At 41.7% G+C, this 112,869-nt stretch overlaps 7 protein-coding genes across 8 annotated transcripts; 3 read left to right on the plus strand and 4 right to left on the minus strand.

The window, feature by feature from the left end:
- Positions 1-219: 219 nt before the first annotated feature.
- Positions 220-46,946, minus strand: igf1rb (insulin-like growth factor 1b receptor). Of its 2 annotated transcripts, none has more exons than XM_026378174.1 (21): positions 46,031-46,946; positions 39,420-39,986; positions 16,517-16,820; positions 15,365-15,501; positions 14,441-14,585; positions 13,388-13,596; positions 13,035-13,161; positions 12,320-12,555; positions 11,454-11,621; positions 11,164-11,371; positions 9,763-10,070; positions 9,461-9,594; positions 9,160-9,319; positions 8,925-9,024; positions 8,386-8,456; positions 8,053-8,282; positions 7,804-7,911; positions 7,416-7,575; positions 7,102-7,231; positions 6,844-6,978; positions 220-5,412 (listed from the first exon to the last, which is right to left on the minus strand). In XM_026378174.1, exons 1-21 carry the CDS (start codon positions 46,119-46,121, stop codon positions 4,887-4,889), a joined length of 4,254 nt encoding a protein of 1,417 aa, XP_026233959.1. In that variant the 5' UTR covers positions 46,122-46,946; the 3' UTR covers positions 220-4,886. The 2 variants fall into 2 exon arrangements, with proteins under 2 accessions (XP_026233959.1, XP_026233958.1); XM_026378173.1 differs by having other exon boundaries at positions 7,416-7,578.
- A 4,650-nt stretch (positions 46,947-51,596) lies between these two features.
- ap3s2 (adaptor related protein complex 3 subunit sigma 2) lies at positions 51,597-58,681 on the plus strand. The gene is made up of 6 exons (XM_026377593.1): positions 51,597-51,788; positions 53,134-53,225; positions 53,729-53,840; positions 54,358-54,429; positions 56,313-56,420; positions 57,528-58,681. The coding sequence occupies exons 1-6, from the start codon at positions 51,720-51,722 to the stop codon at positions 57,651-57,653; spliced, it is 579 nt and encodes a 192-aa protein (XP_026233378.1). The 5' UTR covers positions 51,597-51,719; the 3' UTR covers positions 57,654-58,681.
- A 121-nt stretch (positions 58,682-58,802) lies between these two features.
- On the plus strand, positions 58,803-70,560 carry LOC113173978 (aminopeptidase N-like). Its single transcript, XM_026377591.1, has 21 exons — positions 58,803-59,115; positions 62,353-63,051; positions 63,209-63,351; positions 63,530-63,669; positions 63,833-63,959; positions 64,037-64,191; positions 64,558-64,671; positions 64,776-64,919; positions 65,226-65,291; positions 65,533-65,598; positions 65,716-65,891; positions 66,256-66,332; positions 66,446-66,579; positions 67,145-67,200; positions 67,277-67,424; positions 67,542-67,633; positions 67,737-67,847; positions 67,932-68,099; positions 68,738-68,878; positions 69,168-69,249; positions 69,380-70,560. Exons 2-21 carry the CDS (start codon positions 62,447-62,449, stop codon positions 69,530-69,532), a joined length of 2,898 nt encoding a protein of 965 aa, XP_026233376.1. The 5' UTR covers positions 58,803-59,115; positions 62,353-62,446; the 3' UTR covers positions 69,533-70,560.
- A 1,372-nt stretch (positions 70,561-71,932) lies between these two features.
- On the plus strand, positions 71,933-80,627 carry LOC113173979 (aminopeptidase Ey-like). The gene is made up of 20 exons (XM_026377592.1): positions 71,933-72,534; positions 72,729-72,871; positions 72,998-73,137; positions 74,752-74,878; positions 74,981-75,135; positions 75,242-75,355; positions 75,521-75,664; positions 75,860-75,925; positions 76,067-76,132; positions 76,699-76,871; positions 77,076-77,152; positions 77,240-77,373; positions 77,452-77,507; positions 77,596-77,743; positions 77,866-77,957; positions 78,882-78,992; positions 79,165-79,332; positions 79,475-79,615; positions 79,790-79,871; positions 80,315-80,627. Exons 1-20 carry the CDS (start codon positions 71,933-71,935, stop codon positions 80,471-80,473), a joined length of 2,898 nt encoding a protein of 965 aa, XP_026233377.1. The 3' UTR covers positions 80,474-80,627.
- Positions 80,628-81,270: 643 nt separating this feature from the next.
- On the minus strand, positions 81,271-82,208 carry mespaa (mesoderm posterior aa). The gene is made up of 2 exons (XM_026378711.1): positions 81,519-82,208; positions 81,271-81,357 (listed from the first exon to the last, which is right to left on the minus strand). The coding sequence occupies exons 1-2, from the start codon at positions 82,206-82,208 to the stop codon at positions 81,271-81,273; spliced, it is 777 nt and encodes a 258-aa protein (XP_026234496.1).
- A 3,211-nt stretch (positions 82,209-85,419) lies between these two features.
- On the minus strand, positions 85,420-86,329 carry mespba (mesoderm posterior ba). The gene is made up of 2 exons (XM_026378712.1): positions 85,595-86,329; positions 85,420-85,473 (listed from the first exon to the last, which is right to left on the minus strand). The coding sequence occupies exons 1-2, from the start codon at positions 86,327-86,329 to the stop codon at positions 85,420-85,422; spliced, it is 789 nt and encodes a 262-aa protein (XP_026234497.1).
- Positions 86,330-90,449: 4,120 nt separating this feature from the next.
- On the minus strand, positions 90,450-101,477 carry sv2ba (synaptic vesicle glycoprotein 2Ba). Its single transcript, XM_026378522.1, has 12 exons — positions 100,982-101,477; positions 97,875-98,055; positions 95,943-96,094; positions 95,308-95,441; positions 94,718-94,807; positions 93,839-93,952; positions 93,640-93,728; positions 92,992-93,156; positions 92,737-92,870; positions 92,382-92,582; positions 92,138-92,297; positions 90,450-91,886 (listed from the first exon to the last, which is right to left on the minus strand). Exons 1-12 carry the CDS (start codon positions 101,451-101,453, stop codon positions 91,703-91,705), a joined length of 2,076 nt encoding a protein of 691 aa, XP_026234307.1. The 5' UTR covers positions 101,454-101,477; the 3' UTR covers positions 90,450-91,702.
- Between the last annotated feature and the right edge of the window lie 11,392 nt (positions 101,478-112,869).

A 112,869-nucleotide genomic window follows, 5' to 3' on the forward strand; every position in this document is an offset into this window, starting at 1 on the left:
CTGCATTTGCAAGTGTCACTATCATTTTTCTCTCCATAATGGCAATTGCAGTGGGCCTTATCTACACTCAATTAACTACTAAATCATAAACATGCTTTAATGTCAGGTTTTTTTTTTCCTTCTACTTAAGTGGAAAATCAATAATAAAAACCAAATTTGGTTTCTGGAAATATCTATCAACTAATAGAGTGACTTTCTGACATAGACGAGCAGTGAAACGGTTTGCATACATTTTATTCACCTTAAATCTTGTGTAGAAAAGAAAAAAAAAAAAAAAAAGAATCAGACATTCTCTTTTCCTTCAGCCAATCATTTCTCCCAGTAGTCAGAATATATTGATAACAGGAAAACGGCATGTACAAAAGAAAGTCAAAATGAAACCTCAGTCTTAACAGATCATTCCAATATAGAAACAAAAGAGTCGGAAGGCTACGAATAATTTATACACATCAAAAAACTTGGTAACAAATTGGCCATTAACGTAACAAAACAGAAAAAAAGAAATGTTTGATTTCATGTCCGCTCTGTGAAGTGTTACAGTGGTAAAAAAAAAATGAGGCAAACATCAGACCACAAACACTGAAAAGCCATCCTGACCTCATGTTGGTACAAAGTAGGAGGAGGACCAGAACCCAAGTACAGCTAGGATGCTTTTTACTGGCTTTATGATCGAGTCCTGTAATGCCAGCGAAGAACCTCAGTATTTCGTCAACCACTGCATCAAGAGGAAATAAAATCACCTCAGTAACCAGAGGCGTTTCCATAGCAACCAGTCCAGATCATTAGCTAGCTCTCAGGTCCCATTCAAACTGCCTAAATGAAACCAGGTGTTGTCTGCACACGAAGGGCTTCCTCCTACCCGGTGCTCCACATGACTTCGCTTGACTTATTAACAACAGGAAAGAAACAGCTTCCAGTGGACATTAAAGCCCATGTGAGTGTGTAGGAATGCATATTAACCTGTCACATAATGAACTGTTACCGACGATATTGAACAAGTTATTAATGGTTTGGGGGAGGACAGAAACACACTTTGTTTTGCATCCCCCCCCCCACTCTAACGTGGCAGCTAGTATTACATTCTAGCCACAGAGCTAAGCATCTGTCTTTTTATTTTATTTTTATCACTGGAGGCATTTCTAGAAACATCAAAGACTCCTCCAACCACCTGGATGAAAATAAAAAGTACTGCGATTGCAGCATACATGTGTCAGAAGTGGCTCCACTGCTTCCTAATCCAAACAAAAGGAGATAGCCAGAACACAAAAGCACAGAATCATCAGTTATGCCTGGCTATACTTATGTGAGACTGCACTGAATTACATCTGTGTAAAAGGAGCAAAAGAGACATGTTCTGGCTACCTGCATGGGAAATACAGGCAGAGAAACGCTGCAAATGGCTTACACTGATGATGATTTCATTGTTGCCAAAAGAAGAATGGGAAATGTTTCCAAAAACCACCAGGCAGGCAATTACTCAAAAGGATAAATAAATAAATCTATGACAGTGACTCCAATATAACAGCAATGCATGAGAGGCACAAACCACAGCTGGAACGCAGGCTGTAGGTTTGGTGGAGAAGGGAAAGGTGGAGGTCATGAGGTTTTAACAAGAGATAAACACACCACAGCCTGTCACAGCAGAACTGCTCTTCCTTCCTTCTTCTATGGCCCTAACAGCTCCTCACACATCATTGAGGAAATAAACCACTCCACAATGATTTGCTGATTATCTGCAGAACAGCGACAAACATTTATCCACGTAAAGCTGGCGTTCCCTTTTGGTCATCATGTTTCTACGTCCCCCTCCTCTCCCAGGATGGTTTGGTTTGTGGTTTGAATTTGGCCATATTAACAGCACTCAGTAAGATCATCGTAACAGCTGGAAAACAGAGATTAAATGTTCGCTTTGCTGTTCACATACACAGACTGAGAAATAATAAAAATAATAAAACAGTGAGGTAGATGGATGGTTGAAGGATTAACAACAAAACCTCCCCCTAAAATAGTGAAACTACATCAAAATGTCCAAAGGGGGAAAAAAATTGTGGGGAATTCATACAGTGATTTACAAAAAACTAAATAAAACAAAAATAAACAACCCATAAATAACAGGGAAACATCTGGGATCCAAATGCAACATTTTGAGGTGCATGGGCATTTAAAATCTATTCCATATGGTCGTGTCTGATCATACTCTTCATACTTTAGTTTGATGTGTTTCTTCAGTAAACCTTCGTAGAGCAGTCTGTTACGTGTCTAGATGTTCATCACTGGATTGTTAATGTTCTGCAACTAAATGTGAATTTACACTTTAGTTTGAAAAAAAAAAAAAAAAGAAGAAGGGAGAAGAGAAGGGCTGTCCCATAATATTTTCCTCTTCTAAATCCTTTAAAGTCATCCTCAGGTCTGAAATGTTTTTAGACCTTCCAATTATTTCCTAAAGCATTTAAATAGTCCCTTAGTGCTTTTAGATCATTTCACTTACCTTTCAACCCAATTTTACTTACTCTACAAACACGTCGATATGTCGGAAAAACAAAAATAAATAAAACTTAAAGATAAATAATGTGGATTACTCCAGCAGCTTACAGAAAACCACCCTTGATTTAAGAGAGAAGTCGCTTAGCAGAAAGTGAAATTATGGAGACATGTTTCCGTATGTAGTCTTTAGAAAATGATGTTAAGACTCACTCCTAAATTAAAAAACAAAACAAAAAAACTAAACTATTTGCATTCTACTTTGTACCTTGAACCCAGTGTTATTACACAACACAAATATATGGAAGCCAGAGACTGACAAAATGTGAGAAAGAGGGTATTACACCACACAAACTAATAGTTTATCAATAAATAATGCTGTTAGGTAGATTATAATTATAAAGCTTAATACCAATCATTCCTAAAATATTTATTTAAGCTAATAGAATATTTAGAGAAGACTCAAATAAATTATGTGATTAAGTTGATTTTATCCACTGATTGTGTGTAAGTGACATTTTAATTTTCAGTATTATTTTTGACTTGACCTCATCAGCCACTACATTTTGTCAGCACTGGGCCTCCATATAAAAAGTGCAAGGACTCATTAAAACTGTAAAACCCCATTCTGGATTCATAATGTTGTAAGAAACACTGCTCTTATGTACTGAAAAAAAGAAAGGAGGAAAAAAAAATGCAACAATAAAGTCAGAGGGACATACAATTAGACACACACCAGAACAAATGTATGTCAGCACAAAAAAGGGAAAGTAGAAAAGGATTTAACTTTCTCTTTGACCTGAGATTTAGTTGGGGCTCAGCAGTGACGCTTGACCTCCGAATACGATACTGGGTTGAGGATTTTAAGTCCAAACCCTGGGGGGGGGGGACAGAGGTTGAGGTGTCCCTAAAGAAGACGAGAACATCAATGGCCACTGGCACCATCACTGTCCTCTAGTCAGACGGGAGGGGAAGTTACCGGTGTTCCAAAACACAAGGCAAAATGTCGTACCTTTTTACGCAAACGCAGAAACAAAACCAGCTCAGATACATTTTACACTATTATAAGCTTTAAAAGAATGGACTGTAGTGGAAACCTTCTTAGATCCAACCTGAAGCGGTTTCTTCTCTTTTTATATATAGATATTAACTATATTACAACCACAAGAGAAACAAGGAATAGCAGCTTCTTTCTGTACAGGATGAATGTCTCCAACAGTAGAAAAGTTAGAAAAGTGACATAAACAACAGGTGTGTACATGAAATGCTCTGCCCACATAGAGATGTTGCAAATGTTGGAGACTAATGACTAGTCTAAAAAAATACCTGTTTGTATACAACAAGGACACCTCCGGACTCGGAACAAACGCCGACTGAGAGGCGCCACAGATCTAGTGTTCGTATTTTCTTCTTCATGCTCTTCCCTCCGCAGTCCTCGCTTTGAGGTTTTCGTTTTTGCTTCTTTATTGACTGGATCTGATGGTTGAACCGTAACGGAACAACACTTTGTGACGAGAAATTTATGTAACCCAAGCATCTACAGTGTCAGTCTGATAGAGTAAAAGTAGCTGTCGATATCAAACAGCAATAGAAGAGTGGGTTAGGACTGTAGAGGGACGTTAAACTCCCTTCAATCACAAATTTAAAGAACAGTGTGGTGGAGGATCAAAGGGCTTTTTTGGTTCCATTTTCAATCTGGAGCGATGGAAAACTGCAGAAAACAGAATTCAATAAGTAAAAATTTGGCAACAGATTTGGCAGATTCGATCGTTCTCCCTCTGGCTGTTTATTTTAGCAGACTGGCTGTTGACCCGGTATTATGCTGACACCAAGTGTGCAGCCTGCAGCCGCCGGAGACTCTGATCTTTCTGAAGTGCTTCTTCTTCTTTAGATATGCTTAACAGTTTCACCATAATGCCCACCCAAAAACCAACCACAACACCAGTCATGTATAAAGGCCTACACATTTTTCCCCATTTGGAAATACATATAAAAAGTAACAAACAATTTATAAAATAAGTTCAGCCATAAAGAGAGAGAGAGACAGAGATCTCCCCAAAATTACTTCTGTTTTTTTTTTCTTGCTCTTCCCACTCAACAGCAAAGGCAGTGTCACATCTGACAGCCAGCTGGTAGAAACCAAAACTAGAATAGTATGAAAAAAGAAAAAAAAAGTATGTGGACTTACAGCAGAACATGGACTAATGAACAAGTTCTCTTTGACAGTCTTTGCTCCTCACTGAATCACCACACCCAGCTGGTGGGTGTGGCTTCACTGTATGTCATCAATAATAATAATAATAATAATAATAATAATAATAAAAAAAGATCCCACTCATTGTGACATCAGGTTCTGCAGAGCAGCAGGTGGCAGGGTTTGCAGTCTGGTGGGTGTCTCTGCACCATCAGCAGGCAGAGGACTGTGGGAGGGGCATGGCACGTTCATTTTTGCGACCTCCATTCATGTGTGCGTATGGCGGCAATTCCTCCAGTGATGGCCGCATTGTGACGCCTGTGCCTGTTCCGAGCCCCGATCCTGTTGCAAGACCTGGCCCTGACAGCCCATTGGCTGCCTGTTGGCCAGAGGGCTGCTTGTCCATGGCAGCGGTCGACGTACAGGAAGAGGATGGGGAGCTGGAGGCTAGCGACGGGGCAGGTGGGGCCTCTGGGCCCGGGGAGGGTGGGGTCTGTTGGGAGACAGGGGTTTGCTGTGGCTGTGTGGAAGAAGGCGGATCCAGATGAATGTCATCAGTGCTGTCCATCTTTTCCAGGTGGAGCTGCGGGGCATCGGCAGGCTTGTTATCAGCGCTGTAGAAAAAACTGACCTCTTTGAAAGATGGGTCCAGCTCATCCTTTATGCTGCTGATGATCTCCACAAATGATGGACGCATCTTAGGATTGTACTGCCAACACATTCGCATCAGCTCAAACCTGCACACACATAAACACACACACACACACACACACACACACGGGTTAGCTCAGTCCCCAGCAACAAGTCCTCCTGTAGCAACAACTCTAGAGGAACACTGTCTTCTAATATTTACTTTTGCCACATGTTTGCTTTCTGTTGCTAAAACAGTAAGCAAACGTCTTTCTAATTGCTGCCCTGGCCAGAGCTTTATAAACAAGACGTTCATGAAACACAGGACAGGGCGGTGATTAGGAAGACGGCTGCTGCTTTCATTAAAGTCCAGCAGCTGGCACAGGAACTCTGCATCGAGCCCGGATCTGGCGAACAGGCCTGACATTCCAAGATGGGAACCTACCTCACATAAACTGTAGCAAATGATTCCTGTGACTGAAATTAAACCATTTCAAATGAAAGAAAACTGAAAGGAAAAAAAAGTGGATACAATGAAATCACAGCGTCTGATAGCACCGCTACTCCTTACTGTGAAAATAATGATTCTTCTGAACTGGAAAGTAAAGAAACCACTTATAAGAAATTACTTAAAAAAATCATAAAACAAACTATAAATGTATTTATTTTTAAAGAATAGTTTAGAAAGCGATGTTTGTCTTAAACAGACTGAAACTTTGAAAGAGACTAATTCAAATTTAGGTTATATGGACAGCTGAAATGTCCTCCGAGTTATGGAAGACGGTACAGTGAGAGCTGTACACGCTGACTGTCTTGCAGTCACTTCCCGTGTGAAGACATTCACAGAAGCCGTAGAAAGCAAAACAGTTTTAGCAGCCAAGAAATGTTTAAACCTAGATTTGAACCTCGAAGTCCAGATTGATGATGATGATGATGATAATAATAATAATAATAATAATAATAATAATAATAATAATAATAATAATAATAATAATAATAACGATGATAAGGACAAATAATTATTTATGAATGAATAAATATATAAAGATTATACTATTTTGTTTTATTGAATAACAGCATACTACTACAAATTACTAGTGAACTGCTTTTATGGACAGGTTTGAAATATGTTGACTTGATTTAGTAGTAAGGCGTTGACATTCCTTGTTGTCAAACCCGGTGGCTTCACAGTTGTTGTTCGTATGACTTCACCATCTGATGGATCCTCCGTGTTTTGAGACCAAATGTCTCTGCCACACTCGTTTGATGTGGATTTATATTTGGCTCGTTTCATACCAACAAACAAACACATCATGGAGCACACAGGAGGGCTGTGAATGCAATCAGCACTGTGGTGTGGAAATCCCAGTGACCGCAGGCTGAAGGGCAGGCAGTGAACAGTAGTCACTTAGGATTTAACTAGCCAAGTACAAGAAGGCATGGCAAACAGGCAGAGGAGAGGATGAGAGCACATTGTTGCTGGCAGTCTGCTGATGTGCGACTCTGTGGAATAGTGCAAGTGTGTGTTTGTCTCTTACAGCATGTCAGGGCAGTTCTGTGGTTTCTCCAACAGCCCTCCCTCCATGACAAAGCGGAGCACCTGCTCGTTCGAAAGACCCTGGTAGGGCTGCTCTGCCAGAGTGGAAATCTCCCATAGTACAACCCCAAATGACCTACACAAAGGGACAGATGGAGGAGGTAAAGAAGCGTGTCTTCCATTATCACAACTATGACCACAAGACTGTGCAGTGAACACAGTAGGTATGTGCTTGTTAATGTCGTGAGCTCCTCCTTACCAGACGTCAGAGTTTGTAGTAAAGACTCCATCCTTCAGAGACTCTGGTGACATCCAGCGGACAGGGAGCAAGCCCTTACCACCTTTGCGGTAGTAATCGGTCTCATAGATGTCTCTGGTCATGCCAAAATCTACGCACACACACACACACACACAGACCGGAAGGAAGTGAATCATTGACGCATGTTATAGACACGCTACCCGAGTCAGCCACAATGCTCGTCAACCATACATTCAACAAACTCACAGTAATGGTGCAACTTATCAGAAAGCTGTTTAGAATAAGCACTTCATAAACTTGCAGCAATGCTTTACCTCCTATCTTGACAGTGAAGTCCTCAGCCACCATGCAGTTCCTGGCTGCCAAATCTCTGTGGACAAACTTGTTGGAGTTGAGGTAAGCCATGCCGTCAGCGATCTGTCCGGCCATCTGAAGCATCTTCTTCAGGGGAGGAAGAGACAGGCTTGACCACTGCTGCTGGAGACGGAAAGACCAAACGGGACACAAGAGTAAGTTCTACATGAAAAATGAGCTCCTGATGAACATCAATTAACAGACACAGACACACAGCCGTTAAGTCCATCAGTAATCTAGAAATCAATAGGTGAAAAGTTGTGCTTGCACTGTGAAACACATTACAACTCATTGCACCTGATGATGTCTAAACTGAATCAGCAGCCGCCTACAGTAACAGGACAGTACCTCTTTAGGCCGCAGGGAGCGCAAGTAACTCTTCAGGTCTCCTCGTGTCATCAGCTCCATGATGACCAAGGTGGGCTGGCCCTGAGAGACCACTCCCAGGAGTCGAACCTGCAACAACATCCAAAGCTTGATTTTTGCTGGGAGACGCTTGCTGCACGTCACATCCCCTTCTCTCATGCTCATATTTGCTCATCTCTTTTAAGCCCATCACAATTATCTTTACGGTAATGTGTGTGTGTGTTCATGTACCACGTGGTGACAGTTGAACTCCTTCATCACGGAGGCTTCATTGAGAAACTCTATTCTCTCCCTCATGCTGGCAGACTCGTTGACTGTCTTGATGGCGACACGCGTCTCTGGTTCATCCTTGACTACGCCCTTTGCCAAGCCCTCGTAAACCATGCCGAACGACCCCTGGCCGAGCTCACGACTCAGGGAGATTTTCTCCCGTGCCACCTCCCATTCATCTGGAACATACACTGCACAAAAAAGTAGCAATAAGTGTATATTAATGCAGATCTTTGTACCTATGTACAATTATGTTTCAGTTATCTCAACAAAAGAGTGCACTGCGTAACTTACTTTCTGCAGCGCTGAAGTACTCGGGGTTGACCGAGGCATAAAGGACTCCATTACCAAGCCGGTCGCTGTTTCTGACCAAAGCAAAAGCAATAGTGTTTACAGACACATAAAAACGCAGCCATACAGTTCCTATACACGCACCCCACACAAACTCTCTCAGATGTATTTGGCTAGAATTGGCTTTGTATTTGATAACACACGGAGCAGTTTTAGCTTCCAAAGAGCACTGGAAAAGTGAAACACATTCACTCAGCCTGCTGGTGTTAACTGGCAGCAGCACTTTATTTCAGTTTGAGAGGGTTATGAGATATGGATCATAATATGACCCAAGTTGTTCAAACATTTATTCTAGCGAAGAAAAAGGCATCAAAGCATATTCTCTGCAGGTACACGATAGTCTGTCTCTACTACCATGACGACTATTTTGTGTTTGTCACGTCATTCTGTATCTTTTATGTTTTCTATACAACTGCATATGTAATTTTGATTACATTTATAGGTAGTTAGTAACTACAGTACACTTGATCACTGACTCACACCTTTTCCTGTTGAGGACCACCAGCATCGCAATCAGAAGGCAGATGAAGAGGACAACGAAGACAGGAACAAAGATCATAGCGTACAGGGCGTTTTCATAGCCTGTGGAGTGAAAAACATTCATGACTGGGTTTGTTGCAGTTGCGAGAGAAAATCACCAACAAGTTCAGGAATTTCACAGTGTACAGATACAGAGGAGTAAAGCGCTCTGATGATGCAATAGAGTGGGCGTCTTACGTTCAGGCACGTAAAGATCCAGACCGCGTGTCCAAGAGCCGTTGCCAGCCAGTGACGTGGCTCTCACTCTGACCGAGTAGTTTCCTGGACTCAGGTTGGAGAGCCGAACGCCACGCTGGTCATGGTACATCTGACCAGAGACACACTCGTGCTTCTCACTCTGACACGTGAAGGAAAGAAAGCCAAGTCGTATTATAGGACATAATTTTAAATATCGAAACTCAAAAGCAAAAGGGACTTTCAGTGTCAGAAACCCAATAGATAAAGAAATCTGTATTCAAGGTCAATTTCTAGCTCCTACCTCAGCGGCCAGTTTGAACTTGATCTCATACATAAGGATGAGACCGTTGGGGTGTGGAGGCTCTGGCCAGCGCAGAAACACCCAGTCCTCATGGCCCTCCCAGGTCACTTGACCTGGGATGTCATCAGCCTTTTCTGAAGAATCACAGAGAGAAGGAGTTACCATGTTGGCCACATAATGAGGAAATCAACAAAACCTTCAGATGATCTTGTGGCTGACAAAAGACTGCACTATCCATCATAAAACAGTTCTGACACTACAACTTTTATTCGCACTTGTAAGATGATCATTTCTCCTCTCACCTGCTGGCTTGGTTCTGGAGAAAACAAACTCTGCTGCGCTGCAGCGCTGAACCTGCCGATTGCAGGCGTGAATGTCGATGCGGTAAACTGTGAACGGCTGCAGGCCGGTGATCTGGAGCTCGCGCTCAGTCACCGATTGCTCCATGAACTCAAACTCCCTGACCACCGGCTCTAGGCCAGTTGCGCTGCTGTTGCTGCCAGTGGCCTGGAGAGGAGGGACAGTGCTGCTGTTGGTGTTCACGCGGTTGCGGCGGGAGTGCGTGGAGTTGGCGACGCCAAACAGATCTCTACGGCGCCGATCTGGTGGCCTGGAAAAGAGAGGAAGAGAAAGTTAGAGTCAAGACAGTTTTCTGAGTTTGTTCTACAGTACAGTCAAATACTAGCAGCTGCTACCCATTCCTATTCCATGACACGTTAATTTACATGAACGCATTGACTTATTTAAAACGCTCAAACAAACTAGAGACAGTGAAATGAAATAGTAACATTAATACAGACATGATTAATGAGTTCAGATTCATTTTTCGTATAAATGTGGAAGGAGCACAAGAAGTTCTGTTTCTGAGACCTGCGTGGTGTGTTGGTGATTGTTTGCTCCTCAGCATTTTCCATGTTGATGCCAGAGCTGCTTGAAATCCTTTCCTTGCTCAATTTTCAGTCTATGACTGATTTGCTTGTTTTCACTGACATTAGGCTTTAATTTCAGCAGCTGCAATGAAACATATTCTAAATACAATTACCGAACGGTTCTGTTGCAACCGAACTTTCATGGGCAAAATATAGGATATATGCCAATATGTGACCTTGTTCGGCTGTCTTTAATTTCATGCTTTGATTACATGGAAGAGGAGGTGCAGTTCTTTTGTACCTCAGTAAACACAAAGCTTTGCCATGTATAAAGGTTACATTTTTTCAAGGGCTTTAACTTTTTACCTTTAATCATTTGCACTTTTAAAGGGCACATAAGAAGTACTTCCCGTCTCTAGTTGTTGACAGTTCTACCAAATGTGGCAAAGCCTCTGGTGTGTAAGTTACCATCACATGCGAAGAGTTCAGACAGTTTAATTTTACAAAGTGACATGCATGGATCACACACACAGTTGTGGTCTGAGGTACTGTAAGCCAAAAGGAAAAAATGCAGTAAATGTGATGACAAATGTTGTTTATCTTGAAGAACTAAGTACAGTCATTTATTTTCTTCTGCATCTGCAAAACATCCTGAGAACTAATAATCAACTGCACCAAAATGTGCATGTGTGTGCGGAGACAAAGACAGATAATGTGATGCAGACGTCTAAAGTGAAAGGCAGCAGGCAGGCTCTTTAAACCAGACAGAAGCGGGATCATAATTTAGTGATAAATTAGAGAACAGTGAGAACTGTATTCTCGTTCTGAGCCTACCTCGGTGTAAAGATCGAGTTGTGCAGGAAGTTCTCAAAGACTTTCCGGTAGGAGGCATCAGCAGCTTCAGCTTCCAGATCCTCCACTGACTTGGGGCACGGGCAACAAGGGCCTTTATCTGCCCCCTCAGGATCTGGCTTAGTGGGTTTGGTATCCTCTTCCGGGTCTCCCACACCTATGGCAGCAATCCTTATGGGAATCTTCAGCTCTGCAGAAGGGAGAAGAGGATGTGCAGTAAACAACTAGCATCTGTGGCGAGTGTGGAGGTTTGTGCGTGTGTGTGTACGTACCTTTAGAGCAGTAGTTGTGCTGGTACAGCTCCCTGTCTTCGGCTTGTTGCTGCCATCTGACTAAGTAGTAAGTCTGGTTTCCATTTGGTGAGACAGGAGGCGACCAACGCACGACCAACTGTGTAGAAGAGTTGGAGTAGGCGCGCACATCTTGAGGCATGGAGGGAGCTGAGAGAGCAAGATAAAAGTTGCGATTATTCTGATCGGAGATGCCGATCACTATGTGGCTGCTTCATGAACTTTATTTCTAAGAACTTTTGGGTAACATCTCTCCTTCAGGCTGTGCTGCAGAGTCAGTGCAGATGTGCTTCACTGACATCACAGCACTGCTATGTCTTTGCAGTGCAGCTGGATTTGTTTAAAGCGGTCTTTCATTTCATCTAATTGTATTATAGTTTTTGTAAATCCGTTTTTCTCCAGCTCTTTGAGTTGCAGCTGTGTTTATTTCCTCTCCATCTCCTTACAATATGTTTGGATTAAAACCAGAAATGTCATCATGAAACAATCCTGCGTCTATCTGCAGTAACAAGTACAAATGTGAACAGAACAGTACCTGTCAATAAGCGTGTTCTTAATATTACAGAGGAAGAAGTGAAATCTGACATCTGGGAGTTTCCACCCTCCTGCACTGATTTACTGATTGCTTTTTCTTTACGGTCTGCTGTGGTCATGTCTTCACCTACTGTACTAAAGCCACTACTATTTAGTCTCTTTTGGCTATTTGATGGAGGCTTGGTTAAACAAAGTTTTACTCTTTTAACACCTCTTTATCAATAGCAGTCTTTCTAGGCTCACAGTAACGTGTTGTTTCTCTGCTGTCAGTATCCAGACTGACAGACATTAACATACAAAATGATCATGTTTACCTGAAGGGCTCGTGCGAATGTAGACCACCTTGCTCTTAGCACTCGGTATATGTTTGTCCTCCACCATGAGTGTGATGGCTTTGACAAAGATAGCGTACTGCGTCCAGGGCTTCAGGCCAGACAGTAGAACTCCAGGGTCTGAGTCCTTGTCGGGCCTGAGCTCCACGTCCACCATATTCCAGCTGTTGGAGCCACAGCCGTCCTGCCCCTCAAACTCTGTGATGTTCTGATACGGTCTGAAAGAAGAGGAGCGTTGCCAGAGTTTAGAAATAAATCATTAATCCTTTGGTTCAATCACTTCAAGTAATTCATACACACATGCTATTATGCACATGTGACAACGTCCATATGTAATGAGGAGACTGGTGAAATGAATGATTATAACAAACCTGTCATACTTTGTGCTTTCTGCGTCTTTTTTATTTGTTTGATTTTAAACATTAATTCTTACATAATTTTCTTCAAATGCTTTTAACACTTGCTCTAAATGTAAATAAAAAGCTGGTTTCTAATTTCTAATTTCTAATGTTACTTGGTTGTTCAGCATCCTGGTAATCAACCTCCTAGTAAGGTTTTAGTGTATCATGGACTTTCACCTTTGAAACAAGTTGATAAGCTAAAGGGATCAAGTTTAAATTCCTATCGGTGCTACAATCAGCACTACTAAGCTTAGTAGAGGAAGCAGCTAATGAGTGGGGGCGCTTGTAAAACCTACGCCTCCTTGTAGTAGACGATAAAGCTGATGAGGTCTCTGTAGTCTGGAGGTCGGTAGCGTTGCCAGGTCAGTTTGATCCTTGTACTGCTGGTGCTGTTGGACTTAAATTTCAGGATGGTGCTTTCACCTGGGAGGGAGTAAGAGCAAAGAGTTAAAACCAAAGTACTTCAATATGTTTTTTTTTTAAATGCAGAGCAATTAGTCTTACTGACAGAGTAATGCAGTAAATACTGGCACATGCTTCAGAACATCGGGCTCAGAGGAGGTGTTTGCAAACTGCTAGTAAACTAGAGTACTAGAGGTACCAATTTAAATTTTTGTGGCTTTCAGACTGCAGCTCATTTGACTCTTACAGCTGGCTCTGTCGCCGTTGTTTCGGAAATCGCTCTCATCAAAGCGACCCTGGATGCCCGTCTTGTCCCACATTTTACGGATCTCGGACATGCAGAGCTTTGGGTTGGCTCTGAAGTACAGCTTTCCTGTTCTGATGGTGAGGTTGTGCTGCTTCCAGTCCCAAAGATACTGGAGCTGCTGGTTGTCGAACGCAGAGAAGGCGTATATGCTAGAAGAGAGGATGAATGAATGATTGTTAGGATAATGCACAAAAAAATGCAAAAAAGGCTGTTTAAAGATGTGACAACTCCTGCATACAATTTGTCCATTTCTAGAAGGGAAAGCTGGGCTAATTAAAGAAAAGTGGCAGACTGCCTCATTGTTCTCAGCAGATGTCCATTTCCAGGTGGCAGTTTAATGACTGAGCTAGACAGTAGAGGGGACTGTTTGACACACAGGGCTAAAAATCACCTGGGAAATCTATTTTTTATAAACGTGGAAAGGAGGTTTTAAGAGTCACTGAATAACAGCCAGACATCCAGGAATGGCTGTAATGTGGGCCTTGGGACAGTAAGATTCCTGTGAACTCAAGGAGAAACAGACGGGGGAGGGAGTGAAGGCTTTTCCGTGACCCTGAGGGAACCTTTCCTTGGACTGTTGGCAGCAATGCGGCATTCAAGGTCTTATTAAAAAAAGGCAGGTATCTACTGTGAGCTTTAGTCAGTTATTTACTTTTTCAGTGAAAAAACAAGATTCACAAGTGAGTTTTTCAACCTAAGTGATAACATTACTTTTAACTAACCCAAAACAAGGAAGTCTGCCCTACATGAAATACTTTCCAGTCTGCACGATCACAGTCAAAACATTGTTTCTTTTTCTCTTCCTCCTGCCAAGATTTCAGTGATGACCCTGAATAAACACATTACAACACTACACTACTACTACTACTCTAATGCTACACTATTTCTTACTGTTTAGATATTACGAAACGGTTCAAAAACTTAATTGACGTTTGTTCAAGTCAGTACAAAAGTCTCAGCTTGGAAGCAGGAATTGTGTGTGTGTTTTCCTACTCATCCAGTAGCTCCTCTCCATCGATGTATCTTAGGCTGCGGAGGAAGGCCAGGGAGCTCAGAGTGTGGGAGTGTCTGATCCGCACATAACCTGTCACCCTCTGGATCAGGCCAGTGAAACTCTCCAGCTCGGCCACCATGTTGTCTAAATAAAAACACATTTATTTTTTTTGTAAGGTGGGTGATCAATCTTACAGTACATGTTTGTGTGAAAATTAGAATGAGATTCTTCAATTAGAAGGAATGAAGCGGTTTGATCTTAACACAGGTTTGTAGAAGTGCATCACAGAAGAGTTACTCATGCTCATCAGGCTGGAAATCGTAAAAGAATCAAAAAAGAAGTTTGGACTCTGTCCGTCGATTGTTATGTAGATCAGACATTCAACACCAGTGTCTCTCTCTCCGGGAGCAACTCTGCTACTCTTAAAAAAAAAAAAGTGTAGAAGCACTGTCTACGTGAAAATGTCAAGGTATCTATTCATGTAGCAAGTCAACGGGCCAAAACACACAAGGTAATCTACCAAAGAATGGTGACAGCAGAAGAAATTGAATGTTTAGGCTGAAAGAAATGCTGTGGAAGAACTTTAAGGAAGCCAGACAACATCAGTAGCTGTTCTGTAAGAAGGAATGGGCGTAATGTAATGCATAATGTTTATTTGAAGGAAAAGAGGGTCACAGCAGTTAGTTTCCCACACACACACTCAAATATTTAAGATGGATCATTTCCAACAATAAATAATAACTTTAACTGAGTCCCCTATATCTCGTTTTAGGACTTGTGAAAATTGCTTTCAAGTCCCAGTTCTCTATGTGTCATTCATATGTTGCCTGTGCCTGTATCCTGTTTAACTGAGAAGCTGGACTCTTCTTTCCTTTCTCATCGGATTGATGTATTAGGTGTAGTGCAAGTGCTGTTGTACTTACGGCCTCTGCGGATGTTGATGTGCAGGTTGCCTTTGATAACAGTGCAGCCTTTGAGAGACTGAGCAGCATCCATGGAGTCGATGACCTTCTCCTCACATACTTTATCACAAAGACCATCACAGGCTGTGCAGAACATACTGGAGAGAGAGAGTAAAAAAGAAGAGAGAGAGAGAGTAAAAAAGAGAGAGAGAGAGAGTAAAAAAGAAGAGAGAGAGAGAGTAAAAAAGAGAGAGTAAAAGAGAGAGAGAGTAAAAAAGAAGAGAGAGAGAGAGAGAGTAAAAGAGAGAGAGAGAGAGTAAAAAAGAGAGAGAGAGAGAGTAAAAAAGAGAGAGCAAAAGAGAGAGAGAGAGAGTAAAAAAGAAGAGAGAGAGAGTAAAAAAGAAGAGAGAGAGAGAGTAAAAAAGAGAGAGAGAGAGTAAAAAAGAAGAGAGAGAGAGAGTAAAAGAGAGAGAGAGAGAGTAAAAAAGAAGAGAGAGAGAGAGAAAAAGAGAGAGAGAGAGAGTAAAAAAGAAGAGAGAGAGAGAGAGTAAAAAGGAAGAGAGAGAGAGTAAAAGAGAGAGAGAGAGAGAGAGCGTTACAGAACAACAACCTGAATGTCATTTTATTGACTTACATTTACTCACTAAACTCTTGTCATCACTTTTTATTTCAGTCTCAGGTTCCAATGTACACACACACACACACACACACACACACACACACACACACACACACACACACACACACACACACACACACACACTTGAGTAACCTGGTTACTCAGATCAGATAATCAGCTTCCACAGTATTCGGTGGATGTTTTCTGCACTGTAGTAACCTGGTTACTGCTAATTCATGTATACATACAGATCAGTAATAACTGCTGCTGTATTAGAAGTTTGAATACAAGGGACACACTTCATGACAGTTGCATGTATACGTCTATTTGTATCCAGTTTATATCTTTCCTAATGCTGTATGTTTGTATTTGTATATGTCTTTGGCATTCATTGTGGACAGCAAAGGCAGAATTTCATTGTAGAGGGAAACACGGTTTCCTCACTGTGGATATGACAATAAACACTTTGGATCTTTGAATCTTGAATGACATCTAGGAGATACTCCAAGATCTAGCCAGAATTTAAACTAACCTCAGTGCAGACTGCAGCTCACCTGTTTGGTGCAGTGCGTGTGTACCCAGATGGGCACTCAGGCATACACTCTCCACCGTGGATGATGAAGCTGTCGAATTCGGGAAGGTGGACTTTGGAGCAAAGCTCAGCACTGATGCAGCGCCAGCCTTCAAACTTGTAGGTGCCAGGAGGACAGTCAGCCACACACCGCCCTTGGTGGTAGAAATGCACACATGCAGCACATGCTGTGTCACTGTCAGGGACTGTACAGCTGCCCAGACACTGAGGGTGGCAGCACTCTCCATCCGCTGTACATGCTCGCCGTGCACACTTCTCTGGGCACTCTGGTGGTGACACAGAGGGAGATAGAGAGAGAAATTACCAATGATGAATAAGAAAAAAACATCATCTGTTTATTATTTTTACACTTTATTCAACGACATAAATGAAATTATCAAACACTAGCGTAACCATTATACACACCCAGTGCAAATTTCAGCTCCTCACGTCGGTGACATTAATGTAATTCCTTTTGTAGAATAATCACTAGTCTGATATTTGTATTTACATAACCCCCATTACACCAATGTTGGTTTTCCTTCACTGGTTCCCTACCTGCATCAGATCAAATTTTTAAGGTGCTATGAATGATGCCTGCCTGATCTTGTCAAACCTTATATTCTTTCCTGTACTCTCTTCCCTCAGAACACAAGGTAGCATAGGTAGTCAGTTGGATTTATGGCCTTATCCCATCATGACCCCTTCCTGTGGAATAGCCTTCTTGCTGCGAACAGACAATCTCACTCAGTCAAGGCCTTTAAAAGCATCTTTACACCTTAACTTAACAATTCGATGCTTATGCTTTCATTACTTCAGGCCATGTTTCTGTTACCATTGCTCCTCTGGTGGGGCCGGTTGGTCGCAGTTAATGTGTTAAACCTAGTGCGGACTGTATATCAGTGTTGTCCTGCAGACAAGATTACCGTGCATCTTACTTTGTGAAAACCAATGCATCTCTCTAACCCTCTGTTTGTTCCCTCAAGCACATGAGCGTCCAAGCTGTGTGCCTCTCTATTTTCTGCTCCCTCTCACTACATCTCACCCAGGCTAGCTGCGCTGGACTATCCTGAAGCTCTCTGTGCCTCTTTCCAGATGTTTTGGATCTGGATCTTAGTCGTCCAAAAGATTGAGCCTCCTCCTTGTCCTCCTCTCCCTCCCTTGTGTTCATGTTGTCCTCACTCTCTACTTCCGCATGTTTGTTTTCTTTCTCATGTGAGTGGTGTTCTCTGGTTTTTCTTCTTGTGTGTTGTCTGAATGGGGTTAAGGTCTAGACTCAGACTAGACTCTGTGGTGGCCAATCCATGTGTGTAAACGGTGTGTGATGCTCCCTGAACCACTCTTTCACAATTTGAGCCCAATAAGTCATCTTGGAATATGTCCATGCCGTCATCCAAAATTGATGGACCTGGACATTGATGGAATAACCTGGTCCTTCAGTATATTCAGGTAGTCAGCTGACCTCATTCGTTAGACACATCATTTTTCTGAACCTGGACCTGACCAACTGCAGCAGCCCCACATCATCGCACTGCCCCCACAGGCTTGTACAGTAGACACTAGACATGATGGGTGCATCACTTTATCTGCCTCTCTTTTACCATGATGCGCCCATCACTCTGGAACAGGGTAAATCTGGACTCATCAGACCACATGACCTTCTTCCATTGGACAAGTCTGAACCCAGTTTTAGTAGTTTCATCAATATCCTTAGATGTTTTCTTTACTTGATTCATACCAATAATTTGACCCTTCTGAAACATATTAACCACATGATGTGTCTTCAGATATGGATGTTTAAGAAATGAGAAGCTACTCTCTGCATCAGTAAAGAGTTAAATAACTTGTTGCTAGATGAAAAATAATTATTCATGCAGTAATTATCCAACTGGAGGCTCTTACCCATTTTCTCAGTCAATTTCAGTGACTGGTGACTTTTTTTTGGACGGGCAGCGTTTAAATCTATTATCTATTACATAACATTAAGACGAGAAGACAAGACTGTTGAAAAGAAAGGTCCGAGAAATTTGTCAGTGTGGAGATACACCAATCAGCCACAACATTAAAATAGGTGTTAATGTGGTGTGGTGCTGAAGCAGTTTGGAGCTCACACAATGTAAGACTTCATAAACCCAAGAAAATGCTGGTGTGATACCAGGGTGACAACAAAAGACGACAGTCGCCTTCAGTGCCATGGCTTTCAACAAAAAACAAAAAAGGAGACCTAGTGATATCACAAATGCAATATGTAGACTGTAAAGTCCCTTGAGACAAACTTGTGATTTGGGGGGATAAATTTAGCCCATTACTGACATACAGTAACTCTCTCTTCTCTTTCGGCTTTTCCCATCAGGGGTCGCCACAGCGAATCATCCTTCTCCACCTAACTCTATCATGGGCATCTTCTACCCTAACACTAGCCAACCTCATGTCCTCTGTTAAGACATCCATATATCTCCTCTTTGGTCGTCCTCTTGTCCTCCTGCCTGGCAGCTCCATCTCCAACATCCTTCTACCAATATACTCACTATCTCTCCTCTGAACATGTCCGAACCATCTCAGTCTGGCCTCTCTGACTTTGTCGCTAACACAGACAACGTGAGCCGTCCCTCTGATGTACTCGTTCCTTATTCTGTCTAACCTGGTCACTCCTAAGGAGAACCTCAACGTCTTCATCTCTGCTACCTCCATCTCAGCCTCTTGTCTCTTTCTCACTGCTACCGTCTCTAACCCATAGAGCAGAGCTGGTCTCACCACTGTCTTGTACACCTTTCCTTTGAGTCTTGCTGACACTCTTCTGTCACACAACACTCCTGACACTTTCCTCCACCCGCTCCAACCTGCCTGCACTCTCCTCTTCACCTCTTTTCCACACTCTCCATCACACTGAACTGTTGACCCCAAGTACTTAAACTCCTGTACCTTCTTCACCTCAGCCCCCTGTAACCTAACGCTTCTACCCTGATCCCTCTCGTTCAGACACATGTATTCTGTCTTACTACGACTGACCTTCATGCCTCTTCTTTTCAGAGCAAACCTCCACCTCTCCAGCTGTTCCTCTACCTGCTCTCTACTCTCACTGCAAATTACAATGTCATCCGCAAACATCATTGTCCAGGGAGATTCCTGTCTGACCTCATCTGTCAGCCTGTCCATCAGCATAGCAAACAAGAAGGGACTCAAATCTGATCCTTGGTGTAGTCCCACCTCCACCTTGAACTCCTCTGTCTGACCTACAGCACATCTCACCACCGTCATACTTCTCTCATACATGTCCTGAACTACTCTGACGTACTTCTCTGCCACTCCAGACGACCTCATACAGTACCACAGCTCCTCCCTCGGCACCCTGTCATACGCCTTCTCTAAATCTACAAAGACACAATGCAGCTCCTTCTGACCATCTCTGTACTTTTCCATCAACATTCTCAAAGCAAAAATGGCATCAGTGGTGCTCTTACGGGGCATGAAACCATACTGCTGCTCACAAATCTCCACCTTCTTCCTAAGCCTGGCTTCCACTACTCTTTCCCACAGCTTCATTGTGTGGCTCATCAACTTTATTCCTCTATAGTTGCTGCAGTTCTGCGTGTCGCCCTTGTTCTTAAAGATCGGAACTAGAACACTTCTCCTCCATTCCTCAGGCATCTTCTCACTCTCTAGGATCCTATTGAACAAACTGGTTAGAAGCTCCACTGCTGTCTCTCCTAAGCACTTCCACACCTCCACAGGTACGTCATCAGGACCAACAGCCTTTCCACTCTTCATCCTTTTCAGAGCCTTCCTAACCTCATCCTTTCCAATCTCTGCTATTTCCTGCTCCACAACATCCACATCTTCCTCCCTTCTTTCCCTGTCATTTTCCTCATTCATCAGATCCTCAAAATACTCCTTCCATCTTTTCTGCACACTCTCCTGGGTTGTTAGTACCTTTCCATCTCTGTCCTTAATCACCCTTACCTGTTGCACATCCTTCCCATCTCTATCTCTCTGTCTGGCTAGCCTGTACAAGTCCTTCTCTCCTTCCTTTGTGTCTAACCTGTCATACAGCTCATCGTAAGCTTTCTGTTTGGCCTTTGCCACCTCTCTCTTCACTCTACGCTGCACTTCCTTGTACTCCTGTCTACTTTCCTCAGTCCTTTCTACATCCCACTTCCTTCTAGCTAACCTCTTCCTCTGGATGCATTCCTGTACTTCCTCATTCCACCACCAAGTGTCTTTACATTCTTTCCTCTTTCCAGATGACACACCTAGCACCTTCCTACCTGTTTCCCTGATAACTTCTGCTGTGGTTTCCCAGTCATCTGGAAGCTCATCCTGACCACCCAGAACCTGTCTCAACTTCTGTCTGAATTACTCACAAGTTTCTTCATTCTTTAGCTTCCACCACTTGGTCTTCTTCTCTGTCTTCCCTCTCTTCTTCTTCCTGACCACCAGAGTCATCTTACACACCACCTCTCTCAAATGACCTCGTCTACATAGGATGTAGTCCACCTGCGTACTCCTACCTCCACTTCTGTATGTCACTCTATGTTCCTCTCGCTTCTGGAAGTAAGTGTTTACTACAGCCATTTCCATCCTCTTAGCAAAGTCCACCACCATCTGTCCTTCCAGATTCCTTTCCTTCACACCAAACCTGCCCATCACCTCCTCATCACCTCTGTTGCCCTCACCAACATGCCCATTGAAGTCTGCTCCAACAACAACTCTCTCTCCTCTGGGGATACTCTCTATGACCTCATCAAACTCACTCCAGAATCTCTCCTTCTCTTCTAACTCACAGCCAACCTGTGGCGCATACCCACTGACTACATTCATCATCACCCCTTCAATTTCTAGCTTTAGGCTCATCACTCTGTCTGAGACTCTTTTCACCTCTAGAACATTGTTCACAAACTCCCCCTTCAAGATCACTCCTACCCCGTTTCTCTTCCTATCAACACCATGGTAGAACAGTTTGTATCCTCCTCCGATACTACGTGCCTTGCTGCCCTTCCACCTTGTCTCCTGCACACACAGAACATCTACCTTTCTTCTCTCCATCATGTCTGCCAGCTCTCTGCCTTTCCCTGTCATCGTACCAACGTTAAGAGTCCCTATTCTCAAATCTATGTTCCTGCCTTTTCCCTTCTCTCTCTGACCACGAACTCTTCTGCCTCCCCTCTTTCTTCGACCAACAGTAGTCAAATTTCCACCGGCACCCTGTAGGTTAACAGCATCGGTGGCGGTCGTTGTTAACCCGGGCCTCGACCGATCCGGTATGAAAGTCTTGTGAATGATTCGCATGGTTATTTTGGCAATTTTTACGCCGGATGCCCTTCCTGACGCAACCCTCTCTATTTATCCGGGCTTGGGACCGGCACAGAAGTCACTGGCTTGCAACCCCTATGGCTAGATTTACTGACATACAGTAACTAATAAAATAAAATAGCAACTTACTGAAAAGTTCATACCCAACCATCCACCCTGAACCCTACTATGACCTACTAGAAGCTGATCCACAGGGAGAAACGTTCAGGACCTCCAAAGCTCCTACAATGTCTGCCTGATAAACAAACACCAGTTGCTATGGAAGCAGTGTAAAACACTGCTTGAAATGATTTGTGTGTGTTAGGGACTATGTGTTCTGTAAAGCATAAACAAACGGGCAGGGATATTTGAACCAAAAAAAAAAAAAAAAAAAAAAAAAAAAAAAACAACCAGATGAACAAAAAACTAAACCAAAAAAAAAAAAAAAAAAAACAACTGTAATTTGGATTATGTCATCCACTTAGGTTAGCCAGGGGCTGTGTTTAAACAAACCAAACAAAGGGGAAGTTATGGGAAATTCTGTCTTGTTTATAGGATGCTGAGTGATGAAACACTGAAACACGTTTCAACATGTTGCCTCCATTGGCTCTGTCAAACAAACTGAAGAAATGAGGCCAGAGGAGGTGCCTACTGCTACTCCTTTTTATTTATACAGTATTTCATTTACCCACAGTCACTCCAGATCAATATTTTACTCAGCACCTAGTACTTGTTTTATTACTGTTTAAAATGGGCCAACTGAAAGACCTGAATGTGGACTGTAAGGAAAAAACAAAACCCAAACAGATGTTAAATTGGAATAGGAAGTCATTCCCTGAAACACATCAGACGGTCCGAGTCATCTGCATGAGCTTCTAGCTCTCTAAGTTGGAACTTAAACATTGAGGAAGAGCATTTTACTGGAAATACTGATTTTAAAAAATGCACCGTTGAAAATTTTAAACACAAAAATGAAAGAAATTAACACGACAGTAGCACATTTCAGTTATAACCCCACACAAACTGGACTACAGTACTGCAGAGTGTACACATGTTGTGCAGCTTCTCTGACCAAATCCTCATACTGATACTAACCAAATACAAAATGCATCAACCTGTGTAAACAACACAGAACACCTACGATGGGGAATCCCTAACAGTAATGGTAACTGCAAAGCAGCAACAAATTCTATATCTGTATCTGATTTCAGGAAAAAAAAGGAATCTACCATTTTCCCACAGAACAAAAATTTGGCAGTGACCATGAGATGACCTTCCAACCTGCCTCCTGACTGTCACAAAGCCCAATCAGAACCTTCAGACTGTGTGGTCCCACCAACCATTCAGCAGTTTGTTTGTGCTCAGCGGGAGGGGAATCGCTGCTGCATTTCTCTGGCACACAGTGTTCTTTCTCTGCCCCTTGACTCAATCTCGCCCTCTGACCTCTGCAATGCAGTGATGGGAGCTGTGTTGGAAAGGTGTAATTGTGCAATGTGATAATGTACAGCCTTGAGTCTGTAGAAAGCTGGGGGGGGGGGGGGGGGATAATAGCTGCCTGAAGTTTGGCTCAGCTTGCAGCTGCTCACATGTAGCCTCCTAAACATTCACTCAGTGACTGATTGGTATAGGATGGACAGAGGTAGAGGGGCGGATGGGTACATAGTGCACATCAGCATTCCACTGGACAGCTGCTACATAATAGATCCCAGCTTTTATCCTTGGTCTTCTCTTTAACACACTATCAGAGACGGTAGAGGAATAATAAGTATAATTATAAATGAGGAAAATAGGCAAACTAAAAAGAAAAGGAGATGTAGATGGAGAGAAAAAAGAGAGCACCATTAACCCTATCACACATTTATGTGTTTCTGAAACCCACACACACATTCACTCACACACACACACACACACACACACACACACAAGCTGGCAAGGCTGCCAGCTGGGGGAGCCAGACAACAAAACTAATACAAAGGGAAGCTGGTGGTGCACAGAAAAGTGAAGCATTTAAAAATAAATGAAAGTGTATCTAGGATTCATATGTGATACTGAAGCCGCTGAGCTTATTTCAGAAGATTAATAGAGATTGTTCAGTTAAAAGCATCAGATAGGCATCTTTTAGTTCAAGTGATTCCACGAATTATACCCCGATGATTTTACCAACTTGAAACTTTCTTCTGTGCAGGTGATTTTTTTTTTATCATGTTGTTATTACATCATAAACGGTTCTCTTTGCCCTCGCTTTAGCCTGATAGGTTCAATAAAACACTAAAAGGGGTTGTACAAAGTTACAGCAAGTTGGAGTGTGAGACACTTCACCTTTTCCATTCTGTCACTACACGGCACAGGCTGTAGGATAAAGATAGCTGCTGTGGATCAAAAAAGCCAATACAAAGCTTCCAGGGAAATAGACATATCAACAGGAAGGGCAGCTGGGTAAGTTACACCAGTCACCAGCTGGATGGCAAGAAAAGTCTGGGTTGTTGCCTCTAAACAAATTTATCTGGCAGCTACTTCCGAAAGAAACAAACATAAATAGACTCCTATAGAATATCAGTGCACACAGGGAAAGTGGCAGGTGGACCGCTGTTTTCCTTCTCTCCTGTTTGATCAGCTGATCAACTCAAAATGAAAAGCCTTTCGAACTGTTAATCCTCATTTTAAGGGGTGACAGAAGTAGGATCTATAGTCTGACACAGATACATATACTACTACTCAGCCCTGCCTTAGTCTTTTAATTCCAAAATTCAATAAAACTGCAAACATAGTAATTTAGCTATAAGGGATCAGACTTTGACAATCCATCAACACCAACAAAAACACCCAGAGCTACATTACTGCCTTTCTTACAAGTGACTAGCAGATAAAAGAATTTTGCCTGCTGGTAATACAGCTTTATTTCAACCTTCTTTTCCTAAATCAGAACTTATATACATGTATACATGCAGCAAAAGAGAAATCTGTTTTCTCCTCTGCCCTGGGCTGATTTTGGAAGCATGGTTTACAGATTTTAACTGTATGAAGACAGCAGAGATGCTTCCCGACTGTTTTTTCCTTTCTTTCCGTCTCTTTTTTTTTTTTTTTTTGTTGATACGTGTGTCGGGGACGTGACTGACAGCACTGTGGGAGAGAGAAAACGACAGACAGGCAGTCACAGTGCTCCTATTTACAGTGAGAAGTGACTTATTTAGATGTCTACAGGTGACTTTGTGTTGGTTTCAGTTTTATTTAACTTCAGACGCAATTGAGTTTGTTCTGTGTAATGATCTCTCCATTCAACAAGCTGTTGAAGCTGCTCTCAGCTGATAGTAGCAGGGTGGTGAGTGTCTGCAGTCATTGTTCTGCACATGCGCTCTTGCAGAGAGCTGATTAAAGACCTGGTTACATATGATATGGCAGTAACCAGCATTCTCTAGGAGAAATCTACTGCCTCTAAACCCGTTCCTGTTTACTTGAGTGCAGGTAAAGGCACTGATTGTCTTAACAGCTGAGCAGGTGCACTGACCTTTATTAACTTAATGGGCCACTGAAGAGTCCTGAAAAGCTGAAGTAGCAGATGTTTCCACAGACATGTTTTTCCCCCATTTTCTGAAAGTTTGGTGTGTTTGAATGACTGTGTCAATTGTAACAGCTTAGAAGTATTTTGGCCCTATTTCCAGACTCCACAAACTCCTCCCGGTGTGTTCCACTACTTAAGTCTGATCTGGGAAATAAAAAGCACCAGTAGAGTCTCCTCAGGCAGAACAACAACTTGAAGATAGACAGAAAACACAACAATATTCTGGTGTTTCCAGCCTCATACATAGAATGTTCTGTTACAAAACACACAGTCCGTCACTGTGTAGGTTTGAACAGTGAATCAGCCATTCAGAAAGTCAGTCAGTCAGTCGGTCTGTAGTCTGCGTCATGTCTACAGGTAGTTCTGCATTTCTACAACAATGCTATCCATACATCCAGTCCATTCATTTGTCTATATAGCTGAGCAGTACTGTCCAGTTCGTCTTTTGAGCCCACATCGCAGGCTGCCGGTCAGCCCAGCCTGACAAAAAGGCAGCTTATAAGGTGCTCTGAGCACCTGAACACCTGGGTTTGGGCTGCCAAAATCTGCAAATAATCAACATTACTATGTTCAAACTGAATAAACAAGTCAAACAAATCACTGGCATTATTTTAGTTATGAAAAAAAAGCACAAAGTTTCACATTGTAGTCGCTAGATGTCTTAAAATCTTGGTAGTGTTGAATGTAGGAAATCACTGGAAACAGGACAGGAACGTTGGACTCGTTCAAAGTAGGTTTTTTTGGATTCCAATTAGATGACTCAGCGACTGCTTTAATGGGTCCTTTTGCAATTAAATAAATAAATGAATCGTGTTAAAAGGGGAATGCACAAGGTATAATTTTTATGGAGAAACAGATATCTAGGTCAGTTAAACTCCATGGTAGACTCTGTTCCTGTTGAGCTCTATAATACAGGTAAAGATTTCCTGTAAAGTTCTTTCACCTTCTCCTCCTCCACCCTTGCTCCTCCCAGTGTCAGAAGACGTCCCAGAAGATGTGTGGTCTAAAGCTTCCTGTTGATAATTACTGTGTGCTCACAAAGGGAAAAACACCAAGAGATGCAATGCTCCAGGAACATCGTTCCTGTTGGTGATGAAAGGCTGGACATGCTCGTTTCCTTGACTTGTTTTCTTAATGAGGGAACCAGTACCTGGCACTTGTGGAGTTGCTTGGGGCTGTTTGGAAAGACTGCAGTATCACCCAAACAGCGTACTTAGACTGCTTTAGCAAGCATGCAAGCGCAAAAAGAAAGCTACAGTAGCTAAAAGTGGTGGATAAGTAGATGAAATACTTAAATAAAACAGACAGTTATATTTAAAAGAAATTATGTAACCCATCTTTATTCCAAGAAGATTGTTAACAGTGTGGGATTCTCTAAACACCCCATAAAGACGTTTTAGACTGAAGCTCGGCATGCATTTACAAGTTGTAAGCAGTTTGTTTATACACACATTGGCCTCTAAAACTCAATGTTGTACATGTCAGTTATTATTGTGCTGTACATCAGTGTAAGAAACCTTTTTGCTGAGGGTCTGTCCTGGTACCTCTGGTTGTGTGGATTTAGTTGCACATTCATGAGCCTGCTGGTAGTAGACAAGTGTGTCCCATATAAAAAAAAGGTAATACACAGTATTCTTAACCCACAGTTTATGTGCACTTACTGCTTCAATGTGAAAATAATAGTCAAGAGCACAACGCAATTCAACAAAGTCTATTGCACCACACCAGTCCAGTTGTCACTGGTGGTGATGGTTAAGATTATTATTCATGTACAACCACTACAAAGTTATGGAAGAACCTCTCAGGTGGGTATCACATAATAACATGTTGTTCATGATGGCACTGCTAAGAAGAATATCACATATCTAATACATTTTATCAAAACTAAATTTTTAAAATTCAATTAAAACTAAAACTAAATAATTGTCAGAAACCATGTAAATTAAATTAATCCATTTAAGAAGAGTTGGGTTGCTGTGGCAACAGGTAAAGCAGGGGAGCATAGACTTTCTCCCCCAGCAACATTTTGCAGCTCCTCGTGAGAAATACTGAAGGGATCCTAAATGATGAATGATACACACTATAATCCTTCCAGCACGTTCTAGGTCCACTTCAGGTAATCGCAACATCAATCCTTGTCAGGATTGATTGTCAATAAATCAAAGTAAATCAAAAGCTTTTCAGCTCAGCTTCCTCTTCAACACAACTATAAGCATAACACCCACCTTACTGCTGATGTTACTGCTGATGTCTTGTCAGTATTTAGCTGTATTTTACCTGAGTCACTTGTGCACTCATAAAGACCCCAATAACAATAACAAGAAAATATAATAACGGAAAAGGACCTCTAACTCAGACTGCCCATGGCTGCCACTTCACTGCCAACCACCCTATTGCAAAGCTTAAGATCACAGTCTGATGAGGCCAACAGAACTGTACCAGCTTCCAATAGCAGACAAACAATTCTAAGGATATTAGTTTTATTAATTGCATTACTCCTCTAAGCTCCTGGACTTTTATACTGTTGTCTGACAGAAATAGAATATGTCAAGTAGGCACTACATCGCTAATCACAAATGGGAAATACCCACAGTTCTGGAAAGTTTATGCTGTAAAAATGAAAGAAAAGCTGGATTAGTGCAGGGTGCTGTGTTCACCTGGGCATGTTTCTACAGGGCGATGGAGAGAAAAGGAAATACTAGCCATAAAGCCCAGTTTTGGAGCTTATCAGACACAAAGACAGAAGACAAAAGTCTATTCTCCTTCAAGGCAAGATTGTACAACTCTGGTAAGTTGTTACAGCAGTAGAGGGGAACAAAATGTCTGCAAGTTCAAGTAATTTAAAAACAGAAAAAGAATCATTATACATTATTGAAATTTTGTAATGTCATCCTTGGCTCATTAATGACAACTATCACGTTCTCTATACACAATTTTTATAATTTCCCTATCAATCCACTGCCACAGCAATGAAAAAAGAATCTTATCAACCTTTCCACAATACAATAGCTAGGCAAACCATGCTCCTTATATTGTCCTAAACACGATCAGGAAAAATTCTCTTTAAGCTGGTCTAAGCAGAAGCAACAGTTAACTTTGTGTTGGGAACACATCTGTCAGATCAGCTGACGCTATAGGATAACTACAGACAAAAGGAATTCCTGGCATCCCCCTGCTGACTGATCTGGAAAAGACAAGGCAAATCAAATACTGTGGTCCCCAGAGCTTCCACAGAGGCCAGACAATAACAGACTGGATGGGGTTTTGCAAGGAGCTATCACATTAGCTGTTTCCTGATACCTGCTGCTAAGATTAGGACAGGTATCACAATGGCTACAGTTTTGAATTGACAAAGAAGAAACAGAGACTTTCCCTTCCAGGGGTTATGTGCACGTCAAGCACCAAGGTTTGTGAAATTTTACCCAGAGAATATCTTGCTTAACCAAGTGATCTACATGCCATCCTTTCTGTTCGCTGTGTAATAGGACAAGGAAAAGAAAGCACACCAATCACACTGATCACTCCTGTTTTGAGTAAACACAATCTCTGTGTGATTGGTTACTCTTCTGAAAACTTGAAAACTATTAAATCAATTGCAAAATGTGTTGAAGACCGTACTTTAAAAGCAATGAGACAAGTAATTAAACTTCAGAATGAAATAAGACAATGCCATAGTAAGTCAAATGAAATATAGCATTGTTTCTGTTAAGACAAGGACACGGCATTAAGCACTGGGTTTCCATGTCAACAGACGCCATAAACCCAGTTCTCAACCTTAATGTCTATTTTCACTTGGACTGAGTCCCTCTTCATCATATTATTCTATTGTTAGATCTGAACTCATTAACTGCTCAGCCCTTTGGGAGACTCATTTCTCGAACCAACACAGTGAATCAACAAAGTCGGTGTCAAACGCAGGTTGGTTTTGAAGAAGTCTAAAAACCTATATCAGTTCACGTTGTGTTAAAATTAGTAAATAAAATTTGCATTACATTTAAATTCAGTCAAAACAGAGTAGATATTCAAAATCAGTAAAAATGTAAATCATGGCTGCTAATTTTGTTGACTCCAACCACAAAAACACACACACACATACACGCACCATCAGAAGGAATTATCTACATTCCTTAGTCTTTGTGTTTGTGTGTTTACTTTACACAAAAAGCCAAAAATATCCCTGGAATTTGATGGAAAGGATGACAGAGGCCGAGAATAAGATTCCCTTTTACCTTGTGGCAGCCGCGACCGGTTGGCTGTGCTGATGACCTACACTAACTGTTAGCCTTCAAACATGCTGGGTAACTTATCATGACCAGAATTCAAGGTTTACATGTTTTGCACATTCACCAAGCTTCCTTTGATAAGCTGAAATTCTTGAAGCTATCCTGTCCAGATACAAGTTGGTGCATCTCTGACCAAAGTACACCACACCTGACAGTATGATCAAAGGCACAACAGATTAAATTAATGCTTTTTAGCTTGCATTTAACATACTTTTTTCTTTCATCTTTTCACAAATAATTTCTTGTTATATTGTACGGTGCAGGAGGCAGTAGGTTGTTCTGGTAATACCAAACTTGAAATCAGAAGTATACATCAGTGGCACTACAGCCTCCTAGCATCATGGCTCCCCCTTCTCTATAGAGCGTGACTAAATAAATAAATAAATAAATAAAATAACAGCATTATCCATGAATAAAATGTGATCAAATTTACCAACTCTTAATGATGTTACTCTTTTTTTTTTTTTTCAGGATATAGAGTTCGTTCTGTCCCTGACAAATACAGTTGAGTGGTAAGCCTACTACACATAAACATACCCAAACACTAAAGTGACACATAAAAAGTCCAACTCCAGAGCCAAAGTATTTTGATGTTTTACTCTCTTTTCATTGTTTTTCTTCTGTGATCACGGCAGAGTGAAATCATGAAAAAATGAACTTTTATAACAAAACATAAACTATTCAGACCAAATTCAACCAAACTTAAATCCACAAACAAGAGACTCATCTCAGAGCCTGGTCACAGCTCATCCCAATCTGACGGTGTTAACAGAGCACAATTAAAGGCCACATAATTACAGTAGGCACTTTAACACAGCCAAACCAGTAATGTTCCCTTCCAGGAATTCCAGGGATGGGTGTGACTGTTCACTAAAAGTAGTCATGGATGTGCCTGGTTTACAAAATAGTCCCTATAATTACCAGTCCTGACAGCCTCCGGGTTCTGGGTCAGTTTAAGGGGTGCACTACTAGTTGTGCATCATCATATACAGTGATTACTGTTGCAATCAATAACTGCTTTTAGATAGTCTGCTGTAAGTAAATGTCATAAAGAAAGATAAATAATAATAATAATAATAATAATAATAATGACAAAGATTTTGTAATTATGCTGTTATTGAGAACAGAAGGTCTGACCTCAGGTTTCTCACAGATCATCCATTTTGACTAATCTTTACTAAATGTATATTTTTTATGTTAGAATTTCTATAAATCCATCTTCAAAACAACAGTTTGAGAAACTCATAACCTAACCTTAACCCTGGTGAGCCCGACCAAGTCAGGGAGTTGCTACTAAGAACTTCCGGGAGAGGTAGGATCATCAGCTCTTGGTCTCAGAATTAGACATCAACACAAAAAGTCATGAGGCGACATCCCTTGCTCTGACTAGATGCATTTTATCACTAGAAATAACTGATGAAAGACTGTTTGGCAATCTAAAAGTTACTCCAACAGTATTTGCGCATCCCCGGGACATTGGTCCAAAGTAAATACAACACATTTGGTGAGATCTGTTGGAGACTGCAAGTTGTGCAGCATTGTTGGCTGTGTTCCAATAAGTTAGAGTTTATTTAATTTGTTCTTTTGATAATTGCCAATTTATGGATTCTTACGGCAAACACAGGTCATGTCAGTGCTTAGTCACTGTTTTCATAAAGAGCATTGTAAGTTATATCTTGTTAGATATGGAGTTGAACATTTATGGCAAAAATCATAACATTTTAATAAACATTTTATTTGGTTTCAACTTTAAACAGCTAATTATGTAATTTTACTTGCTTGTCTACAAGATTTCACTTGATTATAGATAAGCTGTCTGTTTAAAGACCTTGTCAAAATAAGGCTTAGCGTAAAAGATTTTGACATTTTATTGTTATAATTCTTTATTAAGTAAGCTCTTTCTGCTGTTCTTCTATGGTAATCAAACTGTTCGATTATGTGACAGGATGCCGACAGACTGATGAGAATAAAATGTGAATAATCACAGATCTCAAATTAACTGTTAATGATTTATTGACTGTTTTTAAGAAACCTGATAAAAATCTGCACGCAGTTATGTTTAATATTTTGTCTAGCCAATTGTTGAATATTGACCAAAGGAAGTAGAAGCTCCACTATGAGTAGCTATAAGCTGCTTGTGGTCAGTGACATGGTGTGAACGTATTAAGCAAATGCTGCTTTGTTTACAGGTGATACAGGTCCCAGGTCATTTTCAGTGACAAATTAAAACTGCTGCCACCAACTGGTATAGGGAGTTTTTTTTTCCCAAGTGCCACTTTTGGGCCAAATAATTAAATAGAAGGCAACGCAGAAGCCAGTTTAGGTTGTCACTAGCTCTTTGATGTCAGCTTGGTGTGTCATGGCCTATACATCTGTACTCCCTCCACAGTGATGGATGAGAAACAGCGGCCCCAAATGACTCACACACCGGCTTTTAATTTAACCATCTAAGACAGCGGTCCCCAACCGAGGCAAACACCTTGACATGCATCAAGAGTGAATCATAGACATATAGAATCTGGTAATTTTCCAAAATAAAACATTGTTCAAAATTAGATAATAAATAAAACAGAAATAATTTAAGTTATGTGTTCCTTCTGTGCGGCTCAGTATCAACTGACCAACGGACCGGTGCCGGTCTGCAGCCCGGGGGTTGGGGATCACTGATCTAACACATTACATTTGGATATCTAAACATATGTGACAATTTGATGTGAGTATTAGTATTTCACTGTTGGCTTTGTTAGCTCATAGCAAATAAATGTTCTGCATGTTAACAGGATTTGCCAAAAGCACAAAATACATTTTATATCACTGGTGTTGGTCCTGGGTAACAGTATTGCAGTTAATTGTTAAAGGAAAGAGAGTACAGTTCTCGTTCACTTTAGGGACAGAAATTCAATTCATCATCATGTATCTACACTATCTGAAGCCACCTTCTTCAAAGCAGAGACGTCTCAAGTAAGACAGTGGGTTTATGTACTCAGTACATTATGTTATGAAGCTAATCATAGCAGAGATTAGACAGAGATCAGCAGGAACTAGTAGTCACTGGGATTTCTTAAACCCTAAGCACTGGGTCACACAAGTCAGCATGTCTGTATAACACAACCTTTCTGCAAATTGAGAGCGGAGCTGCTCTCACTTTGGCTCACTCTAATCAAACAGACCACCTTTATATGGTATTGTATGCGTTTCTGTATATACTGTACTACTCTACTGTATAAGACATGTTCTATTGAAATGTAAAATGTGTATTAGGAGGTAGTTATAAAAGCCAGATACGGCACAACCCAATTTAAACTTTTAAAACACACAATACCTGAGTGATGTCAGCTGATTTAAACTGAGTCTCTACAACCTTGAAAAACAGTAAAGCTTTAGTACACGTTTCTTTGAGCATTCAAATACTCACTGCAGTACAACGCTGTGCATCCACCTCTTCCTTTCTCTCCAGTTTTTGTTCGTCATTTCATACATCAAAAGTATGTAACATTTATTTCAGCATCACACTTGTGTTCTTGCACATCCTGGTTGATGTTATTCACTTTTTCATGTTGTCCAGTCAAATAGAAGTTAAGGAGCTCTCCTCATTGACAAAGTCAGTGACCAGCATTGTTATTTTGTAGTGTGTATGTGTTGAACTTGTCTGTGTATGTGTTCCCAATGGATAGAAGCATACAGGTGTGCCTCTGTCAAAGACTAAGGTTGCTTTCACACCTTGGTGCGTTTGCTTTGGTCCGAATCAGTGGACGAGTTTGTAAACTTGGAGCATTTTCCATCTTGGACCGATTACCAAGTGTACTAAAATGAGTCATGTCAGACCCTGCGAAAACGTTCTCTCCACTTATTGGTCAGATGTGTCTGCCACGGAAACAGAAAAAGTAAATACAGGAAGAATTTAAAGTGTAGTAGACTACTGTACGTTTGTGACAGGAGAGAGATGATTTCTATTTCCTACAGTCTGTGTGTCCAGTTTTGATGGTAGTAATAATGATCCTTAAAACACACTTTGCAAGTCTTAACATACCATTTCTTGCAATGCAGCATTACAAACAGCAGCTACCAGCAATTCTCCTTCATAATTCTCGATGAGAGACAGTGATGTAAAAAAAATTAATTCTGATACATTAATTTAGAAAATTTTGTTTTCTTAATTTGCAATTCCATACATATATAAGCAGTGGGTTACTGTAAACACACACACACACACACACACACACACACACACACACACACACACACACACACACACACACACACACACACACACACACACAGACAGGTGTTACACCAGTTTAGTGACCCATCAAATTATTTCATCTGCAGATGTGCAACAACTACTTCATGTGACGCAAGTTGTACAAAACATCAGTGGTTTATTTAACTTGGAGGTTCACTGAATGATAAAGTAGGATTATTGTCACTGTGTTGTTTTTAACTTGTGCAGCTGCAGGACAAACTCCCAGTGAAGAGCGAACTGGGTGAGGACGTGGTTAATGAATGTCACAGAGCTGTGATAAAATATGAGAAATAAGCTCTACAACCCTTCAGCACGACAAAATGCGCATGTTTTAGTTTGTTGCTAAATTAAAGATTAGCGAGTTTTCTCAAAGAAAATGAACCACCTCATCTCTTAGATTAACGTACAACACTCCAATGTTGTCCAGGGGCTGTCATCTTTCAAACAGTGCCATCAATGTCAGCTGTAGCAGTGATGCAAGCAACAGAAAGCTTCATATAGAGCTCCAGGCGGTGTCGTCAGAATTCATTAGTCACATTAAAACTCAGACTAATGACACTTGATTGATTCACCTGTAATAAAAAAATATTCCATTCATCTTTACTTATACTGTTCCTGCCAGCACAGCAGCATAAACAGAACTGGTCATCTGACATTTTGAGCTCTACATGTATCAAATTAAAATATTTAATGTAGTGAACATGGATGCAGACACACAGTCAAAAACCTCCTACCAACAATGCAATGCCCTTGAAGTACCAAACACACCTTATGCAAAGCTCACAGCACCACAGCAACAAAGTAATTTGAATTTGTGTAAATGCAGCTGCATTTTCCATCCCTTTGTTGTTGTGTTGGTGGTTATGGTGTGCTACAACCAACGTTGATATATGATCCCCACTACCAAGTCACACTCACAAACGTAAACGGAAAAATGATGAGTGAGAATATGCAATTGCCAACTATAAGTTGTATTTAAAATGTGCATAGAGAGAGCAGCACTGAAAGGAGAATCAATAAAAGAACATTACTGGTTCTGAAAGAACTGCAGCAACCTCTAAACACAACTAAACACTTTATAGCATAAATCAGCACCTTAAAACAGGCCATGCTCACCGCAGAGACCTCACCTAGAACATGTTGAGAGAGAGCAAAAACTTTCGAGGTCAAGTAGAGCAGTGATGGTTCACTACTGAAGACATCAGGGAGACACAAGCTGAGAAAAAGAATTAAGAATTTTTTTTAATGGCCTCCCATTTAGCACAGGCAAAGCACTGGGTGAAAAAACTCTGGTTCTTCCGCATCCAAAACCAACCAAAAAACAGGACTGGGAGAGGAGCTGGGACTGAGTCCACAATGCTCTCTGTTGGATTCTCTCTCTCTCTCTCTCTCTCTCTCTCTCTCTCTCTCTCTCTCACACACACACTCTCTCTCTCTCTCTCTCTCACACACACACACACACACACGGGAATGTGTTTTCCTGCTAGACAGCCGATAGTGTGTTTCCTACATGTCAGCTAACCCACAATTTCACTGATGCTGCAGCAGTGTATTCAGCATTCGAATTTGCATTCTGCTAAATAGTCAGACCTGCATGTTGCTGTATAGGCAAAGACACAGTCTTGTAGTTTTCCTTCTGAGATTCCTCACATGAAACTAGCAACCTCTTCTATGTCATAAAACGTGTGTGTACGCGTGTGTGTACGCATGCACACTACTTTTGTATACTAAGAATATTATTGCATGAGGTTCACTGTCTCATAACAACAAGTCAGCTAAATGACTATAAATATAAATGAGCAAACACTGACATGTCAAGTATGGTAAATTAATCTAGTGGCAGGCTAAACAACCACTCTGCAGACAATCCTAGTTTAATGTGTAATCCTTCAGCCAGGGGTTAACAAAAGACAAAAAATCCTTCCAGTAAAACCCAGAAGACCTACTTTGTACTTTAATGATGTGCTTTCATCTCCTCAGACCATACAAAGCACCGGAAAAACATCCCCCATGCTGTTCAATGTGTGAGCGTATGTGCGGGTTTGTGTGTTTGGAAGAGTGAGAGAAACAGAGAGGGAGAGTCAGAGAGAGTGAGAGAGAGAGAGAGGGAGAGTCAGAGAGAGTGAGAGAGAGAGAGAGAGAGAGAGAGAGACAGAGAGAGAGAGTTTGTTTCCCAGCATGCACAGACATAGCTCTTCTTTAGAAGAAGCCTATGAGTTATGAACAAGACAAAACACCCAAACCAGATTCCAAAAAACAAGTGAGGGAAGTAAACATGGGAGAATGCAGCCCCCACCACCGCTACTAAAAAACACTCCACTTTCCCAGAGAAGAAAACAGGATTTGAACTCTTTTTTTTTCCCCTGTAACAGTTTTATGAATGAGTTCAGACTGAAAGCATGTCGTTTTTCATTTACTCAACAATAGCAGGACTAGCACTTTTTCCTTCCGTCATTGATTGATCTGATGAATGACCAGGTCAGAAAATGAAATGCCTCTGAATACAAAGTTGATGCTGCCAACAAAGCATAAGGGTTGTGAGCAAGGCACACATTCAAACAATAGAAGCCAGATACTATTACTGAAGCTTGATACAGGGCGTTATCAGGAGAGACAAACGACAATCCTGATAATAAGCTCCTCTATGATCATAGTGTTTCCTGCTGCTGGTACAAAAATAAGTAAACAGACATGCATCCAAATAAAGCAGCAGCAGCAGCTTTATTCTTTTTATTGCTACATACAGACTAACACAGAGGTTTGAATGGCAAATATCAAAACCCGTACCTACAGGCACTGCAGGTAGGAGCCACCAAGCAAAAACTGTGGGGAAGGAGTTGCGTTTGGTCAGCCAGTTCGACTACGCCAGCTTTCGGCCTTCCCCGCTTTAATGAAGCCTGGCTTTGCTACCAACAGAGTTCTCCAATAAACTGCCTAATAAATAGCAGAACAATGCAGTCTCTGCAGTGAGAGCAGTAGAGCTCATGTTGTTTGAGATCAATTCTGTTTAAAGGCAGCAGCACAGCGGCAACTGATGGGCCATTTGCCCTGGCTGACACACTCCCTCTGGAGCCTGGTAGACTGCTTATGCATCTTCACAGGGTCATTCTCCACTTTTTCTATATTTAGTCTACCTAAACTGTCTACACAAAAAAAATGTCAACCTCTCAGATACGAAGATGCCGACTGAACACAAACACATTAGTCATGCTTGAAAGGGCCCCACCTGTCAAGCTGGTCACGTTCTGAGATATGGCAGACGGGAACAAACTGCAACCAGTGTCCTAAATAAAATGATTTGGACCTTCATATCTTTGTTCTCCTGGGGCTGCTGAGTTCTCCAACTTGTATCCTTATACTTTTTTTGCTACCTAAACAAAGAACACCATTTTTCCCCCAGACACCTATTTAACTGTACTGGCACCAGTTAGGCAAGAGTATAATGGAGCAGAGGTCTGTGTGCAAACATGCGTCTGCTGGACTCTGACATCATACAGTTTCAAACAAGAACAATGTTTGATTGAAATAGTGTTAAAAGTGGTTTTAAGCAGCAACAGAGTTTAAAGCTTTGTGGGTGACGTAGCAGCAGTTAAGATAGTAGTAAGAGAAACAATAGTAGCTTGTACTATACTATACTTGTACTGTAGTTTGTACTACAAGCAAAGTCATTTAGCATTTGTTCTTCCCGTTTCAAAAATAATATTCAAATCCATTTCCTGTCCTTCACGCCCTTCAACCTCCAAAAAACATTTTTTTTTTAAAAATCAAATTTAGTCTCAACTTAGTGGAGACAGACGAATGGCCTTATATTATAAGATACTGTACTGGATCTTACACCTGACCTTCTTACTGCAGGCTGCTTATATAAAGACAAAATGGTTTACTGTCAATATTTCTACCTTGAGTAAGATTACTTAATTTGATTGTGGCTTTGAGTCCAGGAAATGACAAGCTACCACTTTAAGATAACTACGCTCGCCAACAATGGTCTCACACAATATAAATATTCTACTGATTAACCTTATCTACGAGTTTGAGAACTGCTGAATTGTGCAGTTTGTTGTCAAAGAAACACAGCTGCCAGCTGTCAGTTGCTGGTGTGTCAAGAGGGAACTTGGATGGCCTTCCCGCATGTGAAGACAAAACTGTAGATAGAGCAGATCATGGACACACTAGATCACCATCTGACTGCTGACTGGTTACATGACCTAGACCGATATTGTGTCTCATTCAATGATAAATGTCAGCTTTTTTCTACACGAGTCCAATGCAAACACAGACAAAGACGGCTTCTAGACTTTATTGCAGACTCTAATAACCAGACAAATGATGAATACAACAGCTCCTACACCTTCTTTATCCAACACTTCCATCCATCCATCCACCCATGTCTTCCTCCAACATATTCAACCTCCTGATTTCTTTTCCAGCTTGTCCAAACTCCAACAACCCACAAAGCAGACCAGTTGCGTGTGTGTGTCAGGCATATTTGCATCTCTCTAATTGTGTGTGTGTGTGTGTGTGTGTGTGTGCACGCCTGCGTCTCTGTGTACGCTTCGAGTGTGTTTGATGATGTTGACTCCTGCGACACTTTCATGTCACAAGACTGAAAACATCAACATGCTGAGTCTGCAGCAAGGCGCCAGTCACCAGGGAAACAATTCAGCCAGACACACACACACACACACACACACACACACACACACACACACACACACACACACACACACACACACACAGACACACACACACACACACACACACACACACACACACACACACACACACAGACACAGTCAGCCAAAACACATTGTCTGAAAGGCACTGGCAAAACAAGTCATCTAAAACGCTGCAGCCGTAAACACAAAATTAAAGGGTGGGTTCACACTCTCTGTGCTTGTAGTAGTTTAAATTAAACTGTGGGGCATTTCTTACCTGTTCGTTTAAGGTGAGAACATTTGAACATTTGAATTGAACCTGAGTGGGATCAGGGCTCAAACATTCACCACTAGACACCTGAATATAAGGGGGACTGCCTTGTTTGAGAAACACTCACCAACACTGTGTTACTACAGGTAATTACACCAAAACACCAGTTTTTTTTTTTGTATCTACATAAACAGATTTTGACACCTGACAGCCAGTAGTTCCGTGTCCTCAGAAAACCTTTTCACAACAACGACACTGAGGTAAAACTGCAGACTGAACTTATTCCTCTGCTTAGCACTTTCCTATATGTGTTCCTAACTTGAACAAACACCTGCGATATATTACAGCAAAGATTTGCAGACAGGTCAATCATGCATAACAACACCCCACTGCTTTCCTGCTTCCCTGCAGCCAAAACACAACAGTTAAAGTGACAAGTAGCAGGCCACAGCTGCAGGCGCAGGGTCGTTCATTACACTCCCAAATCCACATCTACACAAATCGGGCCAAAGGCTTGACTGTCTGCACGATCTATTTGCAATTCAAATCCCCGATGAGCTATCATGTGTGACAGTCAGCTTACCTTTCTGGCAGTGATTGGAATTCCAGCAGCGGTAGTTGTAGTTGTTGTTGAACATGGTCTTTCTGCACTGAGGGCTTTTCTCCATGATGCCTGGACAAACATCGCTGCACTCCTTGGACTGCTTGTTTCCCGCGATGTAATTGTTGAACTCGGCGTCCATGATGAGGGACCAATCTATGGAGTCCAGGTAGCAGAGCTCTGGGTTCTTCTCAATGCGGATAGCGCCACGAGTGATGTTCCTCAAGTTGTACAAGCCGATATCCTTCAGGCTGGTCATCTCAAAAATCACCAGTGCGTAGTTGTAGAACAGGTTACGTCCACGGATGACGGCGAGGTTGGGAAAGAGCGTGCTCAAACTGTCCAGGCCAGACACCCGGAATAACAGCAGGTAGTCAGTGATCATAGTTAGCTTAGGGAAACTGAGGGAGCGGAAGACTTCCTGGTTGATGTTATTGTTGTTTTTGTCACCAATGAGGAGGATCTGCAAGTAGCCCTCCACCACTGTACAGTTCTCAAGCCGCCTGAATTCACTGATGTCATTGCCAATGTCGATGCTGGGACCACAGACTGCAGGGGGGAAGCAAAAGGAGAGTGTGAGATGACCGTGTTACTGTTACATTCAATAATAACACACAAATCCAACACCTCACTTTCTCTGGCATTCTTTTTCTGCTGCGTCTTACTGCAATAAAATATCTGCTTTACCTACTCGTCATGAAAACAGCAGCATTCCTACAAATGATCTGGAGATTTCATTTGTTGGCCAACTCTAAAGCTGCTACATGTGGCAATAACAAAATACTCCAACCTGATATTTATAAAGAGATGTTTACCCAATACATATCTTAAATACTGACAGTACATTTGAGCTGGGCTGTTGTTGACACAACATGTTTTCGTTGCAGTTCTTATTTTCAACGTGAGCTTAACATAAAGTAAATACTAGAGTCAGGTTCTACTCAAACTTCAGTTAACATAACGCAATAACGTTTAGACGGCTCTGCCTTCCGGATATTGTTGCTTTAGTATCTACCTAATACGACCACACTTTTTTTGTTTCACTGTCTGCTTTTATAAATCTTTCATAACACTATGACATCAAAGGCCCAGAGGCTTTTCTGCTATAAAAGATATCATCCATAAAACATCCACACTGTGTTGATCAAATACAGTATATGTGATAAAAGAACTTGTGAAACGATGGACAAAATGAAACATGGCAGAGTTTCACAATCACTACAGCCACATTATTTCATATAAGTACAGCCACAGCAGCAGCTCTCCTTACGCTGTACCTAGTAAGTCGCTCTGGATAAAAGCATCTGCCAATTAACACACTGGTGTTATAAGTACAATGTTTACTACCTTAGTTAGCAGTAAACTCAAATCACAGCTGTGGTTGATGGTAGTATCCTCAGCCGCAAAATGTCATTTAATCACAATCATTCCATCCAACAGCTGTCAAGACATTTCGCTTTAAACTGCAAAAGCCAATCTCATGGTGGCGTAAAAGTCACGGGATGGCCGAAGTCAGCAGGAAACATCGAGCTGCCACCTGTGCGTGGCGCCAAAATGAAAAGTGAGGGGATCCCCGAGAGCCGCAATGTTAAAGGACAAAGCCGCTGTTATTCTATTAATGTTATTAAGACATTCTATGCACACTACAAATAGCAGTGAATGGCATTTACTCACTGTGAGGTCTCTGACAAACTTACAACATCTGGTACAGAGTCACAAGAAATACACAGGAAGGGACGGTGGCGTATGATGGATTCGCAGAACGACATTTGTTTAAGTGAGGGAGACGCTAAGAGCTCAGAGTGGCTCAGTGATGTGTTTTTATAGTTTCTGGAACAACAATGTAGGTTTATGGCACCGATAAATAAGATACAGTATTGTTACAGTGGGGAGATGAAATTCACTGTTGGTTAAATATAGACACAACCAGTCTTCTCCTTTAACAGGGAAAAGTGGGGTGGTGGGGGGAACTCTCGACCTGCTGCAGTCTCTGCAAACACTATGATCTAGTGAATCTATGGTAGAAGTTACTGTATGTCTGGGCTTGCAAAGCACAGACAACAAAGGATCGTTTGTGTGCTCTCTGATGTGAACAAATTGTAAAATACATGTATTTATACACTTATGTTCAGTGTAAAATAGACTTGTTGACATGCACCTTGTTTTTAATCTCTCTGATTAGTGCTGTTATTTACTGAGACGGGAAATAGACTCCGATTCTGCTTCAACAAAGAAATACGTCGAACCAAAACAACTACAAAGAAAAGCGTTGAACAAAGCAGGTGCTCTGGATTCTGTGTGGCCTTTGAATCATCTGAGCCTGCATCATAAAAAGGTTTGGTAAGGCATGCTGGTGATGATTGGTGATGATAGGTGGAGTGTTTGCCTTTCCAACTTTTACTCCTACCTGTGTGCTGCACTCTAAACAATACTTAGCCTGAAGCCTCAGCAGCACCCACAGAAACATGGAGGCCATTATCGCACATCACTGTGAGGAGGATTTAGACTTCAAAAGCTGGAGGGCAGTGAGTCATGGAAAACTCACACCAACCAGCTAACAGGTTGTCACACTACGACTTTAATGTTGGCCTATAAAGTTTTACTGTACGTGTGTGACGCGAATAGGTTTGGGAAAGACTACGCTTTCTCAGCAAACAATAAATTGTTCTCTTCATTAAAGCATTTTATTATTAAACAATAAGTCTGGTGTTGCAGGTTTAACGAGTCAAACTATATTGGCATAGCACATATTACTATATAATTTTGAAATTAAGTAAGTTGGCAGGGTAAAATGCAGTCAAACTGTTTCCTTTTCGGCCTCCTGAACTGGGTAAACTAAGGTGATGAAGTATATTATATTTATTTTTTCTATTATTTTATTTATCACACAGGATTTTCAATGGAAAGACAAGTCAAGGTTTGCTGTGCAAAGTGATGTTGAATGTGATTATGCACGTTCATAAACACATTCAATGCAAAATATAAAATCAGTTACAGACCGTGCTGCTGATCCCCAGAACATGGTGTTTCTTTATAAATCAGAGTTGGAATAAAGTTTAATTTCCAAAAGAACACCCTGAACTTTTCTGTGTCAGGGGATATTTTCTCAATGTTGTCTGATGGCGTAGGAACAAAAATAAATAAATAAATAAATAAAACACATAGACCAATACTGTCTATAATCCATAACTGCTTAGCTGCACTCAAATAACTTACCATTAGCTGCCTAACTAGCTAACTTATCATTTTATAAAACAAAAACAAACAAACAAAAAAAAAAACATTCCCTATACCCATTTCATATTAGTGGATCAGAACTCCAGGGTCTGTAGTTCGATTCCTGGTTTCTCCTGACTACTTGTCGAGGTGACAAGACACCTAACCCCTGTAGTACTAAAATGTACTGTATTTCAGTATGAAGTTATGAGTCTTCATTTCAATCAACTATTCAATTAATTAATTTTATTATGATCATCTACACACAACTCAAACCGGCATCTCCTGTTTGAAATGGGTACTAAATTTCACGATGTGGCAGCAACTTTACAAATGTTGACTTTTGTCACCTTTAAGAGGATAAATCTTATTTAACACCTTAGTTTTACAAATGGCACGCATGAAGCAACAAGTGTCGGGGGCTGCAGCACAGCCCTGATAAGTCACCAAGTGTCTGCAGATGTCTATGAAAAAAAAAACGGTCTTCACAACTACGTGCATAAAAGACATACAGTACAAACAGTGTTAATCTCAAGCGGATGTGAATTCAAATTGAGTTAGCACTCCTTGCAGTCAATAGTACTTTTCAGACCTAATGTGCTTGTGAAACTGGAAACCAGCAATGGTATTCAATAGTGAAAAGAGGAGAGAAAAAAGAAGAAAGTTGAGTTCACTTGTTTGTTAGTTTATTGGGTTAAACAAGTTCAAGGCTGTACTATGATTTCCACTAAAAAGCACCTCTACAGACAACACATAGCTTATACCCAGTGTAGGATTGTTAATCTCCTTCAACCACATTGTTTTTTTATTAAAAAAAAGGAAAGCTACATGGTTTTTGAAAAACAGCCTCAGTCTTCTCTAGACAGGATGTGAGAAACAGAGCAGGCAGCTTGCTGTTTTGACAGTCTGTCTAATGTAAATCTACTCATCACCGCACACCATCAGAGGCTGTCAGCGAGCTGCATACCTGTTAATACAATCCCAACTCCAAGGCATGTAAAAAGACGCAGTGCCTAGTGATGTTACATCACCACAGCCACAGCATTTCACCCACTGTAGCCTCACTGCAACGCCAAAATGACCATCTTTCATGTGAACCGGTACTCACCACACTCGTGAAAACCGTAAACAAAGTTTCTGACTTACACTCCAGCATGAAGTGACAATACAAATAGTAGGTGTAGCAGTTTGATAACTCCCCCTTCCTCTCCTTCCTCCCTGACACATTTTAAATAGCTGAGTACACAAACCTATCTCTGCAGCTTTGATGAGCCTCCAGATCACATATTTACTTTTGATAACCTTTTCCGATCTGGCTGCAGCACCCAGACTGTCTGCACACCATCAGGGGAAACACACTAGAAGCACCGTAGGACAAGAAATAGGAAGCAATACGCCCTCTGAGCTTGTGCTTTATTTACTACCACTAGACTGCAGCAAGTCTGTTTACTCCGCAGTGCCATCCTGTTAGTGACAGGCTGCCCTAGGGAAAACATTTTCAGAAATACTTTTCCACATGAGAGGTAAGGTGTGAAGAAATATGCCATCACGCATTACCAAAACATCATACTTGACAGATAAAACTTGTTCGGTTTATCTGAAAAGCTGCGTCCACATTAGCAGGGCTTAACCGGATTAACCCAAACCTGCCGGCTGCCCTTTAGTCCCAACTGATACTGGTAAAACAGTGAGAGTGCTCAGAGTTTAGCCACAAAACAGACCTTAAGACAGCTCCACACTGAAGTGAGAATAAATGTAGAATTTCGATGGGAGAACCTCTCTGCTGGTCCTCGGTTTGTCCTGCAACCACTAGGGCTAACAGTAAACCCCATAACACACAGTTCACAAACTCCTCACTCTTTCCAATCAACAGAACTTTGTCTGTTTTGCTTGCGAATGTACTTTGGCTTGGTCTATTTTAAAACCCAGACCCTGTTCAACCCCCTAACCCACCCCTCCCCAACCATGTCATGATGAATCGGATGAATCGAGAAGCCTAGTTTACAGTATAGCTGGAAACATGGAAAACTTTCATATGGCAACACATAAATATAACTTCAAATTCATTAGAAAGCGGCGAGCCCTGGTATGCTTCTCATAGTTTGTCACTAGAAAGTCATGATTCATGAACAAAGTCATCTGTGTGGCATTTGCTGATTCTTCCCAAAGTTTTAAAGCTATACTGAAAAACTGTTCATTTCAGGGCATCATCACTGGGCTACAATTTACAGCCTCAGCCTTTGTGGTTCCCATCATTTGCCCAATGGGAGGACGTTGCCGTGCCTGACCGTCGCAGCTGCAGCAGTCTGGTATCCATGAAAATAATACCAAGGTCAAGGTATCCCCAGGTTTGTTTAGCAAAGGACAAAAGAGTGGCTGTGTACTGTTAAAGAAAAAAACACAGTGATGCCTTTGATCAAAAAGTGTCCATTGCTGTGATTTCAGTCAATGCTGAGGGAGCGTGTAGAACATCTCCACACGTATGAATGACAATGTTATGTTTTGTTCAACCAGGCTCAGAAGACTTGAACTCACGAAACTCATCCATGTAACTAAATTAAGTGTAAATCTCTAACTTTTTACATGTACAAGTAACTTTTTTACATTGTCTGCTGCCGCTCTAAGAGCCCGAACAGGCCGTTTACAGTAGTTTGTCCTCTATTTAGTACGAAAACAATTCACACTTCTGGATGCAGAGGAGGACAACCTCAACTGAACTCTAAACTACCCTATCATTTCTCGAGGTCCTATTTCTGTTGGGCGTTTTCGTGTAGTTGCGATCACAGATACAGTCCGTCGTTTGTTGATTCTGATTCACCACGTTGTGACTCAGAGTTGTGGTGTGTATATTTAGCTTGACTGACTTTCTCCATCAGCTGAGTCACAGTAATGTATTTACCATACTTAAACAAACTCATTTCTGTGTTTTTTTTGTTTTTTTTGAAAACAAATTACAACTAGACTTACTACAATTAAACCACTAAACCATACTTACTTGCACTCCTGGAATAATGCCATAACCAAAAAAGTTTTTACCAGTGACATAAAGTTAGATTTCGTGTGAAAACAAATAGTATTGTATTGTAACACACAACATCTGTAGTGCAAGCTTAGTGTGTGTTCATAACTTATATTATCCTATAACTTCACACCTACACTGTGATTTTCCACATTTTTCTTCCACATATGTTGCGATATAATAAGAAACTTGTCAATACTGTCTAGTTCACACAGCGTTGTATTTTAGGATTTCAACAGGAAAACGTGGTCTTTTCACTGTGACTCATCCTGACCTTATTTCCCACATTAGAACAGCAGTGAAGCATTGAAACAGCCCGTGTTTCCCATGTGTAGTCGTGTGGAGCAGCGTTACTTACTCTCTGCGGCGGCGGGCCGGAGGCAGGACGACAGACCCAGCATCAGACCCCAAAACAAGGTCAAGCGGCTCCTTTCCATTCGAGACCTCATTCCTGGATAAGTAAATCCTCCCAAATCCTGCAAATAAATATGTTGCGGGGACAAAACGTCGGCAGAACCTGGTCAGAATGATAAAAGCGCTTTTCAGTCTTCAGCCAGAACCTTTTAGCAGTTAGCCGGCTAATGGAGCTAAGAGCTACTACAAACAGGCTAGCAGGATAGCTCTCTCACGTTTGCTAACGGGAGTCCAATCGGGCTCCAAAGATCACCGATTTATTCCCTCGGCCAGATAATGTGTATTCATAGTTCTGTTTATTCCTGCCAAAAACAACAGCGCGTTGACGTGTACGAGGGGAGCGGTGCGGCTAAACCAGCGATGGGGATTCCTCTGTAATCCGCATCTTCACACTCCATAACTGGAGGAAAAGACGTTGAACGTCCCGCTGCTGAAGGATCCTCAGGAGGCGGAAAACGGGTCAAACCCACCTAAAACTGGGATGGAAAGAGGCGGCGGAGGGTAAACGATAACATACTAATTTGACACACAGACGCCTTGTGTGGACGACACGACGCGTGTTTCGAAAATTTCTGGATAAAATCTGGTGTCAGACTGCAGCCTCCTTCTCCGCCTCCTCCTCCACCTCAGCCGCTCATCATGCGCACACACACCGCGTTGTTGTGGTGGCCGTAATTCACCGTCAGACCCGCGGAAGATGGTGTAGCTCGCCTTGAGTTGCTCCGACTGAGGCCGAGCCCTCTGGCAGTCTAAAGCCGTCCGTCGACGGACAGCGGGCAGGTAACGCAGGAAGACAGATTAACGCACAGGTACAGCCGCGGTCTGCTTCAGTCTGCCGTGTTCGCTGTAAACACGGCGCCCTGCACAGAGATCGTCACTATTTGGGAAGATGAATCACTCCGGCTAGTGTCCCGCCTCCCAGTCTGGGAAAGTGGGCGTCGCTCTTCTGCACTTCAGCCGCCATAGGAGAGCAGTTACCATAGCGACTGGTCTGGCACAAGAGGATCAGTTTTATCTTTTCATGCTCACGCTACTTTGGACCGGATAAACACTGAATTTCACTATATATACTACTCATCGTAGTCGTGCGTTATCATCATCAGATGCAACACACCACGTCATCTTCGTTCCTTCCCATCAGTGAGGTTATGAGGTGGACGGTCACTGATTTAACAGTAGCTCACAAATAAAAGTATTATAAAAATGACGGTGACACAGGTTTATGCCCGTATTCGTAAATTTTCACGTTACCACCGCGAGCGATCCAAAATGTGGACAGAGTGAGACCTCCGTGCTTGCTCCTACTCTCTGGTCACCGCCGTAGCGACTCCGTTTACAACGCGGTGTGGTGGAAATCCGGGATGCTGGTCCAGGATCAGGGTTGTTTTGCTGCTCACAAACACACAGCGAAGGGTTGTCTGTCTGCACCACCTGTAATTATTCCTGATCACTCTACGCAGTCACAGATGGGTCTTCGTATGTGTATTTTGTCGTGGGCCTGTGCTTACTGGTGATGTCAATTGGCTCTTCGTGTAATTGCTTATATTAATAAACATACGTGTCTGTATTGTTTCTGTCTTATTATGTAGACATAAAATAACGCGACAGTGGTCGATTCTGATTTAGAAATCAAAGTGTTATAGTGTTAAATATAGGCCTACTCATATATTTCAACCAACTAATAAAATCACAAAGACATATGAAACGTATGTGATTTTCTCCACATTAAACATTGAACATTTTAGAAAATGAACTCCTTCAAAAACATGCCACGGTTAAGTCATGTCTTCTGTGGAGCTTGGGAACAACTCATGCAAAAACTCTGGAGCCTGTTTTTCCTCTGAAAAGGCACAGAAATGCTGCCATCCAGAGGACACAGAGACCAACTGCAGAGTTCCCCTTCACAGCAAAATCCACGAGTGAGGGTCTTCAAATGAAAATTAATTAGATAAGGAAAGATATAAAAAGATGCCTTTGTTCTTTTTGAAGAGATTGATTTAAATACAAATGGACTTCTTTGCACTTTTTCTTCTACACGGGTCACAGTGGTTGTTGACAAAGTGTTAGAGCTTTGTCCAATCCACAGTATGGAGCTGAACAGGGATGTTAACTGTCAACATTGGCCAGGTAAACCTATTGAGCTCCAAAAAAACTCCTCATATTAAGAGGGAAAATAAAGTCCTGAGCAGGATATTTTGGGAGGTAGGGGAGTGCCCCTCACATCCTGGAATTTTAAAACAGCTCATCTCGTTACGCTGAATTTTACTTTATTTGAGACACAGACAGGTCCGGTTAATGACCTTTTGATGCCTGAGGCCCAGGCTGAGGAAGCAGAGGGGCAGCAGCTTGTGATGGTGTGAGAGAAGCAGACAGTAAACAAAACTGTCCGTAGAAGAGCCCCTGACCATTTTGATTATCCCTGTAATTACAGGCCGCTTTCATCACTACACAGAACACAGATGTATTATTGGAACGCCACACATTACCTCAGCCCTGGCAAGCAGCACTCAGCGCCCGTCACAATCCAACAATTATCAGTGAGAGAAAAAAAAAGTGGACATTAAAAAATGAAGTGAATATCAGTGGCCACCCAAGAGTCCAAATACAGTGAGTCACCCACTAACAAGTGCTCACTGTACCAACATGACCCCCCTATGCCAGAGAATGTTGTGCCTGTCCACTTGCATTTGTTAAGTCCCTATTCAAGTCCCCATGAAGGCAGCCGGCGGGCCCACCTACCTCGACTGTCCCGGTGGAATCCATTCTCGCATTGCACTCATGTGGAAATAAGCCTGTTTACCACCAACGGGTCACACATGCTAATGAGCGTCTGTTTGTTTTCCACTGTGCTCATGCAGGAGGAAGGGAATTTAGCGAGGAAATAATGGATGATATGCAGACAAGAGTCTGGGTGGCTTTGCCACACTAATGATGAAAAATGTATAACAGAGAATTAATGGATATGAAATCAGAACAGGAAATGTGGCCTGACATTTTGATGCTGCTGAGGATGATTACACAGAAATACAAAACATTGTCTGACCTCGTTTGAAAATGGTGTAGTTGTGGGTCAAGGATCCACAGATAGACTGACACAAGACACTCAAAAGGTTTGTCTGATTAACCTCCGCATTACAGGTTAGGTGTGATAATGAATAAAAGGGCAAATACTTGGTAGATACTCTTCCACTTCATACACTGTCCTGTGCATTGTTTCCATTGATGACAGAGCAGTCCATCTTCAGAAAAGTGATTTTCTGAGCTCGTCGCTTATTGAGATTTCTAAAAGAAATAGTTTGTTGAGAATTAGTTTGCCAATATATAATGATAGACACACACACACTTCAGGAACTAGCACGTGTACTTTCAACATACAAATCCATGATAATACAGTAAATGTTCAATTTTCCTTTAAATTATTCTGAACTTTTAATTCTCCATGTATGATCTGTTGTGCACCTTCATTATTACACCTGCTCCTCCCTGACAACTTGAAGTAATTCAAACCAGACTCGACAGACTTGACTTCATTTTTCTTATTGTTGGTAATCTTGAGCAAAGAACTCAACCTTCAGCTGTTTTGAGGCTGCTCACAACAGTACTTTGCTGATAAAGATCACCTGTGTAGGTTACAAGTGCCACGTTTTATTATACCTCAGATAATACAATCACAGAGAAGAGAGGCCTTGTTTGAATATCTGTGTAGGAGGTAAAAGTTGAAAAAACGCTAATGTGTGTTTGCTAATGTATGTACTTCTGTAGGTTTGTTACAGACAGAAGTAATGTTATTTACTTATCTCTGTTTATATATGAGATATCTAGATTTCAGAATATTCTATGCAAGGCTTAGATGTAAATTACATTTTGCAGTATCAATGGCAGTAGTCATGGGCTTTTTTTCACAGCTGATATTTTGAGTTGTCACAGTAGAAAAAGCACAAGCGTTAGGACACTATGGACAGTATGGAACAAACACATCAGTAAGATGTAGAGTGTGGATGTACGTACATACATATATATAGTCTAAATAATGTGTATGTGGGTTTGTAAACGGACTGGTGGCTAGGGTGTGGGCGAACTGGGAAATAGTGGGTTTGGGGCAGGTATTAGGCAAAGACAAAGAAGAAAATAAGAAGGAGAGGGAAAGATATAAAAGTGAGAAAAGAGAAAGAAAGAAAAAAATTAAGAAATTAAAGAAAAGGAAGTAAGCAAATATATGTATCAATAAATAATGAGTATAGATAAATGCATGTATTATATTTACTACTACCCTTGCTTTATCTTACAATTTGCAATTTGTTTGCAACGGACCATTAGTCAAGAAAGATGGTTGCTGCATCAGCGGTGATCTTTAGGGGGCTCCAGAACAACCCACCTGGGTGTAACCCTCTGTTAATTGTGGCTGACGTATATTCTTCAGCTCTGAGTCACTGTCAACACTAATGGGTGAGATTTGGTGCATTGGTTGATGTCCTCTCAAACAGCCCCAAAGAGGGGGCCTGTTTATTAGGGCTTAACAGTCGAGAGGTGTAGTGGTTGAGAGCATTTTAATGTCACAAGACAGGAGCTAAAAACGGACTCAGGTCGTATCTTTGTGGAATTGCTGTGGGTTTCATCCCATCGTCCAAAGACATACAGGCGAGATGAAGTGGAGAGTCTAAGCAGTGTGCACATATACTGGATAAAGAGTGGGAGACCACATTGCTTCCCTGCCTCCTGCCAACACAACCCCTTTTTCAGGCCTTAGTTTGTGGTTTGGATGTTGAGGTCCTTTTTGTGACCACTGGTCCCTTAGGCCATTTTTGCATTTGGCACAAGTATATTGATTCTTCAGATCTTGTGTTTCTACATTACATAACTTTTCCTTTGATCAGATTTTCCGGTGTAGTCAGCATCTACAGTAGATCACAACAAAGAGAGGTGTAGCTGATCTGATGTCACCGCTTTTTCAAGGCAGCATGAAGCAGCTGACAAAGGTACAAAGAGTTCAGTAATTATGTGGCCCCTCAGTCGCTGGTGCTTTATTCACAAACACTAGAAACTTATGTAATCATGGCAGTTCAAATGTCTCAGAACTTGTGATGACAGGTGGGAAACAGAAGACGAGAAGCGGTGCGAACCCTCACTAATGTACACACTGGATACTTCACGGGACACTGGTTTGAGAACAGTACACAGCCTTAAACACAGACTAAAACTAAATATGATTTCACCAGACTCCTACGCTGTTTACATATTTTGTCATTTCTAACCACAAAAACAGGTCAAAATATTTCTGCTGACACTTTTAGGAAGCAGCGAAACATTTAATCTGTTGCACGAATGAATTAAAGCTGTAACATGTGGTACATAAATATTATACAATGTTTAATCCCTTTTACACTACAAAAGAGGTATGTGTGATATTTTAGTGTAGAAAATAAGATTTACTAGACTCGGCGGAACGAAGATTTCATGTGGTTGTTAAACGCCGGATGCACAATGCGGAGACACAACCGGATCTACTCATTGAAGTTATCCGGCAGCTCAGTGGCCGTGTAGCACTACAGCTAACGTCACCTAGCTAAATTCTTGCAATTTTAACATTTTATTAAGTATTTTTCATTGTCATTTGATAAATTTAAAGAATAGCAATGATTAAAGCCATTCTAATATTCAACAACCACGGAAAACCGCGGCTGATCAGATTTTATCAGTATTTTGTAAGTATTTTGGGGGGTGCTGTCAAAACATTAGCATTTGTGTTTTGCTATTTTCACAATCCGGAACTAAAGATTAAATACATGTGAGTTGTAGTCAGTCATTGATTAGCTATGTTTTTATCAGCTTGTGTACAATCATCCGCAGATAGTACTAAATATTTAGTAGCCAAATTGGAGCTTATTAAAAAACATATTAGCTTAAACTGTTAAATGGCTAACCCTGTGCTTAGCTAGCTTCTGTTTAGTTTCAGTTCCCTACTGTTTAGACAAAATATCTCGTTATAAGATTTAACACCTCCCTAAGTTGTATAGATTATACGGATTGAATTCAGTAGACATGGTTTCTCGGAGAAAAGGTGCAATGTTTTTATAACTTGTATAAATATGTTTTAACAAACTGCTGTTTGGCCTAATGCTAGTTTGTATTTACTGATTTTTGATCGTTGTTTGTCTTTTTACTTTGTAGCTTGTAACTTCATGCAAAACTGGGCCAAAGTCTTCTACTAAGAACATTGTTTAAACATCAGGGGTTATTAAAGTTATAATTACTTATCTTACCAAAAACACTACCCACCTTTTCACTAGGCAAATAGGCAATAATTACTGCAGTGATTATCATGTTTTAGCTGGCAACACAACAGGTCAGCCAACTACCTGTATGTACTGATTGACCAGGTTTTTCCATCAATACATTTTTCCCTCCCTGATGGCATCAGCATATTCCAAGATAACAATGCCAGGATTCATCAGGCTCAAATTGTGAGTGTGGTTCAGGGAGCATGAGACATGATTTTCACACATGGATTGACCTTCACAGTGTCCAGACTTGAACCCTATTGAGAATCTTTGGGGTGTGGAGAAGACTTTATGCAACGATCCGTTCCCATCGTCAAATACAAGATTTTGGCGTGAAATTAATGCAACTCTGTATGGTGCTCAATTCTGTATGGAAATAAATGGGGTGATGTTTCATAAGCTTAGTAAAATAATTCCATGGCGAATGCGGGCTGTAATGAAAGCAAAAGGCAGTCGAAGAAATATTAGTGTATGAATTTTACTAATAAAATTAATTAAAAATATCCAGATACCCTGATCACAAATGTTACCCTTTTACTGTGATGTAATAAAGGTGTGTACTTGTTAATCTCTGTAGGAATTTCAGAATGCGTCTTAATGTTTTTCACCTTCTTCGTGTTGCAATGTCCTTTTACTACTTTATCAGCCAACTAGATGTTAAAAATTAAACAAGGCTCCAAACAATAGTGGATTTACTAACCAGAAGCAACATGTTCTACATGTATTAGCTCGTAATAGATGTTGTAACATGTTTCTTTCTTTTTTGCAGGCCGAGGACATGCAGCAACAGATAATTCGGGAGACTTTCCATTTGGTGTCTAAGAGAGATGACAATGTCTGCAATTTCTTGGAGGGTGGAAGGCAAGTGGCACTGTCTACACACAAAGAACAAAGCGGATATTCATACTACATTTACATGCATCACTGCATAAAAGCTGCCGCAGCTTGTTTTTACTGATTGATTTTTGGGGTTGGATGAAAGCATACGAGCATACAAACATACGATTTTGTGCATTTGTAGAATTATAAGTTTAATCTGTCACTGACTGAGACTGAAAGGCAAACCTGTAACTTGAGTTTTTTGACATCTTGACAAAACTTTACCTACTGTTAACCTCATAGTCACGGTTGAGATTTTTCTCATTTGGAGTTGATGTCCAGTGGACTTCAAAGATTAGCCAGCAGATGCAGTGACACTACTTTAACCATTAGAGGGAGGCAAATGCACAAAAGTAGATTTCGCCTCAGGCACTTTTATACTTCTCTTTCACGTTGTATTTATTTGCTTGATTTGACATTTTTGTTGTTCTTATAACACACATTGTAAAGTCAGACATGAAGTTATCATTTGAATTTTATCACAGTCTTATTGGTGGCTCTGACTACAAGCTGATATACCGTCACTACGCCACCCTCTACTTTGTCTTCTGTGTGGACTCATCTGAGAGTGAGCTCGGCATTCTGGATCTGATCCAGGTGAGCTGCTACTTTATTGTATTGCTTTTTATTTTACATGTGTCCTGTAAGGTGGATCAAGCATGCCACTTATCCATGTCACACTCTCAAAATGCTCCAAACCTGAAATGAAGACACAATGCAGCTTTTCCCTGAGATATTTCACAAACTGCTTTCCATTGTAAGATACTGTAAATATTCTTTGTAGGAAACGGGAATCAAATGTTTTTCTGAGACATCTCGTGCACACACATACAGACAGTTAGTGCCTTAGAAAATTGAACAACATCTGTGTTTGCAATCAGAAGTAAGAGACTCGGTGTCTCAATAGTCATCAATATTCACAAGCACAATTAAGGCCTGTTAGAGCATAAAGAGTTTTAACACACATATATACAAAATAGTACATTATTACAATGTAAATAGGACTTCATATAAGAAGCTTTAAAATATTTATTTTCTAACAACATTTGAAGGTTCCTTCTTTGCTACATGCAGATGTTTTAAAACCATGATGTTCAAATCCTCTTCATTGTAGGTGTTTGTGGAAACGCTGGATAAATGTTTTGAAAACGTCTGTGAACTGGACCTCATATTCCACATGGACAAGGTGAGTGAGGAATGTGGGGCCGTTTTTACAGTTTGCCAACTGACTGAAAATGAATAAATTGTTTAAGTTGCCTTTCAAGCATAAATGTAAGTAGTTCTGTTCATCTGCATCTCTAATGAGAGTATTTTCTTTGCTCCATATGTCAAACTGGTTGGATTTGATTTGTTGGATCTGATTGGAGATTCATTCAATGCTATTTACACTAAATGGTGAATCAGTATTAAAAATAAACATTAGTTACTGCCCTCATATTGTTTGTGAGCCACAGTTTAAGCTCAGAAGCCTACCTTTTAGCATCACAAAATTACCTGCTAAAGTGTGGCGCCTTTCCAGTATCAGAACAACCTGTGCTGTTGTTACTAATGTGTAGGACAACTCTCCACAAATATGTGCATGTTAAATTTACTGTCAACGAAGAGACCCATTAAAAGCCCGTTAGCTCATTTTTCTGCTCATATGTGCGTCCACCTCCTGATGTTGCAATTTCACATGCAGAAAAACACTTAGCACAGCGTACTGCTGAAAACAACCTCATTTTTTCCATAGCAACTCCAAAACATCACATTATTACAAAAAGGTTTTTTTCCATATGCAGTAAAAGGGTCAAATGAGGGGGATTTCGTGAAGGATCCATAGAGAGACATGACACAGCCAGCTGCTTTTCAGGAATAGCTGCATCACTGTAATGTTTTCACTTCTGTTTGGTGTGTGGGCCAAGAACTTCTACTGAAAACTATATCAGACTGGACACGGACTCCTGACAGCAAGTAAATCTTAAAAAGAGTGATTCTGCAGCTCTTCGTCTCTCGCATTTTCATCTGAGAAGAGAGAATCAGTTGTATCTGAGGGCTGCATTTTGTTTTAAAAATTGGATTTTGTTGGTGGCGAAAAGAAAAATCTCAATGTTTGGGGTTTCTTAGTATAATTCTTTTTTTCTTTTGCTTTGTCTTTGTCCTTGTCCATACGCCTTTTTTAATGTGAAGGCCCGCATGGTTCAACAAGGCCTCATTCTCTCTGCTAGGAACTGAGCTAGAAGTGTTACTGGAGACTAATCGGACACATCTCCCTCCATCTTGATTGAATTTCCCAGCAGGAAATTGATGTCATGTGGTGCAGCGGGGTTTGGCCAGAGGAATGTTCCCAAGAAGAAACTTGGAAATATTTCCTCTAGAGAAGGAACTTGTTGCTCTCAGAAAACTCTGTTAACTGGACAGCACGCGTCTGCATGACATCATCATCACATTTGTAATTTATGCACATGCAGGGTTGTAAAACTGTCTTTAATGTTACAGCACTGTTAAGCACATGAGCAGATTTAAGCTCACCTGTTTTAGTTTCTATTCCTCGTGTCTCTTCATGCAGTTAGGACATTTTGTTTACAGAGTACTATACTGTGCCAAATTCAGAGCTGGATCAGGCATGATTATCCTCTCTAGTTAAATTATCCTCAGAATAGGACTGCAGTGGAAGACTCTCATATTGCCCCCAAATATTTTCTACCCACAGGAATTCACAAATCTAAACACAAGGGTGAAATCGAAACCGTCTCCTAATGGGGTGCAAGCGAGGGCTACTTTCTAAAGAGGTTTTGCGCATCTCTCATCCCTTCACTTGGCGCAAAGAAACACAGACAAGATGAGTTGCTAAACAAGACGGGATTGTAAACTTTTGTACTCCACACATCTTGAAACATCTACATGTGGCTACCATTAGGAGCAGCCAGTGTGTGTTGTTGTCGAATCACAATTTTATTATTGAATTTTCCACATCAAACAATTCATGATTTCCTTTTACAAGTCACAGCATGGTTGCAAAGTAAAGGGGTTTTGATGGCTGTGACATAATAGACACATGCTTAAATTGCTGTGTTTGACTGTCCACAGGTCCATTACATCCTGCAGGAGGTGGTGATGGGAGGCATGGTGCTCGAGACCAACATGAATGAGATTGTAGCTCAGGTGGAGTTGCAGAACCGTATGGAGAAATCAGAGGTCAGTCTGTCTGCCATTGTAGGACCACGGCACCGTGTGTTTCTGCACGTTTTAGCCCGTAAATGGTAATTTGTGCAACGGTTCCATTAGTGATGACTATTTTCAAAAGGAATGTGTTTATTTTCTTTTCCTAAGCGTACCATTCACTTTGATGATAACTTGAATATCATCTTTGGCCTTGTCCTAGTCTGCCGAATCTTCCCCCACATCTCAGATGTGTTCAACAGTTCAGATAGGCCTGGTGTCCAATCACAGCTGTAGAGCTGAGTAGGCTGAGCAATTATCAGTGGACATGTCAAAGGAGCAAAGGAGTTGGGCTACAGAGGTTTGCAGCCCACTCCTACTTCCTCAATTCTACATCCACATCTAGGTTTTTTTTTTTTTCTTTTCATTTTTGGACTTTGATTTAGCCTCAGTCTGACCTAAGTGACGTTGCTCGAAGCAGATGTTGACTGATTAACACATTACATTTTGTTTATATAAATCCCTACAAAAATGTGTAAAATGAAATTTTGACTGGGGTTATGTGCTGGTTTACTTGTTTGACAAGTACAGTTAATTTCCAGACAGAGCCAGACTAGCTTTCCCCAATGCTTCCAATCAACATGCTAAGCTAACTGGCTCATGGATCTAGCTTCATATTTAAATGACAGATTTTAGAGGTGCTATAAATTTTCTCATCCAACTGTAACTGCCAAAAAAAAAAGTGTTGTATTAAGCATTCAGTTTAGCAGCCAAATCTAAAGTCTCACATCTCCCAATGTCCTTGTAAGCACTGAGAAGAAAGCATTTTGCTAGCAGTCCTCAGAAATCGGGCAAAAATGGAGACAACACAGTGTCCCATGTGATGCGTTCTCTCTGTCGAGTAAATGTATTTTCATACTGTAGTGAAATGTAGATAAACTCAGACCTTTAATGTGCATGTCCTCTAATGAAGCTCTAACGGTATGCTTTAAAAATGCCAACATGTAGTAAATTAACTAACACACTGCGGATGCTCCCTTGAATTGTTACTTTTTTGTCCGGAGAAAGTCAAAGATGCTATGATTACACAAGAACTGTATTCACAGTGGCTTTAAAGGTGTTCCTCATGTTCTGTTTGAGCAGGGAGGTCTGTCAGCGGCCCCCGCTCGCGCCGTCTCTGCCGTGAAGAACATGAACCTGCCCGAGATTCCCCGCAACATCAACATCGGAGACATCAATATCAAAGTGCCGAGCCTCTCCCCGTTCTGAACAGCCTCCCAGCTGAGCTCTGCAGGGCTGTTGAGCTACTGATGTCTCCATTTTCTTGTTGTTCCTCTCCACCCAGCTCTGTTTTACAGTAGAGAGAAAACAGTTTTTATACGCTCACTATACAGTAGAACCGCAGCAGCTCCCTCTTCCACTCATTCCAGTTGCTTCACATGTAGGGGAGGTGAGCCGCGGATTGTTTTGGAGTTGTTCTGTATGCAAGTTACAGATTGCAGAAAGATTTGCACAATAATGTAAAGTTTGATTCTGTAAAGCCTCAGTAGAAATATGAATATTTATGTATTTTCAGCTCTTTATCCATGTTTTTATTTCTCTAGTTGATTTTTCCAGCTTTTTCTGAAATAAAAATAAATGTGTTGGCCCCGTGCGTATTTTCCTGCACAACTCGTCCAAGTCTCTGATGTTCATCACTGGTCGTCTGGTTTTGTTTTAAAAGGCTCCCTCCTGTCCTGGAGTGGGCTTTTTGGACAGACCATGATTCACTGTAATATGATCCTCTGACTTCTGTATTGGGTGGCAATTACTCACTCCAACACATCTTTTATTTTTCTTCTTTTTTTTTCTTCCTCCTGTTCGAACTGACTGTGGTTGAACTCATCTGCTTGGCTCTTGTCTCAATTTCATTTTTCGTCTCTGTAATATGCTGTCTCTCCGACACTGTTGTGATTTATGAATAATATTTTTGTTCTCTTGAGTGCAAATTGTTCTCAGTACAGCAGATATAAATATGAATATGTGTACTTCTAGCCAGGTTTTAATGTGCTGTGATAGGATTTTGCCAACATCTTTTCAGAGAGGCAGCAGACAAATGTTGACTTTTCTGGATCTTGTGTTTGTTTGAAGTGTGTCTCTGTCTCATTGTCTGTATTCAGCGGTAAGACAGTCATTTAACATCCTGTTAATCAAGTTTTACCATGAAATCCTGTCAGGCCTCTCAAGGAAGCATATTTGTTTACGTGTCAAAGACATTTCTTGCCTAAGGAATGAAATAAATGCAAGTATCCATTGTTGTGGTTGTGTGTTGCGTGTTGTGTACTAACTACTAACTAGTAATCTGAGTCACTGTGGCTGTAATAAGCTGTCATTACTTGCATCACAGCAGTCGGACGCCTTTGAGTTGTGCAGTTTCTCTTGAACCAGTTTTTTCTCTTCAACCACAGTGAGTTTACAGTTTTGTTGACACAGCCGCATTCTTTCAGTCCGCCATCTCATTAATTTATGGATTTCTTTTACTTATTTATTTTTTACGGGGGGACCGAGGGAGTTGCTCCCCACCTACATCCCCAGAAAAAAAAAATCTGGTAGCTTTCACCACCTCCTACTTCCACCCTCACAGATGCAAACTGAGTGTTTTACATGAGCCAGGATCATTCCACCTCAACTTGTGTGTTTGATGCAGACTTTAATGAAGGCTTGCAGCGGACACGCAGCAACGCAGCGTTTGGTATGTACTGTTGTTTTTTTCACATTTGACTTGTTAATTTATCCCACATGTTGAATGCCAAGTCAGTTGTTTTGTTGAACGCTTTCTCTTTTTCTTCAGCAGAGGTTAGGTACTTGTCTGTGTATATACTTTACAGCTTTTGGTTTCTGGTGCAATGTAATGCTGATTCCTGTCCTCTTCTCAGAGCTGATCTAAAACAAGGACAAAGAAAAGGAGTGTTTGATAGGCTGAATATTTCCCACGGGAAAGTCAACGTTTGAAACCTTTTATGAAAATCTGTCTTTTCTTAAGGTTAACACAAAGATACATGTGTCTCTCTCCATATTTCTCTGCATTACATTCCACTGGTTTCAGTTACAGTTAAAGGTTGACATACACTACTACTACAGACTACTAGACTACTAACCACTCATACTCTTTGAGTGGTAAGCAAATGTAATTCATGTCTGTGACATGCTTGTTGCTTTAACTGGAAAATAATTTATTAGCTGCTGCTGAAGTCCCATTTCTTGGCTCTGTTGTGGATTTCCAGGCTGCCTGTCAGCATCCAGCGTGGGCTGCACTCGATGTAAACTCTGCAGCCCCGATAGCTGGCTGAAGTTAATCTGAACGGTGTGGAGCTGAGACCACCAGAGATGACAGTGTAGATTATTAGTTCATGTGTGGGCAGAACTGTACAGGACTGTGAGTGAATGAGTGCTAAAAGGTATTCTGCCTTCACATTCTTCAGATAAGGTGATCTGGATCGATCCCAAACCGAAAATAGGGAAAAAGTGTGAGAGAATGAAGCAACAATGCAAACAGAATGTACACCATGTACAACGTACAGCCTGCTGCTGAGGCACGTCTTTATGGAAGCTGAATAAGATGTCTCCAGTCGTGTGGAGAAATAAATGTTCTATATTCTACGTGCCATATTGTACAAACCATTTAGTAATTTCTAATTGCATCATGACAAATAGAACTTCCTGTGCAGGTGTACTCCAGCAGTTCACAGTACTTGGAGGGAACTGAAGAAGAGTGTGTCAAAATCGCACCATGAAAAGGAGGTGGTCGCATAGTTCTGTCGTTGTCGTTTTTCTGTGCTCTCTGCTGGCACGGTGAAGGTGCTAGAGATTTGTTTGGCTTATATTTCTCATCAACTTGGGCTGAAAGAACATCTGGGACACTGAAACATTTACAGTACCTAACAGCACGGTAATTAATTTCCACTACTTTCTTAAGCAGTTTCACACAGTGTCATTTTTGTAAATCTTAAATCATCATGCACTTTGTGAGGATTATTGAAAGACCAACAACGTAATAATCAGTTTATTGTGCATTATGAAAGAAGTTTTAAATTTAAGAGTAACACCATTTAACTCATGTCGTGCTACTAAATGGGCCACCCTTTGAGTGTGTGCGCTCCTGTATGGACTACTGACTTCTCGTCTTTCAAGCAGCGCATGGACAGACATCGGAGAGCATGTTTCATAGTATGGAGACGTCCTAGAGTGTCTGCATTTGTGTGGTCTTGGTCTGAGAGTCTAATCAGATGCAGATGCATCATTTCCAGATGGTTTCTACCTGTAGGGTGCTGAGTTCACAGAGCAGTGACTCGGGATGATCTGGTGTGTGTGTGTGTGTGTGTGTGTGTGTGAGCCTCATTGTTCTTCTCACCTTAGGTGTCTCAAAAATAAACCAATAAAATGTTAGACAGCTCTGATTCAATGTGCCTTATCAGTGCAGCACTATTTGAAGGTTGTTGTTTCCTCTGACCGTGTTGCCTCAGCGCTGACTCTCACGCTCGAACACCAACAGATGATGACATCTCTTTGTTGGTGGGTGTTTTGTGTCACTTTGTGGTGTTTTATCTGTGGGCCTGCGCCCACGAGTCCGATTCTTCTTCTTAATCTGTAAATCACTTACGGGCATTTATGACTGCTGATATCTTGTTTATTGAAGACAAAGTCATTCATAAAAGGATCAACAGTTGTAAATGTTTCTAAATCATTAATAGAACTAGAAATGGACTTTCAGGCTTTAATCATATTCTCCGTCAACTATCAGCGGAGATCAGTTGTCATCATGTGATGCAAACAGAAGTCACAATCAAGGCCGAGCATCGAGAATTATCTTTTAAGTGTATCATATAATGATGCATGCATCTGGTTTTCTGAACCACTCACCAAGACAAACAAAGTCTGACTAAGGGCACTTGACAAATTATAGAACTTGCTGACATTTGCTGTGGTTACTGACTGGACAGGTGTGGTGTAGAGGAAACATCTGTACATGTAGTCTAAGAGGAAGGAAAGGAAGGCTTGACAAGAAAAGCAGAATCATGATTTTGTAAGAGTTTGTATGTTTTTTGTCTTTTGTTTTGAGTTCTCTTTTTTCATATTCTGTATGTTAACATACAGTATTGACTTTCCATTAGACAGCCCTGGTGCCTACAGCCTGATCAGCATTTATTGTCTACTGTGTATGAGGACTGTGAGGCCACTGGAAGTGTCAAGGGCATGATATTGATTGTGGCTAACTCTTTTAAAGATAAGCAACCTGTTGTATAATGCCACACTTTGATCTTTGCTCTAATCAAAGTTTTCTTGAGTTCGAAGAAGCAGAAGTTAAGTGTTTCTTCCGGGACAGTCTCACCGGATACACTCAAGCATGGGGAGACAGTCACAATTTGACCTATAGAGAGGATTTCACGACAAAGAGTAGTGCTGCAAACATACAGTGTGTTTATCTACAGACATCAGAGACAGACCAATAATAAATATAAGAAGACATCAACGATAACTTAATAATAAACCCAGTAACCTCAAGCATAAGAGAAGAAAAAAGCAATAAGAGGGTCAGTGACTGAGCTTTTGACTTCATTTCATAGATTCTTCTTGGATCCTTCAGTATCTCCTCTCTATCCTTCTCTGTACTTAGAGCGAAAGCAGCAGTTTTAATAAGCAGAATTTACTTTTTGAATAAAGGCAGATACACAAGACGTTTTCTCCCTCATATGATATGACTCAGCATCTCTATTCAACTCAGTTTGTACGTAAACTAAGGAGTATTTTGAGAAATCACCAGAAACTTGTTGCTTTTACCCAAATGTCATTTTTAACGGGCTAAACAAATGATGTATGTTAATGAGTGAACTTCAGATGTTCTGGGTCTGGATGTTCTTGGATTTTGACCAAGGCCATGTTTGACTTCCCTTTAGATTTAATGAAATAGTCTCTTTTGCCATGTTAATAGATCAACCATTACCTGAGAGGGGAAGAGACCTGCTGATCTGGACAGACACAGACTGAGACCCCTCAGAGTCCTGTTCTGACCTCCTGAATCCGACATGGGGAAAGTCTACTATATCAGTAAAAATGTCAGCCTCGGGATACTTGTACTGGCCGCCATCGCTTTGGCCACAATCATAGCGCTGTCCATTGCCTACGATAAGGAAAGGGCAAAAAATCGAGGCAAGCCTGGAGATGGAGGGACGGGCGGCTCCAGCACGTCTCCACCCCCTACTACCCACTTCACCCCGAAGGAGCCCTGGGACCGTTACAGACTTCCAGACTCCCTTGTTCCTGTCTCTTACAACGTGACTCTGTGGCCCCGGCTGGAGCCCAACACAGATGGTCTGTACATTTTCACCGGGAATTCAAAAGTGGTTTTCAGCTGCGTGAAAGAAACAGATCTTATCATCATCCACTGCAACAAGCTGAACCTCACCACCTTCAGTGGGCACCATGCTAAGCTGAGTGGCCTGAGCGAAGCCGCTGCTCCCTCCATACAGAAGTCTTGGCTTGTGGAAAAGACAGCGTATCTGGTTCTTCGGCTGCACAGCAGCCTGACTGTAGGAGCAACCTATGTCCTCCACACTGAGTTTCAGGGGGAGCTGGCAGATGACCTGGAAGGCTTCTACAGGAGTGAATACACTGAGGATGGTGTGAAGAAGTAAGCAATGGCACAACGTGATGATGGTTCAGTATCTTTCTTCTCTTGGCAGTGAGACTTCATTTCCATGTTTTCAGTTCCTCTTGTTAAGACTTTAGAGCAATTTGCTTGATTGCTCTTTCTTTTTGTGTTAATGTTTAACTGAAACATTTTACAGAGTTGTTGCTACCTCGCAGATGCAAGCAACGTACGCCAGGAAAGCCTTCCCTTGCTTTGATGAGCCGGCCCTGAAAGCTGTCTTCAATGTCATCATCATCCACAGCCGAGGCACCGTGGCTCTGTCCAACAGCAGGGACATTGGTTCGTTTTGGAAATATTAGTTAATCCTCAGTGTCAACTGGGTGAAATCAAACTGTCTGTGTTAATATTTGAGGTTGTGCAGTGTAAATTATTAATAATGCATTAGGAAAATCAGCAACTAGATTCAAAGTTAATGCTAACAGAGTGTCAAGGTCTAACTGCTCTTCTCCCCGTACAGACTCTGCAGAATCTGTAATCGATGGCGTTCCTGTCAAAGTAACTACGTTTGAGCCCACAAAGAGAATGTCCACGTATCTGCTGGCATTCATTGTCAGTGATTTTGTCAGCATTCAGTCCAACCAAAACAACAATTTGTTGGTAAGGAATGTGTTTGTTTGTCATAACTTCATGGTTGTTGGGTTGTTGATGTCAGTACCCAATGTAATTTGGAACCAAAGTAACCAAAGTTAAGCAGCTCAAGGCTCAGCGGTCACATCACGCATCCAACAAAGAAGAAAGACGGCTTTCAAATTCTTTGCAGATCCGAATCTGGGCTCGAAAAAAAGCCATAGATGACAGGCAGGGTGACTACGCTCTCAACGTTACAGGACCGATCCTTCAGTTCTACGAGCGCTACTACAATGCAACATATCCACTCTCCAAGTCAGGTAGGCCCCCGCCGCATCAACATCATACAGTCTGTGGTCTTTTCCGCTATCATTTAACTTGCTGATGTCCTCTCCAGATCAGATAGCTCTGCCCGACTTCAATGCAGGGGCCATGGAGAACTGGGGCCTGGTCACATACAGGGAGACGGCTCTGCTCTATGACCCCATCTTATCCTCCACTGGGAACAAAGAGAGGATTACAACTGTCATCTCCCATGAACTTGCACACATGGTAGATCATAATATTTCTGCCACATGGTTGATGTGTAGTCCTAGAGAGAAACGTTGGGACTGAAAAGCTGTAAAAATAATCTCATCCTCTCGTAGCAAAGGAAAAGATGACAGATCGTTGCCTGGGGACAAATTAACCCTACTCCCTTTTGAACATATATATAGAATCTGCCATGATAACGGATGCGAAATTCAGTCAGGAGTGCATGTTGATTCAGTTTTTATGTCTCTTGGAGTTGAACTTCACTGATATGTCAGGAACAGTGTTTGTATAAAGATACGTTCCCTGGGAATGTGCTGAAATCACTGTGGTTAGTGTGATGCTAGCGCAGGACTTTATCTCACTACTTTTTTATGTGTTTTTTAGTGGTTTGGCAACCTGGTGACTCTGCAATGGTGGAATGACCTGTGGCTGAATGAAGGCTTTGCATCATATGTGGAGTACCTTGGGGCTGACTATGCCGAGCCAACCTGGAACATGGTAAGAACTGCACCTTCAAAGAAAAGCTTTGTCTGTCAGCAGCTTCTGACAGACATGGTTTGGTTAGTAAACCTGTCCTAACTCTCCTCTCTGCTTGGCTGCAGAAAGACCAGATCGTTCTGTATGACGTGCACAAGGTGTTTGCTGTGGACGCCCTGGCTTCCTCCCACCCTCTGTCCCGCCGAGCAGAGGAGGTCAATGACCCCTCTCAGATCAGCGAGATGTTCAACACCATCTCCTACAGCAAGGTCTGCCCCTCCGCCAGATGTTTATACAGGATCTGACAGACATACAGTCCAACTTTCAAACCTCCAGGAACAAATACATTTATATTCACACACATCCACATGGATTACACCAACAACGTGTTTGTCTCAGTAAATACAAACTCAGCTTGATCCAGTGGTGGATTTGTCATTTCTGACTGTGCCGCACTTCAACATGAGGGCACCATCGTTTTGTAACATTTGCTTTGGACTAAATCCAAAATCACTCACTGTTATGAGAAGTTCAAACCAAGCGAATTCTGGTGGTTTCTGGTTTGTTGTTTTCAGGGAGCGGCGGTGCTCAGGATGCTGTCAGAGTTTCTAACTGAGCCTGTTTTTGCCAGAGGACTCAGTGTGAGTATTTACCCTGTCGTAAGGCCTCATCACTCAATGACTCCTTTAAGTGTGTGTGTGTGTATCAGAGCACCAGTGGTGACACAGTCTGTGGTTTTGATGAATAGACTAAATTCATGTTTCTGTTCCTCTGACTGGGAGTTTCAGTAAACCACGACATTATTCAGGATTATTTCCTTTGAATTCCTCATTTCCCACATGAATGCTTGACTGTGTGTTCCTCACCGCTTTGCCTACGCAGTCGTACCTGAACACATTCGCCTTTGGAAACACGGTGTATACAGACCTGTGGGACCATCTCCAACAGGTCGGTCCTGTTAAAGATCTTCATAGTCACATATGTGTTGTGCATAAATTCTCCTGACAATAAGTCGGTGAGTAAGTGAGTGTAAAAAAATTCCTTCTACTCTCTGTTTGTTGGCAGGCGGTTCAAAACACACAAGGTATGCAAATTCCTGACACTGTCCACAACATCATGAACCGCTGGACTCTCCAGATGGGCTTCCCAGTCGTCACCGTTGACACCAGTACAGGAACTATCAACCAAAAACATTTCCTGTTGGATCCAGAGTCTGTAGTGGACCGGCCCTCTGAATTCAAGTAGGAGTCAGTTTTGCCGTAGGCTGTGAGTTCATGTCGTGCAGGTGTAATAGATCCCATGTTCAGCATTTTAATGAAACGTGTTAGTGTTGTATGCTAATTCAAAAGCCACCTAACCGGTGAGTCAGGTCAGCTGCATAGCAGCTCTGCCATCGGTGTGTGAATGTGTGTGTGCTTGTGCGTGTGAATGGGTGAATGAGATGCAGTGTAAAGCGCTTTGAGTGCCTGCTAGGTAGAAAAGCGCTATATAAGTGCGGACCATTTACCATTTACCATTTACCTAACCTGTGAGGTCAGGTCATGCCATCCATTAGCTGTTGATCGCATGGCCTCACTGTTCTACTATATCTGTGTTTCTGTCCAGTTACATGTGGTTTGTCCCGATTAAATGGATGAAGTCGGGTGTAGAGCAGCAACTTTACTGGCTCCTTGAGAAGTCAGGTATGGTCACAGTAACACATGCTGCTTTTGGGTGGCCTCCCTTCAGAACTAAGAACTAAGAGAACTAAGCGTTTTCCAGCTTTAACTTCTCTTATTTCAATATTTTTGACTAGACACCAACAGTCTGATGAGAGCGTCGGGACAAGAGTGGGTGCTGCTGAACACCAACATGTCTGGATACTTCAGGGTGAACTACGATCTCGGTAACTGGGATCGTCTCCTGTCCCTGCTTAACACCAACCATCAGGTGAGCATTCACCTGTTGAGTTCACAGTAAACCATTTAGTTTGAAATGTATGTTCACTTTCAGATAAACACAGAAAAGCGTAGGAGGAACATTTCGAGTTCCTCCTAAGTGTAAATTTAAAAGTGATGCTGGGTTTGAGCATGATATTGATTTAAAATGCAGACAGAGTTAGTGTGTACAATCCAGTCAAGTGAAACTTGATGCACTGCTTTACAGAGGAGAACGAACCTGTAGAGCCTGTCACGAGGGCAAAGTCTGGATGGAATAAAACTATAAATAAAATTTATTGAACGCATTTGGATTTTATTGTCTTACATAATTTATTTATTGCCTTATTTTCTTTACTGCACACTGGTAGACTCAGTGTTTAATTAGAAATGTGCTGACATGGGGAAATTGTATTCTTAATGGTCTAAAATTTGAATCCCTGGTTCCAACAAGTCTGTTTCTGAATCGGCAGACACTGTGACTCTGTAAGGAAAGAACACAACTTTTTGCTTTTTGCAGACTTAAGGACTGTTCTGAGCTCAGATGTCTGCATATGTGACTTTGTCCTTTCTTTCAGGCTTTATCAGTCATCAACAGAGCACAGATCATAGATGATGCATTCAACCTGGCAAGGTAAAGAATGAAAGTATTTAAAGAAATAGATACTTTGGAAATATGTGTCTGTAAAACATTTGTTTCCTTTGTCCAGAGCAAAAATCGTCAGTACAACACTGGCCCTGAGAACTACCAAGTATCTGTCCAAAGAGAGAGATTACATCCCCTGGGAGTCAGCTCTGAGAAACCTTGACTACTACCTCCTCATGTTTGACCGCACTGAGGTCTACGGAGCTTTTCAGGTTATTGCTGATTCATTCGAAATATTAATACTAATAGCTAATCTGATAGCAGGAGAATAGAAGGTGTTCACCGTAGAAATGGAAATAAAGAAATATGAAAATGTATTTTTATTCTAGGCATACCTCAAGAAACAAATACAACCTCTTTTTGAGCACTTCAAGACAATTACAGAGAACTGGACCAAAGTACCTACAGGACACACTGATCAGTAAGACTCGTTACTGCAGCAGATCCATTTTTAAAAGTAAAAACCTGATGGATTAATATTACACAAAACAGAGGGTTCCAGTCTCATTCTGTTTCATTCTCAGGTACAATCAGATAAATGCTATTGGGGTAGCCTGTAATACGGGGGTGGAGAGCTGCAGGGATCTGATCAAAACCTGGTACAGACAGTGGATGGAAAATCCCAATCAGAACCCGTGAGTACAAAGCAGTTTAAATTTCAAGTGTGTTGAAACAACTGTTCAAGTACGATATGACTTGATCTCATTTACTTTGACCAGGATTCATCCCAACTTGAAAGGCACAGTTTACTGCAGAGCCATAGCTTTCGGTGGCGTGGAAGAGTGGGAGTTCGCCTGGGAGATGTTCAAGAACGCCACGCTGGCTTCTGAAGCTGCCAGACTCAGGTCAGCTCTGGCCTGCACCAAAGCACCTTGGCTTCTGAACAGGTACGTGCTGGGATCAAATATTAGGGATTGCTTAATCCAAAGTTTTTCATGGTTTTAACCACAGATATGATGCAGAATGACGAATTTCTCCATCATCTCCATACAGGACTAGTTTCAGTCTCACTTGATTAAACAGAGATTTTACATTTTGTTTAAAGACAAACAAGCAGCGAGAATCTGACTGAATGTTTCACATGGAGCCTTCTCATTAAATGAATAAGATAATGAAGTTTGCTGAACGATTTCCCCACAAATACCAATTACAGAAGAACTACTGTAAAATGTACATATAAGTCAACAAAATGACTAATTAAAATGAGCTCCACAGCAGAATCTCCAACATTTACTAGTAGCAGCGATCTCTGAGATTATTGATTTGATCAAAGCTTTCTTTTACTGCTTATAAATACATTTTTCATTTGTAAGAGGGAGACTGTCTATGCAGAAGTCACATGCTGTAGTATTGCCTTTAGCCGTTCTTTTTAATTTAACTTTTGGACTGTTTATTACTAGTGTGTTGCCGAAAGCAAATGCAGTTTTACCTGTTCTAAATGTTGTCTAAAACACTGCAAAGATCTTCAGGTATTTTCTTCTAAAGTAAGTGTGTAAGTGACAATGAAAACTTTTGGTTCAATCAGGTACCTGGAGTACAGCCTGGACCCAGCTAAGATCCGCAAGCAAGACGCAACCTCGACAATCCAATCCATCGCACGAAATGTGGTGGGAATGCCGCTGGCGTGGAACTTCGTCAGAGCAAGATGGAGTTACATTTTCCAGCAGTAAGAGCTCACTCCTCACAGGAATACTGACTGTTTTTGTTGGAAAAATAGAGAATGAGAGAAAAATATTTAATAGAGGAGATGTGTATGCGAGCGTTTCTCTGATTCTGCTAAATGAAGGATCATAAATAAACATCCAACAAGCTGAAAAACAGTCCAGCATCACCTGACCTCTCAAGGATTTTCCTGTTGACAGTGACATTTATCTTTTATTTTTTTTACATAAAAGGCCGTCAAACCTCACAAAACGTCTTTAATGTGAACTGCATCCTTCTTCTTTGTGTTTCAGGTATGGAGAAGGATCGTTTTCCTTCTCTAGTCTTATCAGCGGCGTCACACAGAGATTCTCTACTGAATTTGAGTTGCAGGAGGTCTGCGGCCCACACAACCACACTGACACACATACTGCATTTCCCTGAGGGTATTTTGAGGAAAACTACAAGAACAAATGCAGAATTGAATTGAATTTTTTCTTTCTTTGTTTTCATATTTTCTTTTCAGCTGAAGCAATTCAAAGAAGACAATCTCCATGTTGGTTTTGGCTCGGCCACGCTAGCGCTGGAGCAGGCCATCGAGAAGACCACAGCCAACATCAGATGGGTGACGGAGAATAAAGCCCATGTGCTGAAGTGGTTGACTGAGGAGTCAACATGAGAACACGGAGGAAAGCGAAACGACTCTTTGTCTTTTTTGGTCCACAGTCAGGGATCAGTGATGAACGACATTCACTATAATCATCAGTAACAACTCGATGGCAGTTGACAGACTGTTGGACGGTTATAGACGACGACAAATTAGTGAAACACATTTGACTGTGTGCAGCTTTAATCTAGTGATAAATAAATCTGAAAGTTGAACCCGTTGTTCTGGGAATGAAATTGAGAGAACCACTGTAACAAAAGGTTATTTTACTCCCCACTCCGTACTTCAGTGTATGAGTTGCTTCTTACTGTGATGTCTGCAATAGATTTGTACCATAAGCATAAGTGGGGGTGGTGTGGGTTCTCGTGTTGAACCCACTGCGCTGCCCTACACAAACACGCTGTCAACACAATACTATCTCTGGCAGGGTTTATTAACAGTACTACAGTCTTCAACTCAGCACTGAACTATCACATAACAGTGATATTTATTTAATGACTGTGTTTCCTACAGGATATACAGTGATTCTTTCTAGTTATCTATGTAAACCTTTCTTCACAGTAATGATGCTGCTGCTGCTGCTGCTGCTGGTGGTACAGCTACCACCACATCACTCTGCTTCCTCTGTATAGAGACGCCGCTCTTCCGTTTATTCATATGAAAACGAAAAACATTAGTAATAATCAGTACAGTACTAAATCAGACCTGAAACTATTTGACTATATCTTATTATGTACAAATGTCTCAGAAGCAGCATAGAGAAGACAACAGGAAGTGTAAGAGTTGTATATTAAATAGTGCAGTTATTCAATACCCAAATAAAAGTCTGTCTTGAACTATAAATTTTATTTTGTGTTTTCTTAATTTTTTGTTTTAGTCTGCCATTTTTCTAATCATAGTTATTTATTGTTTTGCACTCATTTAAGAAAGTTTGTCCTGTGTCCCACTGTGATTCACACAAATCGACTTTTACTATTATTGTGTGGATGTCATACATATGTGTGTAAATAAACCAGCAATAAACCTGAATCTGAACCTGAGCTGGATTCAGATTATTATTTGTTGTAACTGACCATAGTAGTTTTACATATTTGGGGTCTGAATAGGTTTTTTTTTCTTTTTTCATTGTTACATCAGGGGTGTCTGTCTTCTCTCTGTCTCTCTAACTTTCTGACAATATAAAAAAATCCTGTTTCAAAGATTGGACAATGCGATGATCTGAATGTGAGCAGTTTAACTTTATCTGTAAAGCTGATACAGTACATTCAACAGTGAGTCTGTGCTGTGTAGTAGTAACTTTAGGTCCAGTTTTAAGGGCTCGTTGTTAACCACAGAACATTCAGTTCTTCATTCTTTATCACTATTTTTGATGGAGATGTAATGTTGACATTTGCACTGACATGGGTATGGGATTAAATGGGGCATAAAATGATGTGCATGAGATGTGCAGATAGAGAAATTGGAGTAATTCTGGCTCAATAGGAAAAAGAGTCTAAAGGGAGGACAGTGTCATGAGGGGGATAAAATAGATCAATCAGGTTATATGGGCTACAGTAAGGGTAGTTGAGGTGTATACACAATAATAAAGCATTCAATGTTTATTACAAATAAATAAATGATCAAAAGAAGGAGAGCAAAAAAAGAGGAGATATTTTAAAAGCTTCAACTCTGTTCTCAAATGACCGACCTGAGTCCTCATTCCCAGAGTTTATATACTTTAAGGAGAGGATGTTACAAACCACATTAATGCCAGTCACTGTGCAGGTGATAGAGTTTGTCTAAGGTTGAGTCCATGTGCTAAACCTTTTACAATGTTGTTGTTTAGCTTTGCAAACAATTCCAAGTGCTGCATTATGCTGCTGCGTGTGTGGCACATGCGGTTTTAGTGGAAAGGGGCTCAGGATTTCCTGTTTTGAGCAAGGAGCTGCAGCCTCTCTAACGTCCTGTGTTCACAGGTGTTCTGCAGCTCTTGGGCTAGATCTGATTAAATGTGACACCTATGAAATTACATATATAATATATTTATTTTCTTAATTTGTTTGCAGATCAAAACCAATTTTTGTTCGCACAAGGACTTGTCAAACCTAAAAGTTTGTGCCATTTTATGAAACCCCTCACACTCATCACATCACACTCCTATATTTCCACTGCAGCACAATTTAAAATACTAAATAAACAGAGACAGCACAGGACAACACAACACAACACAGTGCCTTTATTCACAGCCACTATATCAGAATAAAGTCCACAGATGATCCCGGACTCTTATCTCAAGGACTTTTTACAACTAAATGTTTTGTACCTTCACAGTAGCTATTTTCCCCGCCCCGGAGATCAGCTATTAACTTTCCAACAAGTCAGGACATAAATAGCGATCAGTTTTCACCTCCTGTCTTCTTTTCTGGAGGAGACATGGGGAAAGGCTTCTACATCAGCAAAGCAGTGGCAGTTACCTGTGTGGTCGTGGCCGTTGGAGCAGTGGCCACCATTATAGCCCTGTCTGTGGTTTACGCTCAGGAGAAGTCAAAGAGTGAATCTCCTCCTGAAACTCCTCCACCCACTGCCACCCCTGATACAGCGCCCACAACGACCTCCATCCCAAAGCAGCCCTGGCAGAACTACAGACTCCCAGACTCTCTCGCCCCTGTCTCCTACAACGTGACTCTGTGGCCCCGGCTGGCGCCCATCGCAGACGACCTGTACATCTTCACCGGACAGTCCGCGGTGGTCTTCAGATGTGTGAGGGAAACGGACCTCATCCTCATCCACTCCAACAAGCTGAACCTCACCACCTTCGAGGGAAACCACGCCAGGCTGGTGGGCCTGGATGGAGCCACCGCCCCGACCCTGAAAAACACCTGGCTGGAGATTCCTACCCAGTACCTGGTGATCCAGCTCAACAGCCCGCTGCAGGCCGGCCGCATGTACGAGCTCTTCACCGAGTTTGTCGGAGAGCTGTCTGACGACCTGGGAGGGTTCTACAGGAGCGAATACTTTGATGATGGAGTGAAAAAGTAACATTTTCTCTTTTTAATCTCATGTTGACTGTTGATAACATTTCAAATGGTTTAGTTTTGAGAGTCATAGTGAGGATTTAAACCTTTAAAGCTTTATCAAGATCTGCTGCAGCTGTTGGTAATAAATAAAAAGTGAAGACAGCCGATAACAAGACAATAACTCACTCACTTTTGCTGCCTGCTATTGTCAGAGTTGTCGCAACTACTCAGATGCAGCCAACAGATGCCAGGAAAGCCTTCCCCTGCTTTGACGAGCCAGCTATGAAAGCTGTCTTCCACATGACTCTTGTACACCCCCATGACACAGTGGCTCTGTCCAACGCCATGAACCATGGTAAGTTCGAGCGTGGAGTCCATCAGCCTCACAGGCCTGTTGTTGTACGATGAACACCTGAAACGCTCTTTGCTTCTTACGTCTAACTTTTATAATAAATCGAGTTCTGTCTTCGTCCCCACACAGATCCTGTGAACATCACTGCGGACGGCCAGGATTTAATCCAGACTAGCTTTGAGCCCACAGAGATTATGTCGACCTATTTGCTGGCTTTCGTTGTGTGTGATTTTACATACATTGGGTCGGAACAGGGGGCTGAAGTTTTGGTAATAACTTTTTTTACTTTATTCATCCCACGATGGGGAAATTCTTTTGTCTACAGCAGCAAGGTGACATTAAATAGGACAGTATAGAAAAGCAGTATAGAGTGGACAGCATCAATATTAACTACACAAGAAAAAATAAATAAATTACAATACAATTAAAATAAATTACACACCAAACAACGATAATATAACCAGTTAACACCAGTGTAAAAACACATGACAACAACAGCAATAGCGAATGAAATACACTGTGTAGGTACATAGTGTGTAGTACACTGTAGTACTGTGTTGTATAGTCTGATGCTGTGGGGAGGAATGACCTGCGGTAGCGCTCTTCTTGCACTGTGGGTGTAACAGTCTGGTGCTGAAGGAGCTGGTCAGAGCCTCTACAGTTTGGTGCAGGGTGTGGGAGGGGTTATCCATGATGAATGTTAGTTTAGCCAACATACTCCTGTTCGCCACCTCCTCGATGGACTCCAGTGTGCAGCCCAGGACAGAGCCAGCTTTCTTAACCAGCTTGTTAAGTCTCTTCCTGTCTCTGCCTGTACTGCCCCCTGCCCAGCACACAACTCCATAAAGGACTACTGAGGCCACCACAGTGTCATAAAAAGTCCTTAGCAGCTGTCTGCACACACCAAAAGACCTCAGTCTTCTCAGCAGGTGAAGGCGACCCTGGCCCTTCTTGTACAGAGCGTCCGTGTTGTTAGACCAGTCCAGTTTGTTGTTAAGGTGAACACCCAGGTATTTAAATGTGTCCACAGTCTCAATGTCTGAGCCCTGGATGTTCACCGGTGAGTGTGATGGAGGGGACCTCCTGAAGTCAAGAACCAGCTCCTTTGTCTTGCTGGTGTTTAGGATCAGGTGGTTAGTTTCGCACCAGCCCACAAAGTCAGAGATGACCCCCCTGTACTCCTGCTCGTCCCCCCCGGATACACAGAACTTCTGTAGGTGACAGTGGTGGGAGTTTTATTTAAAGTCCGATGTGTACAGTGTGAACAGAAAAGGGGAGAGCACAGTCCCTTGAGGTGCCCCCGTGTTGCAGACTACCACATCAGACACACAGTCACACAGCCTCACAAACGGTGGCCTGTCTGTGAGGTAGTTGATGGTCCAAGCAGCCAGATGTTGGTCCACGCCTGCCACCTCCAGCTTCCTCCTCAGCAGTGATGGCTGGATGGTGTTAAAAGCACTGGAGAAATCAAAAAGCATGACTCTCACAGTGCTCCCAGGGGACTCCAGGTGGGACAGGTCCCTAACAGTAACTACACCAGAGGGTTTTGAATACTTCTGTTATTATTATTTAGCAGTATCTTTTCCCAAGTTACTGTATTTATTAACATTCTTATTTTGTGGTATTTAAGAGTTGCCACTGTGAGCTGCTGTACTTAAACACACTCTTTTGTAGTAACACTTATTAATACTGAATTCTGCTCAGCTATCTGCCACACTACCACCGCTGCTGAAGATTTACTCATGGCTCCAATAATCTGCTACTGCCACCACCACCAGCACCATCCCAAGCTTTAATAGCTAAGATCTGCTGCCCTCTGCTGGACTCAAGCCCAAGGTGTCTTTTTCCACCACTCCTGTTAATTAAGTGCTGTGTTTGCTCAGATCAGGATCTGGGCTCGCAGGAAGGCCATAAAGGAGGGCCAGGGAAACTATGCCCTGGAGAAGACTGGACCAATACTGGCATTCTTTGAGGACTACTACAACTCTTCCTACCCCCTGAGCAAGTCAGGTAGGAAGTACATCCGCACTGAGCGACTCAGGAGCAATGAATCAGCTTAATGTAGATTATTTGTATAATTAAGTGGTGATCCGTATTCTGTACTCACTTTAGATCAGATTGCTCTTCCTGACTTCAGTGCTGGAGCCATGGAGAACTGGGGCTTGATCACTTACAGAGAGACCGCACTCTTATATAATCCTGCTGTGTCGTCCAATGGAGACAAGGAGTGGGTGGCAACAGTAATCTCCCATGAGCTCGCCCATATGGTATCACACTGACTGACACCCAGTGGAATAACCATCCCACAAATCTACCAAACATTTGATAGTAACTGTGAAAACCTGTCAGTAAAATGTAACTCTGTCATCTTAGTGGTTTGGAAACCTGGTGACCACCAGGTGGTGGAATGACTTGTGGCTCAACGAAGGCTTCGCCACCTATGTTTCTTATCTTGGAGCCAACTATGCTGAACCCACATGGAATATGGTGAGAGTGCATACGATCTTCTCAGTGGACCTCTAGACCTTAACTTCTCATGTCAACATCGTGCCTTCCCAATATAAATGGAGAAAGTATTAATTTAAGAATGGAGTACATATCGACATTTCATGTCATGAGACTAATCCAGTTGTTTGTTTGTGTATTTTCCAGAAAGATTTAATAGTCTTGAACGAGATCATCAGTGTGATGGCTGTGGACGCCTTGGCCTCCTCCCATCCGCTCTCATCCAAAGAGGCGGATGTCGTGAAACCAGAGCAGATCAGTGAACTGTTTGACTCTATCACATACAGCAAGGTGCAGTATAGCTGAGGGTAACACATCACAACACCCAGCGTATTTTTCTATTTATGTTCAACTGCACCCTCTTAAATGGACGACCCTTATCAGACACTTAACTCTACAGAATTAAATTAACCACGAATCACTGATCGTAATGAACAGATTGCTAGAATTGTCACCCAGTAATGCTGATAAAATCTTTCTCTTCAGGGAGCTGCAGTCCTCAGGATGCTTTCAGAGTTTATTACTGAGTCAGTCTTTTCCAAAGGACTTCACGTGAGTAAAGCTGACGACCTCGCGTCTGGTGAAAGTGTCAATGAAATCAGCACCAAATCTCTTATTTTGTTAAAGTCGTCACAATTGTTTTTCACAAAAAACACAAAACTGTTTGACCAGCATGTTACTGTCTGTCTGCAGACGTACTTGGAGGAGTTCAAGTATAAGAACACGGTCTACTCGGACCTCTGGAAGCATCTGCAAATGGTAAGGTAGCACTTCAACACGACTTGTATTGTATCAGTGTACTTCATGATACAGATTAATATAGAGATCCACATGTAATTATTGATTGGATTAACAATTATGTATCTTTACTACATTATACTATGGTTTTAATGCAGCTCATACTGTATAACTGTGGTAGTCGTGGAGCTTTTATCAACAAGCTGAAACACAAACCTGACATAATTCCTTCTAATGTGGATGAGGTCACCTGTTGATGCAGAAACATTACTATTTATATACAGTAACTCATGTTTCTGGATATCCAAAATGCTCCTGTTGCCACATTTATAAGCTGAATTATTCCATAATTACCACTAGTGGCGGCATAAACATTATTAAGCAAAGGATACTCAGGCCTTTGCTGAACATTTGTAGAATAAATGTTGTTGTTAATTCAAAATGAATCAATATTAGAAAAAGTCAGACTGTAGATTAGGACATTCACGGCACCTTGAAGAAATATTAAATAAATATATTTAGTACAAAAAATATAGTTTGCTAGCTAAGTTTTATTCCAACTAATATCCAAATGTTCCCTTCAACAGGCTGTGGATGATGCCGGCATAGAGCTGCCCCAGTCTGTGGAGGTTATCATGAACAGATGGATCTTACAGATGGGCTTCCCTGTGCTCTCCATCAACACCCAGACTGGCAAAATCACCCAGGAACACTTCCTGTTGAACCCAGACTCTTTAGTGGACACACCGTCCGAGTTCAAGTAGGACCCACTATTTCATGTTTCCTGTTTAAATTCAACACATTTGTACATTTTCATAAATACATATGTGCATTTCTTTTCCTTTATACGAGCTGTTCCAAGGCAATGTGTCTTTTTATGTTGCATAATGCTGACACGCTAAACTCTCCTCCTGTTTACTGTGTCTTTATGTACACATGCATGTCTGGATGGATGTGACTCCAGTTATGAGTGGTTCATTCCTCTGTCCTGGATTAAGTCTGGTGGAACTGAACAGCACCACTGGCTACTTGAAAAAGAAGGTGAGATTTATTTCCATTGTACATTCAGAGCAGTGTCAAAATAATTAAAACAATATAAAACCACTGATTATTTCTCCTTCCAAACAGCTACAAACAAAGACATGATTCTTGGTGCCAGTGAGTGGCTGGTGGCCAACATAAATATGAAGGGCTTCTACAGAGTCAACTACGACTCTCAAAACTGGGAGCGTCTCCTGTCCAAGCTGAGCTCCCAACATCAGGTACAACATCTGCAGTGTCTCTCGATGACTTCCCATGCCTCCAGACTCAATTAAGTCAGTTCGTTGTTCGTTTTTCAGGATATTCCAGTGATCAACCGAGCTCAAATTATTGATGACGCTTTCAACCTTGCAAGGTGAGATCACATTACTACCAACCGTTGGTGTCTAATTCGTTCTGCCGGTTGTGGAGCCGAGTCATTTTACCACATGTGACCTTTTCAGAGCAAAGATGGTGAGCACAACTCTGGCTCTGAGGACTACCAAGTTCCTTGATAAAGAAGTTGAATACATGCCCTGGCAGACAGCCACTCGCAACCTGAACTACTTCTTCCTCATGTTTGACCGCGGTGAGGTGTACGGGCCCATGCAGGTCAGGTTAACATTTGCTCTAAATAAATTCGGATGCTAATCCTGAAACATTATCTCAGAGTATTGTGGCTAATTGTGGAAAATCATACAATAACAAATAAAACCTGTATTTTATTTCCTCAGGCCTACATAAGGAAGCAGGTCACTCCTCTGTTTACCTACTTCAAAGATCTCACTCTCAACTGGACAAAGATCCCAGAAAAGCACACCGACCAGTAAGGATGTGAACGTGCTGTCTGTTTGAAACCATGTCTCTTTCACTGTTTTGAACACATACTGACGAGGACAGTGGCAAAAGTGTAATGCTGACCATGTGCTTAGATAATATAAGACAGGTAGAAGTGTAGCGTATTAAAAATGTGTTACATACAGTAGTAGCAGTAGTAGCAGTAGTAGCAGTAGTTATAGTAGTTCAATCTTAACATGAACGTGCTGATGTTCATCCTATAGACCACTGTATTACACCTGAAGAAAGACAAGATTCGCAAAAAGTTCAAATGAACTTTTCTGTGATTGACAACGTACATTTCCCTAAGCCACAGTAAGCCATGTTGCTAAAGATTAACACAATGTAGATTAGATGAAACTTCAATTATCTGCATGAGGGAAAAAAAGGTGATTTGCACAGAGTCTGTCTGTCCTCCTCTGTAAAACTCTCCTCCGGTACCTCACATAACCTTCTCTGTGATGTGTCCCTGTTATCAGTATCTCTTCGATATGTTTACTCCAATTTGCTCTCATCTTGATCTTATTTCTGTAGTCGATATCCGTTGCCTGTGTTTATTTCTTCCTTTCTCACTCCTGCAGTTCTACAGTGAAGCTGCATTTTCAGTTGTGGAATTTACCTGATAGCAGATGAGTTAAAGGAGTTGGAAATCATCTGATCATATGTGACATCATTTTTTAAAGCAACTCAAGGGATGGTCCCCAGAGGATGAGGATGAGCAGTAGATGTGATGATCCTGTGTTTTTCCCCGTATTCCCACCACAGTAAACTATCTCCAATAACTGTGTGGTTTATAAAATGTGTTAAATGTAATAGTGGTGCCAAGATAATGAAGGCTGATGACTTAACAGTCACCACTTCATGAGTGGGTGTATTCTCCTGACTCTTGTATTCTGTCTTCTTCAATGTGCAGGTACAATCAGGTGAACGCAATCTCTTTGGCCTGCAGCACTGGAGTTGAAGAATGCATTGATCTGACCACTGGCTGGTTCAAAGAGTGGATGGAAAACCCTGACAACAACAGGTGTGTTCACACTTACTCTCCTTTCATGTTTTTGATTTCCATACACATCACATTTCCTTTTACTCTGACTTTTAATATATCACAATTTCCTAAACATGTTGAACGAAGGTGTTGTTTAAATGTATCTTATTTAGCTTTCATATCTTTGTGCCAAAACACTTTCACCTTCCAGCATCAGTTCCAACTTGAAGTCCACCGTGTACTGCAGCGCCATTGCAGCAGGAGGAGTGAAGGAGTGGGACTTTGCGTGGTCCATGTACAAGAACGCAACCATCGCGTCGGAAGCTGATAAACTCATGCATGCTCTGTCCTGCACCAAAGAGCCGTGGCTGCTCAACAGGTCAGTGGCACTGACATCATGCCGGATAATTCTTGTTCCATCACTCTTCACTTTAATCATCTGTACTGGCAAAGAGGAGTCACTGCAGGGATTTGGTGGTGATGGTGATGGAGCTTTTGTCCTCACTGTGAGTGTCTTTCAGGTACCTGGAGTACTCACTGGATCCAAAGATGATTCGTAAGCAGGATGCCACCGCCACCATCGTTTACATTGCTAGTAACCCCATCGGCCAGCCTCTAGCTTGGAACTTTATCAGAGCCAAATGGGATTATATATTCAACAAGTGAGTTTTCCTCTTTGTGTCACCTGCTTGAACCATGTACATCAGTTAATAGAAGAGTGCAGTGCCGGGATTAGACACTTTAATATTTAAAAAAACACAAACTAGAAATGCATGCATGCTTTGGTTACACTGTGTGTGGTGATCGAGGCCTTTTTATTTTTGCCCACTCTTCAGCTACGGTGGTGGATCCCTTTCCTTTGGAAGACTTATTGATGGAGTGACCACACGCTTCTCCACAGAGTTTGAGTATAAAGAGGTACAGTTTCATTCAGATTTAATAAAATGACAATGTGTCAAACACAGGAAATTAAATTTTATGATGAGATTATTATACTTGCTCATACATGACTGTGACTTAATGTACTGTATTATTAATGAATTAAGTCTAGTTCAGTCTAATTGTAACCATGGATCCAGTTTTACAGTCTCTTATGTTTTGTCTGTAAGATCAAAACTTGTTAAGTAGCTACCAACTGTAGCTGTCAAATAATTATAATTGAGTAAAAAATACGATATCTGCCTCTGATTTTTAGTAGATTAGAAGAATGCATGACACGACATGGAAATATTATATATGTAATATAAGTACCTGAAACATGTACTTAAGTGCATACTGTAACTTTATACTGTGCTTACATACAGTACGTATACACCAGAATTACAGCAGGTTCCAGTCATTTCTACTCTGTTCCTCTCCAGCTGCTGCGGTTTAAAGAAGACAACGCTGGCCAGCTCGGCTCGGCGACCACGTCTCTGGAGCAGGCGCTGGAGAGAACCATAGCCAACATGAACTGGGTGGACATGAACAAGGAACAAGTGCTTCAGTGGTTCACAAACGAAAACGAAGCCTCCTCTTAAACCGTAGGAATCTAAACATACTCTTCAGTGCAGAGTCTTCTACGGTCTTTCTCTCTAACCAAAACCAAAGTTATTATTACACATCGTGTATGTTCTGTGATGAGCATCTTTTATGTAAAGTTTTGATAAAACCTTTGTATGAATAAATGTTGTTTGCTACCTAAATTTTACATGTGGAATATTTGTTCTAAGCAGTTTCACGCAATGTTGACATAAGGGCAGGGTCGTGTATGGATCCAAACAAGACAGAAGGTAACAATCACAACAAGGAATGAACTAAAACCTGCATCAGTCAAATCTCTGAAATCAAGCCAGGGCCAGTTGTTTTTTTTTTTTTTGTTTTTTTTTGCCAGGGTCTTAACCACCTGTCACGTTTACACAGGATAGAAAAGGTGCCAATTAACTGGCCCTAGTTCAGCTGCCAGCTCCCCTGGTAGGGGTCCTTCCTTAAAGACTTTAGAGGGGATGTGCTCCCTGTTTAACACCTGAACGCTGACAGCTGCACTGTTTGTGTAAGGAAGTGGAGCCGAGCACCAAGTCTGTATGATTTCGTCTGTGATTGTAAAACTGTAAAGACAAAACTAAACACAACAACAGGGAACGTCATGATAAATAATGTTTATTCTGCTCAATAAATAAACGCTTCTATATACAAAAACAAAAAACAACAACAAAAAAACATGAGGACAGAAAATAGACTTTGTTCAAAATAACAAACATTTGAAATTCAGTCCATAAATCTTGTTAAAGGTCATTGCTGCAATGAAAATAATTGAGTTGTCTGGTTGCCGTGTCCCTCAGCAGTGTCCAGAGAAGTTGACATGGTGCAGTTGTTGCTGTGGCATCCAGTACTGCTCGCTGGTGAAGCAGACCCCACTTGAGACCTGGAAACAGGAAGGAGATGTTGATTAGGAATTCATTCAGTAACACACGAGTCGTGAAACACTGCACGTGGTGATAAAATAGTCTATTGTAAAACAAATCTTTTACTTGGAATTTGAATTGTATGAATTCATGGATCATTGCAAAGACAATGGGAACGTACCTGATATGTCTGCTGTAGAGGCAGCTGCTGGGCTGTACTCATGATGTTACAGTTCATTTCCTGTGCACTGTAGCTGTCTGTTGGCTGGCACAGGAACTGGTTGAGGCATTGAGGCTGCTGGACAGAGCCAGAGGATCTTTTCTGCTCCAGCACCTCCTCGCTGAGACCCAACTCGGCCGACAGGTAGGAGATGTAGCGGATGGTGAGGCGCAGCGTCTCGATTTTGGTGAGGGTCTGTCCCACAGGAGCCACCGATGGAGGGAGGTAGCCTCTGAGGTGATGCATAGCCTTGGTCAGATCCCTCATCCTGAGCTTCTCCCTCTCGCTGGCCGTCTGGCGCTTCTTCCCTGGATACCTGGAGCGAGATTTCTTTGGAGCAGAGGTTGTTGTGGTGGACCTGGAGCAGGGCAGAGTCTGAGTCTCGGTGCTCAAATGAGGTGTTGTGGCGCTGCTGAAAATGAAACTCTCCAAGGCGTCTTGTTCATTTCCAGCAGTCTGGAGGGATGAGGGTGAGAAACAGAAGGAGTCCACAGAGGAGGTCGGAGACAGGCTGCTGCAGGCGCTGAAATAACCAGGGTCCGAGGTTGGATCATAGGCCACAGGACCACAAGATTTCTCCAGAAGGGACTCGCAGTCGAACAGGAAAGAGTTCTCCTGGAGCTGAAGAGGACAGCTGTAGGACACTTCCATAGCTGCTGTTGAAGGTTGAACTGTAGTCGTAGCTGAGGCAGTAGGCTCTTCCTTGAGCAGTGTGTTGCTGGTTAGGCTGTCAGGAGATAGTGAGGAGGAACTGAAAGGCTGCTCCATATATGTGGTGGGAGGTGTGAGGTTGCACCTCCAGAAGCCACCTCTGGTCCTGAGAAGCTCTGGGAGCAGGCCTGACACCTAGACCGGGGGGTCTCATGGGAAACAGACCAGTTCCAGGACAAGGTGTGACCCGGCAGCTCGCACAGCCATCATAAAGTAGACAAATTCACACTGTGTGCTCCTAGATCCTGGGAATATGACCCTGCATGACAGGGTTGTACCTGGGCCACAGGTCTGCCTCTGAACAAGAGAGATTAGAAATCTAGTGAGTCACCGGCTGCGATCACAAGCAGCTGTCACAAAAACATATCCGACGCTCATTATATAACTTTTCACTGAGGTTCAATTTGCAGTTTGATGTCTCGTCACTGTTGCTCTTTCTTTCTGAGATCAGGGATTCAGGGCAAGGTCAGGCAGGAGAAGTGTGCCGAGGCAGCTGTGAGGTGTGAGGGGTTTGCACCTCGTCCTGTTTAGACAGCAGTAGGCTTCACCAGCCTGGGAACTGGATCTGCAGAGGAAACAATGTGTAACATTAACAACTATTGCTCTGATTTACGCTTTAAAAATGTTAAAATTCTTTGCCCAGCACACGTTTTCCTTTCTTTAATACCAAGTCTCTTTTTGGTGTCTTACAGAAGAATGTTCCCTTGTTGGAGGGTGAACATCTCAAATCAGCTGAACTTCAATTCACAGATAATAATAAAGTATTTGTAATTACTGGCATTAAATGCAAATAAAATGTTAAACACTGACGATCATCTATTGATTTCAGTGATTTGTCTCTGATAAATCTGCTGATTTGAATGTCAGGTGTGGACTGTGGATCTGAGTCCCGAGCAGCGTTCCCACAAACCACCGCGTCACATTTGACTCCTGCTCTGTGGCGGAGGTGAAACCAAGGAGTTGGACATGTGAACCACTCTCACACAGCTTGTCACTAAATCAATGCAAAACAACGACAACAACAAAAACTAATAAAACACACATAAAAAAACAACAAAGAAATCTGAATTGTGAAGATCGTTCAGATAATTCTTTTGAAATTATTAGAAACATAAAAAATCCCTTTTTGATAAAAGGGTCATTAATTGTGATTTTATTGTTCTTGGTGCTGTAAAGTTTATGTTGACAGCTGATGTAAGCACTGATCTCCACAGCGACCTCTGAATCCCCCCCATAGTTTTGTGATCTGCCATTAAAATGTGATAATCCTGTTTCTCTTATGTACATTGGTCTAATTTTGCTCCTGTTGGTCTGTTGCTGTGTAGCAAACACTCTCTTCTGATGCAAGTATCTACTGGATCATCTCATCAGATGGATGCCACGTTTAGAGTTGAAGCATGAACACTTGGGACTCTTTCACACTAAACATTAGAAACTTTCTTCTATTCTTTAATTTATCTTTTTTTCCCTTGTAATTCTCCTTCTGTGTGAAATTATACACTACTAAGAGTTAATTCTTTTTGCCTCATGAATTGACCCAGCTGTCAACTCTCTTCTTCCCTCCCAGGCTGATGATAGACAGGATCTTCCTTCTCTTAATCCACATTAGCTCTGACGGTGTTTACTCACATGTAATGAGTGAATAATCAGCATGGCAGTGCTAACCCTTTCATCCTGACCCCTTTTTAGCCCAGAGAGTTTATTAGCTTTACCGTGATGAAAGACCCAAGTGAGTATATTAGACTTTGTGTTAGGTGTGCTGTTTGCATATCAAATGAACTGCATGTATGTGGCAAACTAAACACTCAGACCTCATTCTGCAGCTTGATATGCAGATCCACACTTCTCCATGAATATTAAAGCCCTTCTCGTTGGCTTTAGCAAGTAATTAGGGCTGTGGGTGAGAGAAGAGGGGAAAGAGTTGGGAGGATCTCATGTCTTAGTCTAGACTTAGCGGCACCAAGGACCCCTTTGTGTTTGCTGAGCCTCATTAGCAAAGATACACTAAATAAACTAGATAGACTGTGACAGATATCTGATCTGATCAGCTTGAACCACTAACGCGTCACATGCTTCAGACATGAAAGGACAATTACTACATGAATATTACTTGATTTCATGTTTGAGATGTTTATGTTGCCTAACATGTCATTGGAATAAAATACATAAAGTAGAATAGAGTTCAAATGCATTAATAGATTACATGATGTCTCAAATCACAGGTACATTTTTTTCCCCCATAAACAAACATTCGTTATTGTTCTTACACGATGTCTTTTTACTGCCTGACTTTAAATCCACAGTAAATCACCTACTTTAGAATTCTGTTTCCACAAATGTGAAATATATCTCACTTCATGTTAGAGAGTTAAAAATCGAGTATAAATCACATAAAACTGTGCCTCCGTTTTTCTGATCAGTGTGTTTACAGTTGTTTGTCTCCACACGTCTCAACCTTCAGGCTTTAGAATATTTCCATGTTGTTAAAAAGTGCAGGATGATTCAGTGGAGACTAAATCACTAATCAGTCCACTAAAACAACAGTCATGTGTCCACACGGTCACTGAAAACCTGTTTGCTTGTTTCAATAGTATCAAAACGGAGGCATTAGTCCCAGTGTTTATGGTTTGAGAGTTTCTCTTTGTGTTTCTCTGCATATTGCTTGTCCGCTTAGCCCCAGTGGGAGGATAATACCAAAAAACATAACAAATAACTAAATGAGCTCAAGAAAAAGTTCCATTTGTGGTGTGACCTTGTGCCTTTATCACCAGGAGAGGGCGCCCTCTCGCTCTAGTCACTCATAAAGAGTTTTTCCTAAGTCTGTATATAAAACATGTAGAGAACTGCTCCTCATTTGACCATGTTTTGTTTTAGTTTGGTGTTTTGCAGCCTTTCTCCAATAAGCTTTTTTAACACGTGCACACACACTGGCACAACTCCACAAACACTGACATTTTCATATTTTATTATAAATAGTGGTACAAAGACATATAAAAATAGTTGTTAGACATATTAATATTTACACGGGCAAAATAAATAAAATGCGTAATAGCACATAGATTTCAAATAAATTAGTTGATTCACAGTGAGGCAGTAAAAACAGTGAAGTTTGTGTCTGTTGTTGGATGATGGCCGTTCAGTGTTGGAGCGTTTAACCCCAGTACTCTGTTGGAACCAGCGGGATGCAAAAGTCACTGCCGCACATCTGTATTAAAAAAGCACAACAGGGAATTCATTAGCATTTTGAACATTCTCATGCTAAAACTGTGGTTTTGCACATACACTGTAAATATTATTATTACTATCATGAGTAAATGCTCACGTACCTGACAGGAGGGCTGTGCTGGAGTTGACTGCAGGATGCTGTCCATGCTGATATCTTCCTGAGGAGCTCCACTGTGCTGTCTACTGTACTGATCCACTCCAAAACTACAATTCCCAGAGTGCAGCGGGATGTTCTGGCCCTGGCACTGGGCAGCATACAGGCTCTGGTTCTGCAGCTGGGCCTCTTGACCTCCCAAGGAGCCGTGCTGGAAGTAGCTGAGGATGTCAGGTGAAGAGGTGTCGCTGGCTGAGGTGTCTCCCTGCTCCCTCCTCTGAAACAGCACCTCCTCGCTGAGGCCCAACTGAGCCGACAGGTAGGAGATGTAGCGGATGGTGAGGCGGAGAGTCTCAATCTTTGTCAGAGTCTGTCCGGCGGGGGCCACCGATGGAGGCAGATAGGACCTGAGGTGATGCAGAGCCTTGGTCAGATCCCTCATCCTCAGCTTCTCCTTCTCGCTGGCACTCTCCCTCTGCTTGCTGCGGATCCGGGTGGCTTGACCCGACTTCCGGCCACGTCTAGATAGAGAATAGGGGGAGGATTTGAGACTCTGGGAGTATCCGGTTTTAGCTGCCTTAGCTGTGGACTGTGGTGGCCGCTGGTCGGAAGGAGACAGGCTGGAGTCCATGGAGTGAACAGGGGAGAGAGTTTCTGGAGAAGAGATGCTGGAGAGGTCTGAGTCGGAGCACCACTGGTACTGCAGGCCATAGTCAAGAAGAGGAACCGAGGAGGTATCCATGTTGTGTGGAGAGACTCTGTGGTCTGACTGGAGAGACTGGAAGTTTGTGATTGCTGCTCAGCTCTGCTGCACTGGTTTATAAGTCCAGGCCAGGCCGCAGAGGTGTGAAGTGACACCTCTGCAGATTCTCACAAACCGTCAGTGTCTATGAGGCCACTGCCCCTGAACACACACACACACACACACACACACACACACACACACACACACACACACACACACACACACACACACACACACACACACACACACACCCTCACTGGGACCATGTCTCTGTACCTCTCCCACTGCCTCTCCCTCTCCCTCTCCTCCTGTGTGTCTGGGAAAAGCTCAGCTACAGGAGTGGAAGTGTGAATTTTGACTCCTGCTCAAAACAATAAGCAGTTTTTGCTTTTCGGGGTTTTCGTCCCTGCAGCAACACAGATGGGTTTTGGACATGTTTAAAGGATACTCATTCACTCTCTCTTACACTAAAGCTTAAGAAACACAGGTCAGCAAAGAAAACAACATGACAGGAAGGTGTGAAGTAGTTATTTGCCTCAAGAATACAGAGCCTGTATACTGAGTCAGTGCTTTCAAAATCTTAACTACAGTTTTTACCATGTTACCTAGAGGATCTATACACCAATATATCTTGTATACACATCATCCTACAATAGTGTATATCCAACATGACATCCTATCATCATCTAAGCCAAGATAAGCATACCCTCTAACAATATCATTTTAATGGTGCACTGATTACAATAATAAAGAATAAAGCACATAATCGGTGTATAAATATGGAGAAAACAACCACATTATACCAAAATGGTCAGTACATGTGAGACAATCCTAGTCTGTAGTGTCCAATTAGTGAACTAGTGTTAACTCAAATTATTCAGTTTTGTACTACAATATGCTGAACGTAATAATATGACATTAAGTAGGACAGTTCATTTTAATATTAGAGTTGTTCTTCCAGCACTAATGACGACAGCATGAGCTTTTGTTCTTGTTTATTCACTGTGAAATACATGTTTACCACATGTAGAATGAGTGAAAGTGTTTTGTGCCAACATGGACACACCATCCCACCATCATTTCTATATAATATTTATTTAAAGATGCTTACACACTGTGCACTATGTGCTTGAGCATCATTAACAAAGGAATCCTCACTGTATACGACATTTATCAATAAACAGTTCAAAAACCGTCATGTACAGTAGGAGAGAGATGATCCAGTCGTGAGCGAAGGCTGAAACGCTCAACAAAACCCTCTCTCTTGCTTCTTCCTTCTCACCTCAGTCCAACCTTGAACATGACAGCTGGCCTTCCCTCAGTGTCCTCACTTTATATCACACCACTTCTCACCAACACCATCATTTTATAGCGACATCAACTCAGGCGTGAGCGCTTCACTCTTTTTATCTTGGTGGTGGAGGGTGGGGGGGGGGAGCTCATCCTGCTGCCACTCTGTTTTTCTGGATAGAAAGCCTGTGTCCGACATGGCTAAAATGTTAATGCAAATCCATTAGGCTTTAATGAAGCATAATGACTTGTATTATCCAGTTAAAGCCGAGGTGTGATGGTTTCACACTGATGAGAACTGATGAGTCTGGAGGCGTCACTTCACACCTCAGCTGTGAGAACCAGGAATGCAGCAAAATACTGCTAACCTCTCTCTGTCCTCATGTCTCTCCCTCTCTCCTCTGTTTTCCTCAACGTGTAGCAGAACAACGATTCAGTATTCAGTGAACACAGTTACAGTGTGAATTTCCCGTCCAGTTTGATTTCATGCAGTCTCTTTTTTTGAGCTATGAGCTTCATTCGTTCTTCATTCTTCTTGTCGCTTTAATCGTCTTAACCGCCCTTTTTAGCTCAGCCTTCCTGAAACATCTGATCTGTGTGGTTGACTTAGGATCTTGATTTATCTTCCACTGATGAAGAGTTGGTTTGCAGAAACGCAGATAACTAAAAAAATACCCAGTGAAGCACAGAGTGAGAGGTGGTATGGTGATGGTCATGAAGCTGTACAATATTACTGAATCAGCTGGAGATGAAATACACGACTCTCTAAACAAGCTGATGTAAAAGTGTGTGTGCTGTGTCAGGCTGAGGGCAGAGTGAACTGGGGTTGAACCTACACAGTGACCCTGCCAGTCACCCTGACCAAGGTGAGGCTGTGGGAGCCAGGCTGGGAGTTTGGCACCTCTTGGTGGACGCCCACCCACAGCAGGCTAAGTTACTGGGCTGCCTGCCACCTGTCTGAGTCTTTCGGGTCCATCAACCCCACCACAACCTCCAGTGTGTTGGCTCTGTGTGGGGAAACTGGATAGAAATCAGTTAAAAAAAAAAGAAGACAATAAACAGACCTGCAGCCAAATTCATTAACACAGCGATATCACACAAAGTTGGAAGGGCAGTCGTCTATAACTCCCAGGGTTGGTGGTTCAGCTCCTGATTCATGTCCACATGTTGAAGTGTCCCTGGACAATACACTGAACCCTGAACCCTTATGAAATGCAGCTGCCTGTCTACAAAGAATTTCCACAAGTATCATTTATCATTATTAACATTTTACTGAAAGATTGTTAGATTCACAACATGGCAATTACAACAACCTGGTTAACTACATTACCCATGATGCAACTCAACTGCAGTCAGCACTATCAGATATTTAGGTATTAAATGGCTGCAGAGCTTTTCCTGAAAATGGTCCATATGACAGGTCACATATAAACTGTTTATTTGACTGTTGAAAGTAGATTTTCCTGTGTCCAGAATCTCTGGATTCAAGACCAAGAAGTTAAATTAAAAAAATGTTCATGGATTAATTCAGTCATTGGGTCTGTATTTGTTGCTGATTGAAATGTTTATTCTGTGTGTGTGTGTGTGTGTGTGTGTGTGTGTGTGTGTGTCAGTGGGTGAGGCGGCAGGTGAGGGGGACACATTCTGCACCTTAGGTGTGAAACATAGCTGGAACTGGAGGGGTCAGCCAGAGGTGGACAGTAAATTTGATCTCAGATTGTAGGAGAGTGACGAACACACCACGTAAATTCCACATAATAATAATAATAATAATAATAATAATAATAAAGTTCCACAGAGCAGCGTTTTATAAAAGCCTGAAAGTGATTTGATTGTCTTTATTCGAGCAGGAGACAAGAGTTGGTGGAAGTAGTGATAATATTATATTATGGCTGAAAACACATGAATAAAAACAATAGTGATGAAGAAATCTCACAAAGCAGATGAAATTTAAATATTAGTTCCAGAGAAGACGTTAGTATCATGTTCTCTGCTCTCTGCTCTCTGACATCCTGATAACCCTGGTGGACAGATCAGCAGAATGACTCCTTCACACCTCTGCCAGAGTAAACACATCCTCCTACTACTGGCACTTGCTCACACTTGTATGCTGCTGTGTTTTTACAAGCTCTTCTTAGACCCCCCCCACCCCCACCCCCACCCTCCACTCCTCCAGGGACCACACTGAAAATGTTATATGATTTCCTCTATGATTCGTTTCATTATGTTTATTAGACAACGTCAGGTCGGGTTGAAGGAACATTTTGTGCCTGCTCTTGTTTGCTTTATTGTAAATTGTTAAAAGGGAGCGACTCAACTGTTCTAGGTGTGACGGTGATTCTGTGAGCTGCACTGTCGGCAATGAATTACCTGCAGTTCGTTATTATGCAACTTCTTTACAATTATTGTAGCAGGAGAGATGCACTGAAATCATGCTGTGCTCAGGATGATATTACTTTATATAATGTGTCAGGTTGGTTGAGTTGCTTAAAGTAATGTTCAAACTGCAATTGCAATTTGATTTTTAACCTTTATGCAGGTTTTGTCACCTTTAGACAGAACTGTTCCCTCTTCTCTCGTCTTCATGCTAAGCTAACCAGATTCAGTTGGTGCTGCCCCAGGTGAAATGCTGCGTCCTTTTTGCAGTCTCAGTCTGTTTGTACTCACAGTGCTGGAGGCTGCAGGCTGCCGGTTGTTGATCTGTACAATCAATTCACACACTTACTTAAAAATGTAATTTAAAAGTTAAACCTGATTTTAGATGTAGATTCACCAGGAAACCAGATCATGAGCCCTCAGCTTTATTCAAGTCATGATGGAGCTACTGTTTTACAACTAATATACACAGGTTTACAATATGTACAACAACAAATATAGTATTGATATTGTATAGACTATTGTGTTTCAGTTAATTCACAGGCATGTGGATGACAACCACTTTCACACACACACACTCTCTCTCTATCACACACACACACACACACACACACACACACACGGCTCAGTCATGCCGACAAGAGAGACACACTCTTTAGAAATCTTGACACGTTGTCAGAAATGCAGCAGGTTCTGTAAAACAGTTCGTCATCAGAACAATAAAATGAGAGCTTCATATCAAAACATCTAGTGTCACAGTTTTGTATCATCCTCTTTCTTAGAAAAGAAAAGACAAAAATAAATAAATAAACAGAACAATTCCTTACACTTTGTCATGGCAAGAAGGGACAGGTACAGCAAGACTCTGAATCTACGTGATCACCACCTACAGAACACGGCTCTACGGTTAAGGACAGACAGGACATAGAGTCAGAGTTGAAGACAAGACGACACACAGGAGGAGGATCCGGTCGGCTCTTTGGTTTGGATTTGGATCAGGTGGGAGAAATTACCAGAAGTGGATGTCATAAAAATAATAAAATGGTCAATCCAGGTTTATGTCTACAGAGAACAAACCAAGCAATAATATCTTAACTAAGGCTACAGACACCACAGACGGAGCAGAATAAATAAAGACCGGACGACAACACTGGCAGCAATATTACTGCTGGGCCTCTGCATTTAATACAACAGGATTCAAATCCAATTCAAGTTCTGACTACACGTCCTCTGTCTTTCCTTCCTTTATTCCAACTGGGAATGAAATCAAAGCACGACATGAACTACATCACCTTTCAAGTACAGACACGTTCTCATATTTCTTTTACACAAACCTCAAACAAAACAAATGTCGCTATACACTTGGTGTGTGTGTGTGTGTGTGTGTGTGTGTGTGTGTGTGTGTGTGTGTGTTTGAACGGACGACGGGCAGTAAATGAGGATAAAGAAAATGGCAAATACTAGTTCCACATGATGGGGAAGAAAAGTCTGAGGAGCTTACAGAGGGAACAGGAAGCAGCCACAGGTTCATGTGAGTAACCAGATAGGCTGTCAACATTTTGGATCATATTGCAGGAACGCAGTTAGCTCAGTACGGCCTCTCTTCCTCCTTTATCCGTTTGAATTTAAGTTGATACCTTCCACAATAGCTTTCCGCGTGGCTACACTGCGTTCGGGGCCTAGAGGTTGCGGGAGTTTGGCTTTTCATGACAGGATTTTCTCCCGGGTTTCGGGTAGCTTGAGAGCCACCAGCCCTCCGCAGACGAGGGCAGCGAAGGCCAGCAAGATGGGGATGATCTTCGTGATGCCAATGAAGGCTGCAAAGATGAAGCTGGCAATGATGGCGGCAAACTTACAGATGCCGTTGAGGATGCCGAACGCTGTCCCTCTGTAGATAGAGAGAGACAAAGCATCATTAGATACACATCCGTAGCTACCATCAAGTGCACATTTCAGACACGTTTTACTTCAAAACTAGTAAAGCTGCTCGGCGTTTAACCAGTTCATGGATTGTTTATTTGGCCTTTAAGTCAGAGGTATTTCATTGTACCAGACCTTTCAGGGTTTTGCTACAGATTCACTGTGGTAAGACTCGAGCCTGAGCTGGGTGTTTATAAGAGGGATAAAGAACCACTGTACCTTTTAGAGGAAGGGTAGAGCTCCACAGAAATGACCTCCAGGCCGTTCCAGGCTGCAACGCTGACGCCATAGAAGAGACACTGCCAGCATATTACAGCTCCTTGACTGAAACTCAGCAGTAGCAGGAAGGTGCAGGCCGACGACACCAGCATGGAACCACCTGGAGAAACAGATGATGACATACTGACACAGACGCTCTTTGTATTGGTACTTGTACCATTCGGACACTTTCTGCTCATCTCACCTATTATTCGGATCCTTCCTATCTTGTCCATGAACAATGCTGAAATGATGTTGCCAGGCAACACGGCCAAACTGCCCAGGAAGCTGACCATGTAGATGACGATGTCGTTCTCCTCCTTGAAATTCAAATGGCAGCCTTTCTTTGGGTGGAGGAAGGTGGTGTTCTCCATCCGACAGTCTTTGAACTTTTCGTGCCACAGGTCTGGAGAGGACAGAAAGCAGTTTGTTCTTTTCTCGTAGCACTGGAGGTGCATTAAGACGACGGCTCTGGGTCAGTGTTAATGTTTTAATATATATTTTTACCAGCTGTGTAAAATTACCACAAACATTCATACAGTCATTTGTCTTCTAGGTACCTGTGTTATAAAAAACAGTGTTCTTGATGGTGCAGTTCTCAAAGAAGGTGTTGGTGGACCTGACATCCTCAAAGTAGCAGTTCTCAAACAGAGAATCCTCAAACTTCACAGATTTGATCTCAATATTTGCGAATCTTAATGAAAGGACAGAAATGACATGAAGCAGCAGGAGAAAACAAACAAACAAACTTTCTACAGCAACAGCCAGCTATAAGGAACATACTGTAACAGTTGGGTGGTGTGGAGGAAACCTACTTGTCATGGATGTACTCTCCCTCTTTGTGGATCTGGTTGACCAGAGAGAAGTTGAAATGGAAATGCTCCACCCGTTCTCGGTGGAACACTCGGACCTTGGACTCATATTCCTCGTACTGCATGTACTTGATCATATCGGGGAACCACACTCCCAGGCCGTGATAACTGAGACACATTAAAAAAATAAAGTGTGAATTGACCCTTTAATTTTACAAATAAGATTCTTTCTATCTTCTTTTACTTCACATAAGCTCTGCTTTAAAGAAGTTTTTGCTGCCACCTGTGAAAAGCTGGTGAAAAATTTCAACAGATTATTTCCATTGTTATAATTTGATTAATTGCATATTGGTCATCGATTTGCCTCTTTGAATATCTCAAGTTCTCCATCCCTCATGATTTAACCCTGGTCTATTATAGTGATTGTACCAATTTTTTTCCTAGTTTAATGCATCTTTGCTTTTTATCTAAATTATCCATCCATCATCCAACTCCCCATTTTTAAATTTCTATTTTGTCTCTAAACATGTGTTTCTGGGTACCTGAGGAAATAATATCACCACGTATAAGGTCCAACAATACATTTTTGCCCCTGGCCCCTCGAGAAGCTTAATCAGGAGGTCAATCTCTGCGCTTAAAAGCATATTTTACCTGAAGGCCAAGCAGAACCAGACAATGACCAGAAGGAGGCCCTGCAGCCTCAGCTCTGGAGCTGACAGTGACATCACATTAGCCATCACCTGAAAGACGGACGCAAACTTGTCAATTACACATGTGATTCAAACTTGTGAGCACAGCAGAGCTCCTGTTTGACTCTACCGGTACGTCAGCGTAAGAGCTCTTTGCACACCTGCTGCAGCATGGTCACATGTCTGATGGTCCAACGCTGGAAGGCAGTGCCAGTTTCACTTTGGATCTCTATGAACTCGTCTTCCTGAGTCTTCGGAGTCTGAATGTTGGTCACCTTTACAAAGAGAAGGGCGTGGGAACAAATATGATCACGACTACCTTTTAAAATCTTATCTTATTAAATACCTTATCTTATTTAATAAGATTAAGTTAGGCATCAACAGAAACTCAAAATTAAGTAATTATAAGAATTTGACTCCACATTTGCACAAAATGCTAAATCTCCAACAATCCACTGGCACTAAAGGTCAAACTGATTGTTATTTGGTCTTTTACATATTCAGTTAATATGTTCTATATGTTTTAGTATATAACCCACCACTCACACTTATTCTAATTGTTTTGCAATAGTGTCAGGACTGTCTGGTCTTGTGACTTTGAATAGTAAGCATCTCCACTCGGTTCAGGTACGGTACAGTATGGCAATCTTCAACATGCTACTGTGAATGTAAGATCATTAAACTTCCTAAATAGTTTTTTTTTATTTTTTAAATTAACTGTCAGCAAGAAATGTGTAAAAGTATAAATCAGATTAGCGATGGCACTGTAAGGGATAACAGTGAGCCAGCATGCACAGGAACAGGGCTCTGGACCAGGAATACTTCATAAAAAGCCGATAGTCTTATTAATTACACCAGTGATTTTTCCTCTGACTACCTCTTATAAAACAAGTCTGTCGTGGATTCTCACTCACTGTCAAGGCGCCTGGCCAGTCCTAACGTTATCAGTATTAGAATAAGTGCTGTGAAGTCTGTACTGTCCATCACAAACCAGGCTGTGTGTGCTGGCATTTTAAAGGTCCTTTAGTTGTGGTGCTTACAGTGAACACTCTCTCTGGCTCCCCCTTTGCCTTCCAGTTGGTGTCATGAACTCGCCTCAGCACCATCCACGCCTCATCGTGTCTGGCGTTCTGAAAAGCAAACGCACACACTTGACTATCCACATGATACATACACACATTCTTTGTGTGTTATAATTGTTCTATACAAATGTTTTATGATAGTTTACCTATTGAAACTTTCCCCCACACACAGTAGCTGCATATAAAGCTGAATAACTATGTTCCCATGAGCTCTGCCTCTTATCAGAAGGGGCAATGTGTGATTATTTGGGGTTGTGTGATATGAACATGTAGGAGCAGTAACATACAAATACAATACCACATGTGGTTAAAGGTCTGACAATGTCCTGGATGAGAACAGGGGGCGGGTGGTGTTCTGGTGCTTTAGCAGCTCTTCGCTACCTTATCACAACAGTGAGACGTCGCTGCGGTGGCTGATGACTCAACACATTTCACCAATCACAGCCTGACACTGACATAAGCATACAGCACTACAGCGTGTATGTCTGCTACTGTGCTTCTAAAATCTGAGTGGTTTCAAACTGGCTACGCTGGTTCCAGTATCTGACCTCCAACAGGAAACGTGGGCTCTCTGGCATGAAGACAACTCCGATGAGCGCAGCCAGCGCAGGGAAGAGACACACAAAAATAAACAGCCTCCAGCTGTGAATCTGGAACTCTGTGCCGATGGCGAAGCCCCAGCCTGGAGGAGAGTCCAGCAAAGAGCAAGTTAATATTCAAGAATCAATCTTTCTGGCACATGTTGATTTGTCCAATTCACAGAATGATTGTAGCTCGACACAGCGCGTTTGAAACATTAGACTGATTAAAAAAGTTGGCAGTCAACTGTGGGTCTGTTTTGGACTCCCTTAAAATGGATGCTGTCAAGATGTTCAGTTGTTTTAATGTGAATAATTCACGTTAAGTGAGTAATTACTGAGATAACTAACTCAAGATGACACATATTAGCAAGCACTAAGAGGCGCTGAGAACTGTCTGTGAGCCACATCCTGGCGTTCGTGCAAAGTGGAAGAAAAACTCCCATAATTCAAACTAAATGCTGTGAAATGTTTTTCAATCAAAGGTCAAACAATCAGCAAATCACATCTGTCCTCTGAGTTCATGTACATTGTACTTGAATGTTTGTGTGCATGCGTATACTGTGCTGCATGTGTGTGTCTTTCCATTGATGTGTATGTGTTACCATAGTGAGGGATGATGCCCCAGGCAGTGAAGGAGGCGTACAGGCCTCCCAGCATCCAGAACATGCAGAGCCAGCTCAGATGTTCTCCCCGTTTATCCATCTGCAGGAACTCGGTGAAGTAGGTGTACACTATCGGGATGGAGCCACCAATCCTGGAAGAGGATTTAGAAAATATTTCTCTCTTCTCAAGCTGATGAGCTTGTTTTCTTCTTATTACGCTCATTTTGAGTTGAGTAATGTTTCTCAATACAAAATTGCAAAGAATTCGGGGATATGTACAGGACAAACAGAGAATGCAGAGAGGTTTTTGCACTGTGACCGCAATCTTGGGGCCTGTCACCCACAGAAAACATTTGGAGGATTGCAGAAAGTCTAATTATGGAGGCCCTGAACTGTTGAGGGGATTGGAAGCGAACGGTAACAGTTCATCTTTAAAGGGAGACAAGAGGTGATGCAGCACAGTGATAAATATGCCCCTGTCTCGTGTTTCTTTTATTTAAATATTTATTTATTTAATTATTTTCATAAAATATGGTCGTGATAGTCTGATGTAAAACTAAAAGAAAGAAAAGCACAGCACTGGGATTACATTACATGAAGCTAAACCACTACAGTGTGTTTAACTTCCAGACAGTCATTACAATTTTTGCAGATTTCTCTATTTTCACGATGATGACAAATCTCTTTAAGCGGGTCTGTGGAGTCTTCCGGCTCTTTGTGCTTTTTGAAGGCAGCAAAACGGGCACAGTTCTCCTGCAGATGTGCGTGTTTATGACTAACATGGGGCTCATTATCACCGTGAAACAGCAACAGCGGAACATTTTATTTTGGTGACCTTGTATTTTTGGCTTAGCAAAAAGCTCCAACATCAGTTTTGCAGGTCTGGTTACACTCAAGCTGCAGTCGTTATCAAAAGAAATGTGTCTTTGAAAGTTGCGAAATTTATCTATGCACAGCAACGGCTTCACCCCCAGGTGCTGGCGACAGCAGGAATAAAGCAATAAAACACAAATTAAAACCAAGCAAAAAGCATTATTCACTTGATGTAATAAATGCAATAAAGAAATAAACAGATTTCTCCTGGTGTGCGATGTACGTTTAATGTGTCTTTGAGTTGGTGTTAGCAGTATGCTACTGTGTGGTGGTGCATGCCAATGTGTAGATGGCAGCTGAAAACCCCTCCTTTGATGTATGTAATTATCTATCCTGCAGACTACACCAAAGTGATGACTAGAACTCCAGGTTCTCCCACGCAGCAGCAGTATTTTAACTGTATGGTAGTGAGAAGACAAAGTGCTCAACTTTTATTTAACAAGGCAGATCTCAATGACATCTGCAATGTCTGATCTGCAATAGATCTCCAATATCAAAAATACTGATTATAAGGTAATGATACAGTTCTAGGCTGCAGTGTGGATGCCTTTAGGCATTGTTTGTTATTGCATATGTAATGCAAATCTAATCTTCCTTTGTTGTGCTAAATGTCATGTTGTAATAACCTGTCAGGGATCTGTTTGGCCTATTTTAAGATGACTCCAAGTTAAAATGTCAGCCTGAAGAAATCAGATTGTAAATGTGCTACATTAATGACAAACACAAACCAAAAAGGAAGTCAGATTCGTATGGTGTATGACTTATATCTTCTCTAACACCATGTTTTCCCTGAAGTGCCACAGTTTGTTTCAGTGGAAGTCCAACCTGTTATTCGTCTTACTTAAATATCAGATATCTAATTCTGGAACAAATATCCAATACAAATAAAAGGTTGCACTATCCGGCCTAGAATGTTGTGCATTATTTTCCACTAACAGGATCATTTATGGAAAAGGTCAGTAATTATGGAGAAAAAAGCCTCGAAAATGGACTTTTGTTCAAGCAAACACTGCAAATCCCGTAAATGTGAAGATGAATATAAATGTAAAAGTGTCTCACCCGAAGCCTGAGCAGAACCTGAAGAAGAGGAAGAAGCCATAGCCCTGAGCGAAGCAGGACAGGAAGGAGAACACCAGGTCGATGCTCAGGACGTAGATCAAACACTTCCGCCTCCCCATCTTGTCACACAGACCCCCCCACACCAACGCTCCCACCAACATGGCAACGTATACCAGCAGACCTGGAAATGCACACACATCAACACTGACTCAGTTGGTGTCCAGTTATGTGTTTCAGTTCTATTATGAACACAGACACACAGCACGCTGAAGGGAATCATGATGGTGTCTATTGAAAACAGACGTGTGTACGACTCCTGATCTCCACCAGGGGTCTCCCTCTACCCTTTTATGAACACAGGAAGAAAAAACCCATCACACTTTCTACTGTAATTCAGTGTGATGCATCCAATCAACATCGTGTGTTTTGATGAGCATTTCTGAATATTTATACTGGCACCCCGAGAAAACCCACCTAGGACTGATAACTACATCCTCTGAAAAGCTGCGTGAGAAATAACCGGAGTGACAGTGATTTTGAGGCATCTACAGCAAGAGTGCTTCACTTCCACCACACTCGCTTCCCATATGGTTACATCTGCTTTTGGCTCTGTTCAAATGTCTTAAGTCTTTGCTGTTTTTAGAATTGTCAACATTATTTCAACATTTAATAATTATTTTAATGACATGTCACTACACATGTTACCTTCAGATGCAGTGGTCTGGAGTCTATACCAGCACTAGGCAGGTGGTATAGACTTCTCTCTCGTCTCTTTTTGCTGTAAGGCACCAGCTCTTAAGCAGTGACCAAGGATATATGATAAAGATTATGTACTTCCTTTTGATGTCTCTGGGGAGAGGAATCCATTCTGCTGTCTGTGTCGGGACTCACACTCAACCTCAGCTGTTCTTTCTACAGTGTTGTTTAAACTTTTTCGACCCATACCTCCTGCCTGCTCTGTGTTTTACTACACACAGCCCTAATTACAGCGGGACTAAGCAGCTTAACGGCACGTGGAGTCGTAGTGTGCACCTTCCCTGTGGATTACTGAACTATCCAAATGCTCCGGCAGTCCACACGCCAAGATGCACATCACCAACTCAATCAACAAGAGACTGCTCAGGGCACTGGAAGAGTGAGAGTTAACATGCCGTCTAAGATCTCAGCAATTTGGGCCAACTTGGCCAACTTAGATATCAACATGTGCAGGTTGACAGGACGAGCCTGTGATTAGAAAGTCTGCCCTTCAGGTGAAGACCTAGGATCAACCACTGCAGCAACAAGCTCCTGTCTGTCTACTGATACTGTGTACCAACACTGTGTGCATAATTCAACCAGATCTGAGGTGTGATCAAGTATAACCATGGCTTTTGATTAAAATCCATATATATGAAATTAGGTCAACAGATGCAGTACTTTGGAGAATATGAAGTAATACGTAGTAGTAATAAACTCCTACATTGTTGCTGATGTTATTCTCCATCTCAGATAAACAGTACTGATTTAGCTTTGAACAGGTTACTGTGGGACCAGTTATTTGCAAATGAGCATTTTCATAAGTGGAAATTTTATACATAGAGTATACAGAGCTTAATGCCAATAATCTATCAGATGAGGTTGTAAACATTAGCTCGAGTGACATTTTCATTAGCCAAATGTATCTAATGTGTGTAGCTTATACTAACCCTCAAACACTTTCTCCGTGCATTCTTGAGCACTTATAAGCATAACAAAGTCGTTCTTGAATTTACAAAGCATTGATAGTTAAGTTTAATATACTTTAATAAACTATATAAACTATACTACTATATAAGTTTAATATCTCTTCCTTTTAACAAGACAGTGCTGAAGCACTTCTTTTAGAAACCTTTTATACTGTATAGCAATAATATCACCGCAAGCATGCATCAGATACCTCTGCTCCTTTTATCAAAAGGTCTGGGAGTCTATCTGCTGAAGTTGAAATTAAACATATTTCTGCCCTCATGTGTCTGGTGATCAGAGCATGAGCATGACTCAAACCGGATCACTCTGCAGATCTGCTTCATATTCTCAGCCAATGATCAGTGCTCTCCTCTTGCTCTGCACAAACAGACGCTGTGATTTCATTTTCACCAGGCCTTCCTCCTGCTACCACAGCCTGTCAGAGGCCTGAAGCGTATCTGACAGCTCTGCACCGGGCACTGCAGGCCGCCGGGGTCTCTGACTGCTGCAACATGCTCCATATTAGCCTGGGAACACACACTGAATACAATCACCACCAGGTTCCTCATCAATCTCTCGCAATGCCTCATCCCTGGAGCCTGTTGTTAAGATGGAATGAGCAATGTGCAATCTGCCACATCGCCTGGCTACTCACAAGGCCTGGGAAATAAGGTGAGAGGCTTTAATTTGCAGTTTGGTTGTCTGCACAGAAACTGAGGAACAGACGTTTTTCAGGTATTCAAAGTAAACAAAAGATTTCCCAGTCAATTGAGTCCATGCTGCATACAAATTTCCGTTTTGTGTGTGTGTGTGTGTATGTGTTTACTTTTGTGGTACAATATTTGGAAGTAGTTGGAACTAGCAGACATTAATCTGACAGAAAGATAAAAAAGCACATGTTTCTGTATCTAGTACTGCCACAGCTAAGTTAACTATGGTGTAGCGGCTCTCGAGTCACCTTCCAGGCACTTGCAGCACTAATGTTAAAGGCTTAGTGACGCTAATCTGGAGGCTCACAGTGGTCTCATACTTTATTATGACACAAATTGTTGCTTATGTTCTTTAATTTTGAATTTGCCTAAAACAATTTAAGCCCTTTCCACCAATTTGTCCCCGTGGCTGGGAGGTATTTCTGTCTGACACACTGGTCTGCAACCGTGTGCCATTAACAGCCAAACATATGGAGGATTTTGTTCCAACCAAGCACAACAACAGATTGTTTCACTGATGAGTTCTTCCTCTCTCGGTTAAGATTGGAAGGCTCTGAAAGATGATTGTAATTAGCTAGCCTTGTAGCTTTCCAAAAGGCTGTATGTCAGATTTAGATAAATAGTTTTAGCCGTGCTCAAACAGCTATCAGTGACTCCAGTGTTTCCACTTTACCTCCTTTTACTGTGCCTTACCCAGCAATCCTTTGTCAGCATTGGATATGCACATGTCCTTCTCAGCACTGGGCAGGACGAAGCCCACCACGAAGCCGTCCACTCCGTCAGCCATTAGTGCCATGCCCAACACAAAGAACAGCATCCACTGGAAGCGCCCATGGCCGCAGTCCTCCATTATGGTCTCGTATTGCTCTGGCAGGTTTTCCTCCTCTTCTTCCTGCTGGGCAGCCAGACGGGCTTTCCTCCTGGCCTCCATCCTAGCTGCCCGTCTGGCCTCCTTGATCTCGTCTGGGTGGGGGATGCCCTGGTACTCCCCTTCATACATCTGATTATCCTCATCTGCCCCCTCGGTGGCATCACTAGCAGCATCCTCATCCTGTGGAGGGTAATCAGTCTGGTAAGGGTAGCCATCTCTCCCATCCTGAGTGTAAGTGTACTCTCCGCCCTCTGTCATCTGCTGGTTCACATTGTTGTGATAGGGGTCATCCATGGTTCCCGCCTCGTCTAAGGGGAGCAGGGCTCACTATGTCTTTTAGCTGCTGTATGCTGATGAAGCTCAAATCGTCGGCTATAATGGCATAATCCAGGAGCCACAAGTTGCTCTAAGTTATTTAAGTTTCAAAGGAAACTGCAGGTTTTCTGCAGACTAAGGGTCTCAGCAGCACCGTTGAATTACCTTGCTTGATCTGCACAGTGCTGCATGTTGAACCTAAAAAACAAACAACAACAAAAACTAAAGTAAACAGTCAACAACACACATCACGACCTGTCTGACAACATCACAGCAAAGAAGAGTGCCATTATAGAGCAGAGTTCATTGTTATACGACAGTGCCCTTTGGAAAGCTTGTGACCTGCCAAGTCAAGTCACAATTACAGTGTCAAAGGACTTCACAGTATTGGTATTATACAACATAAAGGGCACATCGTGACTTTTGTCCCTCAGCTGAGGAGAGTCCCAGAAAAACTAGACACAAAACTTACAGTGCACAATTTGACATTTGCCTGGTGTGTGTAATTAAAATGGACAAGACGCCTCTGTGTTGTTTTAAATTTTTCTTTCTTATAATTTTAAAATTCCAAATAAGACCCGATTAGTATTCTAGTCACATGAAAAAAGTGTCATTAGACAGTAAAGCGTGGTTCAGTACTCCCAGCCCCCCCCCCCCCCAGACTCCCAGGCTGCTTGTCCTTCCACACAGCCAGATAATCTCATCCTCTCCTCGCTCAAATGCTCTGACGCCATTTTGATCCATCACATAGCACTGCGGCAGTGATGACACATTCAGATCTGTCTTGATTTTCCTAGTGAGCAGGGGACAGAAGCATCAATAGGAACACAATAACACAAATGATATTGGATTTTAGGAATTTAGCTGGCTGTCACATGCATTCCTGACATGATTAAACAACTTGTACAGTGAAATCAGACAAATCGTCTTGTAAAATGAAGCTACTGTTAGCCTGAGGCACGCTTTCTCCGTAATTTAGAGATAACAAATGGTGGTGCATTGTTGAAACATTTTGTGTCACACAACCAAGCATGCCAAGGCATCGCTGAGTAGCTGAGTGCCAAATACACTTTTTAACTGTAAAATGTTACAGTGTTACTGGATTTACTTTTCACGTGCCCTAATCTGGTCTCTGGTGCCACTGCTTTACGTTCACAATGGGAGGTTTGCAGGTCAACTACAGTTGCCCAGTGACCTCTAGAAGGGCACATTTGCAGTTTCTCTGACGCTGGCTATAAGCCTTTGGACGATTTTTGGGACAATTAAATTCACTATTTAACCATTTTGTGTTTGATTACTCACAGAATCTAATATCTATTGGTGAAATTTGCATTTGGTAAATACATATTAGTGTGTATGAAACAAGAGTTCCAGAGTAGTTCTAACTTCATGAACTAAGACTGTTTGTCTGTATTCGTCCCACATTGCAACCTACCGCACCTAAAAAACCTTTTAACAGCCTGTTACTAAAAGTACAGATATCTTTAAAATAAAAGTGGAGGTTTTTTTTTTTTCCAGAGGACAAATAAAAAGACATTTGTGGTAAATATCTTCACAGTAGAGTTCAGGATTTCTTCCAAAATTCAAATGTTTGCGGTGTCATTTTGTTCAAATGAGCATTATATTACTATAATACTTGTTAAAGTGTTATTGTCTTAGTATCTGACAGTGGTTGGTTTGTGTTGGTCTGTTCTAGTTTGGAGCCAGAATGATGACCACTGTAATTTAATCCAGATTAGGACTGTAGATTTGTGTTTTTGCTTTGTTTTTGGTTGCCTTTGTTGTCAGCATGGAAATCACAGAGGTGGTTCAACAACTAAGATTATGGCTGAAATTTATTTGCTGTAGTTTTGAAATCCTCAGTGTTACAGTGCACGCTTGAGTCATCTTTGCTTTAACAAGAATTGCGGTATTGTGATGTAATTTTTTTGTTGTTGTTGTTTCCCTTAGTAACGTAAATAAAACATGAACAATTCAGAAGGGAAAAGGAGAGGATGTAGGCTGGTTGAGTGAAGCAGCGTTCCTTTCATCATCCTGTTGCCGCTTTTTAAGTCACACAGCTGGCATTTACGTAACAGCTGCCTGCACTCACTCGTTTCCCTTATGTCTCCCTCCTACTCCCCTCTTGATCCCTGTATATGCTTGCGAACGTATCAACTTCACTCCTCTACACACAGGCACACTAATTCAGATGTCACGTCAGCATTTGTGCCTGCGCGGAGTCTGACGAGGTTACGATCTGCCTTCTTCTCAGAACGTCACGGAGTTGAAAAGTCAAAGCGCTCCTCTGAATCATGAAAATCACTGTGAGTCTGAGATTTAACAGGAAGCAGAGAGGTCACAACGTAATTTACAGAAAAGTATTTCAATTTCACATGTGACCTTTTACCATTGAGATCATTTAGTAGTTCTCTACTTCATCACAGTGTGCAGCTCATTCTGCAGAAAGCTGGAGCAGACTATACACTCCTGTGCAGTTATATACTTACCTACTTATGCTTTGATAACGGAAGAACAGCACATACACAGGGGTGAGTACTGCACGTCCAAGTAAAACAATAGTTGGCCTTTTCTACTGGTTTGCACCATCTCTTAGATTGCATCTATAGTATGCGTTTTTAGATTAGCTCTTCGTGTGACCTCTCGAGGTCACAGACGGACTGTCCTGAATGATTTCTGATCAGAAATCAAGAAGAGTGGCTACTCTGGACCTTCTTTAGGATATTTAATGGACTCAATACTTAAAAAAGCGTCAATGAGTAGATCATGGTGACAGAGACACAGTAGAACAGTAGAGTCCTCCTACGCGCACTTGATAATATTCAACATGATATCAGACTGTCCACTTTCCATCAGTTTTGAACAAAAACTGTAGACTTTGACAAATGACATGATTTTTTCTAGCATCTCTCTAAAAACAGGCATTTTTAATTGTAGCAAGTTGAGAATTGATTTACTGTATGTAATGGAACTTAAGCATTGTACTAACAATAAATTAATGTTACTGCTGTATATCCACTCACTGCCCACTTTTTTGGGTACACCCATACAATTTGATGCAATCCAATTCAGCAACCTATTTCAAATGAATGAGGGAGCCAAAACATTAGAACCACCTCTTAATATCAGGCACTCGAGCACAAATCCACCATTCGAATTCACAGGTGTACCTACTGTGGCCAGTGAGTATATGTGGTAACGCTGATGTCTAATGTAGTTGCAACAAATAAAACTTAAATAAAACGTTTTATCTTGCTGCAGGTGTTGCAGTCTAAACCCTCTCACTACTTTACTTCATCTGACAAAGCAAACTAAAAAGCATTATAAGGACAGTCGTCTTACCAGAGTGTTGATCCCTTAATTAAAAGTGACAAAACAAACATGAATAAAAAATTGCCAAAGCCCACGTAACATTTTCAAATGTCCAAAACCTACATGTCAGTTTGTCCTAACGATGTAGTGCAGCCAAGGCTGAGGGATTAGGATTCAACCTCACGATCCCTCCCCACAACACACACACACATACCCCTCCCTCACCAGGGCTCATCCCCACAGGAAACTCCCCGGAACTACACACCCCACCACCGCCCCCACCACCCCCACTATTGGGAAACGATGGTACAGTCCTTAAGGTTTTAACAGCAACAGGCTCCAGTGCCCCTCACTGCAAACTGCAACACTATACAGTGTTTTTCATGACTTGAATCTTAAAGAGAATCTTGACTTGGATATCTTTTAAGTCCCAACACTGAACTTTTAACAACATGTGTGACCCCAATATTGGACTGTGATGGCATATTTGAATACTGGTTGTCTATAGCTACACCAGTCACACCCATTAATAGAGGGGCACATCACTGCAATAGCTGTATGTCCTGTCAAAGTGTCCTTGAGTGAGACATTGAATTGCTACAGTCGCTGCCCATCCATCCTGAATCACTCCAGATAAGCATAACAGCAAAAATATTTCTCTTCCCTTGAAGCAGGAAAGAAGAACTGCTGGCTTCATTGCTTTGGGCGTGGATAAGTGCCGAGGTGATTATGGATGTGTCTGAGTGGCCCCCGCTGCAGATAGATAATCATAGTTCTCCCACTTCAGCTATCATTGCTGCGGTTAACGTACAGAAAACATAAGACTGTGAGTGAATGTAAGGACTGACACCACAGGGAGTAAAGCAGTTACAGTACAGCTGGAGAATATAGTGGACTGAAACCTGGATTTAACCAAATAATAGTATATTATACACAGCCTGTCAAAAAAGTCACTACCTCGATTTAACTAAGCGAATAGGTAGGAGCCTCCCATTGGATAATTAGTTTCAAAAGCGTCAAATTAATAGCATGAATCAAGTAAAGAAAACTTCTAAGGAGATTGATGAAACTACTAAAACTGGGTTAAGAACTGTCCAATGGAAGAAGGTCATGTGGTCTGATGAGTCCAGATTTACCCTGTTCCAGAGTGATGGGAACATCATGGTAAGAAGAGAGGCAGGTGAAATGATGCACCAATCATGCCTAGTGCCTACTGTACAAGCCTTTGGGGGAAGTGCTATGATGTGGGGTTGCTGCAGTTGGTCAGGCCCAGGTTCAGCAATGTTATGTGTCCAAAGGATGAGGTCAGCTGACTACCTGAATATACTGAATGACCAGGTTATTTCATCAATGATTGATTCATCAGGCTTAAATTGTGAAAGAGTGGTTCAGGGAGCATGACACATTATTTCCACACATGGATTGGCCACCACAGAGTCCAGACCTTAATCCCATTGAGAAGCTTTAGGATGTGCTGGAGAAGACTTTGTGCAGTGGTCTGACTCTCCCAGCATCAGTACAAGATGTTGGAAAAAAATGTATGCAACTCTGGAGGGTAATAAATGTTGTGACACTGCAGAAGCTCATCGAAATGACCTGGATGGGCAGTTTATAATATAAAGTGCATTTAATATGGAGCAATGGCTTAGGCTTCAACAGGCCTTCACCATGTTCTTGCCATGTCCTTCTCTAAGCAGACTCACCCAGTCAAAATGTATTTATTTTAGCTGGAAGCTACAACTTTCACTGCTGTAATGTGAGGTTGCATTCAAATATGCCTGGGTAAGGCACTGAATATTCTGAATGTTACTCTGTGGTGGACTTTTCGATGCTTGAGTAATGAATAATAAATATAAATAGTTACATAAGTTGGAATGCAGCAGTACTTACATTTTAAGTCCTAGTTGTTCTCTTTATACTCATGTCATGTTAATGTTTATTAAATCCTCGCCATGCAATAGAATGTGACTGCAGTAAAACAGCTTTAACACTATATAGCAAACAGTGAATGATTCTGGCTCATTTAACAGACTCTGTATTCATTACAGCAGCCAGTCTGCCAACTAACCCATCCCCATGAGGCGACATGGTACGACCTGCTATGGGACATCATTACAGAGAGTAGATGTCTTGCATAGAGGCAAAGCTCTCTAATCCAAAGGCCAGATAATTCGAGTGCAAAGAGGATTAGCTCCACCCCAGCAGAGCCATTGGCTAAATTTAGCCCCCATACTCTCTGTCTTCACCAGTCTCCTTTAACCCTCCTTAAGCTCCGCCTATACTCCCTTCATCCATCCACCCAGACATGCTGTCCACCAATCACACACTGCAGTTCATCATTTCCCCATCATGACACGTTTGCACCCCTCCAGCCAAATAATCCAGTATCTAGACCCAACAATCAGGCCCTGCATCCCGTCAGTATAGAAATCACAACACTGGGAGGTTAGAGTCATCATGTACATATTATTGTCCTGAGAGTGAAAGTTAGAGTTTGGCTTCTAACATGCTATTCTCTGTAAAAATCTTTGGCCCCTCATCTGCACTGCTCGTCCTCTGGCGAACACACTGAGATTACATTTAATGGTGCCGCCTCGCACAATCCCTAGGATGGCGAGCAAGCTGCAATGCAGAGAAGTCTCACGCAAACATCCAAGAAATTAATAGCTTCCAGGGGCAGGATGCTGGGAAAGAGTGATAAACCCATTCCCAGTGTCGTTTTTATTCTTGTTTAACTTGAAACCATTGTCTGCTGCTAAGCTTTCAACAGTTTTCCACCATGATTACTCCGAGGTCATATGAATATTCCATGTGAAACACGTGACCCTCACAGTATAGTGGGACCACGCTGATCAATAAAGATTTAAAACTTGTAGTAAAATGCACATCATTTTAAATATTATATGCACTGTGTTGATTTGTGTAGGGAAATCATTTATTTTCACTGCTCTTCTTGTCTAGCATGAACACTTGATAAATGTTGGTTGTTTGCTTTTGGTTTGATTTGTCTCAGATTTTTTTATAAGCCCCTCAGGGGTTCTGTATCACCTACTAAAGTTTCAGTTCTCTTTTTGTTTTTTAAGTGCCTCATCTTCTGTATGTGGGCGCAAAATAACTTTGAGATAACAAGGCAGAGGGGAGACACAGCAGACAAAACCCTGCTGGTACAATTACATCTGCATAGATTTGTGTCTATTTTTCCCATGTTAACCGGGTTTTAATGGAGTCCATGTCACATTTTTGGGTGAATATTTTCAGCTGCTGAGTTTCAAGTCACAGGGCTGAGTCCAAAAACCAGCTTATAAGTTTAGTTGTGGCTCATTTACCCTCTTCTTCTTGTCTATCTATTGTTCAGTAGTGTAAAAAAAATCTCCCTTATGTGACCAAAATAATAATGACTGTTTTATACAATATATTTAAACCCTCTAGACTTATGTCTTTACATATAAATATTCAAAAGGATAAAATGTGGACTCATGTATCAACAATAATACATCAGTCCCTCTGTGTTTATTTCTGCAACTGTGCTTCTTTTGAAGGAACCGTTTGGAGTCACTGGGCCTTCCCTCCTCCTTTTTGCTCCTAATTAAAGAGGAGAGATCTGAGGGAGTTAATCTGCTGGGCTTTAGTGAATGAAGGTGGGATGTGAAACCGGGTGGGAGGCAGCGTGGATTCAACCTCCCTGAAATCCCTCTCATCTGGTTGGACATGCCAGCTCGGCTTAAGTCAGCTGACCTGGATCCACGGATGCATGTGTGGACACACACAGTACTTGCATATTAACATGTAGAAACAAGGGTGAACTGTGACCGAGGTTTAGGCATTATGAGGCACGGACAGCTTTTGTTTTATTAGACAAAAAGTCATAAGACGATGTTAATTCTGAAAATGTTGTTCATTTAAGATAACTGGTGAGCACACACACACACACGTACATTTGTATGGCAGTCAGTGTGAGGACACTTATTGACATAATGCATTCCCTGGCCCTCCAACTGTTGTCTAACCTATGCTAATCTACTGTTTAAATTTTTTATTTATCACGTGTACTGCCTTACCCTAACCTTAACTAACTGACTTACTCTAAACTTTACCCTAACCAGAACCTTATTCTAACCTTAACCCTAAAACCTAGTCTTAACCCCAAAATTGCTCTTTAAACACTCTTTAATGGGTGTCCTCACTTTGTTAAAATGTCCTCAGTCCAGTGGTTAAAAATTCATGCTGGTCCTCACAAAGATAGCCATACAAGCACACACACACACACACACACACACACACAAACAAGTGTGTGGTATTTGTATTGTGGTGTGCTTAGACTTTACCAAGACACTAAATCCCAGCTGATGGGATCAACTGGACTTACTGACCTGTAGCACTAAAGACACTGACATCTTGTGGACGTTGGTGGCTTAAAATCAATTAGAAGAGCTTGTTAAACAATTCAGCAGGTTAGTTAGAGTTTCTACAATTTTGTTATTATAAAGAAATCCCATAAAAAGACTAAAATCAACAAGTCTCTGGATATCAACAGTGCTACATTATGATTCACTGATGTGTTTTTAATAGTTTGCAAATGACAAGTCTCTGTCTTAATAAGCTTAATCAGACTTGGGTTACACAGGGCCTACTTGTTAGTAAGATCAATTTGGTCTTTTCATGGAATTTGTTGACAATAAAAAAAACAAAGAGTGTCACCAGATGTATTTTTCAAAAGAGCACCAACTGGATGTGGGCTGGCAGCGTTAACCAATCCAAGCAGCAGAATGACTGCAGCATGATCGGTACACTGTTATCTGTGGAATTACACCACGCTGTATCAAGATAATTCCATGGTATGTTTTGATGCTTTGAAATATTTTTACAAGCTGAGGTAAAAACATGAGGAACAGGTGGAAAAAAATCACACATCCAGCATCAATTTAACGCTGACAGTTACAGAGATTTGGTTTGAAATATCCTGGGAATTGTTGTACCTGTAGGTTTAAACATGTAAGAAGCGCAGCTAAAACAAATAGTGGGTGGCAGCTGAGTGAACTGTGTTGCCAAGAAAACAGACAGCTTCAGCCCAGGGGAAGCTTTCAGAGATCTTTTAAATCTTTACGGTGTCAGAACTTCATAGGCTGAGCATGTGTCAACCTTGCCAAAATAACAGTGATCAGAAGTTTTAAACAAAGCAGCCAGGGCGTTTTGTGTTGTGATTATCTTTTAGATTTCACCCAGATTTAACTGTTTCAGTCAACTTAAAGCTGCACTGCACACAACTAATCTAACATACTGATTAGTGGTTAAAAAAACCTGCGCACAAAAGCAAATTACATGTCCACTTACAACAATTAGAGAAGATAAAGAAATATCCATCCCAACTACCATCCTTAGGTGTTGATGGTGTAGAGGAATATTCAATCAGCTGTTTGATTATCTTGATAATGAGCATGTGTCACACAAGACAACACTGATTGTTGACTGGCAGGCCATTTTGCGACCTTACTGTGTGTGTTTGTGCACAACCCTGGCGCAGACTGAGGACAGATGTAGAGTGCACTGAATACTCTGAGGATAGCGTTTTAACATTTTTGGCTAACTGTCTTCAGTTATGATTATGTTGTTCTTTGTCTTCTGGCTATGCAAAAAGGCGACTGTCACAAAAACATTATGAAATGTCATAAAAACCGTATAAGATGCTAATAGTGTAAAACTGTGCTGAGCTTGTGCTGCCCTCAAGTGGCTGAAAATCAGCTGTTGCTGCTTTAAAATTAGCAATACTTGATAAAATTCACTTAAATTGACCTTGAAGTGTGATTGTTTTGTCAAACAAGATGGAGATTACTGTAAATAATGAGCCACAAATATTAAGCCAACATGAGTGAAAAGTTCCTAAACTGTCAATAAAAAGCAATGGAACTTAATTACATTTAGCCAAACCTCATCTGATAAAGACCATGTGATATGATCAAAAGGCCCAGAACAGCTGTTTAGTGGAACTGCAGATGAATTTTCTTTACAATCATCTGCTAAACAGAGTTTAAGAGTGAAATCCCGACTTAAACAGCACAGCGTATTAAGTGATTGCAGACTGGCCAGAGTGTTGTATTTGGCAGCTGAACTTGCAGTTAATTAACAAATGTTTGAATATTTGGGCATTGAAGTTCAAACAGCTTCAAGCATTTCCCTCTTCCAGGTTGGACGAGAAACGGTTCACTGTGCAGATGAAGAAAACAAAGTCCTCATTGCCCAGAGTGAATGAGAAGAAATGTGGACAGTGCTGCTGCATGTGAGAAGCTTTCTGCTGAATAGCAAGACAGCGAATGCAGCGCTCTAGTGGCACTTCAGCCAAATGATATGCCTCTCACTCCTTCTTTCTCTCTCTCTTCTCCCTCCTCTTGCAGCTAGTGTGTTTTTGTCTATTTATCCAAGTGTTTATTCTGGCTGGGTTTTTTCAGTGCTATCTCTTCCATCCAAGTCCTCCAACTTACAAAACCTCCTTTTATCAACGCACAAAGGGAGCTATGTACTTCTTTGTGTCATTCTTGTTTCCCCGTCTTGCTTATGCTCTGGCAGCCTGCAGACCGACCAGCTTCAACATTCCCCCCACGTCCCTTCACTCCTCCTCTAGACTGCAATAATGTGTCTAAGTGCAGCTCAGCATGGCGGTGAATGGGGACACTTCTCAATACCACCTGCCATTTATCTAACCCTCGGTTAGTTACAGGTGGAGAGAGACAAAGCTCCAACCTCAGATGCTTGTGATGGGAGGAAGGCCTGGATGCCTGCTGGGCCTCCGAAACAATCTTTCTGGGGTTCAGTTTCACACGGAGTGATGGAAACTGTACACCTGGTGTGTTTGCAACACTGTGTTTGATGATTTGCCAGATACCAGCTTGTTTTGCAGAAAGCTGAGCTTTAAAAACAGTAATGCAGTTGTGCTGTTTAGTACACGTTTTAGTTGCTGGTATATGGGTACAGGTTGTCACTGAAATCACTACATTAAAGAAAAAAAGATCATCTCATTTTCTTAGTATGAAACACTTTGAACATATGAAATGTATCAAACCAATAACATAACAAACTTTATCTATTTCATAATCATCTGCAATTTTATTTTTGTGCGAACACTAAAATGAAAAAGTGATGACTGCTCCACAAATGTGCAGACATTTCATTTTTCTAAGATTTATTTAATGCTCCTCTATCCACAAGGCTTATTGTAAGTCTCTGTGTTCTTCCTGCTGCAGCTGAAGCACTCTGTGGCAGAACATGAGGTATTTATTGCCTTTTTTTTCTTTCTGGCAACAGGCATTTATTTGGAAAAGCCAGCAGACAGTAGTGAGATTCATCTGTAATGCGTTTGTCATCGTTATGATCCATAACGACAGACAAACTACGCTGAGAGTGGAGCGAGCTGTGACACAAGCCCAGATTCCGAACTTAATCTCACTTGATGGACTAGTCTGCCCTCATGGTGACTAATCATCAAACTAAACTCATAGTTTGCCCATAAAATTATCAAAATATACAGCAGTACTCGAAATGTTCCAGCTGCATCATACAAAACTCTTTTCTTTCCTACCTCAGGAACCGTTCTGACATTGTTAACAGTGATTTTATTGTGGGATCAAATGTTGGTAAGGCTCAACTGAAAACCACTGCATGCTCTTTTTTTTATTACCACATAATACAATGTTTGTTCAATTCATGTTGCTTAAAACATCCAAAGTATCCTGAATCTAGAGAGGTGTCATTTTTAAACACTTATCAGGTTTTAATATGTGATGTATTATTTACACACTATGAAGGCTTTCTATTGATTTTAAAAGAAAAATAACAGAAGGTGTAAACCACACACGTACCTTCACCTGGTCAACTAAAGCTAGCGGATGAATAGTTCTTATGATTTACACAATGCACTTTGCACTCTTATGCGCCCTTATGCACTGAAAACTGATAAAGAGAAAGGTTTTCGAAGAGCTGAATCCTTTAGAAATGTGTGTACAACATACAAATGAGGTCCACGCTCTCAAGGGTTGATGCGTAGCTGAATGCACTTCACCTCACTGAGCTGCTAAGGAATAGATGCACTTGA

This window comes from Anabas testudineus, chromosome 3 (assembly GCF_900324465.2).
Source record: "Anabas testudineus chromosome 3, fAnaTes1.2, whole genome shotgun sequence".
NCBI classification, from domain to species: Eukaryota; Metazoa; Chordata; class Actinopteri; order Anabantiformes; family Anabantidae; genus Anabas; species Anabas testudineus.

Coding starts and splice junctions, on each gene's coding strand:
- igf1rb (XM_026378173.1), bottom strand. CDS start 46,121: ATGAGGTCTCGAATGGAAAGGAGCCGCTTGACCTTGTTTTGGGGTCTG. Junction 13,597..14,440: donor GGAGAGGAGCTACTGGATGA/GTAGGAAAACAC, acceptor CCTCTCTTCTAG/CATATACGCCTTCTCTGCGT. Junction 9,025..9,159: donor GGATCTTTACGTGCCTGAAC/GTAAGACGCCCA, acceptor TTCACTCCACAG/GCTATGAAAACGCCCTGTAC.
- ap3s2 (XM_026377593.1), top strand. CDS start 51,720: ATGATTAAAGCCATTCTAATATTCAACAACCACGGAAAACCGCGGCTG. Junction 53,226..53,728: donor AATTTCTTGGAGGGTGGAAG/GCAAGTGGCACT, acceptor ATTTTATCACAG/TCTTATTGGTGGCTCTGACT. Junction 53,841..54,357: donor GCATTCTGGATCTGATCCAG/GTGAGCTGCTAC, acceptor TCTTCATTGTAG/GTGTTTGTGGAAACGCTGGA.
- LOC113173978 (XM_026377591.1), top strand. CDS start 62,447: ATGGGGAAAGTCTACTATATCAGTAAAAATGTCAGCCTCGGGATACTT. Junction 65,599..65,715: donor TGTGGGACCATCTCCAACAG/GTCGGTCCTGTT, acceptor GTTTGTTGGCAG/GCGGTTCAAAACACACAAGG. Junction 67,201..67,276: donor GATGCATTCAACCTGGCAAG/GTAAAGAATGAA, acceptor TCCTTTGTCCAG/AGCAAAAATCGTCAGTACAA.
- LOC113173979 (XM_026377592.1), top strand. CDS start 71,933: ATGGGGAAAGGCTTCTACATCAGCAAAGCAGTGGCAGTTACCTGTGTG. Junction 74,879..74,980: donor CTACCCCCTGAGCAAGTCAG/GTAGGAAGTACA, acceptor TACTCACTTTAG/ATCAGATTGCTCTTCCTGAC. Junction 75,356..75,520: donor CTGAACCCACATGGAATATG/GTGAGAGTGCAT, acceptor TGTATTTTCCAG/AAAGATTTAATAGTCTTGAA.
- mespaa (XM_026378711.1), bottom strand. CDS start 82,208: ATGGAAGTGTCCTACAGCTGTCCTCTTCAGCTCCAGGAGAACTCTTTC. Junction 81,358..81,518: donor CTCTACAGCAGACATATCAG/GTACGTTCCCAT, acceptor TCCTGTTTCCAG/GTCTCAAGTGGGGTCTGCTT.
- mespba (XM_026378712.1), bottom strand. CDS start 86,329: ATGGATACCTCCTCGGTTCCTCTTCTTGACTATGGCCTGCAGTACCAG. Junction 85,474..85,594: donor CAGCACAGCCCTCCTGTCAG/GTACGTGAGCAT, acceptor TTTTTAATACAG/ATGTGCGGCAGTGACTTTTG.
- sv2ba (XM_026378522.1), bottom strand. CDS start 101,453: ATGGATGACCCCTATCACAACAATGTGAACCAGCAGATGACAGAGGGC. Junction 96,095..97,874: donor AGGTTCTGCTCAGGCTTCGG/GTGAGACACTTT, acceptor ATCCTCTTCCAG/GATTGGTGGCTCCATCCCGA. Junction 92,583..92,736: donor CACTGTTTTTTATAACACAG/GTACCTAGAAGA, acceptor TGTCCTCTCCAG/ACCTGTGGCACGAAAAGTTC.